Source organism: Erpetoichthys calabaricus, chromosome 1 (genome assembly GCF_900747795.2).
Source record: "Erpetoichthys calabaricus chromosome 1, fErpCal1.3, whole genome shotgun sequence".
Taxonomy (NCBI): domain Eukaryota; kingdom Metazoa; phylum Chordata; class Cladistia; order Polypteriformes; family Polypteridae; genus Erpetoichthys; species Erpetoichthys calabaricus.
The window spans coordinates 73,358,661-73,502,839 of record NC_041394.2 but is presented as its reverse complement, the minus strand read 5'-3'; the positions used below and the strand labels follow the sequence as shown (position 1 = coordinate 73,502,839).

The following is a 144,179-nucleotide window of genomic DNA, read 5'->3' as shown; positions in this document are numbered from 1 at the left end:
TCTGTAAGTCTAGACTAGTCAAAGAGACTACTTGTTTTCTTCTTTTATAAAGTAAAAACAAGTTACACTAAATACTTGTTCCATTTCTCTATCACAGAGCATGCTATGAAGGTTATTTTGGGATTTCATGATCCATTGCCTGAAGAAACCTCAACACTGTGAATCAACAAATCACCTCTTTCCCTGCTAACTTTTCAAACTGTGCAATAGTTTATTTTGCTTTACTCCTACTTTTTGTTTCTGCTTCTAGCCATGTTTATTCATATTCCTCACTTTAATATTCCCCCCACCCACCTTCTTACTATACAGCAAAATCGCAGGGCATTGTGAGTCCCAGGATAATGCAGTTATAATCAAGGAAGTTTGAAAATAAACAGTTTGTTCTTGCATCAGTACATAAGTTTAAAAAAAGCAATTTCACAGGTGGCATTACAATGAATGATTCCTTTTTCAAAGTGACACTGACAATGCACAGATGTTGGGGGATATGATTAAACTCCCAGTTGTAAAAAGAGAAAAGACACAAAGAACGAAAAAAAGCAGTGAAAGTCTGAGAAGCACTTCAATAAAAAATATGGAGAAATAGTACTCTGGGCGAATTTTATAAACTTCAATTGCACTGAACATGAAAATTACAATATCTTTGGGAATGCAGAACAGATGTGCTGCAGCCAGAGAAAAGACAGAGAAAAAGCAAGGAAAACATGTGAACCTATGAATATTATTGTAATCCTTTTATTTGTGGAGTATTTCTGTGAAAAGGATGACTTGTACAATCTGCCTGCTAAATATCAAGACCCGGCTGTCTCCTCTGTAAAAATGGCTATTGTTTTGCATTGTGACAGATGTGGCTGTTGAAGATAAAAAAAGCATAATTTCAACTACTGGAAAATCTGTTACTGTGAATTTATGAACATCTTCAAGTTAAACGATAAAAATAGAAATCAATTTTAACATCACTACATTTTTTATACAGGGAGACAGTGTGTAATATTGGTTATTAATTATTCCCTTCAACTAAAAAAATGAATATTTCTTAACTGAATTTGAAAAGGGCAAGGATTTTGCATCGGTACATTGACTATTTAAAAATATATGTTTGTGGTGCAGAGGTAGTGCTGCTGCCACACTGTTAGGAGACCAGGGATCACATTCTGGGTCCACCGCGTGTGAAATTTGCATATTCTACCCTTGCCTAGATGGGTTTCCTCTGGGTGTTCCGATTTCCACCCACTGCCCAAAGATATGCAGTTTAGGTGAAATGGTGATGCTAAATTCGTGTGTGTTTTGTGTGTGTGTGTGGTTGGGTCTGGATTAAGTGGGTTAGAAAAAAAGCCACGCGACCACCCAGCCCCCACTAGGCATTCTACCTAACATAAATGATCTAAATTAGTCCTCATGGTATTCAGGCTTCTCCTGGAAGAATTTGATGATGATGGTCATGTGGACCTCTGGCCTTGAATCCATCAATGTAGGGACATCACGGTGCTTTGATCGGGTGGTGGTGGCGCAGGTCATCACCACAGAAAACCTGAAAAAGAACAGAAGAGAAAGTAGGGGTTACTATGGATTTTGAAGCCACAAAAAAAATGCTATTTAAATGCATATACAGAATATCAGGGTTAAACTAAAATGAAACTATGAGAAAGCCATGTTAAAATAATGTGTTTTTAGCAGTTTTTTTAAATGCTACACCATATTAACCTGGCAAATTCCTATTGGTAAGCTATTCCAATTTTTAGGCTCATAACAGCAGAAGGCTGCCTCGCCACTTCTTTTAAATTTAGCTCTTGGAATTATAAGCAGACACTCATTTGAAGATCTAAGGTTATGATTTGGAGTGTAAAGCAGTCCGAAATATAGGATGGAGCGAGATTATTTAAGGCTTTGTACACCATAAGCAAAAGGGCTGAAAATGAAGACCAAAGAGAATTTTAAGATTTGATTATTCAGAAACATACATCCGGGGAAGTGTTCAAAACCATATTAAACATATTGAACCTCCATTGAAGCTCAGTGCATTGTATTTTATATTAAAAGAAAAAAAAAGAAATTATCACCACCCTGACTTGACTTGCCCATTTTTATAAACTTGGTTTCCAGATATATTACCAATAAAATGCAGGACATGTCTGCCATGATAAAAGAGGTAGAAAGAAGGCCAATTCAGCTTAGTGATCACATTTATAAGGCTTGCGTATAAACAAAAAGAGGATTGAAGTAAATGTATGCAACTTTCCAGGCTAAAAAGAAAACCTGACAGGAGAAATTGCATATATTTATGGCAACTCTGACCCAGCCATACGCAATTGAAACTGGTAATTGATGATCAAGTAGGGGAATGCAGCCAAACAAGCTAATTACCAATAATTTCTATCACTGAGCCATTATTATAATGTGCGTTGATGTGTCAAACATGCTAAACATTAAAAATGATGAATATGATGTATAGACTGGTGGCGCCTGGTGGTCTTTCAAACAGAGGAAGCACAAGTTAGGGATACATCATAAAATTAGTCAATTATTGCATCATGTTATGTATATATACTGTAAATTCTGCCTTCCTTTCCTTTTGTAGAAAATGGTCTGTGACCCTGTCATACCAACTGGTGACTTTTTCAGAGACTTGACCGGTTTCTTCTTGGCCAGGATAGCAAGGTTGCTCAAATGGTTTGGCCCATTGTGTTGTGGCTGTACAACTTGACTCGTTTTAAGCTGAAGAAGCTCCTCTCTACACCTGCTGATGTACCTCCAATTGTTGCCACTAAAGACAAAAGCTTGTATAGTTGAGACATAACACTAACAAACTGCATGTCTTTAAAGACCACCAAGAAATCACACAGCTTGCTCTTCAAATCACGTTTTGAATTTAGGACTCAGAGTTCAGATCTCACTCTCTCTGAATACCATACCATACCAGGAGATTTATTTTTCCCTGACTTTTGAACCAAATTAGTCTTGGGAGTTGATCTGCCCTGCTGTTTAATTCTGAGTCTCTCCTCACAAGGACGACTATCAAATGGCTTTGCCAAAATCAGGTCAACAATATTAGCACTGTCTGCCATAATGCACAGCTAGCAAGCTAGCTGGCTATTTCCCCACCCAGTTGCGACCTAGTTTGAAATAAACAAATGAATTTTACTAAACTGAAACAAGTAGCAAACTCAATAACACTATATTTATGTTTTTATTTACAGTAGGGTATGTACAAATGAAAATAGTGGGCTATGTTGATAGCAAATAACAGGCTATGAGCAGCAGCTTGTCTCACGACTTCACTTGCCAAAAATCCACATGGACCTGAACTTGGAATCCAGTACCAAAACACTTTCAGTCATAAAGAGGTCCAGCCACCTTGACAGTGTCCTGCCAGCCCACTGCACCGTTTACTTCTGGAGATGCTGAGTTTCCCTGGAAATGACGTTTTCAAGCATTTGTCCAATAAACATTTAGCTTTGCTGCACTGAAAACCAAGTATATTCTGAAGTGCCACTGAAATCCAGTGATGATGCACTTCAATGGGTTTTAATGGATTGTGCTGCCATGGGGATATATAAGAAAAAAAAACACATTAGACAACCTGCAAAAAACTAGCCATGAAGTTCAACATGTTCTAGCACACTCTTTGTAACGGCTATGTAAATACAACAGTTCATATTTGACAAATTTTTTTCGTGACATTTTAGAGGAGGCAGAGCTTCCCTTGTAGTTTTAGAGCCGTTGCCTCTGGTATAGACTCTGTTCTTTTTCCTCTTTAAGAGGGACAATGTTGCATATTTGTAGTGAAGAACGTTTTTGGTTTGTGGTCAATTTATATCAGCTACTTGTTGTTACTTCCAGGGAACTGGACGACAGGTCAGAAATATCTCAGCGAAGCTTCACTCCATCATGCCCACTGTGCTGGGAACCATTAACCAAATGGTGATGCACTACATCCAATTTACATATGGTGTAGGTGTACATGTATAAAACATTACATAATTTTTAAAACATAAAAAAACAATATGGTGGTGCAATATGTCATAAACATAATGATAAAATCAAGATCAAAAAACAATGTGTGAGAACTCATCAGCAAGATAAGGAAAATCCTGACACCAGACAAAAGAAGCACTTCATAAAGAAGCTAATGCAAGACCAGTTTTGGCTGAAAACAAGTGACAGACAGCAATGGGTATTCATGTATCAACACTTTCCCAGGTAATACACATTGTGCCTCCTCCAGACCATGAGGGGGCGACCGTCCTGGGGGCCATGGGTACAGAGCTGGGAAGCTCGACCCTATAGGGGCCCGTGGTCACCGCCAGGGGGCACCCCAATATCTGTAGAACCTTGGACCTCAGCACTTCCGCCACACCCGGAAGATGCTGGGGGGAAGACAAGCAGGGTCACCCGGAGTGCTTCCGGGGATACAGCCAGCACTTCCGCCACACTGGGGCGTATCGGTGGGAGATTGCTGGGAACACACCTGGAGCACATCCGGGTGCTTATATAAAGGGGCCGCCTCCCTTCAGAGGATGACTTGAGTCGGGAGAGAAGAGTGGACGAGGTCTTGGAGGAGTGAAGGAGGCGGCCTGAAGGCATTGTGTATTGGCCAGAACTTTGGGGTACTGAGGTTTGTGAGAGTACGTATTGTATGATGGAAGAAGACAATAAACGTGTGTGGGGTAAATCAAACATGTCTGCCTGTCTGTGTCTGGGTCATATTCCATAACATGAAGGATGGCAAAATAGAAGCTACAGTATATTGATCTTTGACCACAAATATTATTCAAAATGTTACCTAGCGCATATAACAGATCTGCTGAAACTCCTGCGTGGTGACACCAAGACAAAGTGTATTTTTTTGGCTTGATGACTGAATGGCACATGTGGTACATTACATACCAGGCAGATCATGCCATCTCACCTTAAAATATGTTTTGAGGATGTTTTTCATCATCAAAGACTGCCAAATGAGGCACAGTTGGGTAAAATATTAAATAAGACCCTTATCCATCTATCAATACACTGAAAATGAGAAGAAATTTGTATTTCAATAAGATATTACTTCAAAATGCACTTTAATAATGTAAAATGAAGAGCATAGTTGCCCTTTAATGGCCTAGTCATAGTCATGACCTTTGTAAAAATGAAAGAAGACTAAAGAAGGGTTTGGGAACTCTAAATGAAACCTCTTTAAATGACAAAGATGGAGGGTGTGCAAGATACTGTTTCCAACTGCTGAAACGCCCAATCAGAATGATAATGCTTCTTGCTTTGCTCATGCTCATAAGAGCAGCATGATCTTATGGTGGTATGGTGCTGATGAACGGTTAGGTGGAGATCGCTAGGGCTCACAGAAACTCCTTAAAGCGAATGGCTTCAGAGTGAGGAATGAAGCATGCAGAATATGAGCTATCTGGTGGTTTAATACAAATCTCTCCCGTGGTTCATGAGAGGGCTTGTGTGAATAGAAGCATCCTTGATGCTTTAATTTAATTGAAAATCTGCAGCAAGCCTTAATAATATCTCTCCATGAACTTCTCTTTGCTTAAGTTCATACAGCAATACCAATTTTGTAGTGAGGCTTTGGCAAACTTAATACAGGCTTATGCAAAAACAATGCCGGGTGTTATACAGGCGATCCAACAATGTACTGAATCATTGGGGAACAATACTTAAATAATAACATTTCAGTTTATTTTACATTTTTATTACTATTGCTATTATTACTTTTACTATCATTTTCAGAAGGTATCAGTAAAGAAGAAAGTTTTATTCATTACAGAAAACTGAACCACAGAAAAAATAGGAAACAAGTCATAATAATCTAAATTCCTTATCTGAAATTCAGAACGCAATATTTAAATGATTTATAGAATGTTTATAGATTATAGATGATTGGAATTTTAGAATCCCATTTAAAAACGTAGTTTCAGTGATAGGGAATATAAGAGATTTTGCAAGTGAACCGTTTTATTATGAAAGGGTTTGGGGTGATCCTGTCCTAGCTTATGCAAGTAAACCCACAGATACTGTATGTCCTCTTATCATTGCACTCACCTGACTGGGACATTGGGCGCAAAGAATCAATCAGAGTTACCCAGAGCTGACTGCTATTGCAACTCCATGTTCCTCTCAACTAATCTCTTCTCCGTAGGTGGCAAGAGAGAGGAACAAGGCCAGCAAGGAAGCAGGTTTAGATATGTTCATGAAGTGGTAAATGGGGTAGTTTACCAGCTTGAATGGAGAAGCAACCTAATGAAACAGACTCAGATTAATATGAAAACCTGGCTTGATCATATTCACACAATGAATCTAAAGAAAATTAAAGTTAAGAGATATATAAGGGTAATGGCAGCATAATCCTGGTGCCAAAGTTAGATAGAGTAGAGGAAACATCACCTCTCAGCTCTTTACAAAAGACCCCCAGGAGGAGAACAAATGACATAGTCGACTATTGATTCCCTTTAAGCCATCTGATATACCCCGGGCACAACCTGAAACAGCACAGCCTGTTTCTTCATTCCTTCAAGTACTTCCTTAATATGATACGTCTACAGTATTACTTTTGGTTTAAAAAATTCATCTGACTTTCTGAACTTCTTCCTTTTCAATGCTTTTACAATGTTGTAGTTTATGGTTTGTATGAAAGAAAATTCCCAGGATTATGCAGTTAAAGTTAATGTGCTCTGTTTTTTTTATGAGCCACATATAAATAGCAGTATCAAACTTTTATGTGCCTTTAGTGGGCTGTTACAGTAAATGTGTTCCCCTAGCACCATAATGCCCATGTTAATTACTTTTAAATTATAATAATTGCCACCAGTGGCAGAATTCTGATAGGACTTATATTATAGAGTAGCATAATTGCAGGAGTCTGGGCTTTTTGCATGCAATTCTTCATTCAACCCAACATAAATATCACCAATATTCCTTCTTTGCTCAGGCTTTGAAATGTGTCTGTTTTAATATGCACCCATCCATCATTTAACTGATTTTCTTTAACCCACTTTTTCCATAGTAACGCTACAAAAAGATTTACAATGAATACAAATTAGATACTAATCCAGGAGCTCAGTCCAGTCTTTCAAACAGCACACTGAAATGAACACCCATACTCACCAGTTAACCAAACATGCATTTCAGGAGCACCTGAAGAAAATATATGCAGACAGATACTGTAACTTCCAGAAAGGAGTCAAGATAAAGTCGGTGAAAGAAAAAATATTGACAGTATATTTCTTGAATTATTAATCACTGCATGAGCGGATTAAGGTGGATAGTGCTGCAGAGTCATAACTTCAGGAGGTCTGGGGAGTTTTGTTCTTCTTCTTGTTTGTATATGGGCTGGTTTATAGATACAGTATGCCTACCTGTCCATAACAAGCATGTGCATGTTAGGTTAAGCTACAAAGACCTAAGGTAAAAGGTGGCATGGCTCTACCTAACTTTTAATTTTATTACTGGACGGCAAATATATGCAAGATATAAAAACCTGGACAGTGACACAAATAGATGAACACACACAGGCTTGGACCACAATAGAAATAAAATCCTGCAGTACTTCTTTATATTCCTTACTTTGTGCCCCAATAAATATCGTCAATATACTAACAACCCAATTGTGCTTCATTTACTCAGAGAAGCTTTTATTTGTGGCTCCTCTGAACAATAACCACCTTTTTCCACCATACGCAGTTTTTAATGTTTGGAAAATGTACACGGTTAAATCATTTAGAGGTTTGTACATAGATAACGACTTTGTATCCTATGAACAATTACACTCCAAATGTAGATTCCCATCAACACAATTTTTCCACTATTTCCAAATTAGAAAGTTTCCTAAACAAAATCTGCCCAATTTTCCTCACCTCCCACCTACTTTCTATTTCAGAAGAAATATTGATCAGTCTCGAGCACTCAGACAGCATTTCTATAATATACAAAAACTTTTTAAAAACACTTCCTTTCAAAGATCCCAGAGTACAGTGGGCAAAGGATCTCTTTCTCAACATTTCAGAAAGGGAGTGGAAGGCAGCCATGGACATAACTCACTCTAACTCCACCTGTGCAAAGCTTTCAATTATTCAATTTTAAATCCTTTATCAAGCGCATCATTTAAAATTGTCCAAAATGTTTCCAGGGCAAGATCCAACCTGTGAACGCTGCAATTGAGCTCCAACCTCACTAGGCCATATGTTTTGGGCCTGCACGAAATTAACATCATTCTGGACAAAGATCTTCATTTTCCTACCATACAGCCTTGGTGTCACAATCCCTTCTAATCCACTAACAGCTGTGTTTGGTGTACTTCCAGATGGACTTAAAGTGGAGAAAGACAAACAAATTGTGATTGCCTTCACTACACTATTGGTACGTAGACTTGTCTCGGTCAACTGGAAGAATCCTAACCCACCTCTTTTAAGTCAGCGGGTAACTGATGTTATATACTTGATATATTTGAAATTGGAAAAAATCAAATTCACACTTAGTGGATCTGTTCAAAACATTTTTAAAACCTGGCAGGATCTAATCAATAACATTTTACAATAAGCATTGATGTTGGAGAAAAGGATGCTCTTCCCTCTTTTCTAGTCTTAAAGTTTTACTCTAGCTGTTGACCTTCCTCTAATTTTCATGGGTGGGGGTTGAATTGAATTTAGTTTTGTTAAGTTTGATTTGTTTGTATGGAATGTTACTTGCTTTTAATGAATTCAATAAAAAGCAAAAAGTTACTAATACTGTAGAGTTGTACCATTTAATTTCATGACATTAACCCCTGATCTTTAAATTATAACTTTCCATACTCTGATCCTAATTATGTAGGATTCTGATTTTCAATTATTTTGCAATAAGTATTCAATGTTATTGACCGTTCATAGCTCATATGTTCTGTCTGAGTTTTTCGTGTTCTATCTAATACAAACAGAAAAAATAAAAGGTTGCGGTCCCAAATAGGAAAACCCCCATTTAGTATTTGGTTGGCTGGAAATTCAAATAAGTTTAGGATGACGTTTTCACCTCTATGTTTAGCACAAATACAGGGATGTGTATGCAATAGCTACTGTAGTCTAAGATGATAACTACTCATCTTCTTTGGTAAGGACTAGTCCATAAGGCGAGAAGTTACAGAGGATCAGATGTGACGTCAATGATCTTCCGATGGGACATGGTTTGATTTGAGAACAGGAATAGAAATTGTTAGTATGAATAGTGTAACCCACTCTAGAACTTTCCTGGTCTTAAACTTCATCAATCCCCATAAGATACTCACTATACCAGCAAGTTTGAAAATGTTTAAATCTGCTCTTGGTCAACTTTCTCCATGGCTCTTCAATATGCTATGCTAGTTGCCAGTGTGAATTATTATGATAGAATTATATCACAATATGACTCTTCATCCATCACTGCTAATGACATTTTTTCCTAACTGCTCTGAAATCTCATTCTGTAGGTAAAGAGGAGGAAGAAGAGGATATGCTTGAGCAATAAAGCAGTGTTGCCAAGTAACACTGAAGGATATTCCTTAAGAAAACAGAATGTAAAGCAGTAACAAATGCTAAGAATAATTGCTTCATTTGTAATCTGGACATACTGTAAATAAAAGATGTGTACAGTAAAAACTGGAGGATAACTTAACTATAGACTAGCTTACAATACAGACTATGTGGAGTGCTGAAGCAGTGGTGGAAAGGGCTTTGTGAATCTGATCTGGTCTTTTGTCAACCACTGAGTCCCTGCTTAATGATATTAGAAGCTAACCTTAGAGATGAAACTGAATGACAGTCTGAATGGGGCACATTGAGGCAGAATGAGTGGGTATAATCTTAATAAAATGTGATAAAGGAAAATCTACATTCACATTGCATTTTCCCTCATTCCATCAAATTATTTCAAACTGTTCTATTTTAGATTACTCTGTATCTATGTTTTACAGACAGACATCTTTGATGATACCGCTTCTCCCATGGGCAATAGTATTTCACTTGCTCAGATGTTACAGCAATATTTTGCAATAAAACCTGGGCAACTTCAGGAAACACAGCAATCATTTCTGAAAAGCTTTGATGTATCCCGATTATAATAGTAATGGCACTGATTTTACAGAGTGCATTTCACCTGAAATCTGAAAACTAGCCTAAATGAATTTCTTTACTTGACTGTTTGGGGAAACCTATAAATAAGTATTTTAATAAAAAATAAACTAGCTATTAAAGTGTTCAATGTAATACTAATTAGCATTTTTTGTAGATTATGGTGCAATTACCTTTTGTAGCTTCCTGTTGCATGTTAGCCACAAAGGTGTTAAGTTAAAAAGTCAAATTAATGCCCCTAAAATTGAAAACACTACACAGATTTACTTAAATTTCCATTTTGGAGGTTTGTACAATATCTTAAAAATATACAGTTCAGATATTTTCTTTCAGTATTAGCAGGAATGCTACTGGAAATCCATGAGAATGACTCTATCCTTCTTTGGAGAAATGATAAAATCTGAAAGTTTATTAGGACAGGAATAAGTCTCTGATTGAAGTAAAAGTCTCAATGGATACCCACAGATGCTATTTGCTTGAAAGGAACTCATGTGTCACATACATGAAAGACATTATGCTGAATTTCAAAACAAAGTTCCAATGAATGAGTACATTGAGGAGTGTTTGTCACAAACATTGTGGTGGATCTTAGTGTCTGCAGACTGTCTTAAGAGTCAGTGCCATCCTGGGAAATCGGACATAAATGGAGTTGTCACAGAATGTGCATTTCTGTATGTGTGGGTGTGCATGTGTGTGTATGTGAGTGGGCGCAAGAGAGAGAGAGGAAGAGTAAGTGCTAGCAAAAGATATGATCGAGCACTTAAACAGCAGTACTTACAAGAGCCTCCTCCCTTAAAGATATGTAAGAGACTGTGTACATAGCTCAGGGCAAGTCTTGGGAAGCATCTTGACATGGGGAATGACATGGATTGATTCAGAGAGTTGGGGTAAAATGAGTGCAGATGGTGTTGTCTCTGACCCCAAGTGAGTGAAGTGAGGTGGAGGCAGGAGCATGAATGTACTGGTAATTCATTTAGTCAACAGGACACTGCATGGCTAATACATAACAGACAACACTCAATACATTCACAATTTCAATCTTAGAATGCAGAATATATTTTTTATGGATGATATGGTTCCATAGGTTTAATTTGAAAATTTTCCAGTTTTTAATCAATGTGAATGTTGATGACCACTATTCTGATGCAGTGAGATGAACAAGTCGTTTAAGGCCCTATCCTTCAAGTCCCAAGGGGACTAATGCTGAAACGTCTTCAAGCCCCCAATGTCTTTGTTCCACCTAAACAATTCATTTGTCAACCCTTTGTATCCTCTTAATGTGAAACACTTCTTTTTTCCTGCTCATGCTCATCCAGTCAGTCATCCTACTGGTTGTTTTTCCCTTGCTTTTGTTTTATGTACTTTCTCTCTGAAAATGTACTTTGGTGTGAGCAGCACTTACTTTTCATCACCTTGAATGTTTTTTTTTTCTCTCTCTTTTCTCTTTGCTGATGATTGTCCTTTTCCTGTATAGTATGGCTAACCCTTTTCCCTCTTTTTTCTCATATCTCTCCCTTCTCTTTCCTCTTTTTATTCTCATCCTTCAGTGCCAATCCTGTTACTGCTTTACCCAGGCTGGAATATATCAATCAGAAGGCACTAGCAGCTATCAGACCAGGCTTTATGCTCCCTAAGCTATCTAGTTTCACTTCCCTGCATCATCTCATCTTGTCTCATCTTCCCATCAGCTTTCAAACATTCCTATTCTTTTATTTAACTTTATTAAATTTCCACACATGTTGGTGCTCTTTATTCTCCTTTTTTAATTTTCAAAACACATCTTTTAGGGAGGAAGCACAAAAGCTTTCAAAGTCCCTTTAACAATTGTATGGGGAAACTCCTTTAAGCTACTGGGTTATGAAAGTGTGCTTTAGAGCTATCCAGAAACAAGTTATGAAAGCAAGAACATAACAGACACATTAGACAGGCTTGTGCCTTTCTTTTGGCATTTTGATGAGCAATTTGAGGAAATGCACAAAAAGAAAAAATAGTATGTGGTGCAGACAATTATTGAGAATTAGATAAAGAGATAGATAGATAGGTAGAACTTTATTTGTCCCCAGGCGGAAACTGGCTTTTTAAAGAAGCTCTTTAAATAAATACATACATAAATAAATAAAAAACGCACACACTTTGGTCTGAACGCACACCAGAATGACTATAAAGCAAGAAAAAGTAAAGACTTAGCTGTTACAGTCACAATGAGGCATTGTGCAGACGTATTGCTGTTGGTGTAAAGGAGCCCCCGTAGCGTTTCTTGACAGACATCTTCTGAGTAATTTGTTGGCTGATAGTCCCCAGTCTTGGTGTGTCAGAGAGAGGATCTGCAGCATTGTCCATAATGGCACTCAGTTTTGTTTTAACCCCTTCACCGCCCTCTGCCGGATATATCCGGCACCGCTGTTTTAATGCTAACGCCATACTGCCGGAATTATCCGGCACATTTGCCTGTGGTTATATGAATGCCTGGCAAGTAGTATAACTGACGGTTTGGCGTGGGTATTATTACTACGTTGTATTTCGACAAGTCTGTGGTTGTTTTGGCCGGTCATGTGACGTGATTCGCATGTAACAGCTGTGAATATGGCGAAACGTAAACTGACTTCAAGTGAGGCTTTGCAGGCGATTTTGGACAGTTCTGATCATGATTGTAGCAGTTCTGAAGAAGATTTTAGTGACAGTGATGAGCAGCAACGTGCGCTGCATGATATTGTGAATGAAGACGCATCGGATGACGGCGCTGAGTGGGTGTATCCCCAGCATCTCAGCTGGGCTGCTGCCCGAGGTGAACTACCTTTTCTGCATTCGTTTGAGGGAACGTGTGGCTTTATTGTTGATGTAAACAATTACACTGCTGAGCAGTTTTATGAGCTGTTTGTGTCACCTGATTTGATTAGACATTTTGTTCATCAGACAAATCTGTATGCAGCACAGTTTATTGAGAAAAATCCCAATTTACCTCCACATTCCCATGTTCGTGCTTGGTTTGACACTGATGAAAACGAAATGAAAAAATTCATTGGGATTTTGATGTTGATGGGAATAATCAGAAAACCAGATATTGAGATGTACTGGTCTACAGATCCTATGTATGCAACACATATTTTTGCAGCTGTCATGACACGTAACCGATTCTCTTTGCTGCTGAAATTCTTTCATTTGAATGACAACAGAAACGAGCCAGATAAGAAAGATCCAAACCGCGACCGCTTGTTCAAGCTACGTCCTTTGATTGATCATTTATTTGAAGCATTTCAGTTGCCCTACATGCCAGGACCGTCAGTTGCAGTTGATGAAAGTTTATTGTCGTGGAAGGGCCGCTTACAGTTTCGACAGTATCTACCATTGAAAAGGGCACGGTTTGGTATCAAGATGTTTTGCTTAGCTGAGAATTCAGGTTACATTTATAGATTTCGTGTATACACTGGCAACTTGCACAACATTTAGTGGTCAATACTGCTTGAATAAATGTAAAAAATGTAAAAAAAATGTAAAAAAGTAAAAAAACAAAAATTGTTCAGATTTCGCCTGGCTTGGGGAATATTTAGGGAGTTGGCGGTTAAAGGGTTAATTCTATCCTTCACTACGAACTCCAGGGGGTCCAGAAGGTCTCCTATAACTGAGCCTGGTCTTTTAATTAGACTGTTGACTCAGTGGGCCTCTCTTGAAGTGATGTTATCAGCCCAGCACACTACAGTGTAGAAAATCACACTGGTTATCACAAAGATATAGAAGATTTGAAGGATGTTATTTCCAACATTAAAGGAACACAGTCTCCTAAGGAAAAAGAGCCTGTTCTGCCCTTTCTTATATAGATCATCTGTGGTCCAAGACCAGTCCAACCTGTCATTAATGTGGACCCTCAAGTATTTGTAGGAGTGAACCACCTCTACATCCTCTCCTTGAATAATGTCTGGACATAGAGACTTTTTGGTGTGGCAAAAGCCAATAACCACTTCCTTAATTTTGTTGATGTAGATGCAGACAATTTTCTTTCTATCAAGTAACAAACTTCTCCTCCTGACTCCTATACTCTGTCTCATTCCCTTTATCAATACACCCCATACGTGCAGAATCATGAAAATATCTGCAAGTGACATGACCTGGTGTTATATTTGTAGTCGGAGGTCTCACAAACAGTCTCACAAACAGCAGTCTGCCCGACAGATAATCCATTATCCAGGACACCATATGCTCAGAGTTTACCCCTTAACAGGGATGTCTGGATGGCATTAAAGGCAGTGGAGAAATTAAAAAACATAATCCTCACAGTGCTGTCAGCTTTGTCCAGGTGAGAAAAAGCCTTTTGGATCAGATAGATAATTGAATCCTCCACTCCAATCTTTTTCCAATAGGTAAACTGCAGTGGGTCCAGGTTGTCTACCACAAGATATAGTCCAGGACCAGTCTCTCAAAGGTCTTCATGATGTGCCACTAGTCTGTAGTCATTAGGTTAGGATTCACTTGCCTTCTTTGGAGCAGGAACAATGGAGGATATTTTCCTCAGCAATGGCAGTTTCTGAAGCCTTAGGGGCAAACTGAACAGGTGACAAATTTGGTCAGCACAGGCTTTAACAACTCAAGGACTCTATTTGTGTGGGGAGACTGGTCATTGGAAGAAGGTGACAGTGGGAAGGAAAATCCATTCGAAAAAATTGGTTCAGGACATTGGCTTTGTCGGGCGGAAGAACAATCTTACAAACCATCAGTAAAAACTCTTTTCTTGTGCCAGGTAAATTAAATGATCAATCTGAGACCTTCTCATTATTGGATTCATGTGCAGCAGAAAATTTCATTTGTTCTACATTTATTGCTCAATAAGGTATTACGAAGATACCTCTTAACTTCAAACTATGAGATCTGATGTCAGTAAATGGTCAGCATATTGGTAATGAATTCTTAGTAACTTCAACTTTAAGAATGCAGTAAGGAGATTTTCATTTTGATGAAATTACAGGTTATTGAAATATAATTGTAAAATAGATCAAGGTGCCAGTAAGTTGGAAGTTTTGAGTTTGTCCTGTTTTAAAAACTGTAAGAAATCAATCTGCCTAAAAATCTATGCTACATAATTGGAATTTTGCCTCCCCAATATAAGTGTTTGGTAACCAGAAATCTTTAGAACTCTCCCTCCTCCACAGAGAGTACAGGTTTATGTGTTTATATACGTTTATGGGTTTATATAGGGCCATGTGTACACAGAACAGTGAAATTCTGACTTGCACGAATCTCTAGCAGCATGATTAGTGAGTATAACTACAGCACTTCACCTCAAAAACTTCAGTCTGTCATACTGAAGAACCTCACCACACATTTGTAATAGCAATATATATTTAGAGTCAACATTAGTATTCAATAAAGAACAAAAAAAAATATTGCTTAACAAGAGTGAAGTGTATGTAATTATGCCCTGAACTGCTTTGTCATGTTTATTCAAGATGATCAGTAGTATGAATGTGCTATTGATCTTATACTAGGACAACTTTTACCTAAAGAAAAAAAAAATGATGCCTATTTAAACCAGAATGTAAGAGTATTGTCCTAAAGAAAAGAATCCGGAAGGGTTTATTAGTCACAAAATAGTCCAAATGATGCTGGATTTTTTTAATCCAAAAGAAGGATATGTCCCTGTATATATTACTGTGAACAGAACAAAATCACCTAAAAAAGAGTTAGCCCCTTCCTTTAATTTCATTATTAGGTCACCGAATCCACAATTTTTTTTTTTCGAACTACATCTAAAAACTGCTTATAACATCATCAGAATTTTGCAAGGTAATGGGTGGAAAGCTGCATTTAACACTGCTGACTGGTATTATGAGTACCAAGTAGTGCCCTTTGAATCAACTAATGCTCCTACAGTTTTCCTGTCATTTGTTAATATTTTTTATGCTGTACTGGGGGCTTATGTTTTAGTTAATATCAACAACATATTATACTTTTCAATGTTTGGATCCTGCGATGGGCTGGCACCCTGCCCGGGGTTTGTTCCCTGCCTTGCGCCCTGTGTTGGCTGGGATTGGCTCCAGCAGACCCCCGTGACCCTGTAGTTAGGATATAGCGGGTTGGATAATGGATGGATGGATGTACAGCTAAAGAAGTGCTGTGCAGATTACAAAAAAAAGCTTGTGTGTTAAATTAGAACGTAGCAAATTTCATAAACTTTGAGTAATGAGATATCATAGTATATTTATTTACATACAGTATAGTATATATTGATGCATTGGCAGGCTACACTGAACTGAACTGCTGACTTTGTGGTTTCAAGTTCGCTAAATTAACCTCAGTTTATAAAGTTTCATCCATTTTGATGTAACTTGCAAATCTGAAGTAGCAAAAATATATTTTCAAAGGGTATACTGTAATGTAAAACGAGATCTGAAAATTTAAAATGGTCTGTTTGTAGAGTAAGCATACTCAGAAGTGATATTTTTACCAGCTCAAGGGCAAACATCTGCATCTCTGATATTACTGTTTAAGGTACTTGAAACTAAAACTGAAATGAAATTACATATTGTAGCAGCATTATAACAAGAAAAAATATCATCTTTCTTAGGGGGTTTGCAAAAATAAAAACAGCTGCTAATAAAATAGGGAAGACTAGAAAATAAAAATAATGCTCATGTTTTGAAAATGACAATGGTTTATTGCCTTTTTTTTATTTAAAAGCATTCATTTTATCAGTTAACAGGAGACTCGAAATGCAAAAACACAGTGAAAGAAGACAATATGAATGTATTGAAGTGAGTGTAAAAGCGCATAATGGTGAAATAATAAAGTTTCTGTGTATCTCCTCTCCAGACTGTTATTTTCAAGAATTCATTTGGCTTGGGTCAAATGGCAGACAGCTGCTTTTCTGGTCTATCAGCACAAACTGTAAATGACTACTGATAAGAGTTGGTATGAGTATTTTTTAAAGGTATGTGTCATCTCAAAATCAGATTTCTAACTTCCCTGAAAACTAGAAACATATTGATGAATGGAGGAAATGATACAGGTAATATAATCCCCAGGAGCTAAAGACTGACGATACAGAAATCTAATGCTTGTGTGTGTAATTATGTTTCACCTACTTGATAGAATTTTTTAGCAGGGAGATGTAAAGCTAGAAACCTTTAGAGACAGAATCCAAACTGGCTGTAGGAATCCAGCATAAAATCGCTGATTAGCCAAGCAAGCAAAAACTGAATTATTCATAGAGAAATCTCCATGGCTGTTGAAGCAACTGTAACTGGTCAAGTGTGCATACATTGTTGAAGTAATCAAAATTTACATCGATTCATTTCACTTAACAGGGTGGGTAAGGGGGGTTTGACATTAGAGCAGCAGCATTCACTTCCACACAGAACACATCCCAGTCACTAACTGATTTCATGCATCAAGCACCGTGAGCTGGCAGCCCTACTTGTTTGCACCCCTTGGCTTTAGTTGTATTTGTTACCTTTGACAAAAAGAAACTTCCTTCACACAAGATCACCCAATTTGTGTTTACACTGTTACAAATACACTATTATATTCCAAACCTTTAATCTATAGAACTCAGAGCACTAGAGAGAAGTACAAAATGTAACATTCCTGTTTAGACGCATTTATAAACATATTTTGAGAAAAACGTATGGTTGCAAATGTTATGTCTGTCCGCATGGCACACTTACTCTTCCAGAAAATTAGTCAGGAAAGTTCTTTTTTCGCTGGCATAGCTCAAATGCATCCATCCATCCATCCATCCATTGTCTCCCGCTTATCCGAGGTCGGGTCGCGGGGGCAGCAGCTTGAGCAGAGATGCCCAGACTTCCCTCTCCCCGGCCACTTCTTCTAGCTCTTCCGGGAGAATCCCAAGGCGTTCCCAGGCCAGTCGAGAGACATAGTCCCTCCAGCGTGTCCTGGGTCTTCCCCGGGGCCTCCTCCCGGTTGGACGTGCCTGGAACACCTCACCAGGGAGGCGTCCAGGAGGCATCCTGATCAGATGCCCGAGCCACCTCATCTGACTCCTCTCGATGCGGAGGAGCAGCGGTTCTACTCTGAGCCCCTCCCGGATGACTGAGCTTCTCACCCTATCTTTAAGGGAAAGCCCAGACACCCTGTGGAGGAAACTCATTTCAGCCGCTTGTATTCGCGATCTCGTTCTTTCGGTCACTACCCATAGCTCATGACCATAGGTGAGGGTAGGAACATAGATCGACTGGTAAATTGAGAGCTTCGCCTTGCGGCTCAGCTCCTTTTTCACAGATTTTTGAAATTTCAAATTCTCCCTTTGAAAACCATTGGCAAATTGTTGAACTCGACCATCTTAAACAGAGAAACATTATATGTGGCTACCATTACAGATTAGTTTACTGTTGCAAATGCACTTTGATAAAGGTCTCTTCAACTTATGTTTTTTATTAGATATGTTTTAGTTAGGTTAACTGTAAAAAGAAAAAGAAAAAAGTAAATGTCACTAGAAATGTGAGGAAAGGAAGTATGTAAGCATTGCTATGTAAGCAAACAGTGAATAAATACAGAATATACTCACTATTTGTCATAAATTACACTATAAACAACTCCATGGCTACATTATCTGTACAATATAATAATTCATTATTTTTCTGACACTTTCATATATTGGTAAAATTCCAGGACCGCTCTGCACCCTGGTCTGATATAGCCAACCATTTTTCCTTGAGACACAAGCAGATTTTATCAGTTGAGATGTGTTTTTTAGAAATTTAGACTACAGTTAGTCATAGACCCTCAAAAACTAACAACAACTAACCGCAGGATATCAATCAAAACCCTTTTTATATTATGCGAATTGAAATCTGCTTTCCATGAAAGCTACTGAGCCACCACAAGCCTATTAAGACTACGTCTTTAACTACAGGATATTATAAAGTGCTGTTAACATGCACATATTTAATGTACTTTAGTAACGCTTGGAATTGCATTCTGCAAACTGCTATTTTTTAATATGACTCAATGTTACAAAAATATGTAATAAACAAAAATGTGACAGCTTTGCAATCACTTAAAACATGTAAAATGCTTCAACTTTGAACTCAGTTAACTAAGTCCCTGAAAGCACCTGCATGTTATGCCATACATGCATTTTCTTACTTGTTATGTTAGCTCTATTTTAAAGGTTTAAGATAAATACCATTTTCAATGAAATACCAATGAAATCCTTTAGATATATTGTTTTTCTCATTAATTTCAGACATATATGTGTGTCTGATATTAATATATACATTATTAATAAACATTCACATTCATAAAAAAGAGACAGTCAGGTGTATTTAGCACTACCACTTATTTTTTGTATAGCATTCTTCACCAGTGTAGACGCAGAGAACTGTGAACAATCTCAGTTAAAATACAGCATGAAAAAAACACCCATGGCACCCATGGAATTATCCATCCATCCATTTTCCAACCTGCTGAATCCTAACACAGGGTCACGGGGGTCTGCTGGAGCCAATCCCAGCCAACACAGGGCACAAGGCAGGGAACCAGTCCTGGGCAGGGTGCCAACCCACCGCAGGACACACACAAACACACCCACACACCAAGCACACACTAGGGCCAATTTAGAATCTCCAATCCACCTAACCTGCATGTCTTTGGACTGTGGGAGGAATCCGGAGCGCCCGGAGGAAACCCACGCAGACACGGGGAGAACATGCAAACTCCACGCAGGGAGGACCCGGGAAGCGAACCCGGGTCTCCTAACTGCGAGGCAGCAGCGCTACCACTGCGCCACCGTGCCACCCCCTCATGGAATTATAACAGTGCCAAACAAATTACACAAATGATTCACAAATAAAGCATTCCAATTAAATAAACACTGCATTAGTAACTTGAACCCAGCAAACAATACAAACACACAACCAGCAGGATCAAAATGTGATTATTATAAGTTAGTTTTCATTTTGTAAAGTTATTCCTGCCGTTGTATTTCACTTGGTCTGTTGCTGTGTTTTTCTTCATCTTTTCCTGTTACAAGCCATATATGTATGGGGGAAGCCACAGATGAGAAGAATGAATGCGTCAGGTAATTACCATGTCTCGTTGCAGTAAGGCCCCAGAAGGCTAAGGGCAAAGGCACAGACATGGAGGGCAACAGGAAGTCAGAAATTGAGGAATCACGCCATCACCCACAAAGGTGATGAGCAGAAAATGTATGTTTCCACTGATGTCTCTTCTCCAAGAGTATAAAAGTAGTAAAATGTGTCAGAGTACAGTTCAGTTGATTTCTTTAGGAATTCAATCTGCTCCAGGCATCACTAAACGGACAAAATATATACAGAAGGACAAAGCATTGAAATGGGTCAATGACCAAGCCTAAATATTAACAAAAAAAATGCTCTGCAAATCACAAAGTCTTACTGAACAGTCACATGTATCAATGTATTGAGTGCCCCCTACAGGTAACACTGAAGTATAATTCTTAGGTCTTAAGCAATGAAGGCAGTGTGAAAACGTAGATTGTAATGTTAAAGCTATTCTTATAACTCTGAACTTTTCTAAAATACTGACAGGTCTTCTTTACGTTTTGGGAATCATTGTTCTCCCATCTGCATAGCTGAATTTGACCCAGGACTACTCAGTGTGGCATGTGTTTGTGGAATGGAAAATAGGTTTTCAAAGCGATCTTTGGCTCTTTGTGGATCTGGAGATGTTAGTATTGATTCAGTTCCCAGTGGACTGTCATTAAATCGTGCGATGTCGAATAGTAAAATTTCTGTATAATGAGAAACACATTAAAATGTCAACAGAATGGCAAATCGTTAATGTGTATCTGGATTGTTCAGATTTTGTAAAACTGAAAAAGCCACAAATATTAAATTAAAAAATGTCAATTGAATTAGCAACTAGGTAAAATTCATTCAATCCAATCAGTGTTTTTCCTTCTTAGATCCACAGCTTTACTGCTTTCCACTGCAGGGTTTAGATGAGCAAGTTCACTGATGTTAGATATAAAGTCTAATGAGCAAACATTCTGGCAGCGACACTTTTGAACGACAGTATATGGAATTAAATCCAATTCTTAAATCAAATTTAAGATGATGTTAGTAATACTGTGAATTTGTGGCAAAGCCTTTAAGTACTATAGGAAAGAATGAAAACATGCAATAAATTTCAGATTTAATAATCTTCTCAAAATTTTACTATTGACTTGCTTCATTAAACAAGTTCATGTGGCCTGTTCTTGAAAACCATTTTTAATGGTCAAAATGTGTCTTATATTACTTTTTTCACATAATTCTTTTTGTGTTTCTTATTTGAAAGGTTTAATGAAATTTTAAGATGTTTTGAGTATAGGATTATCTACAATGCTATCAAACTCTGGAACCTCGAGAGACAGGAAGATATTTGTAACTGCATTGTCATAACAACCCAGGCTACATTTTATTATCCTGCCATCATAATATTGAAAGCTTTTCACTGTTCTCTGTACATTTGACAGCAATCTTCTTCATTACTTTTTCATTTCATGTATGGCATTTCTATCACATCTGCCTTGTGTTTTTGTATGTAATGAACTTGTCCACCTCCAAAGTGAGTCTTCCAGTACAAGCAGAGTGTGCACATTTTCACATCTGAGGCTTTTTCATGCCCTTAAACTAAATTTCATACAGCGTGTATATTCAGATAGTGAAAAAAGTGGAGCAGAATATTTTAATGCTAGGTGAAGGAAGATATCCCCATGGGCAAAGATACTAAGGTTAGAATCTGTACAGCTCAGCTTCATTGCTGCTTTATTATCACACTGTTTGATCAAAAGTTGGTTAAAATAATTTAAAAGTAAGACTTGATCTCCACAGAGACATAGTAATACACTCCAGAGTGATTTCATTAGAGGTGTATTAGAGAATGTATGCAGTTAGGACTCATTATTTATAGACATTAGCTTTAATTAAAGCGTTTTACAGGACATCAAAATGTAATCAATAAGTTCAAGTCTTCAGAATTTCTAGCCAATAAGCAAGTTTTAATTTTTGTTCAAGACAAGAGAAAAGAAAAAGAGACAGAGAAAGCAAAGATAAACTATTCATTTTCAGTTATTTAGAAAGTAAAGAAAGGGAAAAATTATATTATTAAGTGCAGGCGTTGGCTTTGGAGGAGATGGAAAGTAACAAGAAAAGGAATTGAGTTTAAAACACGGCCGAAGAGGACGATCCGGCCACATAGAGAGGAAAGGCAGCATGAACAAGGGCCCTGAAAAGGAGCCTAGGTTGTGGCACTCTAGGGGATGATTCACCCCACTGAACAATGGTGTGGAGTGGGGCAAGCATGGCGGATGACCTCCCCATGGATTCGAGGTATGACTGAGGGTGCGTGAAGGATGACGGGAGGAGTGCTGACCTCAAGCGGTCTGGCTGAATTGTGAGGAGGATGCCAAGATGGCGGTCGGGGATGAAATTCGTGGCTGCTGAGTCTCTGCCGGCTACGTGAGTTATGGGTGAGCCGGGGAGATGAAGGAGGTGGGTTGGGATCTAAAGGAGCCAGTGGCTGCATTTTTAACCACTGCTTGTTTTTATCCCCCACTATCCACTTGTTTTTATGGATTATTTATTTATGGATTTTTGAGCACTGTGGACACTGCTTTTGTTTTGATTCTTTTTAATAAAAGCACGGAACACTTTTTGCACCATCCCCTTGCCCCATGTGTGATTTGTCACCATCTGTCAGCTCATTCGGTCATCACTATTGACAGTGTTGGGTTCGAGAGGCCTGGAGTGGACACGCATCGTCTCATATGTGTGTCATGTTTTTATCTTTTACCTGTGTTAGTTTTGGTAAGAAAAGAGACAGTAAAATTTACTTTCTACCTTTTGTGTGTTCTGAGAGTGCAGTGCTGCTACTGTCACAGTTTATAAAATTAAAATCTATGATTAAAATGTGACTAAAAGAAATAGCTATTTTTGTCAACATAAATAAATTTGATTTTAGTCATCTTTGTCATGTTTAAACTTCATGCCAATGGCATGAGTAATACATGTCATATGGATTAAATATATTTTTCTCAAAATACTAAATTTAATACAGGGGAAAACATTGTAATGTACTCTAGACCACAATATGGTGAGGGAGCGTGGGTCTGGGAAAAGATGAGTTGTATTAATGTAAGCACATTTGGCAGGAAAAAATGAATGTGAGTCTGCAAAACTTGGCAACCAGATGACAAGGGATTTATCTGACACCTGGAACAAAACCGCCATTGTCACAACCGTTTTACTTGATCTGCCAAAATGCCTACAAAACCAGCATACATAACATCATGAGTGTGTGTAGGTACATACGAACATGTACTTGAAATGTGAACTCAGTTCAGTCAAAATACTGATTAACTTTCTTCATTTAACTGTGATTCCTTTAGCATCACGTGTCATTAATTTAGGCCATGATAACTGATAACAAAGGTGGTGTTTCTATTATCTGATATTGACTTTTGTTTCTCTCTTCCTTCTCATTTTTGTTGAGTTCTTCAGATACAATAAATGAAACAAAAGCAGCTGGTTTTCTAATTAAAGATTAAAACAACAATATGCAGAACGGCACTCCATGCTGGTGACCGCAAACCAATATTTGACTGGAGGAGAGACTGAGAACATTGCAGTGACATATGTTAAACAAAGAACAAGATTGATTTCAAAAATAACCAATCAGGAGTAGAAAGACAGGAGGAGAGAAGATCTATAGGAGAGCGAATCTAGAGGAGGATTACTTTATACACTTCAAAACCCAAAGTAACATCAATGTGGATATATGTAAATGACCTTACCAGTAGGCAGATGGTAGAAGAGGTGACTGCGTACAAATACAGTTTAAGGGGAGGCAAGTGAATTATTTACCCTTTGATTTAATAGCCAGATAAGGCTTTATAGGAGTTAAAATTAATTAAAGATATGGGAGGAATCTGAAGTGTATGTGTCCAGAAAAAGCAGAATATTTGAAAACTTTTGAAAAAAGTTTTGAAAACTATTCACCCCATTTGAAGTTTTCACATTTGATTGTTATACATCATTGAATGTTATACAGCTGATTTAATTTTTGTCACTGATCAACAGTGTCACACACGTGTGAATAGGAGGCAGCTGAAGGGCTTAACGACTGGTAGTAACATATCTGCCCAGGGGGCAGCGGGGTGCACTGACTTTTTTCTAAGTCTCCTGCAGAAATCTCACCAGGAGCCGTTACCTCAACATGGGACACATCATTTCCAGTCCCAAGGACGACATCATTTCCAGTCCCAACCCCGAGGATGATGTCACTTCCCCCAGACTCCCTATAAAATCTCACTCCCTTCCTCTGGATTTTAGTTCTGTTTTGGACTATGTTTTGAAAACACTACTTGCTCTAAAACTTTTTTTTTTGCTTTTGCAGCCAGGAACACATTATACAGGTGGCTGCCCCAAACCTTTGCAATGTCTGGTGTCCTTCCTTATTACAACAGAAAAAGACTCTTCAATGTCTTTGTGACAACAGATCTCAGCAAAGTGGTGTAAATTAATTACAAACATTAAGTGTTCGCTCCTTAAAGTCAGTATTTAGGAGATAGATAGATAGATAGATAGATAGATAGATAGATAGATAGATAGATAGATAGATAGATAGATAGATAGATAGATAGATAGATAGATAGATAGATACAGTAGATAGATAGATAGATAGAACTTTATTAATCCCCAAGGGGAAATTCACATACTCCAGCAGCAGCATACTGATAAAAAACAATATTAAATTAAAGAGTGATAAAAATGCAGGTATAACAGATATTAACTTTGTATAATGTTAACGTTTATACCCGGGTGGAATTGAAGAGTCGCATAGTGTGAGGGAGGAACGATCTCCTCAGTCTGTCAGTGGAGCAGGAAAGTGACAGCAGTCTGTCGCTGAAGCTGCTCCTCTTTCTGGAGATGATACTGTTTAGTGGATGCAGTGGATTCTCCATTATTGACAGGAGCCTGCTCAGTGACCGTTGCTCTGCCATGGATGTCAAACTGCCCAGCTCCGTGCCTACAATAGAGCCTGCCTTCCTCACCAGTTTGTCCAGGCGTGAGGCATTTCTCTTCTTTATGCTGCCTCCCCAGCACACCACCGCGTAGAACAGGGCGCTCACCACAACCGTCTGATAGAACATCTGCAGCATCTTATTGCAGATGTTGAAGGACGCCAGCCTTCTAAGGAAGTATAGCTGGCTCTGTCCTCTCTTGCACAGAGCATCAGTATTGGCAGTCCAGTCCAATTTATCATCCAGCTGCACTCGCAGGTATTTATAGGTCTGTACCCTCTGCACACAGTCACCTCTGATGATCACGGGGTCCATGAGGGGCCTGGGCCTCCTAAAATCCACCACCAGCTCCTTGGTTTTGCTGGTGTTCAGGTGTAGGTGGTTTGAGTCGCACCATTTAACAAAGTGCACCTTTGGCAGCAATGATAGCCTCGCATCTGAGGGCACAGGTCTCTCTCAGCTTTGGATATCTGGAAACTGCCATTTGTCCTCAATCTTCTTTATCAAACTATTGAAGCTCTGCCACGCAGCATGGAGATCATGAGTGAATATCTTTTTTCAAGTCCAGCCTCAATTTTGCAATTGATTGAGATGTGAACTCTGACTCAGCCATTCCAGGATACAAACATTGTTGTTGTTTTTAAGTTATTCTTTTATCTCTTATTTTAAGCTTGGGGGTTGTTGTTTTGCTGGAAAACAAATCTTCTCCCTTAACATGTAGGTTTCTTGCAGACTGCATCAGGTTTTCCTCCAGGATGCATTCATTTTACTCTCTACCTTTTCAAAACTTCCAGGTCGTGCTGCATAGAAGCATCACCACAGAATGATGCTACCACCACCATTCTTTACGGTAGAGATGGCATGTTTTTAATAATGTGCTTGTATTGCTAATGCCAAACATGGTCTTTAGTTTGATGGGCAGAAATCTCAGTTTTGGAGTCATCAGTATTGTTCTGCCCCACATGTTGTTAGCTTTTAGCTGTTATTTGTTGAGCTGTGCTCTCCTTTCATCTTGTCATTTATTAACACACCTGTCAGTCACGTCCCACACTCACAGTGGTGTCATAAATGTCTATGAAACTCACATAAAGCATGTAGGTCCCATAATAAACGTTTGAATGCAATACATCCCATGTGTCTCATGTAGGCACCCCTTTATCTCTTGTTTCAGTCATGTCTGAAGCGTATCTTTAAGGTATATAAACTCCTGGCTCTGGTTAGTTGTGGTACGCATCAATTTGAACCTTTGTCTTTGTGCTTCTCTTTGTCTTGATCCAACCATGGAAATCACTCGCCTTGTAAGTGTCTTTTAAAGCTTTATTGTTTAATGTATACTGCCTGTTATGTATTGCTTTGTAAACCATTAATTATTGTCTTTGGTTGTACACCTGGGTATACCTGTATGTTTCTTTTGTATATATTTCAGTTTACAACAAGGTACGTCCAGTAAAAGCCTTCAAGAAAGCTCACCCCTTGTCGTTTTTATGTGGATTTGCCAAGTTGTTTTAACTCTCTGCGGCCGTGTTGCACAGACAGCGCGGAGTGAGGCAGAAAAAGTATATAAAACCTTCTTCCAGCTGAGTTCAAAGTCTCCCGTGTGCCTCCTGGCAAACTCTACCCAAGATGTCATGTGTGTTGTTTTTAACAGTGGCTTCTCTTTGCCACTCTCACATAAAGCTGTGACTGGTGAAGCACTCGAGCGACAGTTGTTGTATGCAGTCTCTGAAATCTCATGTGCTGTAGTGTAGTTTAAATAATTGATAATTCATTCCTAATTTGGTATCTGATGATCAGAGTAACGATTCAACTTTGGAGATCTTTTGCCATTTGCACAGCCAACTGGCAATCCCTGTCATGGAGTCATGTATTGCTAATTTAATAGCCATCCATAAAAAAATTCTGAGATCATTTACAGAGAGTTTAAATTTGCCTTTGTAAATCTCTACTTATGCAGTTTTTTGGGGGTATTTGGTATATTTTAAATTTGTAAAAGTGATCTAATTTCAGTACCATTTTGGAACCTTCACTGTTCGGGAGTGACAGAATTTGATTACGTCTATGATGCCCATCACTAGTTCAAGATCACCAGCATCACGATATGTGATTGCTTTAGGAAGATTTCTGAGCAATGACACTTAATTGTATGTTTTGGATTTTAAAAAACAAAAGAAAAGTCTTTGTGGTTTAGCTAGATGAAAAGAAATCAGGACAGTAAAAAGACAATTTTGTATGCTCTCTTCTGACTTAAATTTTGTTTCTGTGCATTGATTTTTTAGCAATCCGTATGTTTGACTTCTCTGGGACATTCTGACCTTTTTGCCTTTCTTGACTTCAATTCCCCCCAGTGTTACAGGAAGCTAAAAGGTGCTTACTAGAAGACCTTAGTGCAAGGACCCTACCTGTTTCTTTCAGGAGGACTTTGGTTTCCATTTATGCATAGTAAGCTTGTGTTCTCCTGAATCCTGACTGCCTGGCAACTTTGATTATTACCTGACCAGTTTGTTGCTGTCTTGCAGAATAACACCTTCTTAAGTTTTCTTAAGAGATCAAAACGCAAAGTTTGAGTTAATAGAAAGAAAATTGACCTTAATGCAAATATCAACATTGTGCAAAAGAAAACAATGAGTGACACAAGGAAGAAGTACCAGGAAATGAAACTGTGTAGGGACAGGATTATGGTCAGAGTTAAAAGCTGACACAAGGGCAGTTTTTTTGAAAAAAAAAAAACAGAAACTGTGAAATGATAATTTAGTTGAGTCTGGACTGGGAGTTGTTGCAGGAAGTAAAAAAGAAAAAGCATTCTTTCTCAGAGGAGCTAGTTGATAATCAGATTTAAGCAGATTTAAATGAGAAAGAAGTATGCTGAGTGAAAAGTAGAATGTGGGTTATGATGAAGAAAGGACAGGGAGAATTTATCTAATAGTGAATTCATGTATGAGTTTCTATCAATGTCAAGAATTCTTTGAAATTTAAATTCTAGTTAGTTGGAATAAAGATATGGAGTTAGAGAGTAAAAAGATGCAGCACGATCTTTATTCTATCAATCTCTGCCAGCAAGTTACAAAATCTGCCAGCATCATCTTTGCCATTGCCAAATGTTTTGAACTGCAGGTTACATCTCACTAGAGTAATCACGCCCACTTACGAAAGCATCCTGTGGAAGATGTGACTACAAAATAATGCTTATTTCTGAATTGACATGCATTCTTGCTTAATAGCCTGAATTCATATTAGTATGTTAATTTTACACTTTCTCCATGAATGGTTATCAGCGACTTGACCAAGACCACAAACATTCCAGGAGGTAAAAGACTATACAGTAAGAATTATAGAGGAGACATTGTGAAATAAAGGATGGAAAGAAAAGCATAAAGTAAAAATGAAGGCATGGTGCAACCGTGCTGTGACACCTCCACCATACAGCTCACAGTACAAACACCAGGAATCACTCACACGGCACCCACCTGTGAACCCATCTGTATGAAATTCTGAATTCATCAAGAAACTGCAAAACTGTGTAAAATTCTTAGGCCACTCAAGAAAAATATTTTTAAGTCTAGTTATCATGGCAAATAAGTCCTTATTGATCATGAAAGCCCTAGATAACAAAATAAACACAAATAAACTATGATACAAAAAAGCAACGGACCTTGTCTTTTTAATGTAAGTCAGCATTGTGTGTTGTCTCCCTTAGAATACAAAATTCAAGCAATTTGCTTTGATACATTGCTATATAAATATATATATATATACCAGTAATGGCGCACTGCACGATAATGTGCAGTGAATACACTTGATTTGAGCATTCCTAGTTTTCATCCTCTTTCTCTGTACGTTTAGCATTCGTTTGCTCAGAGGTTGATGCACTTGCTGCTTCCTGAGCAGCTCTTCTTTACTCCACCCTAGCGGCCCGCTTCTTCTCTTCTTTCGCCTGCATTTTTTTGTGTTAAAACTGATTAAGTCAGTGTTTGTGTTGCAATTACTTAGTATGTTTTCTTTAATTTTTCACTTAAGCTGGCACTTCAATCTGCCTCAAGAATGATTTAAGAGATGAAGAGGTAGGGGAAGTGACGGCAAAGGTGGTAAGGATGAGAACAGCACCTGTATACATTCGCCGCTCGGCTGCCCTGCTAGCCACTGCCAAGTGTTGATTCTACAATAAAATAAAATAAAAAGAGGAATAACCTTGGAGGTCAATCATCACCCCGAAAGCGGATAGTAGATGTCATGTAGTATATGTGTACCAAATTTCAGGTCAATATGTCAAAAGGTTTGCGAGCTACAGGTGATTTAAAATCCTGGACAGACAAATGAACAGCCACGGTAGCGTATTATATTTAAAGATATATATATTTTTAAAATAGTTCAGCATTAAATTCATCAAAGTTGCTTTTAGCATTTGCGTTAACTCTTCATATGATTGTGCCAGTTTTCAGTTTTTTTCCTGTCAAACTAATCCCACAGCTATGTTGAGATTGGGAGGGTCTAATGTGTCCAATCTAGTAATCTTAGTTTTTCATCAATAGATTTTAGTGGCAAGCAAGTCTTAATTTTAAGGTCTTTACAATCTTGAAAGATAACGATTTTGCCAATAAATTCACTTCTAAAAAGGTACAATATATTGAATCCAAATCTGTTTATATTTCTCAACAGTCATCAGTACATTGATTTTGTCTAAATACTCTACACCATCATCTCTTAAACTAAAGGTCACGGGTTAAAGCCTTTTGTATCACTCAGGTTTGTTACTCACTGGTGTATTAAATAGGAAACAGTTTATGAAGTGTCTTGCAATGGGTTACCACAGGTTTTTTTAAGCAATGACCACTGCTCCAGTATGCCTGTCGGTGGACCCCCACCTCAGATTTGACAGTCATTATTGACTGTGCCTCGAAAATTGGATCCTGAAAAAGAAACACTGCTAAACTATGTCTCCAGACCATGACAAAGCTGCCACCATGCTTCAAAAAAGCTAAAGACAGAAATCAATGTAATTCTTACCAACCCTTCTGACATAATGATGTTTTTGTGAAACAAATATAGGGGTTCACTGCTTTATGCCGCTGGTTGATGCTCCATGTTTTGTGGTTGTTAAACACAAGAACACAGGAAATTTGACAAACATGAAGAGAATCCATCAAGTTTGTTTGTATATCTAATAGCTAAGCCGTTCCAATATCTCTTCCAGAAACTTCTTAAAGATTGTCAAGATTTCTGCTTCAACACTATGGCTTGGTAATTTATTCCAGATTCCCATAACTCTTTGCATAAAGAGATGGTTATTGCCTTCAGTCCTAAATGCGTTTCCCCTTAATTTCTAATTATCATATAACTATCGGGAAACATTGCAACCAATAAAAAAAATGGTGCTACAAAATATTAATCAATAAAAAATGCAGCTCAGATGAAGCATAAAATCTTTATAGAACCCTGCTCTTGAAGGTTGACCCACTAGTATGGCAGCATAGTGATCATCTGCTGCACCGCAAAAAGAAGTACAACCAAATACTCCATAACTCCCAAAAGTAGTTTGAACTGTGACAATGTAGACTACAGTAATCCCTCGCTATATCGCGCTTCGCCTTTCGCGGCTTCACTCCATCACGGATTTTATATGTAAGCATATTTAAATATATATCGCGGATTTTTCGCTGCTTCGCGGGTTTCTGCGGACAATGGGTCTTTTAATTTCTGGTACATGCTTCCTCAGTTGGTTTGCCCAGTTGATTTCATACAAGGGGACGCTATTGGCAGATGGCTGAGAAGCTACCCAGCTTACTTTTCTCTTTCTCTTGCGCTGACTTTCTCTGATCCTGACGTAGGGGGATTGAGCAGGGGGGCTGTTCGCACACCTAGACGATAAGGACGCTCGTCTAAAAATGCTGAAAGATTATCTTCACGTTGCTATATTTTGTGCAGCTGCTTCCTGAAACGACATGCTGCACGGTGCTTCGCATACTTAAAAGCTCGAAGGGCACGTATTGATTTGTGCTTGAAAAACAAACTCTGTCTCTCTCTATCTCTCTCTCTCTCTCTCTTTGTCTGCTCCTGATGGAGGGGGTGTGAGCTGCCGCCTTCAACAGCTTTGTGCTGCGGTGCTTCGCATACTTAAAAGCCAAACAGCCCTATTGATTTGTTTGCTTTTCTCTCTATCTCTGTGACAGTCACTGCTCCTGACACGCACTCCTTTGAAGAGGAAGATATGTTTGCATTCTTTTAATTGTGAGACGGAACTGTCATCTCTGTCTTGTCATGGAGCACAGTTTAAACTTTTGAAAAAGAGACAAATGTTTGTTTGCAGTGTTTGAATAACGTTCCTGTCTCTCTACAACCTCCTGTGTTTCTGCGCAAATCTGTGACCCAAGCATGACATTCTAAAAATAACCATATAAACATATGGTTTCTACTTCGCGGATTTTCCTATTTCGCGGGTGGCTCTGAAATGCATCCCCCGCGATGGAGGAGGGATTACTGTATATACATTAGTAAGAATAAAGAAGGTCCAGCCTTTTTACCAGCAACGATATATCAAGAATAGTGAGTGTTAACACAAAAGGATGACAAAATTACTGAAGCATCAGCTTCACCTTAAACGTGGGACTTCAATCATTAACAGAGAAGCAATGCAACTCTATAAATGTATCTTGCATTAAAGGAATTACAACAACCTGAATAAATATAGAGTTTGAAGTGATGTAAGGGAGAAAGATCACCAAAGGATACTAAATGCACTGGTAGTCTGGAAATTGCTTCAGGTTATCATAAATCACAAGACTTCCTGCTTTTGTTTCCTAAATAAAATGCCTGCTTCATGTTTTTAAGAGATTTGGTTAGTGTGATTTCTCAGCAAAGAACGCCTCTATCAGCCCTAAAATTACTGCATTCATGGCCTCTACATGATCTTATACACTTTATCAGTTACATTTGTAATTCAGAGTTAAGAACATTAAGAACATTAAAAACAAATATATTGATTAACATTTTTATAACCTCTAGGTGTCATGTTCCCAGATTGTTAACCCAGGATATGACAGAAGATGCATGGCTTAGCGATTCCATTTTTAAAAAATCGTATAGTATTATTACACCTCTAAGACATTACTGCTGCTAAGTTAAAGATTATGAGCCTATTTTTTATTTTTAAAGTACTATAGATATGAAAGATAAACCTTATTATCTACAAACAACAGAACACTATAGAGTCAGGGAAACAAAATATTTTATTTTGACAAGAATAGTAAGTGTGGAACTTTCGAGACTTTTGCTAATTATGTTACCTTATTATATACTAATGTAAACATGTATGAACATTTTATTGTCATTTTCAACTTTTTCAATTTATGCAGAGAGTTTTAAATAAATTATCTTGAAATATTACAGTTTTCCATTTACCATTGCATAATAAATTTTTCATAGGCGCAAGACGTTTTTTGTCTGGTATGCCTATGCAAAAGTACTGGGTACTTTAGCTTTCATCATGAGGACTGACTTCTTTAGACTTGTCCTCAGCCTCCTGTAAAACTTTCTGCTGTTCATCTTCTTTCTCTGGTGCCATCCGGAATAAACTTAAACACCAATGGATCACTGGTACTTCTGAAAGTGCTTCAAGGACCAACGTCAAGCTTATCAAGCCCAGAATAAGATAACCTAGAAGACAGAGAACACAGCCTTCAGGTAAATAAAAACATTAGTTTAATGCAATGTTTTTTTAAGTGAACATGAATGAACTGCCTATTGAATTCTGAAATTATCCTAAAATGAAACATTAATTCAATTGTTCATAAAACATCCTTACTCTTGCTACTGTATTGCTTACACTGATGCACGTTCAGTTTTCTACCTTTTTACCAAACAGTTCTGAATTAGACACTCAATAGCATAATTTTGCCATGACAGATAATTTTCTTGTCTCTTATGATATGAATAAGTCCTGATGGGGAGCTGTTCTCTCTTGTCATTGGCTCAGATAGTTGACTACCTCATCAAGCTTACAGGACCTAACTGAGCTAGACATCCTAAATGAGAGTGTCATGCTTTTTAATAAAGTTCAGATTATTGAAGATAAACTATATTGACTCAAGTGACAACAAAATCTGCACACAATCTGTTCTCTGAATGAGATGGAGCCATTAAGGTTCTATAGTTATGCAGATAGCTGAATGCTATGTAAACAAACTCATTTATTCAGCAGAATGGCACTAGAGCGGAGTTGGATTGCAGAGAGGGGGTTCATTGTTGCTTTGCATATGGAGAATTGCACCCCAAAAGAAAGATCTCACATCATAGTGTTGAGTGTTATAAAATGACCCAGAATGGTGCACTAGGTTCTGTTCTAACTAAAAGTAGAGGGCTCTCAGGACAGACATATTCATGGGTGGTTACACTTTTCAGGATGTTTCATGGTGTGAGTCGAGTGAGAGATAGAATTCAGCTTATGTCATCAGGAAGCACTCCACTCATAGTGTTCAGAAGCATGACACCAGCAGCCTCCTCTAGTTCAGGCTGATAGGAAACTGGTTCTGACAGCTGTTGCCATCCAGACATTGATGGTTCACGGCTGGCAGTTACTAGTCCACAGCACTACAATGGCTAAAAGCCTGCTGATATAGGAATATATGACTTAGGCCTGCAGTTCTGGGCCCTAGGCATGACTCACCTTCAGGATAGTCAGCTTAGCTTGGAAAGTCAGTGAGGAGAGTAGCTCCTCGGCATGAATGTGGTGAAAACATTGGAAAGAGAAAAGAAGAAGAGTGAAAACAAGAAAGGCGAACTTCGCAAAGGATGTGGTCAGCAATGAAAAATTGCTCAGGGCACCACCATTTTATGTCATCTCACAAAGAGGATGGCTATGAATTTGAAGCCTTCAAGTCAGTAAGGTGCAGCTCATCTTGCTGCACTGAGGAGATCTTCTTTAATGTGGTGGCAGAGAAGATTGTTCTATAATCCCAAAGTCTCAGCTTTGAGTCCTGCTGCCCTTTCAGGGAGGATGAACAACTGCGGAGGAATGTCAATTTTCAAGCACAGATACTCCACCATGGATTAGGATTTGACTCCTGCCTTAAACTGCAAAATCTCTACAGTATTCATAAAGTTCCTTTACACTCTACCTACATTATAATTGGCTCATCTTCCACCTCAAACTTAGCTCATCCTAAGGTTGACTTCTAACTCCAGTGTGATTTCAGGAGTTGTATAAAGTTCAAGGGCAAGACATTTTAGGCAATGACTGATTCCTTTGCACCTCTTTTCATTTGAATTTTTTTTAAATACCTGCTTTTCAGCTGCCTGTGTTAGTCTTTCTTTAATTGGACTCATGCCTGCAGAAGTGAGGTTGAAACTGTGCCAGCCCGCTTCAAATGTCTATCAATATGGTACTCACAGAGAAATGATATCTGTAAACATGGTTGACCACTCCATAAAGGGTCCTCTTACCCTAAACTAACTTGATAAGAAAGCACCCATTTTAAATAAACTCTGAGGATGTTTAAAAACACACACACACACAGACATTTCTTAGAGCAAAAAATTCAAATTCTGGTCAGACTGTTTTTGCTGTGCCCCCTTGATAAACTCAATGACATTTAAAATAAAAGCAGATCATCTTTGAGAATATTGCGGATGTGTTATGTGCTAGTATTGTTCAGAAAGTGCTGATGTTGAGTTTCTTTTTTCACATACTAATCTCAAAGACAATAATTGCTGGCATGCAGTATTATTTGATTCCCAAGATAATATTCCCAAAGAACTGTGGGCTTTTTCTGATATGAAAATTACATTTATTTTTGGATGACAACAGCTTTACAGTGCAGAGAGAAAACAGATACAGTGAATGGGCTGTAGCATGAAAAGGAAGTCTTCTAAACTCCACAGTGAGCAATTTTTATTTAAAGATCATGCACTTTAAAGATTACAGCTTTGTTCAGAATGTTTTAGCAAAACCACCGATGATGATTACTTAAACCTTGATAGGTCAAAATGTACTGATATTATAGTAAGGATGATACAGTTCCACAAAATAGACCAAAATTTTACAAATGAAACAGTAAATACAATAATAAGTGTCAGAGACAAGCTTGAGCAAAATATCTGCTTGGCTTGAATTAACTCTCTTTGTCTTGTAGCTTTGACTCCCCTGTAAGTGTTCATTTCAGCCACTTACATAATTAGTGATTCATTCCTGTTTATGATTGAGCTCCTTATTTTAATTACCTTGCTCTTCTCTGTTGTAATGCTGTAGTCACAAAGACAATGTAGTATGCCATTTAAATTCTCAGAAAATGAATTCATTTTTTTATGTCGAGTTTACTCATTTGATTATAACCAAATAATAAAAATTAACATAGGGCAGACACCAAATGCAAATGATTATGAATGGGAGCAAATTCTCTGTCATTGCTACCTGAATGCTAATCAGCAAACAAAAGATTCAATAGCAAAATAGGGAAGGATTGTATAATGGGGACCATAAGAGTGTATCACAAAATGGAGAGGTGTTGGGAAAGGCCGGCCATACTAAAGTCCCACTCTTTGAGGGGTTCTTGTGCATCACCTAAGCTTCTTTAAAGACCTCTTTCATACTGTAGCCTTCCAGGATGTTACACTGATCCATCACTGTGTGTTTTGTTTCATCTCCATACACATTATACTGTATTTTTTAAGATACAAAACAAATCATTTTCTCTGCTACTCTGTCTAATATACCTTTGAACATGACTAAACACATGGTTTAACCCAGTATTGTATAGTAATGATGAAGAAATAATTATTGTAACTGAGTATTTTTTAAGAGTACTGTATATCTGCATTACTTGAGTATAAAGGTTTCTCTCCACTTTCACTTTTGCTTCACTACATTTTCGAATACAAATGGCCACTTTACTCCGAAATTCTGTGTTTTGTTAGACACACCTGTTATTGCAATATTAAACCAGAAAACAAATGGGCTATGCAGTGTCACATACGTGTGCATGGGAGCCAGCCACAGGGACCAAAAGAAGGAAATTACATGCCCGGCCAGGGGGTGGCAGGGTACACTCAACCTTCGTATTTTGTACCCGCAGACATGACACGGGAAATTTTGCCTGAGTATGGAGACGTCTCTTCCATCTCGGCTTTGAGGACATCACTTCCTTTCCTGGCCCTGAGGACAACATCACTTTCTATCCCGGCCCCGAGGATGACATCACTTCCTGTAACTCCTCTATAAAACACAACTTCCTTCCTCCATTGAGCAGTTCTGTTTTGGAAGCACTCCTGTACTATTTGCAGCCAACGTCAAATACATGGGTGGCTGCATATATCTCTTATATATATTTCTCTTCTGTTTCGTCCTGCTTCCACTTCAAAACCAGTCCCGCCCACAAGCAGCCGACACGGCATTTCTCGATTCCTATTTGTCCTCTTCCAAACCCTTCCCCACGCTGCCTGTGGCTCTCCTACAAAACCGGTCCCACCTACATGCAGCCGAGATGGCATTTCTCGATTCCTATTTGTCCTCCTCCAAACTCTTCCCCACATTCTTCCAGTGCGATTTCTGCAACAAAACTTTTCAAACGCGAACCTCACTTGCTAAACACAAGAAAAGGCATTCTTCCCAACAACTATATGAGTGCCAGAATGCAATAAGAAGTTCACTACACGGGATTGTCTGACTAAACACAACAAAATTCATTCACAACTCTTGCAATGCGACATCTGCAAAGCAATGTTTCCAAACCAACACAGTCTCAGCAGACATACACACAATCCTCTTCCCGTTACCACAGGTACTTCTTCAAATCATTCCTGTCTTCCCGTCCAAGAGTACAACTCTGAGACTCCAGACCAGCAGTGCAAGCACTGTCATGCACTATACTGGCCTGCTGAGCGTAATACATCCAACAAGTACTCGAGGTGCTGCCACAATGGTAAAGTAGCTTTACCACCTTTGCGGGAGCCACCTGTGTCTTTACAACAGCTTCTTACACAGCAAACATCAGAAGCTACAAATTATCGTGAACACATTCGAGAATACAACTCTTCTCTAGTGTTTGCTTCCATGGGTGCACCGATAACTCAACCTCCTGGCCACGGACCATACTGTTTTAAAATACACGGGCAAATTTATCACCAAATCTCTCCACTATACGCTAACACTTCTACCTCTCCAGGATATGGACAGCTGTATGTTTTTGACACAGCGCAAGCTACTGAAGTACACTTACAAAATAAAGCAAACTCTGCATGCAGTGAAAATTTACTTCTCCAGCTAGATTCCATGCTCAGAACCATCAACCCCTTCGCTAAATCATACAAACACATGCATGAAATCACTCAGTCCAATCCAACAGCATCTGTACAAATGGTTTTCAAGGAAAACCCTAGGCAGGATTTATGATGAAACAATGCCCCGACATGTCACACCGATGTTGCAGGGATTTTCTTCGGAGAAGATGGCGAACCGCCTGCCGAAAGGGACATTTGCATCTATCCCATAGACAACTCCTGTAAACAGATTTCCACGCTCAATATGAATTGCGATCCTATGGTTTACCCACTTTTATTCCCTTACGGAGACATTGGCTGGCACAAAGATTTACAACATGTTCCCGATAAAAGAACTGCCAAATGAATAAGGCTTACTCAATGCCAATTTTACGCGTACAGATTAGCAATGAGGAAAACATTTAGTATTTTGCACACCAGTGGCAAACTATTCCAACACTACATCGTAGATGCGTATGTTAAAACAGAGGGCGCGTGTCTCAACTATCTCAGATTACATCAACAAGATCTGCGCATGGAACAATACAAAGGACTATCAGACGCACTGCAATTAAACACTGAAACTAACAACGTACGTGTAGGCAAAATGATCATATTACCATCCACATTTCCAGGAAGTCCAAGATACATGCAACAAAAATATCGGTATGCCATGGCCATAGTACGTAAATTTGGAAAGCCTGATTTATTTATCACTTTCACATGTAATCCTGTTTGGCCAGAAATACTACATGCACTGTCAGATACCCAAAGACCAGAGCACAGACCTGATATTGTAGTACGAGTAGATCTTTCGACTCATTATCTGTTGTCTCCACCAAAACACCTATTCACACACCCGGAAGTGCTGGGGGGAAGAGAAGCAGGAACACCCAGAGTGCTTCCGGGTACGCAGCCAGCACTTCTACCACACTGGGGAGTGCCGATGGAAGATTGCTGGGAAGCACCTGGAGCACATACAGGTGTGTATAAAAGGGGCCGCCTCCCTTCATACTGGGACTTGAATCGGGAGATGGATGAGGTCTGGGAGGAGGTGAAGAGGCGGCCTGAAGAGAAGTGAAGGCATTGTTGTGTGTTGGCCAGGACTTTGGGGTATTGGGGTTTGTGAGTACATCTTGTAAATATGGAAGACCTCAATAAACGTGTGTGGGGTGATTACAATGTGTCTGCCTGTCTGTGTCCGGGTCATATTCCACAATATACAGTATATATATATATATTTTGCATTGATATCTATAATCAAATATTCATTTCAGTGTTTTCGAGGCTCCTGATTATGATTGTCATGTTAATTTTTTCAAATTCCAATCATGGAAAATGTTATCTAATTTTTTGACCATTTTGTCCACCATTCTATATTTCTCATGATTACCACTATGCTTTGTTCCTGTCATTATGACTGCTTCATGTGTTAGTGGCATGTGAGGAATGACATGACGGGGTCAACAAGGAATTTACTTCTTTATCTAATTTGAGGATACAAAACCTTTTCTTGAATCACTCTTTGTAAAAGTTTGCAGTATTTTTTTCCTGGTTCTGACTTCTGACCTTGTGTTTTTTAGTACAATTTTTGTCTCTTATTTTGGCTTTGAGGCTTGTGATCTTCCCTTTTTTCACTATTTCTGTTAGTTGTCTTTTCTCTTTGTCATTTCTCAAATTAAGTCAGTTTGCTGACATAACATTGCTTTACGAATAAATGTTTTATGAATATTCACACATAAAGAATCTGGGATGATTTTCAAATGTGCGCCGCTGGCAGTAACACCCAAACATCTGCATAGCCATTCCAAGTACACCTCACAGCTGGGTGTGGATGTTTTAGGACGGGGGCTGGACGTTGGTAACATGCATTTCCACAGCTAATGCTGTTGCATTCACACACTTCCCTCATGGCAGTCTGTTGAACAGGACACTTCTGATCTGCAGGCTACAGCCAGGTGCAGGTGTACATTCACTTTCTGTGGCTTACTCACCTTGTCACAGGTGTTGCTTATATGTTTTCACACATTATTCTAGGCATCATGGCTCTAAAATGGATTGTGAACTAGTTGGAAAAGCCCAGAAAAACATATAAATAGAATACTGTTTGGCTCTACAGTTCCCGAGTAGATAGATAGATAGATAGATAGATAGATAGATAGATAGATAGATAGATAGATAGATAGATAGATAGATAGATAGATAGATAGATAGATAGATAGATAGATAGATAGATAGATAGATACTTTATTAATCCCGATGGGAAATTCACATTCTTCAGCAGCAGCATACTGATACAATAAATAATATTAAATTAAAGAATGATAATAATACAGGTGAAAAAAACAGACAATAACTATGTATAATGTTAAATATTAACGTTTACCCCCCCCTGGTGGAATTAAAGAGTCGCATAGTTTGGGGGAGGAACGATCTCCTCAATCTGTCTGTGGAGCAGGACAGTGACAGCAGTCTGTCGCTGAAGCTGCTCTTCTGTCTGGAGATGACATTATTTAGTGGATGCAGTGGATTCTCCATAATTGATAGGAGCCTGCTGAGCGCCCTTCGCTCTGCCACAGATGTTAAACTGTCCAGCTCCATGCTAACAATAGAGCCTGCCTTCCTCACCAGTTTGTCCAGGCGTGAGGCGTCTTTCCTCTTAATGCTGCCTCCCCAGCACACCACTGCGTAGAAGAGGGCGCTCGCCACAACTGTCTGATAGAACATCTGCAGCATCTTATTGCAGATGTTGAAGGACGCCAGCCTTCTAAGGAAGTATAACCGGCTTTGTCCTTTCTTGCACAGCGCATCAGTATTGGCAGTCCAGTCTAATTTATCATCCAGCTGCACTCCCAGATATTTATAGGTCTGCAAGTAGATGGGAGCATTTCACAAAGAAGACTGCAAAGGAGATGGGACAAGGCCCCAGTAATGAAAAGGGTGCGTGGGAATGAGTCGTGTTAGGTCCCTGGTGATGTGCGGTTTTAAGTAAAAATGTTTGTGTGGCCCCACAATTGTTAATAGGGAGATTGGGTATGAGGGCACGGATGGTTTCAGTTTCTTCACTGGGTCATTATTAGGACATCCCCCATGGGGATATAATGGAAAGCCTGAGTATGAAAGAGGATGATCAAAAAGAAAAGAACAGAAATGAAACACAGGCAGAGTTGGGGTGCAAGTCAGTGCAGTAGTGAGGTGACAAGCAGTCAGTGGCTCAGTGAGGGAGTGAGCAAACAGAACTCCAAGGGATGGATTGTGCTCCATTCAACAGTTTGGAGGTAGCAGGGCCGATCAAACTGCCCCCCTAGGGATCCTGTAGAAGGCATGGAAAGGGAATGAGGATGATGGAGATCCTGCAGATGGTCATGGAGGCAACAGGATGGGAGATGGGGAGATGTACCACATCTGTTGGCATCTCTAGGCGAGCTGGGTAGATGAAAGGAGGAAGATGCGCTGGGCTGAAAAGAAAGGGAACCTGATGTCTATATGGCTTTATTCTGCAATTTAATTATAGATTTATTTATTATTTATTAATTTCACGATCACAGAAGAGTACTGGTTTTTATGGAACTTTTTTTTATTATTTATTTATTAAGAAATAAACACTATTGACTGTACGTTGTTAACAAAAAGCACTAACACTTTTGCACCTTACTTTTGTCTGTTAAGTATCCTGATTACACAGGCTCATCTTAATTATAAGTATCAATGGTTCTGGGTTCAAGGACTTTATGGCAGCTGCAGCCAACCTGGACCATCACAATGTGCACACAAAGAACACAGAAACTAAAAACTAAACAGTCATCTTTAAAGGAGAGTAAAATCTTAGATTTTAATAATTAAAGTGATACACATTGCTGATCTTGACAAGTGATAGAATAGGGTAAGGAACATAACAGTACCAGCAGGAACAGAGATCAAGGCCCTAGCCTTAAAATATTAGGCTAGTGGTAGGGATGTAACAGTATCAAAGGAGAGAATTCACAACATTAAAGTTTTAATATTGTGTCCTGTAAAATTCTGCCAAGAAATAACATACTTAAAAATACTATCTATCTATCTATCTATCTATCTATCTATCTATCTATCTATCTATCTATCTATCTATCTATCTATCTATCTATCTATCTATCTATCTATCTATCTATCTATCTATCAAAAATAATATAATTGCTAATACCTTTAGACGAGAGCATAGCTACATTGCAATGCAGGGTCTTGTTCTTGAACTTCTCTTACTGTCTATCTCTTCTGTAGGATGCTATAAGTTACTCTGGAGATCCACCACCAAAGACTCCAGAAGTAGCTGCCACTGTGTTTGCTCTGCTATGCTGAATGAACATTCTTCATCTATTTCTCTAACCCTGTGCTGAGTTTTAAACAGTAACTGGTATTTGTTGTATATTTAAGGAAGAAGCCAACTAAGTACATGTAAGCATTTGTTTCTCAAACTACAGACTCAGATGTTCATATTTTCTTGTACAGTTGTGCATCTGGGCCTTCCACTTGTTCTCCTACCCTGGTTAGTTCCAGTTTATCCTCTTAAAACAGTAGTGGACACCATTACATGAAATCTCTTCAGTTATTTTGGCAATCTGTCACCTTTATTTCGTAGAACATCAGTAGACTGATGTGTTTTGTAAAAATCTTTGGGAACCTTCTCTTTGTGGTTTTGCGTCAGAAACCTTCAAGATGAGTAATGGAAGAAGATGAAGATGTAGCAATGTCTAAGCCTAAGGGAAATAAGTCAAGTCCCTCAGCCAATAGGAAGCCTGGAATCTGACCCACCAAGGCCATTTTCAATCCAGAATTGAGGTTTAGGAATGCCATTAACTTGCAACCCATGAAAAGACAACTGATTTGCTATATGGAACTGAATAACATGTTTGGATATTGTTAACACAATCAATAAAGGTTTATCAATTAGCATTTAACCATGATTAATTACGAATGAGCTGAAAAAGTTCACCATTAGGACATTGGAGTAGTGGCTACTGATAATGGGACTTTGCTGTCATATGTGAATAATAAATTATACATCAGTCATTTCAAGCAATAATAGCAATCTGCAACTTTAATAATAACGTGGCTACATTTTTAAATTAGTTTAAAGGTACAATGATCAAAATTAACAATATCTATCACCAACATGGACATTTATGGATGATTTCAAAATTTTAAATACTAGGGTGTACATGGGGTTCCAGCCCGTTGTTTTGCTCACTCACATTGGGTCAACTCAGCATCACCAGTTAACCCATTACAAACATATCTTTATGGATGTGGGAAGAAAACTGGACAAGCTGGAGAAAAATCCACACAGTCACAGGGAGAGCATGCAAACTTTGTGAACTGCTGGGTAAGGCTTTTGAGCCTGGGTAGCTGGATTCCTGAGGCAGAAGTGTTAACCACTGCAATGCCCCAATAAATAATGTGAACCACAATATGGAATTTGATATTGTTTTCTGTTCAGTTAAATACACGGTGTAGTTCAGATCCTGGAACTGTCAAGAACCTCAACTAAAAACAATTGTGCACCCCAAACCACTCACAGAAATTCAACACAGTTTAGATGTGTCAGAATGACTCCATACTATTTGCTACAGTATCTGTCACAATATTAAAAATACACTTCATGTCATATCAAAGAGAAAATAAAGCCTCATTTGTCACTTTGTGTCCACCACAATTTTAATAAACCAATGTCAGGACTTGTCCCCAACATACATAATAAATAATGTCTATACTTATGCATTCGGGTAATAAATGTGTGCAGTTTGTATCCATCCAGTCTTCTAAATCAGCACAGCGATACTGATACTGTAAGGAAACAAACAGGATACGGTAACCAACTCTAGACAGTCCTGAATGAGCTGATCTAACTTCTTTAAATTGCATAGTGCAGTAACAGCTTTTATGACTAATATTATTTTAGCTATAAGCTTTGAATATTTTCCATAATACATGTAAATTATTTCAAATAAAATAAGTACCCCAAAGAGACTCAAGATATTTAGTAGAACAACAGAGAAACAGCAGTTTAAAAATATGAAATGTAAAAAGAGGAAAACTAGTGGATAAAATTCTGTTCAAAGATAAGCTTTAAAGAATATATCAGCATAATCTATCAGAGCTTTTTAAAATCACATTATAAAATGACTTCAGGTTTAATTCTTCAAGGCATATTATACGAAAACATTTTTGTTTGTAGTTTTTGATTAGGAAAAACAATTATGTTCAATGAATCAAAAATGTATTTTATAAGCCCCAAGTGACTCATTAAACTGTGGTTACCATAGCAAAATTCTACATATAGTGACTTTCATCTGTGTGCATTACCATGGCAACCTGGCAAGGCTGTCGGGCAGGCTTCACTTGTGAAGTATGGGCTTCAGTGAACTTCATGCTGCAGATTTTGACGTTGTCTGACAACAGTGACTCATAGCTTTACAATATATTTCAGACTCCTGGACATGAGCGCACATACTTTATACAGCATGCAAGGGGCACCCACAGATTAACTGACAAAAAGTAAAGATAAATGCCATCATCATTTTTGTTTAAATATAACTCAAATTTTGATAGCACTAAACACACAAGAATGTACTTATACACAATTGATATGTTATTTAAGCAACTGAAAACTTCAAAATTACTCTGTTCAATAGCATTTACTAGGGAACCAAATTAAGCTAAAATAAAGATTAGTCTTCATGTCTACCTAAAGATTGTTATGTATCAGATGCTGACCTGTACATGTCATTTTCAATTATTTTTTTTTTCAATAAAAATATTGATAGGAGGGGCGGCACGGTGGTGCAGTGGTAGTGCTGCTGCCTCGGAGTAAGGAGACCTGGGTTCTTCCCGGGTCCTCCCTGCGTGGAGTTTGCATGTTCTCCCCGTGACTGCGTGGGTTTCCTCCAGATTCTCCGGTTTCCTCCCACAGTCTAAAGACATGCAGGTTAGGTGCATTGGCGATCGTAAATTGTCCCTAGTGTGTGCTTGGTGTGTGGGTGTGTGTGCCCTGTGGTGGGCTAGCGTCCTGTCCGGGGTTTGTTTCCTACCTTGCGCTGTTGGCTGGGATTGGCTCCAGCAGACCCTCGTGACACTGTGTTAGGATATAGCGGGTTGGAAAATGGATGGATGGATAGATATTGATAAGTCAAGAGAGAACTGGAACTATATTGGCAGCAGACAGTGTAAGGAAAAACTAACTCAGGGAGGGAATTTATAATTAAAGTAAGGGTATTTTGATTGTACTTGTTATTTATCTGCCTCCTTTACACTTTTACATTTTCATAAAAAACATATTAGGCAATTTGAATGAAAGCGCATATGACCAACCTGTTAAGAAGTTCCACAAATAAAAACCACAAAAATGGGTCCAGTCTCGACTGGGGAAAAAACACCAGCAAGTCCCTTAACCTAACATATCCATACTGTGAGTACTGTATACACAATACAATATGTTCCTGTAGTGCTTAATGATTTTATGTTATCATTAATGTTTTCACTAAGCAATGGAATTTGTTTTATCCAATTAAACATGCTATCTAAATTGAATATTTTTTTAAATTACTAATTCCATCCAAAACAACCTCTTATCAACATTTATGTTATTTCAAATAATATGATTCAGACATTAAAATAAATAGATCTAAATTTTAAATCCTTTTAGCACATAGTAAACATCTAAACACCTGATGCTGCAGGTCTAACTGAAGCTGCATTGAAATCCTGGGACAAAATCATTTAAATCAAATTTTAGTCCAATGGCATGCATGTAGGCAATTTGCCCAACACAGTATCTCACCCCTCCGTTATTTCTATTTGTTAAGAGTTTGCATGTCTACTTGAGGGTCTTCCCTGGGTTCTCATGTTTCCTCCTGGGCCAGTATGGGTGAATCTGATTTCTTTGGGTTTGTAATTTTCTTGGAGCTACATGAAAGAGGACAGTCGCTTATCAACCAATCAGATGAAATCTTATCCTCTAACTTCATCAAGCAAGGATTCCATGATGTCATACAAAATCTCCCTTTGGACTTGCTCATGTAAAATCATTCAAGAATGGAAGATAAATCTGCCATCATTTCAATGGTTTCAGTGAGCACAATTTTTAGACCATTATCAAATGTGAAATTGTAGATGCAGTCAATGCTTTTTGATGACAGAGCCTAACTTTAAAGATGACGAAATGTAAATGACTGCCCTGGAAGGAAAACTTAAATGTTGTCTCAGGAATCACAGATTCTGGTGAATATCACATTGGCTGACCTCCAGTATGAGTGAATATTAGTTTGCAGTCGACTCGTCTCCCATACTTACTTAAATTCCTCCTCGAGTTTGATGTGTCTGGGATAGGCTCTGTCTCCTAGCCATCCGTTCAGATCCCAATATATTAGGTAAATATTTGGAAATTCATGGCTTTGAAAATTCTATTTTACAAATAGATATTAACTCATGTTAAAAATAGGAACAATTGTCAATTGTGACACTAGAGGGTGATCGTTCCACCTTCTGAACTTAACATGAACAAAGTAACTACAAGACTAGACTAGAATACAAAAATAAAAAATAAAAGCTATGTTTTTTCTGCATTTGGGCTATTAATGAGGCAGTATTTATAAATGTAAAGAATTATTATTATTATTTTGTAAGAACTGACTGTTTTGTTTAAATTATATAAATAAAATTCATGATTTTACTATAGCCATAAAGAAATTAAAAAAAAATCTGAAAATAAACTCAAAATTACTACCGGTTTCTCTCAAAAACCCTAAGAAGCTGAACTACTACATAGCACAATATAATGTAAGGACACGCCTTTCACATCTCAGGTCTGGTCGTCAAAAATAGCTACATAAGACATACAGTGCATCCGGAAAATATTCACAGCGCATCACTTTTTCCACATTTTGTTATGTTACAGCCTTATTCCAAAATGGATTAAATTCATTTTTTCCTCAGAATTCTACACACAACACCCCATAATGACAACGTGAAAAATGTTTACTTGAGATTTTTGCAAATTTATTAAAAATAAAAAAATTGAGAAAGCACATGTACATAAGTATTCACAGCCTTTGCCATGAAGCTCGAAATTGAGCTCAGGTGCATCCTGTTTCCCCTAATCATCCTTGAGATGTTTCTGCAGCTTAATTGGAGTCCACCTGTGGTAAATTCAGTTGGTTGGACATGATTTGGAAAGGCACACACCTGTCCATATAAGGTCCCACAGTTGACAGTTCATGTCAGAGCACAAACCAAGCATGAAGTCAAAGGAATTGTCTGTAGACCTCCGAGACAGGATTGTCTTGAGGCACAAATCTGGGGAAGGTTACAGAAAAATTTTTGCTGCTTTGAAGGTCCCAATGAGCACAGTGGCCTCCATCATCCATAAGTGGAAGAAGTTCGAAACCACCAGGACTCTTCCTAGAGCTGGCCGGCCATCTAAACTGAGCGATCGGGGGAGAAGGGCCTTAGTCAGGGAGGTGACCAAGAACCCGATGGTCACTCTGTCAGAGCTCCAGAGGTCCTCTGTGGAGTGAGGAGAACCTTCTAGAAGGACAACCATCTCTGCAGCAATCCACCAATCAGGCCTGTAAGGTAGAGTGGCCAGACGGAAGCCACTCCTTAGTAAAAGGCACATGGCAGCCCGCCTGGAGTTTGCCAAAAGGTACCTGAAGAACTCTCAGACCATGAGAAAGAAAATTCTCTGGTCTGATGAGACAAAGATTGAACTCTTTGGTGTGAATGCCAGGCATCACGTTTGGAGGAAACCTGGCACCATCCCTACAGTGAAGTATGGTGGCGGCAGCATCATGCTGTGGGGATGTTTTTCAGAGGCAGGAACTGGGAGACTAGTCAGGATAAAGGGAAAGATGACTGCAACAATGTATAGAGACATCCTTCATGAAAACCTGCTCCAGAGCGCTCTTGACCTCAGACTGGAGCGACGGTTCATCTTTCAGCAGGACAACGACCCTAAGCACACAGCCAAGATATCAAAGGAGTGGCTTCAGGAGAACTCTGTGAATGTCCTTGAGTGGCCCAGCCAGAGCCCAAACTTGAATCTGATTGAACATCTATGGAGAGATCTTAAAATGGCTGTGCACCGACGCTTCCCATCCAACCTGATGGAGCTTGAGAGGTGCTGCAAAAAGGAATGGGCGAAACTGGCCAAGAATAGGTGTGCCAAGCTTGTGGCATCATATTCAAAAAGAGTTGAGGCTGTAATTGCTGCCAAAGGTGCATCGACAAAGTATTGAGCAAGGGCTGTGAATACTTCTGTACATGGGATTTCTCAGTTTTTTTATTTTTAATAAATTTGCAAAAACCTCAAGTAAACCTTTTTCACATTGTCATTATGGGGTGTTGTGTGCAGAATTTTGAGGAAAAAAATGAATTTAATCCATTTTGGAATAAGGCTGTAACATAACAAAATGTGGAAAAAGTGATGCGCTGTGAATACTTTCCGGATGCACTGTAAGTAATTAAAATGGTTTGAAAGAACTCTGGCTCTCTTTCTTTCTGGAAACTTGCAGGAATGGTTTTCAAAGTTATACAATTTAAATTGTAACATTTTAAACGATGAAATAAGTTTTTGATCTTGGCTTGATTGTGATATGTATCTGCCCAGCAATGTTCAAATCAGTCCAATGTTCCTTGTTCCATTCATCTTTGACAAGAGGAAGGATGTGTAGACCAAGTTCACAGCTCACTGAATGACAGCTTTGAAAAAAAAACTCTTAGTGACATTCTTGGGACAAGGAGTTGGGAGATCATGTGGGACTTTAAAAATTACCAGCTTGGTCCAACACAGGTGGTTTTTGTTGCATAGACATTCTTAATTAGGAGTCTACTTTTCCTATTTTCAATACATACTGTATCATTTTGTAATAAGGCTTCAGCTGCTACATCAATGTTTCCTTAGAAAGTCAACTGCTTTTTTAGACCCTCTACCCTCATCTTATTTTCTACTTTATTTTGAAACACCCTTAATTAAAACTGTTTATTTATAACCAACCATCATAAATGCAAGTTTTATAAACTGCTCAAAAAAATTAAGGGAACACTTAAATCACACATAGGATCTAAATGAACAAGATATGCAAGTGCAAAATCTTTACTAATACTTTATAATTCGCTGAGAACAAAACAAAACAGTGGTCAATGGAAACCAAAATCACCAACCCATTGAAGGCTGGATTCAACATTACACTGAAAATGAAAGTCAAAAATTGAAATCACAGGCTGATCCAGCTTGCATGAATTTCATCATGGCATCTCGTAATGTGACTAAGCAGTATGCATGACCCCCTAGTATTTTGTGAAATGTGCAGCAAGGACATGAGGTTGTGGACTACTGCTTTGAGCAACAGTAAATATTGTTTTTGTGTGACATAAGCTGTTCTAAATAACATTTCCCATAGTGTATCTTTTATTGTTCTTTGTTATCTTATCAGACTTAAGGCAGGTTGTGATGGTATGGTGTATAAAAGAGTGTTTTTAAAATAAATATTTATTGACTTGTTTAAGGGGTATAGTGGTTAACACTGCTGCTTTACAGATTCTTAGTCTTCGATTCAAATCCCAATCCAGGCACTGCCAATATAGTGTGCATGTTCTCCATGTGTCAGTGGGAGAATTTCTCAGAATAATGCGGTTTTCTTCCCACATCCTAAAGACGTGAAGGTTGGATTAATTGATATATTGTCTAAGAACGACAGAATATACCCTTGTCCAGAACTGGTATCAACATTTTGCGTATGCACTCATGGATAGGCTTCGGTACCTTGTAACTCCTAAACTAGAATAACTGAGCCTGAAAACTAAATGAAAGTAAACATTTGAAATGTGGCAAATTGTTTTTTCCAGAGTATAAATCCTATATCATTCTTTCACAGTGTTATCGCTCTTCATGTCGATGGTATCAATGCAAACCAAAGTTTAACTTAATAGTTTATTGGAGACAGAGAAGACACATACCATAATATTTATTTCCTGTGATTTTATAAATTGTATAAATGGATCTTAAGGTTAGAAATAGATGTTCTCTTTTGTGATCTGTTCTGAGTATGATGTAGTAGTTGTATGCTTTTTATCTATATATTTTCATGGTAATGAATTTTTTAAATAACATTTGTTACTGTAAAAAACTGTCATTTACAACAAGCTATTAAAAACAAGTTTCATTCTGAAACATCTGGCCACTTACACTAGTGAGGTGTTTCTTAGTTTAGAATTTTTCACTGTTCTGATTCCTCCATTTATATTGTATACTTACAAGATATGCCAAATTCAAATGCCTGTCGTACCGCTTGGTTTTTGGCATTTCCAGGAATGTTATCTCCAATTCCAATAGTGCTTAGTGAGATAAAACAAAAGTATAAAGACTCCATGAAATTCCAGTCTTCTACTTGTGTAAAGATTCCAGCAGGAATGATAAAGAAGCAGGTAACAACCAGTGTCGCCAGTAGCAGAGTACTTAGCAGTTTGATGGTGCCAACTGAGTAGCCCCAGCGTGTGTGGACATAATTTATGGGTCGCCATATGAGATACAACATCAGATTCTGTATGATACAGGCTAGCAAGAAAACTGTGATGGGAATTCCCAGCAAACTGTAGATTATGCAGAATACTTTTCCACCATCTGAAATGGGTACTGTTTCACCATAACCTGACATGAAAAAATAAAAAACAACATTTAGTTTAGCTCATCATATGCTCACATGAAGAAAATAGATACTAATCAAGAACAAATCAGCTTCATGTTTAAAATTTCAGTGACAAAATCCTATAACAGATTTTAAGGAGGCTAGCTACACCTGACGCCAGCTGAGCTTTAAGAGGAGGGTGAGTAGGAGGAGGAGGAGGAGGAGGAGGAGGAGGATAAGGAGCCTCTCTTAAGTAAGACAGCATTAGGTCCTAAATTGGAGTAAGAGCTAGAACAGGGCAGTAGACTGGATTGATATAATGTGCTCAACCGGTACTTGTTCCAATATGGTAATTAGTTCATAAGTCAGCAACATTCTGCTATTAAAGTATTAAAGTTAGGAAGGAGCCAGCAATGTGTGCAATGTTGAATTCATGCAAAACTTAGAGTTTTGGTCTACAAAACAATCAGTGAAACTATGTTGTTTTGCAACCAGTATAATTTGAGCCACTGACAAATTTAGAAAGGTGTTTAGTTCCTTTCACATAAAGACAACATTCCCTCCACTTGCCCACTCCATGATCCCATTCATATAGCTATCAATTATTGGTAACATTTTTGCTCAAGACATCAGACGTCACTCTTTGTCCCACCCATTATATCACTCTCATCCCTTCAAGTGTCACTTGCGAGAGTTACACTATGCTATAACAGATAAAGCAAGAGGAAATGGGATGGTGGTGGATGTGGCACTATCAGCAAGTGACATGCTACAGGACCTTCAGCCCAAAGAAAAAACAGAAATGCTTAGAGGGCAGCAGCATCAGCACAAGACGCATGCAATGGCAGAAATATGACCAAAAAATGTTTTTTAAACCCCAAGACAACATTTCTTAGTGAGTTTTGCAATTGCAAAATCACAAGAGATGGAAATTTTAGTGTCAATTGCACAAAACTTAGTTGTTAAGCCATCACTAGTTAAAATGTATTTGACATTTTTCATGTAAATTTGATATGCGCTAAGGAGAGTTACCTATTATGTTTTCTCTCCATTTACACAAGTGGTCAGTGTATATCCTTGTGGAAGTCAATCCTAGATGGATTACCATTACATTGTAGGAGACACACCACTAACCAACCAACATTCACCCAGGTTTATTATATAAATGATGATTACGTTACCACTCTAGTCTTTAATGTTGAACTCTGAGAGCTGACATAGACTCAGATACAATTCCATGCAGAGGGCAACTTGTCTGATAATCAAACTTTGGTATATGAAATTATAAGGTAAGAGTAATCAAACCACCCCAATATCAACCATTTAAACTGTACATCTGCACATGAGTTTCCTCTCTTTCTTTCTTTTTTTTTTTTTATAATTTTATTGATTTTATTGAAATCACACAACATTCCATACAAATAGATCAATTTTACAAGAATAGGATTGAAAACAAATCAACCCCCACCCCTGAGAAAGAGAGCATGGGCAGCAGAATAAAACTTGAAGCTAGTAAAAATAAGTAAATAAATTAATAAGTGAATATAGATAAATAGAGAAGAAAAAGAAATGGGGAGGGAATCTGCTTCCTCAGTGCTTTAAAAGTTTATTCTAAAATGTTATTGATTAGATCCTGCCAGGTTTAGAAAGATTTTTGCACAGATCCTCTAATTGAGAATTAGATTTTTTCCAATTTCAAATAATATATAACATCAGTTACCCATTGACTTAAAAGAGGACAGTTAGGATTCTTCCAGTTTAACAAGATAAGTCTCCGTGCCAATAGTGTAGTAAAGGCAAGTTTGTTTGTCCTTCTCCACTTTAAGTCCATCTGGGAGTACACCAAACACAGCTGTTAATGGGTTAGGAGGGATTGTGACACCAAGGCTGTCTGAAAGGCACTTAAAAATTTTGGTCCAGAATGATGTTAATTTGGTGCAGGCCCAAAACATGTGACCCAGTGAGGCTGGAACTTGATTGCAGCGTTCACAGATTGGATCTTGCCCTGGAAACATTTTTGACAATTTTAAACGAGACAGATGTGCTCGATATATAATTTTGAGTTGAATAATTGTATACTTTGCACATATGGAGCTTGAGTGAATTCTCTGCATTGCTACCTTCCACTCATATTCTGAGATGTTGAGTGAGAGATCATTTTCCCACTGTCCTCTCGGATCTTTGAAAGGAAGGGACTGTAAAATGGTTTTATATATTTCAGAAATGCTGTCTAAGTCCTCGAAACTGAGCAATACTTTTTCCAGAATAGAGGGAGGTGGGGGGTGAGGAAAATTGGGCAGGTTCTGTTTAACAAAGTTTCTAATTTGAAGGTGTTTCCTCTCTTTCAAATGCAAAGGTTCTGAAGTAGAAAAAGAAAGTTGCATTTATAGTACAGTGATGGAGAAATCCAGAAACAACATGTTGTATTTTCATTTACAAACCCTAGGACTGATCTTAACAAGAATAAGGTTAAATTAGAACTCTAGGAAAAGCCCACAAACACTTTATTTGTTTCTCACACTTTAAAAAAAGACCATAACTTAGCATCTAACATAACTGAGGATAAGGAGGCAAAGGGTAAGCAAAATAAGGGAAACAAACCAGGGCCAAAAGACAATGAAAAAATGTACACACATACACATACACGATAATGAGCAAAATGCTCACAATAACTTAGCAAACCTTGTAGAAGAGCACAGCAAAAATGTCAGGAGTAAAAGTAATCAGCACAGTACAGAAATGCTGACCTAAATGTAACCTAAACTAAAGATAATCTTGTGTGCATAGCAGAAAAATCAATGAAATAGAATACATCAGAATGCAGACCATACATCATATGCAGCATACAACATGATCGGTCCTGAGTAGAGGACTTGCTGTAGGTGTTCGGTAGGATCAAAAATCCAGCAAAACATCTCACAAGTATAAAAGAAATGACAGTGTCACACACAACATCAAACAATTCTAGACAAAATCCAGGTCAGTCACTTTGCTCCAACTCATATCAGAACAGCCCTAGAGTCTGTAATAATGGTTCTTAACATTGGGGGGTTGTAGCAAGAGGTATAGTAGTTATGCTCACTATGGATCGTGGACTATCTTACAGACAGACCTCAGTATGTGCGTCTTGGGAACTGCACGTCTGACATTGTGGTCAGCAATACAGGAGCGCCACAGGAGACTGTACTTTCTCCGGTCCTGTTCAGTCTATATACATCGGACTTCCAATATAACTTATTGCCACGTGCAAAAGTTTGCTGAGGACACTGCTATCGTGGGCTGCATCAGGAGTGGGCAGGAGGAGGAGTATAGGACCCTAATCAAGGACTTCGTTAAATGGTGAGACTCAAACCACCTAAAACTGAACACTAGCAAATCCAAGGACCTGGTGGTGGACTTTAGGAGATCCAGGCCCATCATGGACCCTGTGATCATCAGAGGTGACTGTGTGCAGAGGGTGCAGACCTATAAATACTTGGGAGTGCAGCTGGATGATAAATTGGACTGGACTACCAATACTGATGCTCTGTGCAAGAAAGAACAGAGCCGACTATACTTTCTTAGAAGGCTGGCGTCCTTCAACATCTGCAATAAGATGCTGCAGATGTTCTATCAGATGGTTGTGGAAAGCACCCTCTTCTACACGGTGGTGTGCTGGGGAGGCAGCATAAAGAAGAGGGACGCCTCACGCCTGGACAAACTGGTGAGGAAGGCAGGCTCTATTGTAGGCATGGAGCTGAACAGTTTGACATCCGTGTCAGAGTGACGGGAGCTGAGCAGGCTCCTGTCAATCATGGAGAATCCACTGCATCCACTAAACAGTGTCATCTCCAGACAGAGGAGCAGCTTCAGCGACAGACTGCTGTCACTGTCCTGCTCCACTGACAGACTGAGGAGATCGTTCCTCCCCCACACTATGCGACTCTTCAATTCCACCCAGAGGAGTAAACGTTAACATTACACAAAGTTACTGTCTGTTATACCTGCATTTTTATCACTCTTTAATTTAATATTGTTTTTTATCAGTATGCTGCTGCTGGAGTATGTGAATTTCCCCTTGGGGATTAATAAAGTGCTATCTATCTATCTATCTATCTATCTATCTATCTATCTATCTATCTATCTATCTATCTATCTATCTATCTATCTATCTATCAATCACTAGTTAAGATATTGCTGAGATTTGTGAATTAACTAGATTTACATAGATGGATGTTCTATCTTTTAAATATTTACAGTATATTGACACATTTACAATAAATGTAGCTAGCTTGTGCTAAATAATTAATCATTTTATTTAAAGATGGAGCATAAGCATAAAGAACAGGTGCAAAGCTACAATTATATAACAATTCTTGATGCATTGTTGAAAAAAATGGACAACAGTAAAAAAAAAATTGTGGAGAACAAATGGATTGCATTGGTATAACACTAAAGGGCAGGTACAACGCGATGTTTAGTTAAGGTCCACTGGAGTGTGATACCTGGAGGAATGGTCTTACTGTTACTCACAGCATGTTCTTAGGTGTAAAAGACCATTGGTCATCTTGGGTAATTATGCTTAAGCACCACAAGAGGGCAGTGTGGTTTTTTTAATTTATTTTATTTAAAAAAAGGTTGCCCAATGTACATTCAAATACTAAACAAATTACATGGTACAAGGTATGAATTTAACTATTAAATCTTTAATATAGTTAAAATTACAAATATGCATTGCACTATAATGAGTATTTTATTTACAGGGTCTTTTTCAATTTATTGAATAAAAGAGAGCTATTAGTGACATTTACTAAATGCCTATTTTCTGAAGTATTTCTGACCTGGAAATTGCATATTAATGTGTTACTTTTTATTTAGTGTAAATGCTAGTAAATTACAACATCATGTCAATACATGTAAGATAATAATAATAACCAGTAATCTGTAACATAATCTGAGGACCTCACCCATCCATTTATTATCCTGCTTAATCCAGGAAGCAAAGGCTATGGCCACCACAGGGCAAACTTATGCACACTCCTACCTTCACTCACATAGGGACAATTAAAAGTCACAAAATAATGAACACCTACTGTTCGTCTTTTTGAACACGGGAGAAAGACCAGAATACCTGGATACACACGGGAAGAGCATGCAAACTACATCAAAGCCTGTACTATTTGCCTATTACTCTGAACCTGGAGGACAACAATGCTAACCACTGTATTCCTGAGGATTCCTGAAAAGATGATTTAGAAAAGAGTTTATATAAAATGGAACAAAAAAATTTTCAAGGTAATAAATGACAGATTGTAAAGTTCTTTAATTTATGCTTAGGTTGCTGACTATGTATGATATGTTGGTATCACTACTGATAATAGTGCCAGAGAGTAGCAAACTGTTGCATAATGGTCAGATATGTTAGTAAGAATTACACTATACTCCAAGTAACTCTGTGAAAAGGTGACTCAAAAGCACAAGTCAGGAGATCAATGCAAGAAACTACCTTAGTTACTGAATATCACTTGGAGTCCAGTTAAACCAGACACTGAGGAATGGGAAAAGGACACAAAGCCATAAATGAGGCCACATCAGACGATCCACAAAAAATACGTAAGTGGTTGAGCAAGAAGAAGACTTGTGAGGGAGGCTGCCTAGAGACCTGCGATAACCTCAGAATTACAGTCTGTAGTGGATAAGATTGGAGTGAATGTGCAGACAACAAGTGTTATCTGAGTGTTTTACCAGTAGAAGCTTTACGAGAGAATGGCAAAAGAAAACTGTTAAAATATAAAATGCACATGACATCTCGGCTAGAGTTTGCCAGATGGTACACAGAGACTCTGAACTCAGCTGGAAGAAGGTTCTGTGGTTTGATTAGTTATTTTGGCCATCAGATTAAGCAACCATGTCTGAATGTTGCACATTTTTAAATACACACCATTTCCACTAGGGAGCATGGTGGTGACAGCATCATGTTGTGGTGATGCACTCTGCAGCAGGCCCTTGAAGGCTTGTGAGGGTGTAGGGTAAAATTAATGTAGAAAAATATGGAGAAATCCTGGAGGAAAACCTGATGCAGTCTACAAAAAGCCTGCACCTTGGAAGAAGATCTGTTCTCCAGCAAAACAACAACTATAAGCATAAAGCCAAAGCTCCACAAGAATGGCCTAAAAAACAGTGACCTGGAGAGACAGAGTCAGATCTCAATACAACTGAAAATGTGTGACTAGACTTAAAAAAGGCTGTCCAACCATGATCACCTTGCAACCTGACAGAGCAGTTTTGCAAAAAAGAATTTGGTTAAATTGCAGTGTCCAGATGTGCAAAGCCGACAGAGAGACCTGTGCACACACATGGCTGTCATGGATGCTATCTACTAAATACTGAGTTGAAGGGGATGAACACTTACGTGATCAATTATTTTGTGTTTTATATTTATAATTAATTTAGACCACATAGCAGAGATGTGTTTTTACACAGACTTTTCTGTTAATCAGTGTCAGGTCAGGTTAGGTCAGGTTGGGGAGCATACACTTTTTATAGGCACTATACACATATTTAGGATGAGGGAGAAAATTAGAATAGCTGGGAAAATGCACTATGACACAGGGAGAATATGGACACTCCACATAGACATTGAGTGGGCAGGAAATGGTAACCATAGCCCCTCCATGCTGTCCCTTATAAGGTCTGCATTTTCTGGTTGCTGATTCAGATGTCAGCATCCCATATGGAACATACTAGGCTGTTTGATCATGATCACCATGTAACATGGCAGAGCTTGAACAGGTCTGCAAAGAAGAATTTGGTTCAATTAGTGTCCAGATGTTCAAAGCTAACAGAGACTTGTGCACACACACTCAAGGCTGTCATGTACTGTATGTCATCTACTCAGTACTGATCAATTGATAGACATAATGTCCTGATTCTACACCTCTGTTCTCCTCCAGTGGATTGTGCCTGGTAAAGGTTCCATGGTAGGCAGCAGAATTGCCAGTTAAGGATTACTTTAATACTATAAGAGTTAATTTAACACTTGCAATTTTGCAGTGTAGGTGCCCAGAGCAATTCTAACCATGATGCCCCAGTAACTTTAACTGGCATCTTTCAGTGTGGACAATAGATGATTTACCCTACAAATTTTAACATACTTCAGCATAACATACAGTACCTGAAAAAAGAGACTGTGTACAATAATATGACATAACCCAACATTTTAAAACCTGGCTCTGATCATGGCTCTTGAGAGTGTCTGGGCTTGCGAGTGTCCAGGATAAAAATAAAAGATCCAGGCATTTAATGACTTCCTAGGCACAGCCATCAGCAGTGTGTCTGTCTGCAGAGAGAGTGTCGATATTCATGTCTCTGGTGACTCTTCCTATAAAGACAGTAGATGGATTGGGAGAGCATGGGGTGGTAAATAGGTCGCTGGAAAGGGGTGTGTGGCGCTCCCAATATCTTTGCAAAAAGACAAAGGTCCATGTCTTTAGAGTCCTGGTGCTTCCTGTCTTGCTATATGGTTGTGAAACATGGATGCTATCCAGTGACCTGAGACAAACACTGGGCTCTTTCGGTACTGTGTCTTTTTGACGAATCCTTGGGTACCACTGGTTTGACTTTGTGTCGTATAAGCAGTTGCTCATGGAGTCCCTAATGAGGCACATTACCTGCATTATGAGGAAGTGTCAGTTATGGCACCATGTGGTGCGATTCCAAGAGGGTGATCCGGCTCGCAGGATCCTCATTGTTGAGGACCCGAGTGACTGGACCAGGTCAAGGGGACGCCCACATAACACCTGGCTGTGGCAGATAGATGGCCATTTCCGGAGGGTGGAATAGGACCACGTGTCTGCCTGGAGGGTTGCCAACCAGGATTCCGAGGTGTTTTCATTGTGTGGTGAGTGCAGCAATGCCCTGATCCCCAACGTGATCTGACCTGACCTGAATCGATTTCAGGGTTGCGGTTGGTTGGAGCCCATCTGGCATAAGGCAGGAAACAGCAGCCCTGGACGGTCAGCCCTTTGCATCGCACAAAAATATAAGTAGAGAACAAAACTATACTATTGTAAAAAGCACAATAACTAGCAGCAAATCCATAAAATTGTAGAAAAACAGAAGATTTAAAGATATCCTTTTCTCAAGCACACTTAAATTTTTTTTTAACTTGACATTAATTAAATTTTGCACGCCTTCCACCAGAGCAATAACTACTTTGGACTACAGTAGACCCTACTGACTGCTGGGTCATGTTGACTTAACAAGCATTCTGTTTCATTTTAAACAAAGATAAATAATTCAAAAACTTCAGATAATCGCACAATCACACAATAAGAAAGTAGTAATTAAAATGTTCCATTTAAATTTCTAAACTTTAAAAAAATCAAGCATTTTGTTTGCTTTTGCAGCCATTCTGCTGAAATGTCTGCATATTTTCTTATTTCACTCATGTTTATAATAGGGAATTTGCCGATACAGCAGAGAATGCCATCTTAGAGGCTCGATTTTTTCCTTGTCACAAGTCCTCGCTGCATCATTGATGATTTGCACATACAGCTGGGCTCTCTGGAGGAACGCCAAGCTGTTTAATGCTCCCACTGAATTTTCCTGTTTATTCTAAAGGGGAAAGGTCCAGAGAGCTTACTTTTGCTGTAACACGATCCAACTTCAAAAAATGTTTAATAATTGTGGTGTTGAAAATGCATAGAAAACAAACTTTGAACCATTTAAAGTGAATGCCAGAAAGCTATTAGGCACCAAAGAGCAAGTTCTTTCATTTACAGAGCTTATTAAAATATACATGAAAGACTACACTTACGGTAATTTATATTCCACAGCTGACCACAAACACCATGCACCTCTACAATTGGAATGACACAAAATGTGTCAGCTTTAAAAAAAGGCCTCACTGGAATTTTGGAAGGAGAAACTATGCAAAACAGACTTGCCTTTGAAAGAGCACTCACTTAGTTATTTAATCGAAGTTAGACTCCACTCTCTAAAGGCTTCATTCTGTAGGGTTGAGGCCTAACTCTTAAGATATAATGAAAAGGAAAACAACTTAATTGTGTTGCTTTGTATAAAGTTGTCGAATTTTAAAGTCGTTATTCTTTAGCCTTCAAACAAGAGTAAGAAGTTGTAAGAAAGACATTGGATGAAGGGGCTTCTCTTAAAACAAAAGTAGTTACAGCTAATAGATGCTCATTATGACTCAGTAATACCAAGTCTTCTCTTAAATTAGAAAGCTATGTAGGTGGAAAATTACGAAATTACACATTTACTGGCTGTTGGTGTGCACTGATAGCATTAATTGCTATTAAAAAAAGCTGTTTTCTTTATTCTTAGACGGAAACAAAAACTATTTAGATTTATTATTCTGGTCTGCAAGAACTCAAACTTATAATATAATTAACAATAAAATGGTTGTTGGATTACTATACCACTAAAGTAAATATGATCTATTTTCCATACATACAGAAATGCACATCAACATAATACCACTGGAGGACAGGCTGGCATTATCTAGGCTGGAACACAAGTCCTTGGCTTAGCGAGCCGCTGCCAGACGCTCTTAATATCAGCTTCTTTTTGACTGGCCCTCGCTTTGGAATGTAGCCACTGTGCCTAAGATGATCAATAATCAAGTGGCATCTCAGAGCCATCTTTTCGTGGCATCAGTTAAACATTCGGCTCAAGTGAAAAGCTATAACTCAAGGACTGACAACCTTGTGAGACTGAATTTACACCAAAGGTCAAACTAAAAGGATAGACTTATGTGCCTCCATGAAACCAATGAAAAGTTTGTTACTCCTACCATTTTTAAACACCCTAGCACACACTAACTCATTGTTTCACTGCTCCACATGGCCATTACTTCTGCTGTCCAAAGCAGAAACACCAGTGTTTACAGGGTTTGGCCATAACAAAGGACAATCCCTTCTACTCCAAAGAGTAACCGGTGCAGGACTTACAAAACAGAATACTATCCATAAAATGAGTTGGGCTAGGGATGCCATTAGTTCAAACCTTGCTAAGACAGCAAGTGATTGAGCAGGAGAAGACCACCAGCCGACCCAGCAGGTGTAACTTTGCGAGCAGCCAAGGACATTGTGCAGAAAATTCTTGAAGAGAAAACTGCAGAACTGTCCACAACCAGAAGGTGAGACCAAGGCAAAGAAGGAGACAAGCTCCTGAAACAAAGAAGGAAAGTGTGACGAAGATTCTTCAATGCTTCTAGAGGAAACTGACCAGGAAAGGAACAAAACATCACTTATATCAGACCATAAGTGCACCTATTTTTACTCAAAGAACTATTAATTGAAACTTAATAGATAGGTCAAAGCTAGCTAATGTATTATGATACTGGTATCACTGTAAGTGGAAAGTAATAACCGTTGTGAAGGATAAGTTATAGCTGTGTTATAAGTTTCTTTTTAAGTGCAGTAAGAAAGTGCAGAGCAGCAACTCCCACCCACATACACATATAATCTGTGTGGGGGGGAAGCAAACCAGTGCAAACTAGCTTTGAGTAAATGAATGTCATGGTGCAGGCAAAAGAAGCTTCATAACTAGCTAAAGAACTTATCTATTTTAACCACATGAACTGAAAGATCAGAATTCAGAAGGTATGTGCCTTTTTCTATATTTATATATATTTGTACATATCCACCTTCTATTATTCTTATGTTATAAATAAATTGTATTATTTTTACTTCAACAAGCATGTTTGCATTATTTTTATGTTTATTTTATAATATTCTACCTAAAAGCTTGTTTAAAAATTGCAGTATATTCATTTTAGTTTTATAACACTAAAATGTTGGATATCACATTTGATCCAATATTTAAGGTGCTCTAAAACCTTCTTTCCTAAGTATCCATCAGAATGCTACAAAATATGAAAGGCTTTATCTGATTGCCACATGAGTTGGAACAAACTCACAAGACAGGGATTATGTATGGGGTTTGAACCTTCGACATCTGATACATGAAGCAGCACTGAAAATGTGCCACTTCAGAATGCATAAAAATTGAGGATGATTTCCATTTTATGCACAAGATCAATATACTTCTTTTGAATTTACTGTCACATTTTGACTTTGATATTTTCCAGTTCCACCATTGCCTAACTTGTCACACTAAATACACTATCACACTTGAGATCACTTTCTTCTTTTTTATGAGGATATGGGGGTTTTGAAAATGTATTAATCTTTGTTGATGTTGTCCCTTTTTGCTTCTGCCTTGATTCCTTTGTTTCTTTTCTAATGATTTCTGGAGGCACAACATAAACCATATACTGCTGTGCAATTAATGTGTGGAGAGCTCATTTGGGAGCATCCTAATTTAGTTTTTTTGAAAATTTTAGATCTTAATACTGTTGTTTTAATTGTTATTTGGTGCCCCCATTGTGGTGTGTGTTTTTATAACTGACATCTCAATTATTTCCATTATTTTCATGGGCATCGCCATATTGCTGTTACTAGTCCACTGCATCCACTAAACAGTGTCATCTCCAGACAAAGGAGCAGCTTCAGTGACAGACTGCTGTCACTGTCCTGCTCCACTGACAATTCCACCCGGGGGGGGGGTAAACGTTAACATTATTCAAAGTTATTGTCTGTTTTTACCTGCATTTTTATTACTCTTTAATTTAACATTGTTTTTTGTATCAGTATGCTGCTGCTGGAGTATGTGAATTTCCCCTTGGGATTAATAAAGTATCTATCTATCTATCTATCTATCTATCTATCTATCTATCTATCTATCTATCTATCTATCTATCTATCTATCTATCTATCTAGTAATATCTGTTGCTCTCATATAAGCCATCATTATAAAAGATGGCACCACACATTAACCAATTTCCAAAATTTGAATCAACTACAATAAAGTTATAAAGTTAGGAATTTCTTTAAACTTTAATAATCTCTCATATAAAGGCTACTACAAAAATATCTGTTTATTTTTTACTTTAATTTCAGTAAGTGCCTTGGTTTTTGGTTTTCCTGGCATGTTTTGGTCTGTTTTGTGACCATTCTTCTGGGTTCTTATTTAAAATTTCTTCATTTCCCATTCATTAAACACCAAAAAGTCTGTCTGAACCCATCTACTTTCATAACACACAGTAAGTGTGTATGCTGAGGTTAACATGTGATGTTACCAGTACCATTTAGTACAAACGCAGGTGTCATGCAGAGCTTTGTTTGCCACAACTTTGCAGAATGAATAAGACACTCTGACAGTATTCAAAACTTTAATTTAATTTTTACTAAAACCATCAAAAAGTTACTGCATGAAAATACTGCCAATGAAAAAGAATTCTCTTTGTTTTCCCAGTGACAACAAAGGATTTAGACATTTAGCTTTGTTTGGTCTTTTTATTGTTATGGCCAAGTCAGGCTTCCTCCACTTGCTCATGGTTAAAGTGTTTCTTTTTTGCCTTTTTTGTTTTTTCATTGTTGTTTACAGTTTTCTATTATCTAATTTTTAATATTGTTCTGTTTATTTATTATTTGTGTCGCCTTTTAGGCATTATGTTTACCCCTTGGAAAAAGGAGCCAAAAATGTATTTTTTTTTTCAACAAAAAAAAAATGTTATGTATAAAGGCAACATGTAAATACCAAAATATCAACATAAATACAATAGGAAAGGCATGTGTATGGTCTACTGCTGTACTGATGCAGATTTAGCACACATTCTTCATGTGATATGTTTTGAAACTGTCAGCAACACACAGTCCAACTTTACAAATGCGACAGTAGAATTGTGTTTATTGCATAATTTTCTTATGTTTTTTTTCTTCCTTGCACATGAGAGGTTATAATATCAGTGCCTGATCTGCAACATCAACATGCCTATATGTAAATGTAAGCTGCCACAGAACAAGGCTTAGTGACTTGCACATTTTCCCAACATGGACATTGACAGTAGCTTGAACAGTACTTAGGGGGATAATATTTTTCTTGCCCTTGCACTTGATCACAATTATTTTGCCTTTCTGTCACACCAAAGTGAAATGTCATGTTACTGAATTCACCAAGCCTATTACGGTGCCTCAGTCATGCAGGACCATATGTAACAGTTTTACTATCTGTGTCCATATCTGATGAATAATTCACGCTGGCATCACTATCCCCTAATTTGAGCAGTGGTTCACTTTCAGTTTATTCTAAAACTGGATTTACAATTTTTTGTTTGTTTGTGTTTTTATTTGAAGACTCTGCCACAGTCATGAATATTGTCAAGTTACCATAGAGTTACCATAATTTAGAAGAATGCATAAAAATTTTCAAGATGTTATATCATCCACTAGATGGTGGCAGGATTCTGTCCTGAGAGTAATTTGGGATTAACATTATAAAGGGAATGCTTAAGGTTAACACCAAGGAAGGTAATTATGTACAGTATTATCTTTTTTATTTGGTTTGGTTATTATTTAGTAACAATTTGTGTCTTGTAATTCTTGTTTCTTGTATTTTGTGAGTGGATCCCCAAGAGGCGGGGCCACTTGTCAGTTACCTTTTAGGGACTTCCCCTAGCTCAATAAAGGCAGACTGGGAATTGAAATCTAATGTGGTTGATTTTGAATGTGTTTTGGTGGATTGAGGTCGTTCTTCTGAGTATTGCGATTTTCTTTGATTTTCCTTCTGGTTCTCATTTTTTTGCTGCTGTTTCTTGGATTATTCTTGAAGATTTTGAATAGGATCTTGCTTGCCTTGGATTGCCTTTTTAGGCAAATCCTTTTGGATTATTTTTTGTTCCTGTGTTCTTTTTGTTGCATATTCCTTTTTCTGTCAATAAATCTTGCTTTTTTGAAGATTATGTGTGGCCTCGATCTGCCAAGGGTGGATGGTAATCCCTTCCCTTGTGGAGTATTTTGAGATTGTGGCAGACTGGTTGGATTCAGGATGATTTCTCTGGGTGTTTTTGAAGGCCTCACATGACCTTTGGCCATTTGTGAGATTAAATTATAAATTATGCTTGTGGTTTTGCTTTGATTCTGTCTTTTACTGTTGACGCTGACTAACAGAAAAATAATGTTTTTTAACCTCTGAAAGGTGAACAACTAGGATATAGTGACCATAATATAAAACATTTCTTAGTGCATATTAAAGAACTATAACTGTTAAGTACTGTTAAGTAATTTTTAACCAACAAAATCTAAAAATGGTACAACCAGAAGAGGTTTTTGAGTTTGGAGTCTATTAATGAGTGGAACAGGTTTAGTCTACAGTGTAAAATAAGAGAGGTTGGAAGCATACGCTGATGGCGCATTGCCGCACCCACCACATGATGAACCACCATCATGAAAATTTAGAAGCATTAAAATACTGAAGAGAATTCCACATTAGATAAGTGAGCTCCTATAAAAGAAGTTGCAAAGGAAATAAAACTTTATTATACATACAGACCAATTTACCCCAGCACTAACAGTAATGCTTATGAGAACATTACAGCTATGTTTTAAAAGGATATTAGTTAAACTAAAAGGAGTTTAGAGAGAAATACTGTAGAAAGGTAAAAATGACCCAAAGAGACTCTTTCAGCATTTTAGCAGTAAAGATAAACAACCAATGAGGAGTGCATTAAGATCTGTAAGGGCAAAGTAAAATATACTGAAAGTGAAATAGCAAAAGCACTAAACTTACATCTTTCTGAAGTTTACACATGTGAAGAAGTAGATAACCTGCTGTTATCATAAGCATTACAGTTAGAACTGGAGCTATTTGCATTGTACATATTATACAGTTACTTTTATCTTTTCAACCTCCTTTATTACTGCATATTATATATCCATGGTGGACTTCTCTTCAGTTTCTTACTGCTTGTATATTTCATGATTAACTTCTCCTGCTCTGTAACAGGGTGATGTGCTGTTTTTTTAAATTAGACCAAAACAAATCACAGCTACCAGTTAACATACTGTATATTGTAGAGTGCTTAAGGAGGTTAAGGAAACCAAAAAATGGTATCCTGTTGTATAGAAAGAGTGCTCAGGTTGACAGGTTAACATGCATCATAGGCATATTAAAGGAAGTAAATATTAAAGAAAAAGACTGCGTATCTGTGATTGTCTGGATTAGCTCCAGCATCCTTGTCACACTTGTACCCCGCACCATCGATAATCATGTCTGGGACAAACAAATGCAAAGAACAAGAAAGGATTGGTGAAAATGTGCAAATTGTTTTTTAATTCACATCAATCCACAGTGCAGACAATTCAGTGCTTCATAAAATATAAATAATTTGCAATAAGATCAAGTGCTCATGGAGGATTAAAACCATTAATAAATAAGTTAAAAATCCAAGTCTAAAACCATACAGGCATTGAATTTCTTTTACTTTCCTTTCAGCCTCGTGTGTCTCTCTCCCCATCTCTCCAGTTCACCCAATTGGGTCTTACAGCCAGTATAGACACTGGTAACTGCAGTCTATCTCTCTGGCTCTTTCCATGATCACCATCTCCCTAACACCCTCCTCAGTGTCTATTGGATCCCTATGAGGCAACCTCACAATTGATCCCACTCGTATGAACTGCTCAGCAGGGGATAATCCATCCCTCAGCATGTCAGCATGCCCTTACTACGCTAGCTCACATCCCCAATCCTGCTTTGCTAGTCCTTAAATTTTCTCTCTCTCTTGCTCAGACTCCTTTTAAGAGGATAGGGATGCAAGTGTGCTACTCATGGACTGCAGAGTTCTAATGAGGTAACTGCCTGCTGCGCCTGTCTGCTCATGAATGACTTGCCAGTCAACTGCCCGTTAACACCCCGGAGCTGCACCGCCATGCCGCTGCACCCCTCCTCACCTGAACACACCCCTCATCACAGCATCACATGACAAGAAGAGCTGTATTAGTAAACAGACAAGATAGCTGTCTTTCACTAATATGCTGGAATATTATGAGGAAGCAGCAAAAGCATATGATCAAGGAGGTACATAAAATATTATTTATGTGGACATTTTAGAATTTTTTATTAAGGCAACATGACAGGTTAGTGATCAAACTAAAAAGTGGGAGTTCAAGGCACTGTTTGTAGGTAAGTGCCAAACTGACTTAAACCCAGAGAACAAGGGTTATAGTGAGAGAAACTTTTTCAGAATCAGGGGATGTTAAGTGTGGTGATCCTCAGTATTGGGTGTTAGCTTGTCACAAAGATTGGTAGTGGAGTATCATAGGCTACAACATAAATAATAATAATTCAGTTTGGCTGCATCCAGTAGCCTACTACCATTGACGGCTCCTATTGCTAGAGTTCAAAAAAAGATTTGTCACCTGTATTGAAAGCTTCAGCAACAGAGGACCATAGCAGTGGCTTTCTTTAAATGAGGCATTAAAAACTCTTTTTTTTTAATTTTTGATGTATAATAATTATCTGCGGGCGGCACGGTGGCGCAGTGGGTAGCGCTGCTGCCTCGCAGTTGGGTGATCTGGGGACCTGGGTTCGATTCCCGGGTCCTCCCTGCGTGGAGTTTGCATGTTCTCCCGTGTCTGCGTGGGTTTCCTCCGGGCGCTCCCGGTTTCCTCCCACATTCCAAAGACATGCTGGTTAGGTGGATTGGCGATTCTAAATTGGCCCTAGTGTGTGCTTGGTGTGTGGGTGTGTTTGTGTGTGTCCTGCGGTGGGTTGGCACCCTGCCCGGGATTGTTTCCTGCCTTGTGCCCTATGTTGGCTGGGATTGGCTCCAGCAGACCCCCGTGACCCTGTGTTCGGATTCAGCGGGTTGGAAAATGGATGGATGGATGGATAATTATCTGCACTACTGTACTTAGAATTACAACTAGACTAAAATACTAGGGTGTTGTACAGTGTTAGCCATTATGGATGTAGTGAGAAGTCAAGCAAAATTACACCTTTTATTGGCTAACTAAGAAGATTACAATTACATCTTACCTGAAGAAAGGGCCTGAGTTACCTTGAAAGCTTGCATGATATAATCTTTGTAGTTAGCCAATAAAAGGTGTTATTTTGCTTGACTAGACTAAAATAAACTCTTGGTTGTAAACTTGTATTTTTAATGTTTAATTTATTCATAAAACAGTAACAGTAATAATAATCCAGTTTGTAATAATCATCCAATTAAATGCCAAAGGAGACACAATCATGGCAAAAATAAAGAATCAACATTTCAACATGGCTGTAACTCTAGGCTTTGAATGCATTTCTAAAGATTGATTTATTTCAAATTATAAGCATCTCCTATAATTTTAAATTTTTAATTAAAACTTGCCAAATACTAGTTTTCATTATGTACTACTAGTGTAGACCAATAAAATTTGACTGTCAAAGAGCTTTTTGCGCTGAATTTGCTGTGACCTTATTAGCCAAAGAAGGATGGAAGGAGTGAAGAGTCTACATGCTTAGTGTTGTGTCTCTTTGGTAGCAGCAGCATTAAATGTCAGGCAAAAAAAAATGAAACCTTTTTTTCAGTTTGACAGAGGTGAGTACATGCTATCAAATCTATAAGGGGCAAAATTAGTAAATTCAATGCTTTCTGTCTGCAAGAAATATTACTGTAATATTGAATGATATTTAATTCTGTTAATTTCCTCATGGGGAGGCATGGTGGCTCAGTGGTTAACATTGCTGCATCACAGCTCAGGTCACATTTTTGGCAGACATTTCCCTAAGCCCTCAGTGACACTGAAAAGACCATTCCACCATAATAATCGACTCAAAAATAGTTCAGTTTCTTCTATCACACTGACCTCAATGCATTTTGCTGAATTCAGCGGAATTTCTGAACATTCTCATAATTTTGGCAAACTTTGAGTGTATAGTGATATTCCATCCATCCATCCATCCATCCATTTTCCAACCCGATGAATCCGAACACAGGGAACACGGGGGCTATAGTGATATTTCAGTCTCTAAATATGTTGGTATAGACACAATAAACAGTGTTTAAAGATGATTGTTATACTTTGTTGCCAATTTTGTGAATATATTGAGCTAGTCAATTTATTTTAGGGAAACTTTGCTCACTTTGCTTGCCAACCCCCGGGCCTGCGCTACGCACTAGCCTCTTTGCAGTTCTGTTCACTCGTGTATGGGGATGCAGTTGTACAATTTAAACAGATTTTTATTTTAATGAGAATTGTTACATATGCATAATAGAACTATTTTACGTTACAGCGAGTAGTTAACCATATTAAAAAAGAGTAAAACGTAATATTTTAAAAGTAAATTATGTTTCATGTTGTGTTAGTTATTCATTGCATAATACGATTTTGTTCTGTTTGGCTTTGAAATTAACATGCAAATACTTTTTAAACTTACACTTTTACTGTAAAACTTTAGTAAAAACAATTTCTTGAATTAAATTTTCGTCAATATTGCATTGAATTTTGATTCTGTGTTTGGACTTTCATTGTGACAACACAATGTATAACTGCCTGTGATTGAATTTCGTTTTTTTCTCTCTATTAAATAAAACAACTTATTCAAATGTTTGTCTCGGAGATTTGTTAATTGTCTTTGCTAACTTAACGTTTTAATACGAATGGCATATCAAGATCTTCTTTGTTGTGTAATGTTATCCGCGAAAGTTATACTACATTACCTATCTTGGATACATCTTCTTTCTACAGTAATTCATGTAGTGGAAGACCAGATGGTGTTAACGGTTGCAGATATTCTTCGGGATATTGTAAGTTGATGTTTTCATCTTCTGCACGATCACCACCAACTGTTTCAGCATAGTCTATTGATACGCATTTAACCAACCTGCTGTGTAACTGATCGTCATTTTTGGTGTTAATTTGTTTGACTTCATCATTTCTCAGTGCTAGGATTGCCTGTGTACTCATTTTTTCAGTTGATAACCCTTCATGAGGAAATTCTTCAGTTAGATTTGGACATAATACGTCTTCTTTAATTGAGAAAATGAAGTGAGAAAATTATTAAAATTTAGAGCTGAGAGAGCAGAAAATGTGTCTGTCAAAAGCATTCACACAAATGAGAGGTGAGAGTACCGTGTGCGTGGTTGAATATTGTTGAGAGGAGGGCATGACTTGAAAAAGTTCAGGACTTGAAAAAATCTTCCAAAAAGTCTTGTCTCGTCACAGGATTTTTTTATTATAATAGAGAGACAAATTAAATGTATATATTTATTGTTTATGTGTGTGCTTTGGTATGATTATGATTTTGTTGTCACCATTAGTGTAAACAGCATGTTAGGCCCAAACATTAAGTGCAGATCTGTCTTTTTAAATAATTTGTGACAACATTTTGACTCACAACCATCTACTATGCACATTTCAACTCATTTTAAAATTGTGACTTTTGTTTGTTATTGCTCCAGGACATTAGGATTTGGGGGGGCTATTGATTAAATGCCTCCCCAACGATGTTACAAATAACCTCAGGTATCAGTGCTGAAGCCGCTGCTATTTTTAATATATAAACAATCTGGATAAGAATATAAATAACAAGCAGGTTAAATTTGCAGAGGTGGAATGGAATATAATCTCAAATCTTTTGAGTCATTGCAGAGGGGTTTGGACAGCACACAGGCTTGGACAGATTTTGTGGTAGATGGAATTTAATGTAAGTAAATAGAAAGTAAAAATGTGAGGTTTGAATACACAATGGGAAGGTTGAAGCTTGAAAATACACCCTCTAAGATACACCTAGGAGCTGTAGTGGACTTGTCAATGTCTACGTCCAGACAGTGCACTGAGGTCATTAAGAAGGCTAATAACTTAGGTTTTGTAGCACAATGTGTGAAATACAAGTGAAGGGCTGAATACTCTTTTATCATGAAATTTGTTCTGACATTCTAACATGTAATGTCATGAGGTGTACTTTAAATTTGTGCAAGTGTAATTTAAGTATTTGTTTTTGTGCTCTTGCCTGCTACATTATGCTTGCTTTTCAAATACTGTAAATTGTATTCTTGTATATTTTGGATTCAGTACTATGAAGTTTTTGCTCAAAAAGGTTAGTTATTCCATGGGGGTGCATATACTGATTGCCCAGTGAAAGGAGGGGTGAAGCAAGTTCTTGTGAGTTTTTCTTAGAGCTGCTCTTTAAGTTTCCTTTTTCGGTATAAGGGCTCTTTTGGAGTTTTACACACATGCTGTTTCCTTATTGATGCCAAAATCCATATAACTCAGGAGTCTTTGTTATATTACTGTATATGCCAGCTGGTCATGAAAACAAGAAGCCCTGGATTTTTACATAATCGTATTGCGTAATTACTATAACAAGTATGACTGGTTTTCATTATTCTCCCTCAGTGACATGTCTATTAGTTACACCAGGTAACAGCAAATGAGAAACATGATCAATGGCAAATTGCACATTCCGGGCATATAAACTGTGTATAGGGAATCTGTTGAAAAGCAAAACATACTGTATGTTTTAGATGTGGCCAAAAGCACAGTACATGTTAGAAGTTTGACAGAAAAACCTCTAACATGACAAACTTCTACCTATCTACTACTAGCAACAGCAGTAGTACCAACAGTAAAATCACTAAGTACTGGATATCATATTAGAAAAATATTCCAAATTATCACCACTGTATACATTTTAAATGTCTGTTAAAAATGTTTATATACATCATGATTTGGACTTTGAAAATGCAACCTTAAAGCCTGGTTGAGCCAGCTAATGCATCATCCCAAAAGAACCATCTCTAAGTTCTTCCCACCCAGGAGGAACACATTTTTGCTTGGCAAAAGTCAATCTTAGAATTGTATCCCACCCACACAGCTGATTCACAAAGTTTTTTTCCCGGAGATACTGGCTATATGTGCTTGATGGAAGATGGATGAATAATACTTATTTCTGTATGTGTCAGCCAGTATAAAGCACAAGAAAAGAAGTTAAAGGCATACTGTATTGCATATCTTGTTTGCTTTATTTAGATATTAGTAGGTGACCAGTCAAACATGTCAGCTGGTAAAATGTACTTTTGTTCAATAAAATAAACTAGTCAAACATGCAGACCCACTGTCTTAAAATAAAATACTACAAAAGCCAAGATAACAATAAAACTTTCTGCCACTGCCTAAAACTTTTTGAATTTCTATAACATAACATCAGCTCATGAGCTTTTGATTAAGACCAAGATCAAGGTATTAGTTTCATTTGTGAATAATTACGTGATACATGGACAGATATTAACGTTTCATATACAGTATGTAGATAAATAAATGTAATGCTTTAATTCAAAGCATATTTCATTTCAAATAAGACACCTTGAAATGGTATATAAAAAAGACATCACATTTTTCCAAAATAAAATATCTTTCAGCTGAAAAAAATTAGTGTTTAGATAAAATAATTTTCAAAAATATATAATGAACTTATGTTGAATTCTCTTGTGATCAAAAATATCTATACTGTGTTTAGAACTTTCAACATATTACTTTTTATATTTTGTTTTTCTAGACATAAAACATATGCTAGCTAGGTTTTAAACTTGTTTTTTGAACACAGTGCTATTCACTTCTATGTTATCTTCCATAGTGGTTCTCCCAAACCATACAACCCAACAACATAATGTTTGTCCAACTGCCATCCTGCAAACCATATTACATCATTTTATGGCCCACCAACAGACTTGCAAAGAGTTTTCACCCAAAAAACTACTCCTCTGTCATCCAAGACTTCATTATACACAAGATATCAGTCAGCATTAGCAATTCAGTTTTACTGGCTGTCCACTAGAACATTAGAATAATCCAGACGAGAACAGGCCATTCAGCCCAACAAAGCTTGCCAGTCCTATCCACTTACTGTATTTCTTCCAAAAAACATCAAGTCGAGTTTTGAAAGTCCCTAAAGTCCTTAACGCCATTATTTGATCTATCTTATTAATATTGTATGTTTACATCTACTGCGGTGGGTTGGCACCCTGCCCGGGATTGGTTCCTGCCTTGTGCCCTGTGTTGGCTGGGATTGGCTCCAGCAGACCCCCGTGACCCTGTGTTCGGATTCAGCGGGTTGGATAATGGATGGATGGATGGATGTTTACATCTAATATTAGTTTATTTTTAATCTTATATGTTTACATATTACCATCTATTGCTTTTGATTATTTTCTTAGTAGGTTTTCATTGCACCATTTACTATATTTAGCTGCATTCTTCTGCACCAATGGGACTAGCTACAAAATCTACATTGCAATGTAGAATATACTGGAAATAAACAATGTATTTTTCAGACGTAAAATATTAGTGGTTAGCTCAAACCATCTAAAAGATGTTGAACTATATCACATTCTGGTTTTAAATAAAAGGTTTTCATTTTCCATTAATACTTTTCAATACAAGAACCAGCCAAAATACACTGAAACAAATAGATTCTCATCCTCCTTCTGCCTCCAGTTGAGTGTCGCCCGCTGCCTCCCAACTCCGATGGAGCTGCACCTTTTTCCCAGACCAGTGCTAGGACGTGGTTCAGGAATTTTGGATTGTAAACCCCTGCAGCACCCCCTGGCAGCACCCGCAGAACCCAACAGGGTTGTACCCCAGGACTTCAGTTTGGAGGATAACCCGTGAGAATCCAAATGGGTACCAAAGCGTAGGGTTGCTGCCATCTAGAATATTGTGGGAGAAAATATTCGCAAGACAACAACCCCGCCGGTCCTTCCATTACATTGTCCTCCCGGCTAGGAAAGTATCCTTGCTCAACCCTGGCCGGGATGCCAGTCCATGTATGCCATCCATTATACTGCATACAGACGGAAACAAGGGAGGGAATGGGCATTTAGGATAAATGCATTGTTGGTTGAATTACATTTTCTAAAACATTTATAATGTCTGCAGTTGTGATTCCCATACTTAAAAAAAAGACATAGCAGCACTATGAGAAAGTCCAAATATACGTAACTAGGCTGATTCTAAGACAACAATATATGAACTATGGGGAAATACTGAAGAAGTTGAATATTTTCAGCACAAAAGAAATGGTTGCAAAGAGATGACATGGCTGATGTTTTTAAAATTATTAAGGGAGTTAAGTACAGTGGATTATAGGCTTTAATTTTAATATGATTTTATCAACACAGTGGATCACGGATATAAATTGGCTAAGGGTAGATATATTCGAAAGTGTTTGTTCACACAGAGAGCCATAGGTACATGGAATAAATTACCAAATAGTGTTTTGGAAAGTGGTACTTTGGGGACCTTCAGAAATCAAGTGGAAGGTCTTTTGCAAAAGTTAGGTGAACAGGAATAAGTTGTTCTTGTGTCCTAAATTTACCCATATTATTATTTTGCTTTTGGATCAGGGACTGTTATTCTGATGATAATAATATGCAACTTGTAAAGTTAAATTAGTAATAAAACTCAAGCTAAATGCTGTATTTTCTTACTTTTCAGAGCTTTGGCATTTTCCACCTGTTTTAAAGTGTGTATGTGTGTGTGTGTGTGCTCATGAGTTGGAATTTGGGTCCTAATTAAAGACTTTTTTATAGAATCTCATCTCTTCTGATTTTTCTTTCTGAAACCATTTTTCCTGGTGGGGGTTTTGGTGGCAGCAGGCCAAGCAGGTCAGTTCAGACTTCCCTGTCTGCAGCTACAGAGTTCAGCTTTTCCTGGGGAATTCCCTGACATTCCCAAGCCAGACAAGAGGTATAATCCCTCTGACATGTCCTAGATCTGCTGCATAGTTTCCACCATGAGGGATGAGGCTGGAGCAGCTCTAGGGGAGCCATCTGAGACACATCCATATGACATGCCCAAACCAGCTCAGCTGGCTCTTCTCTATCCAGAGCAGTGATTCTACTCTGAGGCTCTCCCAAATCACTGATTTTGTCACCATATAATGGAGTGTCAACCCATTTGCACTGTGTACTTAAAATCTCTTTCTTTCAGTCCTTACCAGGAGCTCATTGACACTAGGTGAGAGGCACACACATCTTCACATCTAAGAACCAGAAATACACCCCTCTGGGTAAAGTATGCAACTTAACTACTTTTGAATACCAAGCTATTACTGTCTCCTTTCCAATTAACATGACCATTGTTGCTGTTTATCGATCTCCAGGTTTGCTCAAGGTTTCCCTGATGAGCTGGAAGGACTGCTCTCCTCCTTCCCTGATGACAGCAGCCACCTTCTAATTCTCTGGGACCTGAACATGCACCTGGACAGCCTTCTTGATGCTGACTCTCTCATTTTTCTTTCTTCCTTCAGTATTGCATAGCTCCACACCCCAACCACTCACAAAGCTGGCAATCTGCTTGACCTGATTCTTTCATGGAACTGTACACAAATGCAACTGTCACTCCTCTAAACACGTCTGACCACCTTTTCATTTCTCTGTATTGCTCCCCTCCTCTCACTCCCCCCACCACTGCATCCTTCCGCCGACACCTCTGCTCACTCTATCCCAGTAATTTCTCTTCCATAGTCTCCCTCTGCTCTCTGTCCTCCTGATCACTTCTCTTCACTTGGCACCAACAATGCCACATACACCCTAAACTCAACTCTGTCCTCCTCTAATTAACAATGTTTGTCCTCACTCTTCCAGGCCTGCATGCAAAAGACTCTCCTGTCCCTGGCATTCTGAAGCACACCACAATCAACGGACTGGACTCAGGATAACCGAAAGGAAATGGAGAAAGTCAAAGGCTCAAGCAGACCTGGCTAAATATCAGTCCTTTCTTATATCCTTTTCTTCTGCCACCACCAATGCTACAGTAAGATTCTATCAAACTATGAATTAACAGCACCACCAACACACAATCTCTGTTCTCTGCTTTCACTTCCCTTTTAAACATCCTCCACCTCCTCCCTCCTCCTCTTTGACTGCTGATGACTTTGCAAACATTTTTCAGGATAGGGTGGCTGTTATCAGTATTCAGTTCTCACCCTCGCTGCCACCTATTATGCCTCCTTCCAAGCATCACCCAGCATTCTCCACATGTCCATTTGACCCTATCCCCCACATTTCCTTCAGGCCATGTCCATCTCACTCATTCCTTCAATTACACACATCATTAACACCTCACTCAGCTCAGGCACATTTCCTACCATCTTCAAACTTGCTCTGATAACCTCAATTCTAAAAAACCCATCACTTGATCCATCCCAATTTAACAATTACAGACCCACATCTCTCCTTTCCTTTCTTACCAAAACACTTGAACATGTTGTTTCTAACCAGGTCTCTTCCTTCCTTGTACAGAATGCATTGTTTGATATCAACCAGTCCGGCTTCAAGAGGAACCACTTGACTGAGATGGCTCTACTGATTGTGGTCGGCCAGCTACTGCTTGCTAGAGCTACTAACATGTCATTGGCCCTGATCCTTTTGGATCTCTCCTCTGCCTTCGACATAGTCAACCATGACGTCCTTCTTGCCACCCTGTCTAACCTTGGGACTGCTACCAGATGGTCTGAGTCCTACATCTTGATCAGATCCCACAGTGTGTCCTGACAAGCAGAGTTGTCAAAGACATACTAGATAAAAACCTCAAGTAAACTTTTTTCACATTGTCATTATGGGATGTTGTGTGCAGAATTCTGAGGAAAAAAATGAATTTAATCCATTTTGGAATAAGGCTGTAACATAACAAAAGGTGGAAAAAGTGATGTGCTGTGAATACTTTCTGGATGCACTGTATGCACAGGTTTATGCCAAGGATCAGTACTGGGTCCTCCACTTTTCTCTCTGTACACCACGTTGCTGAGTTCTATCATCTAATCCCATGATTTCTCTTATCAATGTTATGCAGATGATACACAGCTCTACCTGTTGTTCCCTCTGGAGGACAATATGATATCAGCAAGTCTCTGTATGACTTACTGATATCTCAACCTGGATGAAGGACCACCAACTACAGCTCAGCCTAGCAAAAACTGGGCTTCTTGTGGTCCCGGCCAGCCAGTTTGTTCAATTCCCCATCTCTGTACAGCTTGTCTCACGGTCGCTTATGCCTGCCAAGTAGGTACACAAATCTTCGGGAGGTGGAGGAGGATCTTCTTCTGACCACATTTCTACTGTTTCTCATACATTCAGGTTCACACTGTACAACCTACAAGATCAGACCTTATCTGACAGAGTATGCAGCACAACTTCTGGTCCAGGTTGTGTCTGGACTACTGCAACTTGCTTCTGGCATGGGTGATATGCTATCAAGCCGCTGCAGATGGTCCAAAATGCAGATTATGGGGTGCCAAACAGGCAAATATAATGATTTTCAGACATATATAAAGTCAGTGTTCTGAATATATAACACCAAAATCTGATTATTTAAAGTCAGCAGCGGAATATATAAAGTCATTCCTGAATATATAAAGTCAGCGTCGGAATATATAAAGTCACTCCTGAATATATAAAGTCAGCGTCGGAATATATAAAGTCAAAACTTGAATATATAAAGTCAATGTCAGAATATATAAAATCATTCCCGAATATATAAAATTAAGACAATCCACAAAAAAAATGGTCTAGTTCCATCAAATATTCTCTAATTTCCGTGCTTGTCATTTCACTGGTACCAGTAAAAGGTAAACCTTGACAGTAGCCACTCAGAGTCGATCGGGCTTGTGAGGTTCATCCAAAAATGCGCCCATACAAAAAGAATAAATAAATATAGTGTTCAAAATGCCAGGCACATACATAATTTTGAATAAATTAACTGAAAAGTGTTTTTTTTTTTAAATATTTTTCTGAAGAAGTTTTTATTAACTTATTTCATTACGTTGTACTAGGAACTCATTGAGTTTACTAAAAATGTGCCTGAGTCTTTTCAATCAATATCAATATAATCTGACTTTAAATTTATATATTCAGGAATGAGTTTATATATTCCAAGGCTGACTTTATATATTCGGTAATGACTTCACATATTCTAACTCTGACTTTATATATTCAGGAATGACTTTATATATTTTGACGCTGACTTTATATATTCAAGTTTTGACTTTATATATTCGGGAATGACTTTATATATTCCGACACTGACTTTATATATTCAGGAATGACTTTATATATTTTGACACTGACTTTATATAATCAGGCTTTGACGTTTTATATAATCGGGAATGACTTTATATATTCTGACGCTGACTTTATATATTCAAGTTTTGACTTTATATATTTCGACACTGACTTTATATATTCAGGAATGATTTTATATATTTTGACACTGACTTTATATAATCAGGCTTTGACGTTGTATATAATCGGGAATGATTTTATATATTCCAACGCTGACTTTATATATTCCAATGCTGACTTTATATATTCAGGAATGACTTTATATATTCTGACGCTGACTTTATATATTCCGAAAATCATTGTAATTGCCTGTTTGGCATCCCATATTATGTATGTATACAGTATATATATATATATATATATATATATATATATATATATATATATATATATATATATATAATAAAATGCTCATTTCTGTCCGTTATGTGATAACTCGCAAACAGCAGGGGTAGAACTTTGATCTTGGTCTTTATTGAAAGCTGATAACCTCATCAAGGTGAGGTGAGCTTTCATGTTTCTTATGGCAAAGTGATTGAGAAGCTGATGTGGCAGAAAGAAAAATAAGAGCAATGATTTCTATTGAGCATGAAGCAAACTGCAGAAGACGATTACATGATAGGAAGAAGAATGATGATGACTGCAGCATAACAAAAATGCATATCTAAAAATTTCAAAAAATGTAACAAAAAGACCCCAAGGGAAGCTGTAACACAGAATCATGACAGGCATATCTGATACAATATTGTAATCTTACTGGATATTTAAAACACCTTGTGATGGTGCAGGGAGTAAATGGCCTTTTGTAAACTGATTCAGGATGGGTTGATGCATACATTTACCAAAATATGCATTCAGTCCAGCAGTCAAACAAGGGTCCAAGTACTATGAAGTCACCCACTAGTGACAGTGCTGTGGTGTTACCTGTTCAAAAGATGCTTTTATTGCAGCTTCCTTAATATTTTGTTGGTAAGGAAGTCTTAAGTATCATTTCCATAGAAGAAGCCTTCCCTGTTCATTTTCTTCATTCTTTATAGTACATCCTAACGATGCAAGTCTCTTAGGATGAGGGATAGATTTCAACATCTGACTTCTAAGGATGTGGCCCTTGAGTTCCAGAGTGCTGTAAAGTGGAGCTTCATGTAATACCTGGGATCAAACTCAGTTTGGGGCAATAGGAACAAACGAAGTCATAATTATACTTTGTGTCAATATCTTAATAAGTTGCACCATGAAGCAAATGGGTAAGAGCAAAAAGTAGCCTTAAAGGTGATAGCTCTGCCATCCATTCTGCATCATGGTTTATGTGGGGTCTAGACAATATGACAACACTGAATAATGTATACATTTTTAAGTTAGTGAATTCACTTTCATAGGACTGCAGCATGTGCCATGTTGTGCACCAAAGAGGAAGTAATAGGGGGCTAGCCCACTCACATTTCAGCTCTCTCTGTCTCTATAGATAGAGTAGCTTCAGTTGCTGCCCCTGCTCTCTTTCTCATTGGCAGAGTTCAAATTTTGCTTTGATTTGTTAAATTTGACTTGACTGTATAGAATGTTACTTTTTCTAAATAAAATAAATAAAATTATATATATAAAAAAGTACTCTCAAGGTTTAAGGAAATTGCAAATCTCAAGTATGCAGCTATTTATGCTTCCCAAATCCAGTTATACAGGTATGATTCACCAGAGTGCTGCGCAAATGTAATTATTGTTTTCTTACTTGATGCCCAGGGGGGCTTGCTGAGGTGAACTCTTGCTGCTCATCAATAATAATTACTGGAATTTTGTGGTGTCTCATTGCACAGAGGTGGCTGACAAATTCTCGGAGCTTTGTGATTTGCTCTATGGTATTGAAAAACGTATTTAGGGCAAAGATGGAAACATACATGAGTCAGAGGTGACTGCAGAGAAACAGAATTATGAAGAAAGAGGTATGCCATGTGGGAAATTCCCTTACTACTGTTTTATTATTAAAACCACTATGAGATTTTTACTTATTCTTTATATCTGAATCGATATTTCAATAACTAAGCCTCACAGGGCTTGCAGGAAAGCCTTCGTCCTCAGCCTGGTACAGTGCATGACAAAGAAAAGTGCACAATCCACATTTGTCGAACATCAGTCCTGCTGGTGACTCACTAGTGCAGATTAAAGGATTTACCACAATCATGCATGAATGTTTAACAATGCAGTTGTTTTAGGAATGTCTGAAATGATGAATCATTTACAATTAGAGCTCCTTGAGAAAGTACTAAGATCTTTAAAATGTTTTGAGAATATTTCTTTATAAAAAGTGACACATTGACCTTTTTGTTCAGGTAATACTTTTTACTAACATACTGAACATTTTCTCAAGAGTAAAATTTTATATTTTAGCAAAATGATTGGATGTCAAGGTTTCAAACTTTGATATATTTATTATTAAATTATTGTCCCTTGCTGTTTTTCATTTGAATTTTAATTCTTTTTCATTATGTTTCATATTTTAATTAATTAGATTAGTGTTTCTCTTAGTTTTCATGGTTCTGTCTTAATGTGTCACTTTCTTATAATAATAATTGATTATACTTATGGTTCTGTCTGAATGTGTCCCTTTTTTATAATAATAATAATAACTGATTACAGTTATATATTGCTGTTCTCACTACTCAAAGCACTTTATATAAACAGAGGGAAGCCACTTCAATCATCTCCAGTGTGTAGCACCCACCTGGATGATGGTGTGCTAGCTAACTTACATTGGTATGCTCACCATACATTAAAAAGGTGTTAGAAGGGTGAGAGAGATTAGAGACAGGGGATGATTGGGGGCCAGAATGATCAAATCATCTATACTAATAAAAGGCAAAGCCCTTACTCACTCACTCACTCACTCACTCACTCACTCACTCACTCACTCACTCACTCACTCACTCACTCACTCACTCACTCACTCACTCATCACTAATTCTCCAACTTCCCGTGTAGGTGGAAGGCTGAAATCTGGCAGGCTCATTCCTTACAGCTTACTTACAAAAGTTAGGCAGGTTTCATTTCGAAATTCAAAGCGTAACGGTCATAACTGGAACCTCTTTTTTGTCCATATACAGTAATGGACTGCAGCTCGCTGGCCGTGGGAGGCGGGGTTGCGGGGGTTGCGTATCGCGTCATCACGCCTCCCACATAATCACGTGAACTGACTGTGAAGGAGAAAGGACGGTCTTATATGGCGTTCGTTTATAAAACAGCGCACAGGCTGTGTAAAGGCAGCTTCACAAAAAAACAGATCCTTAACAAATTGTTATTGGGATATTTTCCCTCAATTTAAAAAGGTTTTCTTTTCTTCTTAATTAAAATTTAAAAGCAATACTTCACCGCTGCGAAGCCCCTATAGCGCTGACGTCCGAGGTTCGATTCCCGTAAGCGAGTGCAGTGAGTGTGTACGCCTGATGAGCCAAGAATTAGGGCGAAACACGTGTCGCGTTTTCTTTGCATTATTTGACAGTAAACTATTTTCAACCATTCTATGATCTGCTTCTCACAACTGAAGGCACCGTGGCTGATGTTAGCTGACTTGCTGGCCAACCATAAGCGTTACCTGGTAGGTAACCACCCATACAATCAGATTGTGATTCAGACTATGAATGCCGTGAATGTAATTACCCCGATCTACATGCTAGAGAAAACCTCAATGAAGAAGAAACAGTGTGTAAGCATACATATTAACACATGTGCAATTAAACGTGTGCATTTACGGGGTGATTTCTCAGGCTTAAAAGCTCGCCTTTTATTAAAAAGGTAAATGCAAACTGTTTTCATTCTGAAGGGCACAAACCACGTTGGATTTCAGCCGTTAAATGCGCAAAAATGTCGGTACACCAGATAAATAAGCGCAACATGTTATCAGTTGTATTGTATGCTTACAATACATATAGAAATGTGTTAATCGTTAACTAATAGTATGGGATGGTGTTTTTCGACTCAGCTACAGATGCTGATGGAGACCAGAACTGCTTTGGAAAAATATGAACGCCTTGGGGCCGATCTGGAAGAAGGTAGCGCAGCGCCTTGATTTAAACGATTCCATGTCTTGGTGGGTTTGCGTAGCTTATTGTCAATATCTTTACACCTGTTTTTAAGACTTATTGACTGAAACGGGCTTTCACGAAAAAAGTTAGGGCTTTGCTACAGGATACACCCTCCACAAGTTAAGGAAGTAAAAATAAAGGTATATATTTCTGTTTTATTTAAACCTTTTAAGTTCGTATGCATAGCCCCATTTGGCTGTTTTAGTTTTTTTTTTCTTTCTTCAGTAATATTTAATCCTTAAAGAAAAACAACATATGCATTTTACTTTTTTTGTATCTCTTTAGTAATATTTTAGTGTAAAAGGATAACCAGTATTTAAACCTTTTATGTTACTTTATAAAGTTATTTTACACAATGTTGAAAAATTTATAAGAAAGCTACATATTTTGGCAACTGCTGCTTTAATTGTCAATGAAATGAAAAAAGCTCTCCAAAAGAAAACCTAAATGAAGAAGAAACACTTTCCACTAACTAAAAAGGAGAAATCCTCATTTATAAAGGTTTGCTGCAGATGACTTAACTGAAAATAAATGAATAGTTCCTATGTGTATAATACATATTTATCTATTTGACTTATGCCTTTATTCCAGCAACTTGCAACATCTGAGGTACAATTTGTTACATTACTTTTGTTTTTTGCAGTACAGGCAGGTGAAGTGACTTCCTCAGTGTAGCCAACTGCAATCTCACTCATCCTTGCTACATTCTGCAAAGCCATGGTTTATAAGGTGCCCATCATGTTGGTGTTACGTTAATCCTTTCTGCTCCTTGTTCACACTTCTAACTTCTGCTACCATTTTATCTTTATTTAACTCCTGTGATTTAGATCTCTCTGTATATTCCCTATGCCCTAACAGAATGTATGGTCTGGAACATACTCAGTTTTACCACCAGCTTCCACATAATTCTGAATGAGGCCGTCTGTCATTTCAGGATAAAAAGGAGACCTTAACTAAATATTCTGCACTCTCCAGATAGAAGCAGAATCTTCATTTAATGTTCCCATATTTAATGTTTTTTGGATGATGTTATTGACATTAAAATAGTTCTTGTCTGACTTTTTTAAGCTACGTTCACACTGCAGGTAAATGTGACCCTCTTCTGATCATTGGCTTATATCTGATATTTTGTTTATTTGTTTGACTGTTCAAATTAATTTTGAAAATGATCCAAATATGAAATGAGTGTGTACACAAATCTTGAAAGTGCCTCGCATACACAAAATGAATAAAAACCATTTTATCATACAGATGCTGCCTAATGGACAGATGCTGGTTACTGCACTGCTTCATATCATTTCAGTGCAGGATGCTATAAATTTGTCAGTTCATGACAGCAAGGATGAGACATAGAAAACAGAAAATTGTCGCTGTTGCTTTGAGCACATTTATCACTGCCGTATCTGTAAGTAGAGGCCTATGGATTTGAGTGAGTATGCGGGCTTGAACTCCTCCACTTGGGGCAGGATCTCACTCCCAATCCTGAGAGGGCACTCCACCCATTTCCGGCTGAGGACCATGGTCTCGGATTTGGAGGTGCTGATTCCCATCCCAGCCGCTTCACACTTGGCTGTGAACCAATCCAAAGAGAGCTGAAGATCACGGCCTGATGAAGCAAACGGGACAACATCATCTGCAAAAAGTAGTGACCCAATCCTGAGCCCACCAAACCGGACCCCCTCAATGCCCTGGCTGCGCCTAGAAATTTTGTCCATAAAAGTTATGAACAGAATTGGTGACAAAGGGCAGCCCTGACAGAGTCCAATTCTAACCGGAAAAGGGTTCAACTTACTGCCGCCAATGCGGACCAAACTCTGACACCGGTTGTACAGGGACCGAACAGCCCTTATCAGGATTCCCTGAGGGACACGGTCGAATGCCTTTTCCAAGTCCACAAAACACATGTAGACTGGTTGGGCAAACTCCCATGCACCCTCCAGTACCCTGCTAAGGGTGTAGAGGTGGTCTACTGTTCCGCGACCAGGATGAAAACCACACTGTTCCTCCTGAATTTGAGGTTCGACTATCTGATGGACCCTCCTCTCCAGGACTCCCGAATAGACTTTTCCAGGGAGGCTGAGGAGTGTGATCCCTCTGGAATACACCCTCCAGTCCCTCTTCTTAAAGAGGGGGACCACCACCCTGGTCTGCCAATCCAGAGGCACTGTCCCCGATGTCCATGCAATGTTGCAGTGGCGTGTCAACCAAGACAGTCCTACAACATCCAGATACTTGAGGAACTCTGGACGTATCTCATCCACCCCCGAGGCCCTGCCACCGAGGAGTTTTTTGACCACCTCAGTGACCTCAGTCCCAGAGATGAGAGATCCCACTTCTGAGTCCCCAGGCTCTGCTTCCTCATTGGAAGACATGTTAGTGGGATTGAGGAGGTCTTCGAAGTACTCCCCCCACTGAACCACAACATCCCGAGTCGAGGTCAGCAGGGCACCATCCCCACCATATACAGTGTTGACACTGCACTCCTTCCCCTTCTTGAGACGCCGGATGGTGGACCAGAATTTCCTCGAAGCCGACGTTGTTCTCCATGTCCTCCCCAAACTCCTCCCATACCAGAGTTTTTGCCTCAGCAACCACCGAAGCCGCATTGCGCTTGGCCTGTGGGTACCTGTTAGCCGCCTCTGGAGTCCCACAGGACAAAAGGGTCCTGTAGGACTCCTTCTTCAGCTTGACAGCATCCCTCACCGCCGGTGTCCACCAACGAGTTCAGGGATTGCCGCTATGACAGGCACCGACCACCTTATGGCCACAGCTCCGGTCAGCCGTCTCAACAATAGAGGCACGGAACATGGCCCATTCAGACTCAATGTCCCCCACCTCCCTCGGGACGTGGTCAAAGTTCTGCCAGAGGTGGGAGTTGAAGCTACTTCTGACAGGGAACTCTGCCAGACGTTCCCAGCAGACCCTCACAATACGTTTGGGCCTACCAGGCCTGACCGGCATCCTCCCCCACCATCGAAGCCAACTCACCACCAGGTGGTGATCAGTTGACAGCTCTGCCCCTCTCTTCACCCGAGTGTCTAGGACGTGTGGCTGCATGTCCGATGACACGACCACAAAGTCGATCATCGAACTGAAGCCTAGGGTGTCCTGGTGCCAGGTGCACAAATGGAAACCCCTATGCCTGAACATATCTCAGCTGTATTATGTTCTGTACTGTATTAAAACTTTTTGAGTAGTTTGTTATTCTGTGGCAGGCTTGTACACCAGGGCTGAAAAAGACTTCTTGAACACTCTCTGCAATAAGAATGACCTTAATGGAATAACTATGAGATGAGACCTCTAAAGCAAAAATGCCATCTTCTGTACTGCAGATGTCACTGCTTTTAAGTGTAGTGGATGGGATGGACTGCAGAAGTGTTGACTCGCACTCCACAACAACAATATATCCAAAGTCACTTCTAAAAATTGTTTTTCAATCTTAGTATCATTTATTGTCATGCATTAAAAAAGCACATAACCAAGAATACACTTTAATAAAAGGACAAGTATCTGTTTGTGCATTTGTGTATCTGTGTGTCTGTCAGGTTGGTGTGACTGTGTTAAATGTCATTTGGTATGGGATTCGTAAGAGCGGTTCTAATGTTTATGATGTGCTGTCTGCTGTAATGAAAAATAAATGCATTTTATTACTGCATCGTTACAAAATGCATTTCAATAGATGGTGCACTGCAAACATAAATACTGAATACTTCCAACAGCGAGAACAGAAATCAGCTTATCCAACTTCATACAAGGACAAGTGTCTCTGTGTGTGTCTATGTTTCTATGTGCCCGCCTGGTCGTTATGTCTCTGTTATAGCCATTTAGTATGAAATTTGTAAAAGCAGTGCTAATGTTTGTGATGCGTCATCTGTTAGAATGAAAAAATCAATGCATTTTTTCACACATAAATAACAAAATACATTCCAGTAGACAGTGCACTACAAATATGAAAGCTGAATATACTGAGGTCTACATTGATCACTTAGATTTTAACCCATTTTAGATGGGTAGCACAGATAATACTTTATAGTGTAACAGCCACACAGTTCCATATTTGAGTGGAAATAGCTGAGTATATCCAACTTTCTTGTAATGAGTGTTTCATCTTTTTGTAATATTGAATCAGGGTTGACATCTTAGATAAAATCATGCATTATGTTTCCTTAGCTTTAATAGTGGAGCAATAATCTCCTAAAAACTAGATCAGAAATGTTGATAAGTAGTTTACCTTGGCTATTACATTTCCATCAGCTCCTTTTCTTCTCTTTTTAATGCCTATAACACTTTAACAGTGGTGCTGTTAACTCAATCTGCTTTAAGGAGATATCTAATATACAGTATGTTGTGAGATATGGCTGGCAGTTTGTCCTAGCCAATACCCCTAGGCCTGCAACATGGAGGTGCCCCGAATTCCAGCAGGGCCTCATGGACATTGGAGTTTTAATGCACAGCCCTACTGGATACCATGGGGGCCACCAGGGGACGCTGCAGGGAGGCCCAGCGACTTCTATTTGTCTTATAACCCGGAAGTACTTCCCAGTCGAGGGGACAGAGGCAATGACGTATTTCCAGGTTGAAGAAAAGGAGTTTTTATTCAACCCGGAAGTGTTGCAAAGTCACATGGACAGAGAGAGAGAAAACACTTCCGGGTCAAGGACTATGGGAAACCCCAGCAGAGCGAGCTGAGTCGGGAGGAAGGGTGGCAATGCGCCTGGGAGTAGAGGATTGTTTATTGTATTGATTATTGTGTAATTGTTTATGAGTATAGTGGAGTAGAGGGTGCTTGGTGTAGTTTATTATTAAAGTAAATAATTATTGGACTTTTATCTGGTGTCTGGCGACTGATCAGAGGATTCAAGGGGACGACAGCACCCCCAATCTGTCACAATGTCTAATATTACTGAGCTTAAGGTGTCGATGCAGTGGTACTCTTCTTGAGGATGAATTAGACACATCATTCACAGGATCATTATATCCTAGTGCAACGTTTTCTGCACTATTATTTAATTATTCAGCAAACCAAAATGTCATTTTTACTTAATTTTAATAACTAAGACTTTTATGCAATTTATTCAGAATTCTGTAGCTAGACGTTCAACTAGAATAAAAAAAAGAACACTACCCTAAGAAATGCCCTTTCAACTTTTTTCTAAACCAATGTCTATAATTATCTGTTATTTAAACTCAGTACTTTTTGGATAATGCCCTCAGGCTATGTTCAAACTTTTCTCTATCATGTTTAAATGTATTTTGCCAATCTGCTTTTATGTCATTTTCATGTGCGCTGTAACCTATGCTGTATTTTTGTTATTCTTACCTTTATGCAATGTACAATCTGATTCACTTTGCACAGCTTTTTAAAACCTCAGCCCATTCTTACATTCCGCTAACTAAATTTTGCCGTTGTTATGCGTATTTTGTGTTTCTGGCTGTCTGTTCACCCAGCTACATTCCAGCACTCTCTTGTTATTTGCCTCAGACCCCCACCATTAACTCCATCTTAGAATAAGGGCTTTATTAGCTCTGCTCTCACCTCACTGGTTAAGGTGTGTTTTCTTCATTGTGTTTCAATCACTTAATATTACATCTTGCCTGAAGAAGGGGCCTGAGTTGCCTCGAAAGCTTGCATATTGTAATCTTTCTAGTTAGCCAATAAAAGGTGTCATTTTGCTTGGCTTTTCTCTACAATCACTTAATACTAGGGCAAGGATGTAAATTTGACCTGGGAGGAGAAGGCCTGACTCAGGTAGATGACCTCTGTTTAGCCTGATCTTTTAAATAGAGAGCAGAGTCTATTACTTTTGTACCATATAATCTTGTGTCCATGTTTCTGCTTTAAAAAAGCTTTTTAAAAGCCATACCACTCACGCAAGTATATAATGTATCACAGATATATTTCTTATTGATTTCTTAAATTCAATATTAACTTTAGATTATGCAGCATTCTACTATAGCTCTATCATCTGGAGTAATTTGCCAAACTACTCACAAGCAGGGAATTCTGTGCACAACTCCAATTGCACATTGCATGTCTGGTGGCACCGTTAAAGACCATGCAGCCAGGTTTTTGCTGGTCAGCACAAGGCAAGCACTTTTCTACATGCATACCTGCTCTTTATATACCTCCATTCTACATTCTTTGAAACAGGATCATCATACTGCTGGCTTCATTTCCACAAACTGGAAAGAGCACACATACAGTAGGCTTCTTTTGTAGCTTTTCAAATTTAGCACGGTACTCCTCAGCAGCAGATGAAAATCAAGATTTGGGCAGCGTAATGTCTTGTAAACAGTGTATAAAATAATTCTGCGACTAGCTTTAAGAGAGCAGATGGTACTGGTTTTTTCATACCTCTTCAATGGCATGTGCCCCATGGTCTTGACTGGGAAAAATTTAACTGGGAAGTGCCAATATGCGATTGAAATAAAAACCACAAAAACAATAACAGGCAGTCCTTATTTTAGTAAAGGTGATAACCTTCAGGCCCCATCACTAAACTGAAAAGTTCAATGTTCAAGTTACACATAAGCATACGCTCACCTGAGAATACAGAGAACACTGCAGGGCCAATTGGTGCAGGCTTTCAGGTCTGTAGCACCAGGCAAAACAACAATTTCATTTACTACAAGAAGTCATATGTTCCGAGATAAGTAATTGCATTGAGCAAATGATAGACAACTGCGAAAAGTTACTTAAGACAAACAAAGATGAGGGATATTATAAAAATTTTAACATTAAGTTAAATTACTGAAGGAAGCTTATTGCTTATTTTGCACTGCAGCTGGTGAGGCTGAGCCGCACAGGCCCTTAATGCTGAAACCCCATTAATCTTGTCACAGAAAAGAAATAAAATAAATATAAAACTACCATCAATTGCTGATTGAAAAAAATGACTAGATATACTGTATCTTCTAAAAGCCATTTAAAAAAAACTTTGGTGCTTTTTTGAACTGCAGAAAAAATACAGCATATTTTTGACTCAATAAACACACAAAGACGAAGCTGGGCATCAAATGAGGCAAGAAATCTGATTAACGGTAGAAACTGCCTATCTGATTAAAACATTGGCTAGTAAGAAAACCAGCACCACAATAAGATTAAGAATTGCTTGCATTCAGTTTCAATAATAATGCAGTATATTGTTAGTAATGATACATTTACCAGAAAATACATACAGTATACTGTATACTTAAATAAATGAACGATATCAAAGGTTTATGATAACAGTAGATTTCTTATCATTGCAGCATGGAGGCTAAACAAGAAGTGGTGACTCTGTGGCTAAAGATCTGGACTGGTAACATGAAGGTTGTCGGTTCGAATCCCAGCAGCAACAGAAGGAATATTACTCCATTGGGCCCTTGAGCAAGGCCCAACCTGAATAGCTGACCCTGTGCTTTGATCCCAAAAAAACTCTCTAGAGAGTAAGTTGGGGTATGCAAAAACTGACAAATGCCTTCTCATCTGGTGGAATATATGAAACAATAAAAACTATGCTGTTTATATGTATACTTTTTACCTACAATAAATAATGGGATAAATACACTTTTTTCAAAATAATTGTAATGCTAACCAAATAAAGTAATTTGTCTCATTTTTGGTTAATATGAATGGTGGTCAAAACTGTAAATTGGTATATAATCTGGATCTGTCACTCTGATTAAGGCTGATTGGAAAACATTTGGTTGGTACAATGGAAGTGCTGCTGCCACACAATGTGGGTGTTCCCCGCATGTTCAACCTTTGTCTGTGTAGGCTTCCTCTGGGAGCTCTGGTTTCCTCCCACAGTCACAAGACATGCAGGTTAGGTGGATCAGTCATGCTAAGTTGGTTCTGTGTGTTTGTGTGTGTTCACCCAGCAATTGTCTGGTGCACCGTCCAGGGACTGGTCCTGCGTTGTGCCTGACGCTTACTGGAATATTCTCTATTTTATAAAAGTGGATTTATAAAACGGATGGATAAAAAATATTTTAAACATCTCTTTGTCAAATCACAGTCAGAAGCTGTGAATGTATTATTTCCTGACTTACAGTTTCCACATACTCTTTGTATAGAAGAATCAATCAATCTTGAAGCAATCAAGAAAAGACACCAATACATGCACTAAATGGAAGACTGCACATGGTTCCTACCTTGCACCCATATGGTAGAATATGAATGAACATATGGGCAAATAAATGTATTATAGTTTTTCTCAGTTGCTTTGGTGCATTTCTCACAACAGAATCGCAGTTCTCAAAACTGCTTGTTCAATTCCCACAACCTTTAGTCAGTTGTGCACATCATAACAGCAATTTCTGGGTGTTTTTGTCATTTTGCAATTGCTTTAGTTCACTCAGGCAGATACTTATGTGCAATTCTCAGCTATATCATGCATCAGCGGTTGCTTATGTCATGATGATCAAAATGCATTGTGTAGCCCTCTTTTGCATAGTCTTACACTCCAGACAAACTTGTCATTTGTTCATTGTGTAAGTCATTGCAGTCAAAAGTGTTCAACAAGATATCATTGGCTGTCAAGTGTATTTTATAGGTTTCTACAAAACTTTTTTTGGTTTGTATTCACAATACTAATGATTCCTGCACCACCTTAAATTGCTCTCAGGTGACACATTATTCGGGGCAGGTGTGAGATCTTGGATCAATCAAGCAACTAATCACTGAGCAGTCCCCAAAAATTGCTCCTGAACCTGCAGCTGGCAAGTAGATAAAGACAAGGCACAATGCAGCGTGGAAGCACATCAAGGAAGGACAACCTGAAAATGGAAGAACAGCAAGAAAATGAACAGGGCCAACAGCCCAGACCAAGAAGAGTAGGGGTGTGTGGTGTAAGGAGACAAAACATAAGAGGTAGAAGAGGTTCAACACATAGGTCAGTTTCTGATGAAATAAGGGCCACAATTGTGGACCATGTTATAAATCATGGCCTTTCAATGGCTGAAGCAGGTCAAAGGGTGCAGCCAAATTTGGAGAGAACAACCGTATCCTCGAATTGTTCAGACATTTCGCAGAGAGAACAGGTGTGTAAATCAATGATTTTACTCTGTATTTGTGTGTATTACTTTATAATGTTACAGTATGTCATATATTTACAATAGTCCACACTAGACAATACTGTTGTTACTGTTGTCCATTCAGTGTTGTATTTTTACTGTGACACATAGGACTTCAAGACTTCCTGGAAGAGGTGGCAGGGGGCCTATTTGCACTCCTCGACAAGAAGAGGGTATGGTCATAGCAAATAATGCCATAAGACTCAAGGAAATACAAACTGCCATTATTGCTGACAACGATGTGTTTGAGAATGTCCAGTCTGTCAGCATCACAACTATTGACAGAGTGCTGAGGAGAAACTAAATGAGTATGAAGCAGTTATACTATGTACCATTTGAAAGGAATAGTGAAGAAGTGAAGGAACGTCGGTACCAGTATGTGCAGGTAAGACTGAACATGTGCAGTAATACTGTAACTGTAATCTACTGCACAGCAAATAGTCCAACATTGTATATCGACATGCAGTACAGTTGATTTCACCTTGACACATTTGCTACCACTGTGAAAGCAACATGAATATGTTAGATTTGACTCTATTGTCTCCAAAATGAAAATGCAATTTACATCAAACTTACTGTAGTATCTTGTTTGATACAGCGTATAATGGACCTGGAATCAAGTGAACCACCACATATTTTCATATACATGGATGAGGCTGGCTTCAACTTGGCCAAAGGAAGAAGACGTGGGCGTAATCTGATTGGACAGAGAGCTACTATTGACGTGCCAGGCCAGCAGGGTGGGAACATCACTATGTGTGCGGCTATTTCGGACAATGGGGTCCACACTCATATTCCTCTTGTCCGGCCATACAACACCCAACATCTGCTGACCTTCTTGAACACCCTCTACAGGGATCTCATTCCTGAAGAGGAGATTGGTCAAGAAAATGTACCACAGTATGTGATCATTTGTAATAATGTGAGTTTCCATCACTCCAACCTAATCAGACAATGGTTTGCCAACCACCCCAGGATGCTGATGGAATTCCTACCTCCATATTCCCCATTCCTCAACCCAATTGAGGAGATCTTCTCAGCTTGGAGGTGGAAGGTATATGAGCGTAACCCACATACACAAATGACACTGCTTGCTGCCATGGAAGCTGCGTGTGGGGATATAACAGCAGATGCCTGCAGAGGCTGGATAAGACATTCTACGAGGTTCTTTCCACGCTGCATTACAAAGGAAGATATCCATTGTGATGTGGATGAGAACATGTGGCCCAATATACAGGATCAGCAGCAATTGAAGAGCTCAGTTCCAAAATCAGCTAAGTACAAAAGATACATTTTGGAGATAAATAGGAAAATCTGGGTCCGTAAGCAGATTTTGAAACTAAATCCCTAAAACTATAGCGCTACACTGTTGCAATTAGCAGGTTTTGAATCTCAAACATATTTTCGGCACATGACCAACTGCATGAAAAGTCACAATCACGTGTTCACTAAATTTTACCAAAAGGTGTAATTAACAGATTTTGGAACTCACATCTTCAATTGTAGAGAGCATTTAGAGTTTCAGTATGTATGTATTGTTTTCGATGTAATTTTTTTTCCTTCATTTTATATATTATGCATAAAGTATTGAAATGCATTTTTTTGCTAGACTCCAAGTGCAGTGCATGGTATGTCACCATATACCTGTGCAATCAATAAAATATTCTTCTTGAATCAATCTCCCGCAATTGGTGTTTTGTATTTTTATGTTTCCTGCCCTTGTCATTCAGATGTTTTGTGCATCAGAAAATGTTTAGATTGTGCCAATTTTATATTGATAACATGACTTTACATTTTGGCGGTCATGTCCTTGGACGATGATTCATGGACTTGGCATTTTGATGGCACTGACATATTCAGCAATGTAAATACTTGCTTTTGAGGCATGGATTAAGGATTTTGAAGAGGTTACCTGCTTTTGCTGGTCATCCATGATGTTTTGCCATTTGCACTAAGTGTTTTGAGAAATGTACTCGCTGTTATGCAAATGTTAAGTCTGTTGTGAGAAATGCACCAAAGCAACTGAGAAAAACTGTAATACAGTGTTCCACTCACCAAACACTATTCTTCTATCAGAGAACTCACTTCAGAATCATTATTATAAACTTCTAGCCCTATTAATAACGCCCATCCACTAAGTATATCCATTTATCTATTTCTTGAACCTGTTTAGTCCTAGTCAGGGTTGCAGTAGCCACAGCCTATCCTGGTAGCTTCAGGTGCAGAGCAGGAACCAACTGCGGGAATGGTGCCAGTATATATTATGCATAGACATTACATTACCTTTACAGTTCATGTATCTATAATGTATAGAGGACACATTAAATAAATATTTAGAGTATATAATAATAAACAAAGATTTCATTTTTATATTTAAAATAATCAGTATTGAATTTTCTTGAACTATGTGGACATTTACATTATGGGCAATATACGATTCTTTGCAACAGGATCGCGTTTTATTTTGACGCCACGTGAAATCTGCATTGTGACACAGTGCTGTATATTAAAAGTGAGAACTGAACAGACATAACTGGTATATTTTTCTGTCTATTGGGCCAATTAATCAACCCAGACGGTTATTTTAGGATGTGGTAGAAAATCACACAGACAATGGTAGAGTGTTCAACCTCAAACATTTCTGCGAGTGAAAAGGATTAGAACACAGGACTCAACATTCATCAGGCGGCAGCGCTATTCTATGCGCCACCAACGTCTTCCCACATTATTTGCACTAAGTACAAAATAATTACTGAAACAGATACAATATATGTATTATTGTATAATGTGTATGTGCTTTCATTCAGAAAATAGGAACATGCATTTGCAGGCGATCTTTATCAGCAGTTGAAGTCGATTTAGTAAAAGTTCATGTAAAAAGTGAATAAAGCCCAAGGTTCAGGGAAAGTGTAGCATCTTACCGCTTGTTGTGAGAAACGCTGTGAGGAAAAACAGGGACGACGTGAAATCGTAATTGTCCCTATCGTCTTCGCTGATCAAAACGGGGATTCCAAACTTCTGAGCACAAAGCACCTGCTCGGTGAAGGTTTCCAGCTGTTCGTCTGTCACGCAGGTGTGCGCCTGCAGGAAGCGGCTTCGCAGAATGCGAATGGAGCTCCGCAACTGCATTTCCTTCGGCTCTTCCAGAACCATGAGGACCGTACCTCCGAAAATGATGAAGAGGATGTAGCAGCTTATAAGAATCGAAAATGCCCAAGTCCTGCAGTTGCAGAGCACTGAGTAGAGTTTAGCAAACATTGGCGCGTGGCATAAAGGGGTGATGATAATAACTAGAAGCTAAATGACTTTTTTTAAAGTAGTCTACAAATTACGGCTTCGTCCTTCTTTTTAAAAACGTACTATGACAGTTGAAGCATTTTGTTTTTATGCAAAAAATAAACATAATCCTACTTTTGGAAATACGCTGGATGCTCAAAAATTAACTTTAGCACACACTAATGACCACATCTTCTTCAGCATGGAGTTTAAGACACGACTTGCATGGCAATGCGCTACATTTTTTGTAGGGAGGCTCTTGACACGCCCGCCCCGATACAGGTAGGCAGGGCTGCAGTTCGAATAGTCGGGCTTAAGCAACTGCATTTTTTTTCCAAACGTTTTCCATTTTTCTTATATAAACCACAAATCAAGGACGGCTAGTTATTATGAAGACACGAAGACGTGCTTTTCTATAATGTTACTTAAAATGTTAATACCGCATTTTCTTCAACATCTCCAAGTTTATTGTATTTCATATTCTCTGTCGAGAGACCAACACAGTCCTGGCATCAGGAGCCTTTTTTTATTGGTGTGCTCATTGGTTTGTCAATATCAGTTTCAACTAATCAGTTTCTTATGGTATCCCTCTAGGCACTTTGGGCTCCAAAAGTTTTTAAACCTATTGACACATAATACAGTAAACAGATCTATATGCTCCATAAACAAACATGAGAACTAACAGGCACATCATGAAGACTATAAACAATGTATGTTCTGATTCATTCACAGCAATTACAAGTGCATCTAAAAAATATAGGAGAGTTGTGCCAACATTACATGGTCCTGCAGGACAAAAACAACATGATAATGTGAACATTACCTTTGTTTTTTACTCAGAGGTTCTTCTACCAATGGGGATTCCAAAACAAACTTTGACAGTATGAGGGTTTCAAACGTCATCTAGTGTGAGGTCATACAGAAGCACTGTAGACTTGAAAGACCATTTGTCAACATTTTTCCTTTAAGGTTAAACAGTCCTTTTACTGTGTAAGCAATTGATTGATGAGGAATCCAACTACTTATAAATGAAGTTTAGTGGGAAGGCTGTCCAGGGATCTATGTGGGGAAGAGAGCAAGTTACTTCTTCTTTTATCTTTTTCACCCCAGCAAGTTTAAGTGCCAACATAATAATAGGCCCCTTGGCCATAATACATACCAACAATATGAAATCAAGGTTAAAGTTATTTTATGAAATAACACACTACTTTCACTTAAGATTACAAAATGTCCTCAGAAGTTAAGAAGCACTGTCTCTCTGACCAAATAGTGAACTTTGTAAGCTGGAATGTCAAAGGTTTCTATCACGATCTAAAGAGAAAAAAGAACTCCTTCGCCTAACAGACCTAAATGATAAGACAGTATTTTTACAGGAGAATTAAAGTAAAGATGAATTTCATTTGCAAAGAGATTGGATTGGCCAAATATTTCACTCCAGCAATACAAAGAAAACTAGTGGTGTAAGCATCTTAATACATAAAATAATCTAATTTGTAGTATCATATGTAGTATCTGAAGGTTGATATATAATTGGAGATGGGTAATTTATTTAAAGTAATTTTGATAAATATCTATGCACCTAATGTGGATGACAGAGATTAAATTCAAAATATATTTGCATTTACTCCCAATATGAGCACTCATTAAATTATAATTGTTGGAGACTGTAACTGTGTTTTAAATCCAGACCTGGATAGGTCTTCATCTACAGTGCTGATAACATCTAATACCGCAAACACATCACACAGTTTGTAATGGATCATATCTTATCAGACCCATGGAGAATGTTAAATCCAAACTCAAGAGGATATTCCGTCTTCTCACCTGTACATTATAGTTATTCAAGAATTGATTATTTCCTTATTGATAATAATTTATTGCCCACTATCAAATCTTGCAAATATAATGCTATTGCTATCTCCGAACACACCCATCTGATCTTGGAACTTGAATCATAATGCTCTACACACTTATATAGTAGCTGACGTCTTAACCCCCTGTCATTTAGCAGGACTCTACAGAATTCTCCTCCAAACAAATTGATTATTTTTTAGAAACAAATGCATCTTCAGAGGTTTCTGCAGGAATACTCTGGGAAACTCTGAAGGCTTTTTAAGAGGACAGATTATTTCATATCTTTCCCATAAAAATAAACTGGAGACCAAGAAGGGGTCAGAGTTAATGAGCGAAATTATCAGAATAGATCAAGAATGCACAAGTTCTCCGAATGAGGCATTTTATAGACAAAGACAGGTTCTGCAATCAGAATTTAACCTCTTGTCAATAAAAGAAATGGAACAGCTTATCTTTAAATCACGGCATCATTACTACGAACACGGAAGAGAAGGCTAATAAAATCTTAGCTCAAGAAATCCACAAGTACAAAGTTTGCAATGCAATTACAGAAATTACAAACACAGATCAAGATAAAAGCATTGACCATATAAATATAACGCACACATTTAGGGAGTACTATAAGTCCATATATTCTACTAAGTTAAAGAAGACAAAAGACAATCTGGTGAGTTTTCTGATGCATTACAAAGACCACAGCTAGATAGTCTTAGTGCAGAGGAACTGGATAAACCACTGACACTCCCAGAATTACTAGATGCACATTACTAAACTCACTCCAAAGTGGGAAAGCAGCAGGCCCTGATGGCTAACCAGTGGATATTCTAAAAATTTTCAAATAAGTTATCACCACTATTATTATTATAATGTGTATGGAAGCTAGAAACAACAAAATTCTACCTTACTCTTTTTGCCAAGCATTAATTACCATTTTTCCAAAGACAAATTAGGACTTATTACAATGTGCATCACACAGAGCAATTTCACATCTGAATAATAATGTTAAGATACTCTCCAAAGTTCTAGCTAGAAGGACTGAGAAAGTGTGTCCTTCTGCAATATCACAAGACCAAACCAGATTTATTAAAAGCAGACACAGCTTGTAATCTTTGATGTTTGTTTAATGTAATATAATCACCCATAAAATCTAATACACCAGAGATCATATTGTCTTTAAATCCAGAAAAAGCATTTGATGTGGTTGAATGGAGCTACCTACTGATCAAATCGCATACATTTGGGTTTGGCACAAATATATGCGCACGGATACAATTGTTTTATACAATCCAGAAGCCTCTGTCTGTATTAACAACATTATCTCAAGCTACTTCAAAGTAGAATGTGGTACTCGACAAGGATGCCCCCTATCACCATTTCTTTTTGCAACTGCCATTGAGCCATTGGTCATTCACTTTCAACATGCATCACAGATAAAGGGGATTATCAGATAAGGACTTGAATGGAAAACCTTACTATCACGCACGGTGGCGCAGTGGTAGCGCTACTGCCTCGCAGTTAGGAGACCTGGGTTCGCTTCCTGGGTCCTCCCTGCATGGAGTTTGCATGTTCTCCCCGTGTCTGCGTGGGTTTCCTCCGGGCGCTCCGGTTTCCTCCCACAGTCCAAAGACATGCAGGTTAGGTGGATTAGCGATTCTAAATTGGCCCTAGTGTGTGCTTGGTGTGTGGGTGTGTGTGTCCTGCGGTGGTTTGGCACCCTGCCCAGGATTGTTTCCTGCCTTGTGCCCTGTGTTGGCTGGGATTGGCTCCAGCAGACCCCCGTGACCCTGTGTTCGGATTCAGCGGGTTAGAAAATGGATGGATGGATGGCATTACTATCACAATCACACTCATTGCTTATCGGTGCTGAAATGTGATTTTGTTCAACCCCTTCTGTAACTGATGCCTTTGTGGATGGAGGGTATGATTGCTTTTACCTTTAGGCCTACTGTGGTGCAAGATATGTGAATGCAAATCAAGTTACGTGTTATATTGTTGTGTCACTTTCGGTCACACTGCTTAACTGAGGTGTAACATAACCAATGAAACCATGTTCAATATCTACAGAAGCTCAAATGTACCTCTGTAGGTACATTTCAGTTAATTACTATGAATATAATTTTCTTGAATTTAATGTGAAAACATTTCCAGGATCTACAGAGTGTGTACTCTGTAGGTATATTTCAATAATTTACTATGAATACAATGTGCTTGAATTTTAGTGAATTTTAAGCAAATTAGGCTTATTTATATGCTCATGTTGACCATTTTAACAGAAAGGGATTTGAAAATATATTACTACAGGGACAGCTGGGTGGCACAATAGTTGGCATTGCTGCCTCACCCTCTGATCACTCTGGGTTAATTCCCCCATTCACTGTCTGTACAGAGCTCACACCACTTTCCCCTTATCCATGGTATTTCAGTTTCCTCCAGCATCCCAAAGACATAAAGGTAAGGATTATTGGTGACTTGGGTTATGGTGAGAGTGGTAGTAAAATGAACAGTGATGGGTTGGCTCTTGCCATGCTCTAAGTTGCTACTAGATTCAGCTGCCTGTGAACTTGTAACTGAAATAAAAATGGGTTCAGAAAATTTAATGAATCAACAGAAGGGTTTTAGCTTGTAATTTAATCGGTGGATTAATTGGAATAATTTAAGCTTTAATTCTGTTGGTGATAAAAAGCCCAATTTGTAGATATTGAGAAAAAACTGGCAGCTTTGCTTACTTCAAATAAATTAGATTTTTTTAGGTTTATACTTGCATGTAATTGCTGAATTTTCCCAGTGCTACATACAGTATCATTATAAGGTTATCTTTTAGTTACACCTTGTATATTAGGCATGCAATGCATTTGCAAGCATAGAAATCTAATTATTAATATGTAGATGATATGGAGCTTTATATATCAGACCCACAAACTTCCTTACCAGTAGTCCCTAAAGCACTGGCAGAATTTCAATAGATAGCCATACTCAAAATTAATTTTAATAGAAGTGTGTATATAGATAATGTCTTTGCTTCTTATAAACAATTTTGCTTCAAATTTAACTTACAATCAGCACAATTTTTCCACAACTTTCAAATCAGAATCTTTGCTAAAAGGAACCCACCCAATTTTCTTCACCTTCCACCCATTCTATTCCAGAAGAAATACTGATTAAACCTGAAGACTCAGACAGCATCTCAATAATATATAAAAGCATATTAAAGTCTCTTTTTTTCAAAGATCCTATGGAATGGCGGAGAAAGGATCTTTTGCTTAATATCTCAGAAAAGGAGTGGAAGGCAGCCATGCATAGAATATATTCCAGCTCCATATATACAAAACATTCAATCATTCAACTTAAAGTCTTTTATCAATCACATTTACTTTGTTTCAAATTGTCCAAAATGTATCTAGAGCAAGAGTTAACCTATGAACATTGCAATCTAGCTCCATCCTCACTGGGCCACATGTTTTGGAATGCACTAAATTAACAAAAATATTTGAATGCCTATCAGACAGCTTTGGTGTCACAATCACTCCTAACCCATTAACAGCTCTATTTGGTGTACTCGCAGATGGGCTTAAAGTGAAGAAGGACAAATTGATTGTAATTGCCAATACCACACTACTAACTTATAGGTTGTTCTTGGTCAACTGGAACAATCCCAGACCACCTGTTATAATTCAGTGGTTAACTGATGTTCTACACTATAATGAAAATGGAAAAAATCTAATTTGTGCTTACAGGATCTGTTCAATTTTTCTTTAATATGGCAAGATCTATTTAATAACATTTTAGAATAAACATTTATATTGGGGAAAAGGACATTCTCCCTTCTTTGTTGGTTTTCAAAGATTTGTTCTTATTGTTGGCTCTCCTCTCTTTCTCTCGGGTGGGGACTGAAATCTGTTTTGTTAAGTTCGACTTGATTGTATGTAATGTTATCTTCATTGTTTAAGTTAGATTTGATCATATGGAATGTTATTTTCTTCAAATAAAATTTTAAAAAAATTAATAAAAAACTAAAAATGAAGTGCAAAGAAGGTATTTTGCAAAGACAGATGTTCTTTGAATAACACAAGTATGTACTGTATAATACATACTTGTTGTGCTCTAACAAGGTGGCAGCTGAATACTTTCCCAAAGAATTGACTTGAAGCTTATCTACTAAATTAATCAACATCAACATTTTATTGCAGTGTGGGACATGTTGAGATGGGTAGACCAGGTTATAGTATTCCCAGAAACTTTCTCCAGCCCCTCCTGAGGAATCTTAAGATGCACTCAGGCAAGTGGTGCTATACCGTCCTTCCAGGGTGCCCTGGGTCCCTAACTGGCTCAATCCAAGTAAAAAGCAATTTAACAGCAAGGCCATCTTGTATTGCTGAGATTTTCAGATCATCACAGGGACTAACTACAACAACTACAGTATTCATGGGAAACTCATTTTAATAATAGTAAGATGTGATTTAGATGACTACACAGATGAATTGAAATATTTGTTTAGTAAAGTATTTCATTTAGATTAAGTTAAGAATAAATTAAAAACACAGTGTATGCTCAAATATTATGTTATCTATATTTTACCACAGTTTCTTTTACTTACTTTTAGTTGATTAATACTGAACAATGCGTTTCACTATAAAGTGGAAAGTAAAGATAAGCAACGTGAATTTTGCAGTCCTTGCTACATTAAAACATTTTTAAAGTAAGAAATTGCCATCTGTCCCAAGTAGAATTTCTGTCCATGTAAGTTCTTTTCTGAACAGCTAGTTGTCATCTGTATGTGAGCCATTGCTATTGTTAATTTCATTAGCACCTGTGGATAGATAGATAGATAGATAGATAGATAGATAGATAGATAGATAGATAGATAGATAGATAGATAGATAGATAGATAGATAGATAGATAGATAGATAGATAGATAGATAGATAGATAGATAGATCATTTGACAGAACACAGGAGTCCACAAATAACAGTTGGGGAACAAACAAAGTGAGCCCTTTTAATGAATAAACAAAAATGAAAGAAAATGCCCACATGGTGACACAATAAAAATTATACAGGAGCTCTACCTTTGATCAGGTTTGGGTATGATATGAGATACCACCTTTCTTGTCCATCCAGTTTTAAGGATCCCCAACTGGAAAGGGTGGTGCCTGCTCTGGGTGGGCAGCTTTTGGTGTCCTCACTGAACTGCAGGAGGAAGAGAAGACACAGCATTAGTACCCCCCTTTTGACCTGGAGTGGTAGTGCTTACCTCAGCTGAGACAGGCACGCACATGTATGACAATAGATAGATAAAAAGTATATAGATAGATAAAAGTAGATTTCTACGTGTCAAAGAAAGTTGTATCTGACTCTGTTAATAAAATGAGTAACTTGTCCAGTGTTTGCTTCTTGTAAGAATCCTGCAAGGCAAAAATTGCTTTTTCGGTGCTGGAATGTTATTTTGTTCAATCCCCTTTTGTAACTGATGCCTGGTGGGGTGGAGGGTATGATTGCTTTAACCTTTAGGCGCACTGTTGTGCAAGATATGAGAATGCAAAAGCAAACTGCGTGTTCAACTGTGGTGCCACTTTCAGTCGCACTGCTTAACTGAGGTACAACATAAGCACTAAAAACATGTCCAGTATCTACAGAAGCTTCAAATGTACCTCTGTAGCTACATTTGACTTATTTACTATGAATATAATTTTCTTGAATTTAATGTGAAAGCATTTCCATTATCGACAGAGTGCATACTCTGTAGGTCAGTCAGTCATTGTCCAGTCCACTATATCCTAACACAGGGTCACGGGGGTCTGCTGGAGCCAAGTCCAGCCAACACTGCGCAAGGCAGGAACAAATCCCCGGGCAGGGCGCCAGCCCACCGCAACTCTGTAGGTATATTTGAGTAATTTACTATGAATGCAATGTACTTGAATGTAGTGAATTTTTATTTTTATTTTTTAATGTTCATATTATTATCATAAAATATTATGCATGTAATCAAATTAGGCTTATTTATATGATCATTTTGACCATTTTAACAGAAAGGAATTTGAAAATATATTACTACAGGGGACAGCTTGGTGGCACAGTATTTGGCATTGCTACCTCCTCCTCTGATCGTTCTGGATTAATTCCCCCAGTCACTGTCTCCACAGTGGTGGAGAAAACATTCACACCATTTTCCCCTTCTCCATGGAGTATTTCAGTTTCCTCCCACATCCCAAAGAAATACAGGTAAGGATTATTAGGTTATGGTGAGAGTGGAAATAAAATGAACAGTGATGGGTTGGCTCTTGCCATGTTCTAAGTTGCTACTAGATTCATCTGCCTGTGAACGTGTAACTGAAATAAAAACGGGTTCAGAAAATTGAAAGAATCAACAAAAAGGTTTTAGCTTGCAGTTTAATCAGCGGATTAATTGGAATAATTCAAGCTTTAATTATGTTGGTGAGAAAAAGCCCCATTTGTATATATTAAGAAAAAACTAACAGCTTTGCTTACTTCAGAGAAATTAGATTTTTTAGGTTTATATTTCCATGTAATTGCTGTATTTTCCCAGTGCTACACACATTAGCAATACAAGGTTAGCTTTTAGTTACACCTTGTATATTAGACATGCAATGCATTTGCAAATATGAAAATATAATTACTGTAGGCTGAGAATCTCATCATCAGCTCATTTTCCGATGTTTGCTTTAGGGTTTTTCTGCTGTGGTGAGTTGTTTTTCAGCACTTAATAATTTTTCATTCTACTATGGGTGGAGTATTTGAGCTTAGATAAAGCTAACAGACAAATGGTTAAGTATGAACAATGCATAATTAGCACACCAAAAGATCAAAATTTTCTTCAGATAGTGTCATCTTTACTTTTGCTGATTCATGGTTAACTACTTTAGTGTTATCAAAACTTTGCAATAGGTGCTATAATATATTTAAATTGTAGTTTTTACTGTAAAACTATTACATCTGGACATTTCTTTTTTCATGTTTTACAGAAATAATATGAAAAAATAATTCAGACACACATGCAATAAACATACATTTCCTTGTTTATAACTATGATTATTAAAAAAAAAAACCTCAATGTCTACGTTGTGCAAATGTAGGATAACAACAAATGCTTCCTATAGCTCTTGGACTTCAAGTTTCTATTCCACTACAGTTTTTCTTTCTATAAATCTTATAATTTGAAGGTTTGCTGGTATGTTTATGAGCACTTTGATGTAACAGGAACCATTTTATGCTCAATTTCTCCTTGAAGCCAGAGGGCCTAACATTCTCCTCCATAATATTTAGGTCTGATAATAATAAGGCTTGCTTGTTGTCTTGACCAGTGGTGCCAGAAAGTACAGAGTGGAGACATCACCAATAAAAAAGAACTACTAAAAATGATAATATATTTATGACCAATTACTACTCTTACTTTAGTACTGCTTAAGATGATTCATGAGATAAGACTGAAAGAGTTGAATCACTTTAGTTTAAGGAAAGACATTAATAAGAGACATCATTTGCATCTCATGTACTTTCACAATACATTCTTTACCATGAACATAAAAGACAAATAAAAATTGGGTAGTCATATTTTATTTTCTTCATTTTACTGATTTTTAGATTTTTAGGTGTAGCATCGATTTAATGTATGCATTATAATTCAGCAAGACAGGGAAAATTTTACAGTATGCTACATACTCTGTTTGATAGTCATATTCTGTGGTAACTTATTTAAAGATAAATTTAGGACATATTAGAAAATTCAAATTCAACTTGCCACATGAAACTAGTTACCAGGAGTCTAGTTATAAGCAGTTCACAAAAAAAAAACCTAAAGAGAAACATTTTTGTAAGTATTAGGTGAATAGGAAATGCCAAGCTTTGTCGGGCAGCTACTTTTCATCAAGACTAGTCTTATGTTTTTATAAACTTGGGAAATAAAAATCATGTCATAACTTAAGTGGGCTATTTAGTGCAATAATTTAAGGATCATCAAAATTAGAGCAGAACTACTGCATAATTTTATTGCAAAAAATCAGCTCAGGTGTTTAGGCATGTACTTAGAATGCTCCCTTAGCTGGAGGAATTGAATCATAATATTCCTTGAAATAAGCATATTATAATTAATGTAAAGACTTTAGAGACTACTCATAGGATGAATGTGCTTTCCAATATTCCGGAGTTTTCACTCATTCTTCTGACACTCCTAGTTCCTAATAAAATTCAGAAGCTGTCCTGATGTTTAGTGGAGTTTGTATCTTTATGCATCATTTTTTAACTGTAAGCTTGTTGCAGCACTTTGAGCCTCTGTTCTGCTCTACAAAGACTTTTGCTAACCAGAAACCATGGATTGATGGAACTATCCGTAAGGCAGTGAACGCCCATACCTTTGCGTATAAGGCAGGACTCACCACCAGCTGATATGAGCGCTTACAAAGCTGCTTCATATGGTGTATGGCTCGCTGTAAAGGATGTAAAACACCTGTATCGGGAGTGTGTGGAGTCGTTCTTACATATGCCGACGAAACGAATTACACACACAATTACAGACTGTAAAAGCAAATCCAAGGTGGCTGTGGGTGCTGACTCTGTATTTGCCAATGAACTTAATGTGTTCTACACCTGTTATGAGGCTAATAATCCTAAAGACAGCTGCAGCCACAGCCTGCTGACAGCACATGGTGATGTCAACACAATCACAGAGCACAACGTGCGCTGACCAGCTGACTGGAGTCACCTCCATCTTCAACAAGTCTCTGGCTCAGTGTGTGGTCTCTGTGTTCTTTAAAAGGTCCACTATTGTCCCAGTACCAAACAACAATAAGCCCTCATGCCTGAATGACTACCAATCTGTTGCACTGACCTCGGTAGTCATGAAGTTTTTGAGAGGTTATTTAAAGTCTTAATTACAGCATCCATTTCCAGCTCCACAAACCCAATCCAGTTTGCCTATTGATCAACGGAGAATGCCATCTCCCACGTCCTGCATACCACCCTCAGCCACGTGGATATGAAGAAGAGTAACTATGTGTGATTGCTGTTCACTGGTTACAGTTCATCTTTCAGTACAATTGTCACCCATAGACTATTCACTAAGATGAGAGACCAGGGACTGAGCAGCCACCTGTGTGCCTGGGTTTTCAACTTTCTTACAAGGAGCCCACAAGTGGTGAAAGTTGGTAGTTGTGCCTCTGGCATCATTACACTCAATATGGGAGTGCCACAAGGCTGTGTACTCAACCCTCTGTTCTATACCCTCTGCACTCACCTCATGACTCTGTGGAAACACATGCTTCCAACTCCATCATCATCTCCAACAATGATGAGACAGCATACATGGACGAAGTGAAGAACCTATCATTGTGGTGTCAGAAGAACTGCCTCCAACTGAATGTCAGCAAAACTAAGGAGTTGGTGGTGGACTTTGGTTGGTGACAGCAGCGGTCCTACACCCCCCTCAACATCTACAGAATTGCAGTGGAGAGGGTGAACACTTTTAAATATCTGGGTGATCACATCACAGAGGATTTGACATGGAGCAATCATATTCAAGCCAAATCTAAAAAGGCAAGGCAGCATCTTTACTATCTTAAACAGCTGAGGAAGTTTAGAGTTTTTCCAGTGATCCTAATTACTTTTTACTCTGGTGCTGCAGAAATTGACTTGACTTGACTTGAATTGACTTGACTTGGAACATTACCCCCTGGTTTAGGAACAGCTGTGTATGGGACTTTAAGGAACTACCAAGTGTGATCTGGGTGGCAGAACAATACACCAGAATTGATCTACCATCTCTGCAGGATATTTATACCAGGAAATGCAGGACCAGAGCAACTAGGATCATCAGAGACTCATCTCACCCCAGTAACCATCTGTTCAACCTGCTGAAATCGGACAAACAGTTTAGAAGTATTATGGCCAGAACAGAGAGGCTCAGGAGGAGTTTTTGTCCACAGATTTCTTAACCTGGACACGCTACCACTTTTTTTTTCAAATCTTCATTAACACAGGAAGAATTCTCTACCTCACTGCTTCTCAGCTGCCGCCAAGTCATTAAGTCTACTTAACAATCAAACTAGCACACTGAAGCTTACAGTACATAGATATTCTGTTCTGTTACATTTGCACAACAGTTCAGATCTTGTTTAAAATTGAAATGCTTTGGATATATACTGTATCTTTTCCCTATTTATGGCATCACCTTAGTTTTACAGTTAGTTTTAAGTTTCTTTTTATTAATTTAATTCCATCCATCCATCCATGTTCCAACCCGCTGAATCCGAACACAGGGTCACGGGGGTCTGCTGGAGCCAATCCCAGCCAACACAGGGCACAAGGCAGGAACTAATCCTGGGCAGGGTGCCAACCCATCGCAGGACACATACAAACACACCCACACACCAAGCACACACTAGGGCCAATTTAGAATAATTTAATTCCTTCTTTTTTAATTTAAATGTAATTTAATGTAAATTATCTATTTGTTAACTTATTGCACAGTCTCATGGACCATTTCAGGGCACATTTCACTACATGTTGTACTTGTGTAACTGTGTATGTGACAAAATAAAGAATCTTGAATCAAAGAGCAATATGCAGCAATAAATTGAATGGAATTTGTGCATTCCATAGTACACCCAGGACTAAAAGATCCCTAAAGTGTGACTGATTACTAAACTATTTGGTAACTTATTCCATGTATCTATGGCTCTCTGTGTGAGATAAAATGCTTCCACATTTGTGAGTTCTTATGAATATAATCAGTGCTTGAAACTGATATACAGTACTTAATTGTGGGTATTTTCGAGTGCTGCCATACACTAACTGTCAAATCAACAGTACAATGACATCCAAGGATATCTCTGTGAAAATTCAAAGATGAGGAAGAGGTCAAATGTCACAAATGTCAGGCCTTAGAGACTGGCTTCAAGGTACGCATCTTCTATCTACATAATTAACCCACAACCTTTAGGTAAAGTTACACCCCTTAGGCTTACTTTTTCATGAGACAATAATATTACTTTCCATTCTGAGAAATACTACTGAAATGATCATGTTTCCATATAATTAAGTTCTTAGGAAACTACTCAGTGCTTGAGACTGTTATACTTAAGTGTGGGTACTCTCGAGTGCTACCGTACACTAAATGTCAAATCAACAACCAGGGCTGGAGAGGATTGGCGGGAGGAGAGATTGGATATGTGTGATGCATGCCAGTATACTTGAAAACACTGCCAACATTCAACTGCTAAAAATGGGAAAGTGCCATAGCGCCAGTAATGTATACCAGCCCATTTCAATAGCTGTATGTACACCAATCAGCCACAACATTAAAAGCACTGATGGGTAAAGTAAATAACATTGATTGATTCATTGCAATGACACTTGTCAAGGAAATATGTATTTGATATATTAGGCAGCAAATGAACAGCCAGTGCTTGAAGGTTATGTGTTGGAAACAGGAAAAATGGGCAAGCATAAGGATCCAAGTGACTTTCACAAGGGCCAGATTGTGATGGCTAGACAACTGGGTCAGAGCATCTCCAAAACAGTAGGCCACAAACCACTCAAAGTGCCCATGCTAACCCCTGTCTACTGCTAAAAGTGTCTAAAACTGGCACATTAGTATCAGAATTGAACTGCAGAGGCATGGAAGAAGGTGGCCTGCACTAACTGATCACAGTTTTTTTAGGTCATGTGTACGGCTGGGTGCGTGTACATTGTTTATCTGAGGAAGAGCAACAGGATGTACTATGGAAAGAAGGTAAACCGGTGGAGGCAGTGTGATGCTCTGGGGATATTTTCTGCTGGGAAACCTTGGGTCCTGGAATTCATGTGGATGTTATTTTCACATGTACCAACTACCTAAAGATTGTTGCAGACCATATACACCCCTTCATGGCAATGGTATTCCCTGATGACAGCAGCCTCTTTCAGCAAGATATTGCACCCTGCCACAATGCAATTGTTTAGGAATATTTGAGGAACATGACAAAGAATCCAAGGTATTGACTTTTCCTTCCCCAGATCTCAATCGGATTGCAATCTTAATATTTCCAATATATATACATATACAGTATTTATATATTAGGGCTGGGCAAGTTAACGCATTATTATCATGTTAACACATTAATTAATTAAAGCCAACAATTATTTTATTGCAGTTTTTGTTATTATTATTATTATTTTGAAAGCCTCAGTCTCGCTAGCGATCAATAGAGATCAGTTATCTTCTTGTTACAGTACTTTTTGATACGCTTTTACTAGAAGGAAAGTTAACTTTGTTGATTTGACCTCAATTCCCTATGCGTCCATGCTTCTAAAATGGCATGTGGAGAGATACAAAAGTGAATGCTCTAAGCAAAATAATCCGTGGATGACTTTATTCATATTATCGCTGTATCGAACTCTGATTTGTCGGACTCCGATTTTGATGTAATTGGTCTGGAGATGTAGATCAAAAATGAAAGTGAGGTACTGGCATCAGCTGATCGGTCCCCAGCTTATCGTGGTGCTGAACACGTTCGTGTAGCTGATGCACCTATGGCAACGTTCACCTGGGAAAACAGACACTTACGATGACAGAAGGTACAAACCATATTGTGTCTCATTGCAACTGCCACCCCCGCCCACCTGTCTCACAAAGACAGCCAGGCAGCCAGCCCACTGTGCATTCCTGCTGGATGTCAAGCCACCCCCTGCGCAGCCGCTGCTGCCGCAAACTGCAAACAGGCGCAGACAGCAGGCATAACAGGCAGCAACAGACTTTTTATGTTGATTTATGTTTGAAACCATTGCTTTGTGCACTTTTCAGAAAACTGAGTTTTTTGGAAAGAATATTAGTCCTCAAAGAGTTGCTACTGAACATAGGCGGTTTATGCTGCTCCCTGATAAAAGGAAATGTTTCTGCTGGTATCTGTTCAGATAAAAAAGAAAACAGATTTAGAAATGTTAACTTGTTGTTTCTCGGAAGGTGCCTGTTATAATGTTGTGATTGTGGATCTGGACTCTGAGGGTAACTTGTTATTCTTTAACAAACTAGATAAAACGTTAATGCCCTGGCAGTGGCAAATAGCTTTGGTTTTATATTTGATTTGATTACATTGATGTTTAAGTTGAGATTTACAAGAAATATTTTAACTGCTACTATGTTAAGGGAATACTGCTGTTAAAAAGCACCTTATTTGTTTAAAGTGTTTGAAAACCAAGTACATGCAATACACTACTTCATTATTGAATTTTGCACATAATGTGATTGTTGTGATTGTCTGATTAAAATTTTTAATCTCTGCCCAGCACTAATATATATATATATATATATATATATATACAGTAATAAAATAAATTCACTTGGAAAACACCACAAAGAGTTGCAGAATTGTCCCGTATAATGTTCGTCAGACGTGGTGAAGATTTGAGTAAGAAATGATCAAAAAAACCAAAGCATTTGACAAAGTACAGAGTTGAAATGAGGATTTACATACAAAATGGCGACTGGAAATGAGTTGGCAGGAAATTACACCAATACAGAGAGATGGAAGTGATGTCATCATGGCGGAACCAGAAGTGAGGTCATCAGTATGGAGCCAGAAGTGATGTCGTCATGGCGGACCTGGAAGTGACGTCATCCATGGGAGCCGGAAGTGGGATTGTTGTGGAGTGGCCATTTTGTGAAATCAGAAGTATTGTAGGTATCATGTGCATGCACTTGGGAAGCAGTTTAAGGGCTTTGATGATAGTAATTACCTACCAAACCAGGGGTTGGCACTATGTACTAATGCCTTCATTCTTCACATGTTGCATTTAGTTCTGCAATGGAATGTTGTCTGAAGAGACCTTATTGCTGTCTTGGTGAAAAGATCATTTCCTTTTTGATTTATTTTCATTATATGGGGTCACAGACATGCCCTAAACCTTTTTCGTGTCTGCTTTTTGTCTTACAACATATATATAAAGAGAGAGCTAGTGAGAGTCTTTTGAGGATTCTGCGATGCATTAAAAGACTTCAAACCAAGTTTGGTTTCTTTCTTGCTCACAATGTGGTGAGAGAGGACATGCAGGTGGCAGGTGTGACAGAGCAAGATGCAGAGGACAGGAAGACATGGAAACAGATGATCTGCTGTGGCGACCCCTGATGGGAGAAGTTGAAAGAAGAAGGAGATAATTTTAAATAAAGATTAAATACCTGCCAACTATCTAGCTTTTGCGCAAGAGTTCGGTTTTTGTTTGTTACAGAGATTCTATATGCTCTAGAGCGGGTATGAAATCTGATCTTATGTTATGATATAATGTAACACAGGGACCATTGGAATTCTCATAAGCATAGTTTCTGGGAGCAAAGCAACACCCTATGCAGATGAATGAAAAAAAAGGAAACTAGTTCTCAGGTGGGTGTGCTCTAAAGTAAGAATGTAAAAATTGTGTTAGGTAAAAAATCTGATTCACTATTTGTGAGAGTACAAAAAAAGGAAAATGGTAGAGTCTTCTAGATAGATAGATAGATAGATAGATAGATAGATAGATAGATAGATAGATAGATAGATAGATAGATAGATAGATAGATAGATAGATAGATAGGATTCAGAAAACTTTCACTTGCTTTCAGCACACATTACTGCGTTGTAGATTTAATTTTAAATGGATAAATTTGCCATGCTTGCCCATCAATCTTCACTCAATAACCTATAATGACAAAGTGAAAACATGTTTTCAGAAAGGTTTGCTAATTTATTAAAAATCAAATCATTTAAATCTTAGATGTTAACCTGCATCCAGCCCTGCAAATAGGTCCTCCAACTTGCAATGAAAACCTGGAGGTTGGTGGCAGGATTGGCACTCCAGCCACTGCTATAAAATGCACACTATTCCATTCCATTCAAAGTAGTATGTTGTTGAGGTGTCACCCATTACGCGGCTGCTGGGTGCGGCAACATGCTGTACCACTGCATGCTCCAGACGCCCATCCCCCCCCCCCCCCCCCCCCCCCCCCCCCACACACACACACTGTCCCTCTCTCACTCTCATTCATTTAAGTATTCTGATTCTTAATTCAGTACTTTGTAGAAAACCCTGTGGCAGCAATTACAGGTTCAAGTGTTCTTGGGTAAGTTACTACAAGCTTTGCATATTTGGATTCAGACAGTTTACTCCATTCTTCCTGGCAGATCCTCTCATGCTCCATTAAATTGGATGGAAAGTGTCCGTAAACTTCTGTCTTGAGGTCTTTCCACAGATGTTCTATAGGGTTTAAGTCTGGGCTGTATTCCTGGGAACACTAAAAGCTTTAGAAATTGTTTTTGTACTCTTGTCCAGATTTATGCCTCACCACAATTTGATCGCAGAGGCCCACAACTTTGTTTTTGTCCTGACATGCAGTTTGAATCGTTTTTACCTTATAAACACAAGTATGTGCTTTTGTAAATGATGTCCAGCCAGTTCATTTTGCCACACGTTCTAGACACACCTCAAGGAAAATTAAAGCAAGTAGGATGCACCTGACCACAATTTTGAGTGTCACATCTGAATACTTATACAAATGACGCATTACATTTTTTGGTACATTTACAAACCTTTCTGGAAACTTGTTTTCACTTTGTCATTATGGGTTATCGAATGCATATTACCAAGCAAAAATGTCAAATGTAGCCATTTAAAATTAAATGAACAACACAATAAATTTTGCAGAAAGTGTAGAGGTCTGATGGCTTTATGAATCCATCATTATCCATGAATAAGGCAGACAGACAGACAGACAGACAGAATGAACAGTGGAGTGTAAACTGAGCATAACTGTATGTAATAAACCTAAGAAAAGTTAAAGAATGTCTATGAAAGGGACAGACAGACAAAAAAATTGCATTCACACCTTGGTAACTTACATACAGTGTGGATTAGCAACATGTATTACCATTAAAACATTTTTTTCTATGTAATGAATTTATAAATTTTTAATTGTCTGTAGTGTCCCTATTCAGAATTTTATTTTGTATAGCATCTTCTGCACCAGGCACCATTACATTAAGGAAAACGAGCTGATTCAAATGGCACTAAGGTTTGAAATAAAGTTCAGTTGTATCATTTTATAATGAACTTACTTAACAGTCCCCTTACCCATATCCTCCAAACTTTGAGAATTACATTAAAGACAAAGAGAAGGCAAAGAAAGATGCGTAGCAGAATGAGCATTTGTGTGATGTGTAACAAAAAACGAGTTTATGAAGGGTTAAATATTTAGTATTATAAATAGAAATAGATTAAAATGTTTGAGAACCAATTATATAAAATTCAATTTTTTGTCCAACATGACTAAACTGGTCTTTTGCAGCACTCTTCCTAGCACAGCACATATCCACCAAGATATACTGTAACAAAGTGTACAATAAAAAATCTGGTAATTAGTATATCATCTATCTATCTGTCTATTTACAAATATACAATGACAACTAGAATTGTGTTCTAGCATTCTTTAATTTTTTAAATTTTTGTTTCCAAAGTGTGCTTCAATAATTATGAAATGTTTATTCTAGTTCACGGCCATGAGGGACCAGAGCCTATCCTGGCAGCTTTGAGCCCTAGCCAAGAGCCATTCCTACACAGGGTGCCAGTCCACCCCAGGGCACACTGACCACACATCCACACTCACTTATGATGGGTAAGTTTAGAGTAGGCTATAGTACTTGAGTCCAGCCTTTATATATTGTCTTATTGATTTATCTTGGCCTTAGGTTTGCCAAACATAGCTTTTGCTCTCAATTTAGTCCAGCTACCTTCTTCAAAGTTTTATTTTGTTTTGTTTCTTTTTATTTGCCTCTGTGTGAGGTATATTCGTGTCAGGATTCCATTAGTACAGGTCAAAGCTCTCTGTGCTTAATTTCTATGTGCACTTTCACTGTAGTTATTTTTATGTGGTTACTGGTTAGAATCATGTTTGAGAAGGTTATGATTAATTCTATTTTTGGAATTACTACTACTCTTAGTTTTCTAGAATTTCTTATCATTCCCTTTCATTGGTGCTGTTAGCCAGGAGAACTGACCATATACAAACTGTAACAGTCATCTGGAATACAGTATGTGTGCGTCACTGTGAGTTTGTACCTTTTCCCATTGATGTTATTAGTGGAATGGCTTAATTTTTAAGGCCGGCCAATTGTACGGGGGGGGGGGGGGGGGGGGGGGGAGCACCTGGCTTGGAGGGCCAGCAAACTGTATGGGGAGGAGCCAACAGTATGTAAATGGGTGGCGGGAAAAAGGAGAGGAGAAGTGCAGAGCCAAGAGAGAAGTGGACACCATCACAGGAAAAGGCAAGAGGGAAAGGATTGAAACCGCATGGAAAACATCAGGTGAACCCTGGTTCATCTCAAGACGAATTATTTTTACTTTCTGGTAAAAGGTATTCGGGAGAGGACCTGACGGGCCAGCACAAGGAACTGTTAATCTGTATGTTTCCCGGAATAGGAGGTATGGTCGGCGCCTCATTCCCCACCACAGACATAGCTCGACATTCTGTACAGATAATATTTAAAGGACTACGAATACATTTTTTTTTTGTCTTGTTCAAATTTCTGTATTAGTAGCGTATGTGTTTGTTTTTGTGCCGTGATTTGTGTTGGGTGGGAAGCGCTGAAGCACGATATTATGTATATAGGGGTTTTTGTTACAGTAAGTCTATGTATTGTCTTCCAATAATCTGGGAACCTTTGGGTCACTTAATTTTAGCTTTCAATAGTAATATTGAAAAACAGAAAAATACTTGATTTATCTTTTTTAGTCTGGGCAGAAAACAGATTATGAAAAACACTCCTTGACATTTTTCTTTAAGTAGCAATTTAGAATTAAAACTGTTTCAGAACAGTCTACGAAAATGTGAAGTTTCAGTTCAGTTTCATGTATTTTTTACTTCAATTCACCACTGCACCCTTCATGATGGTGGGGTTAAAAACTATGATAAGAAATGTTCAAGCAAATTATAGAAAAAAATGTGATCTAAATCCTTTAAGTAGCTCTCTTGTGAAAAGCGGACAGACATACAAACAGGTCTTTCAAGTCCCAAGTCCTCATGGCTTGGGAGATTTTGTGATGAGTGAGTCAGTGGTATTTGGCTTTTATATATATCTACAGTATATATATAAAATTCTTTTCGCGTTTGAAACGGAAATTACGTATGACCACGTGATATGGAAATTACGTATGAAACGGAAATTACGTATGACCACACGATATGGAAATTACCTATGACCACAGAACATATTATAATACAGGAACTAATCACTTCGTTCGTGGACGACATTTTTATATCGTCTTTACGAATTGTTATTATTTGTGTGCCCCCCGTGTCGCCCTCTTCCACCCCCCCCTGTCTGGACTACAGCGCTGAGCCGTCCGCCGCTAGGCGCGTTCTGACAGAGAATTTTATTTATTCGTCCACGTGACTGTCGCTGAAACTGCCACATTGTAACTTTATTTTAGTTGGCAGTACTTGATAGTAGAAGAGATGAGGAAAACAGCTTTGCATCTTTCTAATTTTTAACTGCGCCGAGCTGTAAACAATGTGAAGACAAGACCGCCTTCAGCTGTGAGGGGTCGTGAGAACAAAGTGGACGCTGGGAGGCGCGGAATGTCGGGCTGCTCCGCCGAGTCGAGAGCTTCGCAGTTTCGGGCAGCGTCCTCTCTTCTCGCACTGTTTGTGACACTTCAAGTCCCCTGTCGGCTCCTGGGAGAGTGGAAATCTTTGCCAATGAGTGTAATCGGCGCCATTGAAGCAGCACTCTGTTTGTAAATTGCCCTGCGCAACTACTTACTGTACCCTTAAGGTAAGTTCGGGTCATTAAAACCCCACAACATTCAAGGTTGCTTTTGTGATTAATTATTTTAACAAGTAAATCACAGGCATGTAGTGCAAGGTTGTCAGGCAAAAATTTGGACGATCACATAGAAAATGTAATTTCTCTACCACAGCGGTCGTGTAGCTCCTTTCACAAGGGATCTACTACTTACCTGTTGTGTTATAGCACTTTTAAAATGTAGTTTACCCGAAACCACTCCAGTAGTGCTCAATGTATCTTTACTTCTTAAATGTTAATGTTTTACTGTTTAATAACTTATAGACTACATTTTATTTTTTTTCCCTTGCAATCAGTGAGCGAAGCCACTGGGTAATCAGCTAGTAGATTAATAAAAATCCTGTTATCAACCAGCATTCAAAAAAATCCATGTTTATGTCCAGTCTATTGAAAAACCAAACAAACAGGTCTCAGTCATGTTGGACAGAAAAGCAGTGAACATCAAAGTAAGTAGACGTCTACTAAAGTCAGTGGTTGCTGGTATAGTGGTCTTAGAGGCAACAATGAATCTGTGAACCCAGGAAACTTCCTGCCTTTAATGACATTACCTACCAACCATGATGAAATATTGAAACAACACATGGAGCATTCAAAGCTGAAAAATGCCACTCACTTTAATGACTTATAACAATGTTTAGGTTTTGTGTCGTTGCGGCTCCTGCTTTACATGTCAAAACGTATGACAGTATTATGTTTTAGTATTATCAAATATTGTATTCAATTTTACAGTTATTTCACAGGATTTGTTTATTTGGTTCACTTATAAACAAAAACATTCACTGCATTTTTCGTTGAAATTAACACTAATGTGATACTATTTAAAGAATTAGAAAGAGAGAAAAGCTATATACTGTATATAATACAAAAAGTCCCTGTTTCAATATCTAGGTGTAACTTGTATCTGTTGTCACAAAAAGCAGACACAAGAGTAATAAAAAAAGGTTTGGGACAGCCACCCATATAATATTTCCTTGGCTGCAAATGGTTAAATTGCTAGCACTGATGTGCTCAGAACAGAGTCCAAAACAGAACTGACTAGGTTAGTCAAATATGGCGGCTTTAAAGACCAGAAAAGGAAGTGAAGTCATCAAGGGCGGAAGCAAAAGGGTTCTCTTCCATAGGTTTAGACCCAGACGTGACATCATCAAAAGGGCCGGAATAGGAAGTCTCTTTGGTCATTGGTTCTTCACCGGAAGTGACGTCACTAGGGGCACGCGGAATTTCCCGTGAATGGTCTGCAGGAAAGTGAGAAAAAAGGTCAGTGTACTCTGCCACCCCCTGGTCTGGCATGGAATTACTCTCATTTAGACCCTTTAGCTGCCTCCCATGTGCACGTGTGTGACACTGTATTTATTTTAACTTTTTCACAAGAAACCATAAGATCAGGCAAATATAGAAAACATATTAAAAATGAACAAAATGAGCTTATTTTAAGAAAAGTCCAGTTTTTTGGAAAAAACAACCTATGCCATCTGGGAGGCTGGGTACACCTCTGTTCATAAGCCAGGTGAAACTCTTCTTGTGCTGCTGCTTTATTACAGAGCTAGATAGTAGTAATGTAATACTTTGAATAAGTAAATATTTTATTTTCATAAAGATATGAGTTGATAAAAACTGGAATTTGATATGGTCAAACACTGATATAAACATATGAGTACAATAGTCATCATCATTGCTTAGCAAACCTCACAGAAACAACTTAACAAAAACACACTTAACCGTATTCCTTAAATTATTTTAAAGCACTCATAAAGTCAAGATGTTAAGCTCATGATTCTTTAAAACCTGTAGGTAAGGACTGCTAGGAAATCTAGCAGTCCTACTTCCCCTGTTAAGAAATTTGCTTGGATGGAATCCCTAGCAGTTGCGTGTCCTTACTTGGAGCTCATGGACCAAAAGTAAGGCCACTAAATTTAGAGTACAACCATTTCACCAGTCGAGCCAAAGAAGAACAATTCTGTTATGGTAATCAGGCTTTTGACTTTGAAGGAATCTTCTTTTTGCTGGAGGCTCTCTCCATTTCAGCCCTGTTACATTCACCCCCTCCCACCATCTTTGGTTGTACTCTACACTCTGAATTTAGATACCCAAGTTTGCATAGCGGGGTACCGACTGAGAACACGCCACCAACCAAAGTATATATCTTACTGATGACACATGGTCTTGACTAATTTAAATTATTTATGAAACAAAGAATGAGCTGATGGTAAACAAGAAATACAGTAATCCCTCACTTATCGCGGGAGATAGGTTCCAAGGCCGACCGCGATAACTGAATTTCCGCGAAGTAGGGACACCATATTTATTTAATTATTTAACGTGTATTTGGACGTTTTTAAACCCTCCCTGTATTGTTTACAACCCACCCTTTACTCTATTAATAACAGGGACAACTGCTAAGCAATATGAAATCGGTAGATAAGTTTACACTTACTGTATAGCGAAGTACACGTAGCTATATATGACGTGATGATGGTGATGAATATGCTGCGCAGTAAAAATGATGATGATTGAAGGTGATAATCCCCTGAATGCAGTAGCAAGAGCACGTTAATGTTGAATGAGTGAGATGAGACTTCCTGGTTAATGCAGCACTCCGTCGCTGAGCCAATCAGCAGCACACAGGAACTTAACTGCGTGCTCTGATTGGGTAGCATCTCAGTCATCCGCCAATAGCATCTCTTGTATGAAATCAACTGGGCAAAACCAACTGAGGAAGCAAATACCAGAAGTAAAAGACGCATTGTCTGCAGAAACCCGGGAAGCAGCGAAAAATCCGCGTTATATATTTAGATATGCTTACATATAAAATCCGCGAAGTCGTGAATCTGCGAAAAGTGAACTGCGAAGTAGCGAGGGATTACTGTAATGGTAATGGTCTAGAAAAGACATTTAAGTCTGTAAAAGTAAAATAAATCCACAATAGAGATCTGGCAACTAATGATTTTAGAAACAATGTTTACCAGTCTTATTATTTACTTCTTGTCTCTGGCAGAGAGGCTGCCACATGGAGCTGTGATGGAGATGATCACAACACTTTTAGTAAAAGGCCTGTGGAAAATGGTGATTGCTTCTTGTGACAATTTGACTTTTTAAATTGTCTCAGAAAGAACCAACTCTGTCGAGCTTTCTCTCTGTGTTAACAGAAAGTGAAGATTCCCACATCAGACTACTGTGAATGTTGGTGGCCAAGAATTTGTAATTCTCCAGTATCTCTCCAACTTCACCATTGATATATGAGAGTAATCATTTTACTTGCTTAAAGTTCACTTTTGTTTTCTTAACACTTAATTCCAGGCTTTACAGACTACACCTTTTAACCAGTTCAGTTACCTCATTCCTCTACTCTGACTTAAAGTAGATTTGCACTGGTATTCACAAGAGTGGAATGACCATTCTCACTCTAACCAAGCATGTAATACATTCATTTGTGTACAATGCAGAAAGGAGTGGTGATCAAATGCAACCCTTTGAAAACTCATAAGTGATGTTGTCTTTAAACTTCAGCACCTGCTACATGACAGAAAGATAATCTAATAGTAATTAAAAGCAGGGCCAATTGATATATATGAACAGCACAAAAGCCAGACATTAATTAGGTTTTACTTTCAACAACAAATAAACAAATTATAGGTAGTAAACTCTGCAAATAAACCAAGTAAAATCTATTTAATGGATAAAAGTGACCTGCAAAAAATCCAGTAAATATTGCACTGTAAGTTGCTTATTTTATAAGCCTCAGGAGTCAGAGTTGTGTGATGCTATTTATAAAAAGTAGGTGTGAGTTAAGAGCAAAAAAATACCTCAGTCCAACTGAGGCAATGACACATGCTGAAAGATTTTTAGTTTAGTGCCTATCATTTTGGAATTACAGTCTTCATTTTAATTAATGACAGTGTTAGATTATTTCTCTTTTAAGTGGTAGGATTTTAGCCTGGGTATCTCTAGGACAGCAGCCTGTTGTGCTAATATTGAAAATCTCCTAGAAATCATAATACTTGCAGAGAAACTACAGGATTCTTATCTTGCATATGAAACAAAACACTTAAAATGTGTGCACCTTTGACATTTGCACCTGTGGATGAAGTTTGCAAAGTTTGATGACTGTAATTCACAAAAGAGTTTTGATAACCTGAAGTTTAGATGTTTTGTATTTAAGTGGTGTTTCAGTTCAGGAATTTGCTCTCTGGTCTCGGGGCTAAGCACTGCCCATGAGTCACAAACCTTAGTTACAAAGATGTCATCTTATTTCAGTATGCCAAAAAAAGGAGAGAACTCCCCCACTTTTTATAAATTCTCCTTGACCTAATTATTTAAACCTTGTTTTAGCAGTTTTCGAGGTCAAGGAATCTTGTACTCACATCTATTTTGGTACTGCATATGTTTTTAGCAACATTGATAATAAGTACCGCATAAACTCAGGTATAAGTTGGGTCTTGAAACCCGAAAAATCTATCATAAAATCAGACCCCGACTTATACACCGATTTCTTCCTTCCTCGAATCTTGCATCAGTTTCTCAGACGCTTCGAATTTTGTTGCAGCAGTGCAGTTACTAATTTCTTTTGCTACTTCAATGACGTTTAATTTAAAACCAGCTTCATATTTTCTTCTGACCTTATGCTCCATTGTAGATAAGGGATACTCTTATGATAAAGGTGTATGAGGGTGTGGGATACAAAAAACACAAATCAGTGCAAACGTTGCTTCGGAATAGTTCGGGTATTACCGTGTGGTCATGTAGGCACAATAGAGAGATAGAGAGAGAGGGAGAGGCTAGGAGTACACGCTGATACAGCGCATTGCGGCACCCACATAGAAAAAAAGGCCGTGTCCTCTGTGGTTACTCTTTCAGGTGGCCGTTAGCATATCATAATGCCTTGTACCAATAGCGTGAGTTTTCCGCATTCGACTTATATGACCAACATTATAAAATACCAGAAATTATACTGTAAAATCAAATCCTGCCTTATCCGTGGTAGAAGTTATCTGCGAGTATATACGGAATCAATCTTCTTGCTTGTTATTATGGGCACCACCATTTTGAGAAATTGTAGACAGTTGGTACACACCGCTGCTAGGAAAGGTCAGCCTGAAGTGTGTGACATATAACATACTTAGGTCAAGAGTATAAAGTGCATACTAATGCACTTTCTGGTTGGTCCGGGGAACTCATTCAACCTAAACCTTAAAACTTCCTTCCTTCAACCTCCTTTGTTGTTTTGAACTATTTCTGGTTAATAAATTGTAACTCTGCTTTTTGACTATGATTTAAGATAAACATTTTGCTCTGGCTACATGTGTATTTATTCTTTTCAAATATCTGCCCTCTCTATTTGACTACAATTTTTGTTACACCCATTGAGCCTTAGTTGTTTTTAAACTTCTCAGTTACAACCCACCTCTTGTAGCTTTGGTTACAGTTCATCTCCTGATTTCTTTTCTAATTAAATTCTGCTGCTGTTCTGAGCAGTCAGCACACAGCTCTGTGGATAGGACAGCCTCTAAAAGTGTATTTCTGTGTGTGCAGCTGGACTGTTACAATTGGTCATAGCACCAAACAGCTGCATTTACAAAAGACTAATAAAGAAAAAGATGCCAAGCTTTTTCTACTACTTCCCTTCTTTCAAACCCGTCAACTCTCCTCTTGAATTGAGTTCCGAGTAAACCCTGTAGACCTAGCACACTTACTCACTTCTTGCATTTATTTTAGCAGAGCCTGTTTAGTTTTGAATACAGGAGAGACGGTGTCAAGCAAACAACCATTATCTTATATAGCACCTTTCTATAGTGAATGCCATCCCAATATGCATACAGCACTATAACTGAACTTAAATTGCATACATCTATTTTTCACATATGAAGAACATGAAGGTTTCAGAGTAGGTCACACAGTGAGTCAGAGGTAGGAATTCAATCAACAAATGTGTGATCTAGAGTGCTGTTGTTTGCTTAAGCTATTTTGCCTACATTCTTCAAAATACACAGCCCTTGTTATTAGTTCTGGCAAGCATGCCATGGGAAACATCATTTATAATGATATGACTTTCTTAGATTAGTACAATAAGAAGTTCTTTGGAGTATGTTTCTGCCAAAAATGACAGTATCCAGGAAGTGTTGCAGAAATATTAAACCTGCTAAATTAAACTAAAAAAATGCTGTTCAGATTTTCGCCTTAAGGAACACATCTACAAAGAGAACAGTTTGCCAGCAAGCTCTGGGATTTAGGTGTAGCTTCTGAACAACAGCTGGAGAAATGTCCTGTTATTATTCCACATGTCACAGAAAATGGCATGACAGTTCACAGTCAAAGAAAAAAATACTACCACACTTGTGACACACATCTGGCACACAAAAAACTTCTTATTGAACCTACTGTACAGTAATTACATACATGACTGTGTTGTTCAATCTGCATGTTGTTTCAGGCTGCTTGGAGCTCTCTTCTTCTATTAACAAACTGTTTCATTCAAATGTACAGAATCAAATGTGAGCCTTGACAAGGAACTGCATATGAAATTTAATATGAAATATAACATTTTATGATTTCAGCAGACTATCCAGTGAGACCTTTCATCTTAATCTAAAGTTTCTAGACTGGGTAGGGTAGAAGTACTTTGAGGATACACCTTAGGTAGTAGGTTTTACTCTAAAACTCTGTGCTATGATTATTCAGCCAAGTGCTCATTCTGTTCATTTATATTTAAATAAACTCTGCTGATGAATCAATACTAAAGCTTTATGTTCTTGTGGTGTAATACTTTCTTTTATGCTAATAATATACCAGACCATGCTAATCTACTATGTTTTAGAGCAGGGGTCCCCAACACATTGCTCGTGAGCTACCAGTAGCTCGCAACCCCTTTCCAAATAACTCGCCAAAGGGTTAATGAATCCTACATAAATTTGAAAACTTGATTAGTTAAATTAGGGGTGGGTGATCTTTCCAAAAAATCATATCATGATCCTTTTAACACAAAATCACGATCCACAATCTGAATTGCAATCTATGTTTTCAATGTGGCATACGCTTAAGAGAATATCCTGACTCAAACTCATCAAGACCTAAGTAACACTTTATTTTAAATATCACACAAAGTTGAATTCAATTGTTCTCTCATTCGCTAGCTAAGTGGAGTTAAGGAACACGCCCCGAAGCCGGCTAGAGAGTAAGGAAGGGTCCTCCCTTTGGCCCGCTGCGTGGATCTCAGATTCGCGCAAATAAATTGGTACCGCAAGCAAACTATGATACATAGCGAAATGAGAGAAGTCACAAAATCTACCGGAATGTTCAAGCAAATTATAGAAAAAAAAAAGATCTAAATCCATTAAGTAGTTCTCTCGTGAAAAGCAGACAGACATAAATACAGAGAGACATTGGATTTTATATATTATACAGTATATTAGTAAACCTTCAGAATAATGTGCAATTAAAGTCTCAGCAGCATTCTCAGCATTTCTGGAGCTCAGTTAAACCAGATAGCTATAAGAACCTTCACCAAGCAGCTCTGAAAATGTCTGCTTTGTTTGGGTCTCCATACCGCTGTGAGTCTGCCTTTTCTGACATGAACGTCATGAAATCAAAGTTCAGAACAAGACTGACAGATGAACATTTAAATGACTCCATAAGAGTGAACCTAAGTGGCTACACTTCCAACAATACTGCAATGCTGAAACACTGCAAAGCAAAGTACGTTATTAGGTTGTGTTCTAGTATAAATGGCCCTAGTTTGAATAGCCACTCTGCTCGATATACACAGTGACGATGATGAATTGGGCATTAACAATAAACTGTAGGTGCCAAACAATTCCAGAAGCTTTAACATTAAACTTCACCCACATTCATCAATCCTGGAACTTACAATAAGGCAAATTCTGTTTTTCTACATTTCCACATTGTCTTTACAGCCTGCCAAAATGGCTGTTGCACATCCTACTCCAAGAATGCACTAGGTTTTTCACTCTGTAACTAAGATCACCTTTTTTTTCAAAGGAAAAACATTTATCCAGTAAAAAAAAACACTGCAAAGGATTTGCTTTTAAATAGTGTATATTTGTCTCTGTATGATGCACCGATTGCTTGATAGAGCACTTACACTGTAAAAGTTTGCAGAGAAGCATTCGCCTTCTATTCAAGCATCTGTTTTCTTATCAAAGTGACATGCATTCTTATTCATTCTGATTTTTAAAGTGCCCAGTCTGCCAGTGTACTGACTGTGCACGGCAACAGTTGTTCTTAATAATGGAATCATGAGGTAGAGCAAAGTCTGGGAAAATCAGTTGTAACCAGATATGCAAGGTTCTAATAGTGGACTTTACGCTATGAACTTCCTGACAGTGTTCAGAAGCCACTAAGAAGGCAAACAGAATGTTACGTTATATAGCACATGTGTGGAGTACAAGTCACAGGAAGTTATGCCGAAGCTTTAAAAATGCACTGGTGAGGCCTTGTCTGGAGTACTGTGTGCAGTTTTGGTCCCCAGGCTACAAAAAGGACATAGCAGTGCTAGAAAAGGGCCAGAGAAGAGCGACTAGGCTGATTCCAGGGCTACAGGGGATGAATTATGAAGAAAGACTGAAAAGCTGAGCCTTTTCAGTTTCATCAATAGAAGATTAAGAGGTGAATTGATTGAAGTCTTTAAAATCATGAAGGGAATTAGTGCAGTGGATCAAAACTATTATTTTAAAACAAGTTCATCAAGAACGTGGGACACAGTTAGAAGCTTCTTAAGGGTAAATTTAGCATTAACATTAGGATTTTGTTCTTTACACAGAGAACCATAGAAACTTGGAATAAGCTACCAAATAGCATGGTAGACAGTAAGACTTTAGGGACTCGACTTGATGTTTTTTTAGAAGAATTAAGTGGATAGGACTGGCAAGCTTTGTTAAGCTGAATGGCCTGTTCTTGTCTAGATTGTTCTAATGTTCTAATAAACTAAGCACAGAACATGCAGTAAGACAAAAAATCATAGTAAAAGATGGAAGCAAATAACTGAAAGCCAGAAAAAGGTAAAAAATGTATGTAACTGACCCAGAATGAAAGACAAAATTGTAGTCAGAGACAGAAAAGTTTCCAGAACTGATAAACCTTTCAAATGAACAAACAAACATAATGCTGTGCGTTTTCAGTGAATCCAAACTTCGACAACCAGGAAGTCCAAGGGGCTGACCTGTAATGTCATGTCATCTGTGACCACCTCTAACAACCACATAGCAACTAACAACAATGAAGTGCCAAAATGTCAGTGCCCATAACAAACAACCAAAAATAGCAAAGTGAAACATAAAAAGATGTGTTGGAACAAAATATAACTGTAACTATTGGATTCCTGGAATTAAAAATATATATATATACTAGCAAAATACCCGCGCTTCGTAGCAGCGAAGTACTGCTTTAAAAGTTTTATTAAGAAGAAAAGTAAACCTTCTTAAACTGAGGGAAAATATACCAATAATTATTTGTTAAGGATCTCTTTGTATACCATGTTGTCAGTTCGACCCTCCGGTTGTAATATGACCAAGGTGTGCGCTGAGCTTACTCTTGAGCATGCAACGTATAGTTGGCCATGTGAAAAGCAATCTTGCCTCAAATCAATGCCAACCTTTTGTAGGGTCTGTCCCTGAGACTTATTAATTGTCATTGCAAAGCAGAGCCTTACTGGAAATTGGAGGCATTTGAATTGAAATGGGAGATCAGAGGGTATAACAGGGATGCAAGGAATAAAAACTCTCTCCCCTGAGCCACCGCCAGTAAAAATAGTTGCCTCAATTAGGTTCTTTTGCAGACACGTGACCTGAAGTCTCGTGCCGTTACAAAGTTTCGGTGGCTGTAAGTTTCTCAGTAACATTATTGGTGCCCCAACCTTCAAAATTAGATTATGCTCAGGAGTACCTGGAGGATTCAGAGTGTGGAGAAACTCTACCGGATAGTGGACCGCATCTTCCACTTCTACAACTGAATCCACAGACTGAAATGTTTTCGGTTGTGAAGGTAGTTCTTGAAGTAAAATGTGGTTTATAGTTGTAGTCATGTCATTTCTTAGTGTCAGGATAGCTCAACCATGACATGTCGTTTTCGTGGAGATTTCATAGATTGGGGTAAACATTTTGAAGAAGGCTTTGTAAGGTATTCACGAGGAGACAGAGATTTGTAGGAATATTTATTTTACAATTTTCTTGAATGAAGGTGCAATCACCTATACTCATCAGAAGAGCAGAGAACTCCCCGGCTTTTCCGGGCATGGAAACCACTCGGTAAGTGACAGTTCTTTGATCGATGGTGATCACCTCGATAGACATGTTAATGGGAGTACGATTGGAACGATAAAGGAAATGGGTACCTGAACAATGTAAGTCTAAAATACTTACACAATAACTATAATCATAATAAACAAACAATAAAACAGGGGAGAAGCCGTGGATTAAATAAAAAGGCTGCAGTTATCAGCAGGGAGACGTGAATACCGTTGCGAAGCAAGGAAGGGAATGAAGAGACCGGAGCGACGTATGGCCTTATATAGGCAGGCAGCCAACTACGTGGGAGGCATGGGGATGGGGGACCCAACGCCGCCTCACACGGCGACCGAGCTGCAGGCTATGGACGTATATATGTACGTAAGTATGATTCAGTTAGCGTTGGGAACCTGCGTACCAAATTTCTTGAAGATGGGCCCATAAGTAATAAAGACCGTTGGAAAGTTCAATATGGTGGCCAACAGTGGTGTCATACCAACACCGAAATAAGTACGTGCATCGGTTTCGGTTAGCGCAGGGAAGCCGCCTACCAAATTTTGTGAAGATGGGGCCATAAATAAGAAAGTTTAACATGGCGGACGTTGTCGACCGTTATGACTGTTACATGTAGAATTTCTAAATGAAACCTGCTTAACTTTTGTAAGTAAGCGGTAAGGAATGAGCCTGCCAAATTTCAGCCTTCTACCTACACGGGAAGTTGGAGAGTTAGTGATGAGTGAGTCAGTGAGGGCTTTGGCTTTTATTAGTATAGATATATATATTTTTAGAGAGAAAAATTAAAAATGACATTCAAAAAATTACAGCTTTTGAAAGAGCAGAGCTTTGGCTTTCTAAGACATATAGACTTGTCTCTGTAAGTTGCAGAAATTTTGTGACAAAACAATTTAGCTGCTTTTTGTCAACTGAATAGTCCATTTTCACATTAAAATGACTGGCAGCTACTCTTGAAAGAGACCTCACATTTTGTTCAACAGCAAACCAATCACTTTTTATGCATATAACAAGCTTTCCCAAGTTGTCTTGCTGGCTGTGAATTTAGTTGGATTCAGATAAAGGGCATTTCTGGGGCATTTCTTCATCTACATCAAAGAAATCTCCATATGTTGCATATTAGGGAGCAGAGATGATGTACTTTTTTACAGAGCTATAACGAAAAGAATGTAATATAGCTTTCTTTTGTTTTTGGATATTTTTTCTAACTGACACCCTTTGTGTATTGTGTGTTCTTTACTGGCCCTGTATATGAGTTGTGAAAAAAGCTAGCAGGCTGATTGTGTGGCTCACCTGCCTGAATGTATTGTAACTAATTAGGTTTATTCAGCCAGACAACTGCAGAAGTGAAAAGGAAAGTGTGGACTATAGATGGATTCTTTTCAGTAAATCAAGTCATTTGGCTTAACTCACAAGCAATAGTTGGATATGTTGGCTACCGAACAGTTTCTTATTCAGGACAAATACAGTTTTTAAATTTTAATAAAATATTCCAATATTACAACCTTTATGTTGTTTATGTTATTAAAATCCATTCAAATACTACCTTTTTCTTTATAGTAACTCATCTCATTTTGTAGCCTACTGTCTTAGATTATTCTCATTATTGCTCTTTTGCTTTTGTCTTCAGAATCTGTTTGTGATTGGTTAATGATGGTCTCATGACAAGTAGGAGATATGCAAATGTAATGTTCCAGTAAACTTTCAAGTCTAACAAACAAATACCATTTCCTTCAGCAATCATACTATGTGCGAATCAAACTAATAAATAAATACCATCATTCAAACTGATTTAAAATGTTAAATTAAAACATGTAAACATCACACACTTTTTCTTCTTGTCATTCAGATTTTTTTTAGAAAAAAGCTAATACTTGTAATAATTAAAGGCACCACTTCACCTAATGACTACAGACCAGTGGCACTTGAGTCTCCCATCATGAAGACCTTTGAGAGACTGGTCCTGGACTATATGAATCAGCTTGTGGTAGGCCATCTGCTCCTACTGCAGTTTGCCTGTCGGACAAAGATTGGAGTGGAGAATACAATTATCAGTCTGCTTACAAGGCTTATTTTCACCTGGACAAAACTGGCAGTGCTTGTGAAGATTAGTTTTTTTGATTTCTGCAGTGTCTTCAATGCCATCCAGTCATCCCTGTTAAGGAGTAAGCACAGAGGTATGCAGATGAATGCGCCTACGTTGTGCTGGATAATAGACTATCTTTTGGGATGGTGAGATTCAAGGACTGTGTTTCTGATACAGATGTGAGCAACACTGGAGCACCACAACAAACAATCCTGTCTCCTTTTTGTCTTCATTCTATACATCTCAGATTTTAAATGTAACACCAGGTGAAGTCACTTGCAGAAATTCTCAGATGATTCTGATGAGGTGTATCGATAAGAGGGATGAAACAAAGTATAGGAATCAGGAGGAGAGCTTTGTTTTTTGGTGCAAAGAGAATTGTCTGCGTCTTAACATCAGCAAAACCAAGGAACTGGTTATTGACTTTCACCACACTAAACAGCCTCTGTGTTTGATCACTGCTCAGGGAGTGGATGTTGGGGTGGTGCACTCCTACAAGCACTCAGGGGCCGACATCAATGAGAGGTTGAACTGGTGTCATAACACAGAGGAACTACTGTATATAAGAAAAGGGTAGAACAGGCTTTTTTTCTTGGGAGACTGCATTCCTTTAATGTGGGTAGTGACATCCTTCACATCTTCTACAACTCTGTGATGACCAGTGTGATTTTGTACACTGTGGTGTGCCGAGCTGGTAACATCCCTTCAAGAGAGGTCAACTGAATCAACAAGCTAATTAAAAGGGCAATCTCAGTTATGGGACATGCTCTGGAACCCCTAGAGAGGAGTGTGTCAAGAAGCACTACTGGGGCTCCATTATACCAAAAGCAATATGCTTGTATAATTCACCACTGTGACTGTAACTGTTACTGCCAAGTCAGAAGTTTTATTTCTTTTTAAATTTCCTTTCTTTTTTATTCATTCTGATATTTGTTCAGACCATATTGTGTGTAAATATATACTTATTTATCTATTGTGGCCCACCAGGCTGGCACACACGCTTTATTTTTCCTTTTTTCCTCGTGGGAAATGCCTTCCCCATTTCCCACAGGCACAACACAGTCCAAGCACAATACAGCACAATACAAAAAGGCTTCCTGCACTCTTTTCCTTCTTTCTCTTCCACTCCTCAGGTCAAGTTTCACCAATCCTCCTCCTTACTCTGGCTCCCTGAGTGGTGGCTGCTGACTCCTTTTATACCCCACCCGGAAGTGCTCCAGGTGTTTGATGACCGCATGGGCTCAAAAACAATTGCAGCACCCTCTGGCAGCACACCTGGGTCCCAATAGGGTTGTAGAGAACTCCATCACCCATGGAGCCCTGCAGAAATCCGAGGCACCACTGCCACTCAGGAGGGCTGCAATCTAGCATCCCGGGGAATGTACTGTTCTGACCAGGCTTGCTCCCCCGGTCCACACATTGTAGAGGCGTCCCGGCCAGACAAGGACCCTGGCCATCTATGACACTGTCTATTTATGCATTTATTTAAAGAGCTTCTTTAAAAAGCCAAGTTCTTCCCTGGGGAAAAATTTAAATCTATCCACTTAAACATATCAGCAATACTGGTGCATGGTGTGTCAGTAATTGGTTGACTTTGCTACTCACATATCAATATTGTCGTTGCCACACAGGTGTTTGTGCTTGATTTGGTCTCAAGTGATGCCAAAGAGTTTGACAGTGGATAGAAAAAAGTGACTGAGTGAAAAGAGATTGCTGATGCCATGATACCAACAGCATTTACATGCTTTACCCACCAAATGGCATGATTCTACTTTCTGTGCTCTTAACTACCAAGAGCAGAAGCGCTAGCCTGTGGCAGGGTGGCAGATTGGTAGATTGGTTAATGCTATGAAATTATCTCAATCTATATGGTGAAACGGTTGCTTTATTGTTAAATACACAACATATAAGTAGGTATGTTAAATGAAAAGTGGCTATGTGATGGTGGTCAGAAGAACAAGGTGGCCAACTTTGCAGACTGTGTATCAGTTTACAGTGTTATTTGTCTACTTAACATATGCCTGTCCTGACTGACTACAATCTAAATAGCTTATTTATTGTATATTACATTATGCCAGAGTAAGTTTTGAGTGCAATCCAACACAGGAGCACAAACTGAATCCCCGATTAACATGGAGTATTTAATACACTGTGCAGCAAGTGTCACATGTACTTTAGACCTTACATTGTTTCTTCTCTCTTTAAATGAATGCTTGGGAGCTTAAGTTAGTGTGGATTCACCTTGTTGTAGGGGACCTTTACTTTTAAGGAGTAGATGCTGCACTGACAGGATGGGTCGCCGAAAGGGGGTTTAACCCAGAAGAGTATTGAGAGTGAGGGACATCTAGAGGAAATACAAAAACAGCATCACCCAAGCATGAGAAACACAAACTAAAGCCACCTACTGAAAGTGGGATCTTGCTCAGATATTCAAGTGAAACACATCTTCTTTTGCATTTTTTGCTGAAGCATCCCACCATTTTTCCTGTTAGAACAGTGCATTTATTTTGTATTTGCAGTGACCTGGTGCAGATTTCTCCTGGCTACTATTGTCCTGTCCAGGACTATAAATACTTAAATGTGGACTGATATTTTTTGCTGAAATGGGACAATAATCTCAATGTCATTGTGCACCCTAAATTGTAATTATTAAGGTTTGATTCAGAATATATTAATTAATTGGGGGGGGGGGGGGGGGGGGGGGGGGTTGGGGGCTTGTATTGTTACATAATTGTTTTCCTTTTTAAGGGGAAATTCTTAATATATTATTTATACATATCACTGAGCGTTGTCCTGGGATTTTTGTGGTGAGTGAATGAACAGTAATGAGTGTTCATCAATGAGTTCCAAAACAATTTTTAATTTATATTAAATATTTGCTGTTTGCGAGACAGCAGCATTCTGATCATGAGGATGCTTTCGGTCATGGTACAACTGCATCTAATGTCATTACACAGCCATAGTAAAAGATGGCAGCATGCATTACCTGGCGTTCTAGTTTTGAATGTCTACCAATAAAATACAAACATCTTAGTTATAGTTAAGGAACGAATGTTAGTTCAGTGTCAGTATCATTTACTTGCCTTTTTTGACTATGATTTTTGGTTGTTGTTTTGAACTTCTTTTTTGAACTCTGGCCTGTTTTTGGACTATTCTTCCCTTTTTTCTTCCATACAAAAATAATTATAAGCCCTAAAACCACTACCGTAATAAATACATTTAATTTTTTTTGGACTTTTATTCATTTGCTTTTTATATTTCAGCTTTTTAAAACATAATTCAGTCAACACAATTGAATTATAGCTTCAAAAGGCAAAACTCACTAAAAAATTGAAGAGATCACCAAATTCCAAGGTCAATATGTATGATACATGACATAAATGAAGTCTTTGGTGTTGCTTTGTTTTAATTTCCTATCGTTCCAATACATAATACTGTAAAAACTTGTATTTTTTAATTTAATAATAATGCTTACCACACAGGCTAGCAGACTGTCGTGTTGCTTCATATTACAATATGGAGGAATGGGAAGAAATCTAAGGCAAGTCACTGCATGATGGAAGGCTCATGTGCTGACAACCTTGTGATCATTTTTATTGTGTCATGTGTCTTTATGCAGTATGGGAATTTAACAGTATTGTTGTGACTTACAAAAGTAAACAGCTTAACTTCTATGAAATAGTTTTGATATGTGTCTTTCTTACTCATCTGATCTTACTCTGAACATTGAAAAATAGGCATTAGATAAGAAAAATATTTTTCATGAAGAAAAGGATCTTTTTTTAAAAATATGGTTACCATTATTTGCATTCCACATATTTTATCAAAATAGGCAGAAGGATGTGTTCTTTTCACAGCAATAACGTATAGGCAATGTCACACCTAACTGGTGCTTACCGCCTCCTTTTGGATACCATCATCAATGTGCAATGAATTCATATTGCAAATTATAATAGAAAATGTTCCAGAGGTGCACCTCACTGTACAGGATGCTCCCAGTTCTAATTGGATCTTTTTGTTTTGTTTATGTACTTGCTTTCTGTTAATGAACATTATCTAAATTTGATACTTGGCGATTTCTTAATCAAACATGTCTGTTTATTTTTGAGGCAAGTTTTACCTTTGATACAGCATCATTACTTTAGCAATGCAGTGAGGAAATATTATGCTGCTCCTCTGCTGTACGTTTCCACAAGCTATAGCATGTCAGTTTGCAATTTAAATCTCCTTAAATAGATACATGAATTGATGCAAATTACACAGTCCTGTTTCTTGCAGGAAAAGTTTTGCAAGCCTCTGCAATGGTTGCATAGAACATACATTTGCAAACATGTTACACCATAGTGTATCCTGAAGAGTAGATGATGTAAACACTGTTCACCGGGTATAATCTCCACATGTACACAGTGGCGTAGCTAGAGTTTGTGCCGCTCAGGGCGGGGTGGTGCTTCAATTTGCTGCCCTCCAACATATCTGAGTATGTTAACCTATTTAAATAGAAAATTTAAATGATGTACAGAGAAAAATTAAGATAAATATTGAATTGATTTATTCATATATAGAGAAACAACAATACTTTTTCACATATAATTATTTATAAGCATCAACTAGACAAGAATATAGTATAGATGCACTGATAAACCATGTTCTAATTATTAGTTTAATATAATTACGCCATGAAAACCAGAACCAGTGTAGTGTACAAGTGATAGGTGGGGATGTTTTCTGTGCAGAGCAAGAATGCATTCGGATTGATAACAAAAAGAAATTATAAATTGTAAATAAATTGTTTATCTGTCTAGAAATTATTATCGGTGTAATGTTTATGTTTATTTTTGTTATTGCCTCATAAATTTCAACTGCTGTGTCTGATGCCATCACAGAAAGACAGTCTGAAAAATATTTTTGAAGAATTTGTGGATAAAAATCAGAGAATTTTACTTTTTTCATTCATGAGTGATATTTTTCCGAACCCTGCTGCTTACACACGAATTGTACTGAGCCTTTTGGTCAATAATGCCACCCCCAAAAATGTGACCCCTCCGCCCACCCCTAGCTATGCCACTACAGGTGAGGGTGAGAGTGTTAGCACATGTACACTTTTTTTCAACAGCACTCAATGTCATTTTGTTTGAATTTGTAGTAAACACTAATGAAAGTAAATTAGGCAGATCATTTTTTATTGGTACTGTTTATTTACTAACATTGAAAATGTCAAGGGATGAAAAAAATGATTGTCAAAGATTGCCAATAGATCGCGGTTGAAAGGACAACAACATTTACAAAACACAGAATAACACTCTCCAAGCTGTTTAATTCAATTTAGGCTTTCACCAGTAAGAGCAAAGTAGGAATGGACTCTGGACAGGGAGTCCATTACAGAGTCTGCTTTCTCATACACACACATACACACAGAGGAAAGAGTATAAATTGACAGTTATGCTGGCATACACATCCTTAAGATGTATAAAGATACCCGGAGTTAGTTAGTTCAGTGCCGTCAAGTCAATGTCAACTCATGGCTCCTCTATGAATAGCTGATAGTGAGGCATCCATGGCTAACAACTGTGTTCAGCCACCACATTGCAGGTCTTCCTCTTTCATGTTGACTTTCCACTTTTCTGAGCAAAATGTCGTTTTCCAGTGACCGTTCTCTCCACATGATGTGCCCAAAGTAAGAAAGTCAAAGTCTTGTCATTTGAGCTTCCAATGACATCTTTGGTATGACCTGCCACAACACCCACAAATTTGTTTTCTGTGCCGTCCAGAGTACACACAGGATCCTTCACCAGCATCACAGTTCAAAGGCCTCCGTTTTCTTGCTATCCATCTTCTTCACTGTCCAACTCTTATGTAATGAGAGTGAGGATACCAATGGTTTGAGTGAGGTTGACATTTGTGTCCAGAGTTACATCCCTGAAGTTGAGAATTTTGTCCAAGCTCTTCATGGTGGTTTGTTCAGACCAATTTGTCGTTGGATGTCTTGGCTGCTCGTCACTTTATTATTGATTATTGATCTGACTAGGCTGAAGTTTTTTTCTATTAGTTCTCCATCAAGTGTAAAGTTTTCCAATTTGCCAGTTGTGAAGACCTTTGTCTTTTTCATGTTAAGATGCAAACCTGTTTTCAAGCTATGTTCTTTGATCTCGATAAGAAGTCTCAAATTGTGTTTGTTTTCAGGTAGTATGGTAAGATTATCAGCATAGAATGTTGATGAGTTTTTCGCTGATTTTCTTACCCTGTTTTTCTTCATATAGCCCTGCTTTCCTGATAATCTTTTCTGCATATAAACTGAACAGATACAGAGACAGTAAGAAGCCTCGTCTTACACATCTACTAATTTTGAACCATTCTGTTTCCCCTTGTTCTGTTCAAATTGTTGCTTCTTGATTGTTATAGAAGTTGTGCATGAGAATGACCAGATGTTCTAGTATACCCATGCTTCATAGCACAATCCACAGTATCAGATGATTCACACAATCATACACCTTACTGTACTCAATGAAGCACATGTAAATATCCTTTTGAAATTCTTTTGCATTTTCAAAAATCAGCCTCACAATTGCACCATCCCTCGCCCTTTCCTGAATCATGCATGCTCTTCGTGCGGTTCTTTCTTCAGGTATGACTGCAGTCTCCACTGAAGGATCTTGAGTAAAATTTGGCTAACATGTGATATCACTGTCTGTTGGCCACTGCGTTGTATTTCAGATTTCATGGCAGAGCTTTGTTAGCATCGATACAGCTGTGTCTGACTTCTGCAATACTCAATGGGAATGCCGCACTCAGTGGCACACAGAGAGTAACCGGGCATGGTAACTGGTTTCAGCCCGAAAATGTTAGATCTTTGAGACAGTAGTCTGAATTACTTTCTCCCACCCTGAAAAATTTACCTTATGTAAAATTTTCTATTGCATAAATTAAAAAAAATTAAGCTATAAGGCAAACATTCTAAAAAATAAAAGGCTACAGTATACAAGACATCTAGTTGAATATATCATATCATATAGGTATCATACCATATCATTCTCTGCTTAGTCCATTTAAGGGTTGCCAGAGTCTGGAGACTCTCCTGGAAGCACAATACAGGACAGGGTGCCGGTCCATTCCAGGGCAGCCATCATACATGCCCATGCTCCCATCTCACAGAGCATGCAGCTTGGAATTATGAATTAACTTGCATGTCTTTTGGGATGTGGATGAAACACTGGAGGAAAGCCCACACAGATACATAGAGAATGTTTAACCTGCACACAAATAATGTCAGGACTTGGGATTCTGAATTTGGAATGTCCAGACATGTACTTATAAAACAGTGGTGTACCCTTAAAGAGTGTGTACAATGTAATTGTGGGTATTTTTTTTAATTAACTCTAAATGTATCCTTTTCTAAACTCATATTTTCCATCTGAACCTTCAAAGTCACAGGCAGGAATCCCATCCATGTCTGTGTGGAGTTTGTAAGTTCTGCTATGAATACATGATCTTTTTTTGTGTAGACATGGCAAAAACGGTAACTGGAGACCCTAATTTTGCTCCATATAAGTGAATAAGGGTGAGGTCATGAGTATGCCTTGTGATGGACTGATGCCTCATCCTGGATTGATTCATGACCTGTGTCAAACATGTTATGGCCCTGGTGACCCAGAATTACACAGGGTCAATAATGGGTGGATTAGTGAAGGAGTAGATATTTCCCAGTAAAAGATTAGATTGAGCTGGAGCCTTTTATAACCATAAGGGCCACTAAACCTAAACACACCAGACACTTAACAACAAGGTAAATTCAGAGTTGAAAAACAACCTAACATGCATGTCTTCAGACTTGCAATAGAAAACCAGAAAACCTGAGATATGCTAGATGAATATGGTGTGAACATACAAACCTCACACAAATGCTAGGCCTTTTAGTGGAAACAAGTTTACTTCCAGCTGATGTCCAGACTGGTGAATACCTAATTACCACAGTTGGTAATATATTCCATCTAGGACTGTCCTTGAGATGTGCTGTTAAGCAGTACTTGAGTCATTTAATTGGGCACATTGGCACAGACAGGCTGCAAGGATTTATTTACATTGTATAATTTATACAGCCATTGGGTAGAATCCCTTTATTTAGATAATCCTGTTTAATCTCTGTCATCATCATGAGCTAAAGTGGGTCTGTGTCACTCATACCATGAAACAGAGTTTTACTAAAGAGGAATAAACACTTTTGGCACAATATTGACAAATCACCTATTAAAATTTAAAGTTCACATTCTGGACACAGCTTTGCTTCATTGTCCTGAGTTGATAACATGATTAAATTCTGTCAGATACCTGCCCTAAAGATGTTTTTCTCACTTTTCACTCTTCACTTACCTGCACAACATATAAAATGAACTGTTTTTGAAAAGATGATCAAAACCATTTCAGGAAGTGTTGTTAGAAAAGTTTTACTTTGGAATGGATTTGACTTTCTTTTTTAGGTGTACAGTATATCTGCTCAGTGCCCTCATCTCTGGAACACTTTGTTTCCTACAAAACACGACTGAATCATACAGCACTTGGAAAGGAGCAAACAAAGCTAAGGTAATTCTACCAGAATGTCAGAGAGGGAAACACAGATTGGGGAAGACAGCGCGTGCAATGAGAGACATGCAGGCAGCAGTCATTAGCTTTTTTTTCAACTGACGAGCTAAGTGATGTCAGTGAGCCAAGGGAGTGGTTGCTAAGCAACGTGCCTCTGTTTCTATGGTGACTGATAAGCCCACTCGGCCTGTGACAGGTGTGTTAACTGTGAGTGTATGTCTGTGCCACCAAAGCCACTGCATATCACTTTTAAGGTTCCTGACCTGACTATTTTTGGAAGGAGAGTAGCAAAAGACAGGACTGAGGATGCTCTTCAAGTCTTGAATGAGTCTGCATGGCGACAGCCTATCTTGTACCTCTCATAATTCAAAAGATTTTTTTTTTTGCTTGGACTCATACAGTATCTCTTTGAGATCGAATTTGTTTGGCCATTCTCACCCATATTTTGAAGCTCAATAAATAAAATATCCTTTGGGTAGTTTAACCCTCCATGACAAACTGGAATGTTTTGTTATGTGAGGTAAATCAATTTTCTGGATAATCACAAAATATTTTTTTTTATATTTCATACGACATAATATCTCTGAGGCATTTAAAATAATAGACTATTACAGTATTATGTTAAGCAATTAAGACAACTTAGAATGTAAAAGTAGAGCAGGCCTTCATACATTCTGCATTGTGCCCTAAAGCTTCTGAAGCTTTTATCATGGCATAGGCACTGGCACTGCATGAGCCTAAACTCGATGAACTGGTTAGAAGATGGATGTATGGCCTCATAACAACTGAACTCTAAATGCTTTTTTACAAGTGGAGGTGAAAAAATTGGGTATAGATGTGACGGTGCAGGTCGAGCTTCATGCTCCCTCTTCCCTTTTGGGAGCTTCTTCAATCCAACACCGTTGGTAATGTAACTGGATGAGCTGTGCAATGAGGACAAATCACACTGGGAGCAAGGGGATAGTGTAAATGTGTCCAAGTGCTTTTATTAAAAACAAAACAAACAAAACCAAAGCAGTGTCCATAGTGCAGTGATTCCAAAATTAATAAATAAACAATCCATAAAAACGATGTGATAAAAGTGGAGGTTAAAAATCAATAAATAATCCTTTAAAATGAGGTTAAAATCATGGCAGGCTATGTTCAGCTCCCACCTGACTAAGACTCGGATTCCCCACCAGCCAGGGCGCTCACGCTGAGACTCAACTCCCACAAGCCTCTCTGACTCCCGCTGCCTTCCGCAGTGAGTCAACCACCTTCTGGACACTCCAGCTCCTGGCGATCGCTCAGCTAGAGTGACCGCTTCCTACTGCCCCACTGAGTTTCAGCCAAACACTCCTGCTGAGGGGCTCTCCTCCCACCTGCCTGCACTCCAGTGAGCCGACTTTTTTTTTCTTCCCACCTTCCTCTTCTCTCCACTAACCTCAGTTCTTTTTTTCTCTCCCCTCCACACTCACGCTTCTCCTATTTATAATGGGGATGTGGCACAGGTGTGGCGATTAGCAGCTCCCGGCATCAATTATGGACATTAGTGATCCCGCACCAGTGCACTTCAGTACGGAAACACCCACGCCCGCAACACACCCAGGAACCACTCCTGCCACACTACCATGGCCTCCTCCTTAAGCCGCAAGTGTGGCGATTATTTATTTAAATACTGGCCATCCTTTCGGAGCTTTGGACCCGCTATATCACAGTAGAAAAAATACTATGCCTTAAAGTTTTGTTGAATAAGAGTAGAAGACATTCAGACACGTTGCTTGTCTGCATGTCAGTATTAAAAAAAAATCTTTATAGATCCTACTAACTGAAAGCGATACTTACTGGACAACAGTGTGCCATACTGAATAAACATTATGAACCTGAATTCTTCGTGTTATAAGGCTTTAGTCTTTATATAACCTAATTATTTATCCCTGAGGAATGGTGCTGTGAGCACACTATAAAGTAACTTATTCACACTTCTATGTCAGTGTGAATCACTTAGTAAGTGCTCGCTATAAAAGGTACTACAGAAAAATGAATAACCGTCAAAGCTCAGAAATTTCTTTTTGTTTTAATTAACCTTACTTTTGTATAAGGAAGTAATCAAGTGTCAGATTACCCCGAAGGCAAATCAGCTAAACTTAAGGTAAACATTCACACACCAATGCTCATGTGCTCAGTCACTGTTCAGCCTAACATATGTTTAGATTTGGGCTGTGGGAGGAGACTGGAATATCTGGAGAAACCCCTAACAGACATACAGAATATCTACAAACTCCAAATAGACAACACTTCCACTGACCGAGTTAATAGAAAGGAAATTTTAGTGCATACAAGCACAATTTTGTGGCCTCTCGAATATTAAGACAAAATCAAAAGATTGCACTGAAATAACACTCTATTATTGGAATACAAAGGACAAAGGTCCAAGTATTTGGAGTCCTGGTGTTTCCGGTCTTGCTATATGGTTGTGAGACATGGACTCTATCCAGTGACAGGAGATAAAGACTGGACTCCTTTGGTACTGTGTCTCTTTGGAGAATCCTTGGGTATCACTGGTTTGACTTTGTGTCGAACATGCAGTTGCTCGTGGAGTCCCGAATGAGGCACATTACCTACATTGTAAGGGACCCAATTTAGAGTCACCTATTAGCCTAATGCACATTCTCTTTAAGAAGTAGGAGGAAAATTAGAAAGTCCAGAGAAAAAGCCTACAAGACACATGGAGAACTTGAAAACTCCACGCAGGCAATGCCTGTACCTGGGATTTAAGGCTGGCATGGGAAATTTAAACATGTAGTGTTTGCTGCTGTACCATCATACAGTCCAATGTTCAGTTTATTTTATTCAATTTCTTTTCATGTGGTGTGTTTTCATTTAGAATCCATGAACTCTGTACACATTTTCAAGTCAAACAGTTAAAATGCATGATCTAGAAAAGCTTAGAAAGGAAAGAATAAATTAAATGAGTGGGAAATGAAACACCATTATATAAAAACCCACAATAAAGCACAAATAAACATTTTGCATGTAGTGTTAATTTTACACAGCCTCAGGAACGTAGATTTAGTTCCTGGCCCAGTAATTGTCTTTATTAAGTTTATGTTTTCTTCCCTTATCTATTTGGGTTTCTCTTGTAATTCTGGTTTCCTCACTCATCTCAAACAATCAAATTGACAAAATTAAAGGGAGCTTTACATGAAAGAGTTATCATTTTCACTTTTAAAATGAGATTAACTTCTAAAGTCACCTGAAGAACACCCACAAAATTTAAATATATATTGTAACAAAGGCGCTATATAGGCACCTGACCCGACACAGATAGACACGGAGGCATGTATGAAACAACCAAAGACTTTATTTTTTCTTCACCCGTGGGCGCATGTCTTCCCCATGACCCACAGGCAATACACAGTCCCAAAGCACAACAAGAACCACAACACAACTTTTTCTCCTCAACACAACTCCTCCTCAAGCTTAGTCTTCCTTCTCCCGACTCTGGTTTTCGAGTGTTGGTGGCTGGCCCCTCTTATAGCCCACCCAGAAGTGTTCCAGGTGTTTGACCACCTGGTCCCAATTGCACCTCCGGGTGGAGCTGAAGACTCGTCCAGGCTGGCTATTGAAGACAGCCCCCCCCCCAGCGGCCACCCTGAGTCCCAACCAGGCTGTGGAGGACTCCATCTCCCATGGAGCCCTGCAGGAGGTTGGGGAATCCCCGTTGGCCAGGGAGGCTGCAACCAAGCATCCTGGGGGAGGTATTGACCTGCCCATGCTTGCTCCCCAAGAACATATGCAGCAGGGCCATCTCTACCGGGCATGGGACCCGGCCGCCCATCACAATATCTTATTGAACTCTCTGAAGTGGCGTGCTACTTGAAAATAGCGTGCAGCTATAGGATGTAAATATCAAGGTCATTGTGAAATGTTCACAAGATGTGTTTGATTAACAAATTCAAGTGAGCTGCCACTTACTTTATTTGCAAGTTCATGAGTTATCTTCAAGGTCTGAAGTATTTTTAAAATATTTATCTGTCATAGGAATGATGAACTGAGTCCAAAAAGCTACACAGGAAATGTTCCAAAACAAGTTTTACCTGTTTCAGTACAACGTGGCTTTTCACAAATATTTGACAGGTACTTTTAAAGTAAATTCCTCTGGAAACTGGTCCGGTCTGTTGTCCCTTACTAGTTTAAGGCAAAGCTTTACTGTATCTGCCGATTTACATGTGAGAGGAAAAAATAGACATTGCCTTACACCTGCAGACATAATGGGTTTTGAAATACAGTGGAACCTCGGTTTGTCGAGCATAATTCATTCCCGGAAACGTGCTCGCAGTCCAAAGCACTTGTATATCAAAGTGAATTTCCCCATAAGAAATAATGGAAACTCAAATGATTCATTCCACAACCCAAAACTATTCATATAAAAATGATTAATACAAAATATAAAGTAAAAATGCATAAAACAAATTAACCTGCACTTTACCTTTGAAAAGAATCATGGCTGGTGTGAGTGAGTTTCTAAACTCCTATGGGATTCCACCCAACGGGACGACACGCGGAAGAGTGTCCCAAAGCAATCGCAGTCTCCCAGCGCTGTAGCGGTTCGCCGTAAAAGCGAATACGAAAAGATTGCGAACATGCTATAAGCGCCTGCCGTCGATGGGTGATACAAGGAACAAGGAACATTATAAATGCACAGGGCACAGTACTACTTGGCCACAACCCTGCCTGACTGCTGTGTCTGTGTATAGGAGAGTGGCAGATCCCGCTACAATAAATAACCGCGCTGTTGCTGTTTCAAGCTGAATAAAGCTGGTTTTGCTTAAGTACTGATACTCAGCTTCATGTTTTGGGGTGCAAGACGGGGACTCGCACATCACAGCACACACGTGCGCACACACACACACACACAGTCACAATGCTGTAGTAAACAGTATACGCTCGTACGAATGTTGACTATATGAGTGAGGTACGCCGAGTCAGACGGAGAATAGGAGATGATTGCCCACAATCCCGCAGCGAGAGAGAGAGAGAGAGAAGAACCATTAGCTCAGTTGTAATCACATGACACTCAGCAGACAAAGCGTATACATACAACTCGTATTGCAAGACCTCGCTCGTTTATCAAGTCAACATTTATTAAAAATTTTAGCTCGTCTTGTAAAACACTCGTAAACCAAGTTACTCGCAAACCGAGGTTCCGCTGTATATTCAGGTTGTCTCACTGGGTATGGGTTACAGAACTGCCTTAGAGCTGAGGTCATGAATTTAAAAATAATCAACAAACCACAGGCACAGAAAGTGTAATGTTTGCAATTTTTAACAAAAACACGCCCCACACTCAGACCATAATGGAAAAACTCTTTACCTACCTGTCAGAGAGTAATGGAAACACAATAACTCCTAATTATCTTACGGTAGTGTGTGGACAATTACCTGAAGGAATGTAATTATGTAATGTAAAATCTGCTGAAATATCTTATACCACACTACTCATCCATCATTTAAGTTACTTAACTGAAAGAATTTTAATACACCCATTATTATACTGTGAGAAAAGGATGTCCTATTCTATTTCAAGGCAGAAAAAATAAACGTTCTTTCTGAGCAATTGCCTAAAGCCTCTTTAGAATTTGGCAAAGAAGTATCAACATTGTAACTGAGTAAGCACGCTTGGCCTCTGTCAGCCTTTAACTAAGTTAAATATCATTGAGAGGCTACTTATTATTGAGTTATCCAATTTCATTGCTTTCCAGATTCGTTGTCAATGGGGTTGACATTGAAGTTGATATGAAACATGATATTACAAATTGTATGCTTAATTATACTGTGTAAGATTGAATGTAATTTAATTTTTTTAAACTACAAAATTTTAAGAATATGTGACTTGTCAATGCAATTTTGTGCCCCTGAAATTATTCATCTTTGTCAGAGCAAAGGATATACTGTATATTCTAATTTAATCCAGATAATAAGCAATTATCTGTTAATTTGGCTATTTATTATTGTCTCTTCTAAACTCTTAGAAACTATTTGACCGATAATACTGGTTCATTTCAGCAGCCAGTTTTTTAATACATTTAAGTCTTTGTGAACATTGCTGCAAGTAATTATAGCTAAAAGTACAACTTTTCAGTTAAATTATGAGCAATATTGAAGTTTAAAATGTTACTTTTTACTATTTCAGAATTTCATTCTACAGATTTCCAGCATGGTAGCACAGTGGTCAATGTTTCTAACGCAGTCCAGTCATTGTACATGTGGAGGTGGGATGTCTCTCTGTGTCTGTGGTCTAATATGAGTTAGTGTAGGTGTGTAGATAACCCTAACCCTAACTCTAGCCCTGTCCAGAAAAGGTTGATTTTTGCCTTGTGCACATTGCTGTCAATGTCAGCTCAGCCTACCTGCTAACCCATACTGCAATAACAAGATCTGGAAAATGCTTGAGTGGGAACATATTCTAAACTACGGAAGCTCTGAACCGCAAAGTGAAAAAAGTTATGGGATAACCCTTATCTCGTACGTACGTGAAAACATCTTGTACGTACGTGAATATATCTCATACGTATGAGATATTTTCACGTACGTATGAGACAAGGGTTATCCCATATTTTTTTTTCATTGTGCGGTTCAGAGCTTCCGTAATACGGCAATTATGAAGTAATATTTCATTTTACATTCATGTTTTACTTTATTAAATAACCCATGGATTATGGATAGTAATGACTTATTAATATTACAATACCTTATAATGGTGAAAAAATAAAGATTTCACCAGTCTGTAAAATCCTTCCGGCAGAGTATAAAATAAGTCTTCTTTATAATTCTAACATAGAAAGTAGAGGGAATGCCTTTCAGGTTATACAACTGACAAACCTTTCACTTCTGCCAAGGTGATGAAGAAAGCATTGTTTTCTAACAACAATCAAATCAGATTTCTCTTCTCATTGATCCCTGTACTGCTGTGCTTCCTCATGTCACTGGCCTCAGTCCACTCCTGTTTGTGTTCAAAGTTGAAAGCAGAGATGTAGTGTTAGTAGAGTTCTAAATATTTAATTCTGTTTTTATTGATTTTTATATCATATGATTTCTTACCTTTTCACTCTTTTAGTGATTCTGAAGAATATTTCCTTTATTTTATTTTTTGGTCTTTTATTACAAGTCATAAAACATATTAGTTTAATAATGCTAGTAAAGTAGAATTTGAACATAAGTTCACTAGATGTTGCTATTTAACAAAATGCAACATTTCTATTTCTGTATGGACTTGAAGCCTAAAATTATATATGTAGTAACTTCTGCCTTATCCAAGGCTGGTTCCTGCCTTGCTGACAATACTGACAAGATAGGTCTGGTTCTTTGCAACCCTAAAGTTGGATAAAGTGGGTATAGATGAATGGATATATCTAAGTAGCTCTGTGACGGGATAGCATCCCTTTCATAGTAGTGATTTACCCTGACATGAGATAGCTTCCAGCATCTTGGACCGTGTATGTTGTAATAGAATGAGTAGTAATATAGAGTAATATATTCTGACAGGAGCTGCAGTGTTGGCATGAAAATTATGCTGGTTAGAGAAGCTGGGAACTGGGAAAGAGATAGATGCACACGGAGATTCACAAATTTTCCATTTTTATTTAGAGAGAAAATTATTAAATTATATTGTACATGAGAAATCAAAATAATTCACAATAATGATGACAACCAAAACTGCAAGATGTATGTTTTAAATTGAGTTGCCAAAAATCAACTAATGGATTCCTTAAAATGACTCCTTCAAGCCCCAAAGCAGAACTGAAAAGTTCAGGCTACTTGTGCACACCCATCAGCAAAGGTATACCGAGAACACCGCAGGGGTGGTACCCATACCCAAAGAAGATCAGAAGCAACTCAGTGATGCTAGGAACAATTTCATATACTCCAAAAAGAAATATTGTTCTAGACAAGAAATTGCATTGAGGACATCATTAAAAATAGGATAAATCTGATTAGAACCACTAAGCTGAGTTTTCTATAAACAGTTTAACAACACATATTACATTTTTGAGGGAAGATTGCTACTTATTAATTTTTTCTGCTGGGAGATGTGGGGGCAGTTCCCCACTTGCTCTAATGTAGGGCTATTCTGCTACACAGAGCTTTGTTGTGAGGTGTATTGACTGAGTACTGGACAGTTAGTGGAAGGCATTGGACTGTAAAGTATGCAACAATAAACTAAAGTAGCCTGCACTCTAATTGTTAACAGATGCACTGCACCTATGACTTTATGACTTACAGACCACTTTTAATTAGAGCCCTGCATAAGGTTAGTACCTATAGGTTTACCATAAAAACAGGGTACATTTTAGAACAAGTTACTTTTTATAGAATTAGGTTCAGTCCAAAACTTTAAAAATACGGGTTGAGCCCTGCTAAAAATAATGTGTTACAGAAAAATGATTTTTTTTGAGAGCTGCATGAATAAAATTTGTCTCTGCTTCTGTAACATTGTTTTTAACTTTATTTTAACTGGATTTAACTGTCACACATTTCAGTAGTGGGTGGTGTTGTAGGTCGGGCTGCCAACTCATGTTTTCAGCATCCTGAGTTTGAACCTTGGATATGGATGTTTTCTATGTAAGGTTTACACATATTCTTTGTCACTGCATGGGCTACTCCTATAGGTACTCCAGTTTTCCTCCTAATTCATGAAAAGATTGCAGGTTAGGCTAAGTAGAAATTGCAAGTTGGCCCTGTGTGAGCGGGGACTGCAATAGACTGGTACACAATCCAGCTCTGTTTCCTTGTTCCAGGTTCAGCACCCTACAACCCTGAACAGAATTGTGATGGTTTGAGATATTGTGTTATATTTTGAGATTACATTTACTGAGCCATCAAATCTGATGTCGGCCACGTATAACACATTAAGAGGAAATATGATAACCACTGAAAAACCAGAATCAGGTTATCTGTCAATAAAGACCCTGACACTGAAATCCATGCAGTTATATCTTGTTCCTGTATAGTGAGAGTTATAGAAAAAAGCCAAGCCTACTTAAGGAAAAGATTAGCTTGTAATTTATCAGATTATGGAGGGTGCTCATTCAGGGAAAAAGCAAGAAAGCTTAAAGATATAGAAGTAAATGTGGTCAAGGGTAGGAGAAGAGGAACAACACAGAACAACAGCAAAGAACAGAAAAAAATGAGGTTGAGAGCAAATTAAAATTACACACCTGAGCTAAGGGTTCTAATGATTTGGAAAATTCTTTGGAAAAAGTGGATGGGAATGTGCAAGTAGACAACGTGCAATG

At 38.3% G+C, this 144,179-nt stretch overlaps 1 protein-coding gene across 1 annotated transcript; it reads right to left on the bottom strand.

Annotated features, from left to right (window-relative positions):
• Positions 1-32,282: 32,282 nt before the first annotated feature.
• On the bottom strand, positions 32,283-93,542 carry LOC114651963 (potassium channel subfamily K member 1-like). Its single transcript, XM_028802096.2, has 3 exons — positions 92,969-93,542; positions 49,604-49,996; positions 32,283-32,721 (listed from the first exon to the last, which is right to left on the bottom strand). The coding sequence occupies exons 1-3, from the start codon at positions 93,303-93,305 to the stop codon at positions 32,540-32,542; spliced, it is 912 nt and encodes a 303-aa protein (XP_028657929.1). The 5' UTR covers positions 93,306-93,542; the 3' UTR covers positions 32,283-32,539.
• Positions 93,543-144,179: the final 50,637 nt, after the last annotated feature.

Excerpts from the sequence above, each read along its gene's own strand:
- LOC114651963 (XM_028802096.2), bottom strand. The coding sequence starts at position 93,305 with ATGTTTGCTAAACTCTACTCAGTGCTCTGCAACTGCAGGACTTGGGCA. Across the intron at positions 49,997-92,968 it reads AGCGTTTCTCACAACAAGCG|GTTATGGTGAAACAGTACCC; the intron begins GTAAGATGCTAC and ends TTTTCATGTCAG. Across the intron at positions 32,722-49,603 it reads ATTTGAATTTGGCATATCTT|GTTATCTTATTCTGGGCTTG; the intron begins GTAAGTATACAA and ends TCTGTCTTCTAG.